Source organism: Mya arenaria, chromosome 11 (assembly GCF_026914265.1).
Source record: "Mya arenaria isolate MELC-2E11 chromosome 11, ASM2691426v1".
In the NCBI taxonomy this organism is placed as follows: domain Eukaryota; kingdom Metazoa; phylum Mollusca; class Bivalvia; order Myida; family Myidae; genus Mya; species Mya arenaria.
The window spans coordinates 20,270,111-20,385,168 of NC_069132.1; the positions used below are offsets into that span (position 1 = coordinate 20,270,111).

At 36.4% G+C, this 115,058-nt stretch overlaps 6 protein-coding genes across 7 annotated transcripts; 4 read left to right on the forward strand and 2 right to left on the reverse strand.

The window, feature by feature from the left end:
• The first annotated feature begins 6,213 nt into the window (after nt 1-6,213).
• Nucleotides 6,214-12,542, forward strand: LOC128209147 (homeobox protein OTX-like). The gene is made up of 3 exons (XM_052913043.1): nt 6,214-6,836; nt 10,004-10,215; nt 11,752-12,542. The coding sequence occupies exons 1-3, from the start codon at nt 6,416-6,418 to the stop codon at nt 12,106-12,108; spliced, it is 990 nt and encodes a 329-aa protein (XP_052769003.1). The 5' UTR covers nt 6,214-6,415; the 3' UTR covers nt 12,109-12,542.
• Nucleotides 12,543-33,122: 20,580 nt separating this feature from the next.
• LOC128207208 (uncharacterized) lies at nt 33,123-35,038 on the forward strand. The gene has a single exon (XM_052910006.1). The coding sequence runs from the start codon at nt 33,537-33,539 to the stop codon at nt 34,767-34,769; it is 1,233 nt and encodes a 410-aa protein (XP_052765966.1). The 5' UTR covers nt 33,123-33,536; the 3' UTR covers nt 34,770-35,038.
• A 5,771-nt stretch (nt 35,039-40,809) lies between these two features.
• Nucleotides 40,810-54,766, forward strand: LOC128207702 (uncharacterized). Of its 2 annotated transcripts, XM_052910784.1 has the most exons (3): nt 40,810-41,017; nt 41,595-41,696; nt 52,818-54,766. In XM_052910784.1, exon 3 carries the CDS (start codon nt 52,837-52,839, stop codon nt 54,172-54,174), a length of 1,338 nt encoding a protein of 445 aa, XP_052766744.1. In that variant the 5' UTR covers nt 40,810-41,017; nt 41,595-41,696; nt 52,818-52,836; the 3' UTR covers nt 54,175-54,766. The 2 variants fall into 2 exon arrangements, with proteins under 2 accessions (XP_052766744.1, XP_052766745.1); XM_052910785.1 differs by lacking the exon at nt 40,810-41,017 and having other exon boundaries at nt 41,440-41,696.
• Nucleotides 54,767-57,438: 2,672 nt separating this feature from the next.
• LOC128208959 (denticleless protein homolog) lies at nt 57,439-71,187 on the reverse strand. The gene is made up of 15 exons (XM_052912710.1): nt 71,056-71,187; nt 67,565-67,662; nt 66,954-66,993; nt 66,676-66,771; nt 65,723-65,905; nt 65,389-65,454; nt 64,619-64,728; nt 64,266-64,339; nt 63,854-63,948; nt 61,910-62,014; nt 61,446-61,558; nt 61,077-61,166; nt 59,641-59,770; nt 58,296-59,245; nt 57,439-57,979 (listed from the first exon to the last, which is right to left on the reverse strand). Exons 1-15 carry the CDS (start codon nt 71,108-71,110, stop codon nt 57,917-57,919), a joined length of 2,268 nt encoding a protein of 755 aa, XP_052768670.1. The 5' UTR covers nt 71,111-71,187; the 3' UTR covers nt 57,439-57,916.
• Nucleotides 71,188-75,144: 3,957 nt separating this feature from the next.
• On the reverse strand, nt 75,145-78,225 carry LOC128208394 (zinc finger MYM-type protein 1-like). Its single transcript, XM_052911952.1, has 2 exons — nt 77,948-78,225; nt 75,145-77,203 (listed from the first exon to the last, which is right to left on the reverse strand). Exons 1-2 carry the CDS (start codon nt 78,223-78,225, stop codon nt 75,145-75,147), a joined length of 2,337 nt encoding a protein of 778 aa, XP_052767912.1.
• Nucleotides 78,226-80,079: 1,854 nt separating this feature from the next.
• On the forward strand, nt 80,080-102,587 carry LOC128208129 (T-complex protein 1 subunit delta-like). The gene is made up of 14 exons (XM_052911496.1): nt 80,080-80,284; nt 82,908-82,960; nt 89,807-89,896; nt 90,361-90,469; nt 91,887-92,029; nt 93,988-94,109; nt 94,420-94,555; nt 96,701-96,840; nt 99,282-99,378; nt 99,618-99,725; nt 100,831-100,961; nt 101,184-101,418; nt 101,798-101,911; nt 102,189-102,587. Exons 1-14 carry the CDS (start codon nt 80,185-80,187, stop codon nt 102,201-102,203), a joined length of 1,593 nt encoding a protein of 530 aa, XP_052767456.1. The 5' UTR covers nt 80,080-80,184; the 3' UTR covers nt 102,204-102,587.
• The last annotated feature ends 12,471 nt before the right edge of the window (nt 102,588-115,058 follow it).

Below are 115,058 nucleotides of genomic sequence, written 5' to 3' on the forward strand. Positions count from 1 at the left end.
CCTGCAGGGTTAGAGGGAGAATCATGGGGATACACGCCTGCAGGGTTCGAAGGAGAATCAAGGGGATACACGCCTACATGTTTAGAAGGAGAATCATTGGGACTTATGTCGACAGGGTTAGAAGGAAGAATCATGGGGATACACACCTGCATGATTAGAAGGAAGAATCATGGGGACCTACGCCTGCAGGATTAGAATGAAGAATCATGGGGACCTACGCCTGCAGGATTAGAATGAAGAATCATGGGGACTTACGCCTGCAGGGTTAGAAGAAAGAATCATGGGGACTTACGCCTGCAGGGTTAGAAGGAAGAATCATGGGGACTTAGAAGGAGGGACCATGTGTTTATGCAGTTATGAGGAGATTGATTGGATTCAGTTTATGCATGTTTTTATTTAATCAACGGTTTAATGCTTAAAACTAAAATGCAACAAAAAAGTTCCAACTTTTAAAATGGCTCGTATCATTACACATATCAGAAGATTTGCACGTACATTAAACGATAATGAGTGCAAAATGCTGATAACTTTTGTGCACTTTGCAACACATGTTATAGTAAAAACACTCAAATCAATGTAAGCTACGTTATGCCATTACTGATCAAGATAGAGCCAATGTTTATAATTTTCTTATTTACTCCCTTTGATTTAAAGAAAGGCAAATGTTTATGCTCGTGAAAAAGAGCCGCATATGCTGGCATCTTGACTTCTTTTCTCACGAAATTTGCTGGATGTAATCATCTGTACTTGCCAATCTAATACTGTCTTTTAGACGGTGCGTTCGCAAGCAAAGTGGCATATTAAAATTGTATACGTTTATCAGTATATAATATGATATTCAGAACTACCCTGGCCGCTCCCACCACCAACTGTCCTGTGCAGTGAGCAGATTAGCTTAGGATGTTTCGCCAAATCAGTTTGTTTCTACAGTGGAAATTTAACGAGTTAAATCAAAGTTAAGTCATCCATCAAATTAACTCCCTTTGATAGGTTGACAAAATGAATTAAAAAAGTAAATATCAGCATTCTACACACCACCGTGAAAGCCGGGTAATAATTGCAATTGGTAATTCGCGTGTGCATGTTGAGGGGTGTCGGTCCTACCCCCGGGGCCCAAGGGTCAATGAGGCGTGTCCAGGCCGCACTGGCATGTTTGCTCCAAGCCCGCTGTCAACTCGCCCTGCTTACTGTTTGGGATCAAGAACGGTGTAAATGTTTAAGCCCGTAATACCAAACAAACAGGCCATAATGATATTGAGCCTCAGTGTACACATGATATAATGCGCTACATTCACAATGGAAGGTTTGAATTACGCTACCCTACATTGTTTGTTCTGCCACTATTGTCCACTGTTTTGTCCATTTTAAGTTAAATGCACTCCATGGATAGTTTATTTTAGAGTTTAGCGAAAATCTGAAAATAATGACAATTTAATGGATTCGTATTTCAGGCTTGTATCGTTAATTCCACACCGTTTGACGAGTGTTATTTTAATTTCCGGTTGAGATGAATGTGAAGATATAGGTTTTAAACAAATCACGACAAACTATGGCCCAGAACCTGTGTTGGTTTTATCCAATGTTGTGCTAAATGTTTAAACACAGCCTATCAACAACCTATTGACTTTTTCACTTTTTCATGACCAAGTGGAGAAATATTGTTTTTTTTAATGAAGAGAGCAGTGTGTATTTCTTGTTGACTGCGAGGTTGGCAGCCAAATATTGACGTGGTCAATGGTCTCCACAGCCCCAGGGTGGGGCTTGAACACATCCTGGAGATTGGCCGGACAGATACTGTGTGTGACACGTTGAATACATGTACTTACATCTAGATTAGGTTCATGACAAATGTCTTATTTTGCTTCTGAAGTGCCATCTTCCTCGGTTTAGTGACATTCAACATATGTTAATAAAATAAAACCTTTCCAAACCAGTACTGAAGACCATCATGTTCAAAGCAAAAACACGTTTAAGAATAAGTGGCCAGTGACTTTGAATACAGAACAGGACACAAAATGAGTTAACAACATAACGAAATGGTTTATTATAACGCATTATCATTTAAATTATTTAACATTTGCATGGCGGTTATCATAAGTTTCATAAGCAATTTGAACTTCCCTTTACAAGAGATATATTTATATGTAAAAAAATTCAATACAATTCTTTAATGATACTGAAAGCTATAAAATGTTTTATAAAGTACATATACAGTATTAATCATGAAGAGCTCAATTATCTTTGCTTAGTTCTATCAAACTAAAATTATAACTTAAAATTATTTCTATGGGCAAAAGCCCATACGAACATGGAATCAATTCTATGGTCTTATACATTTTTGACGAGAACGATGAAATCGTGGTATATATTTAGTTCAAATATCTCTATATAGATTGCGTTCAATCAAAAGATGACATTCGTCTTCTAATACTTTACATCGTGGACAATATTTATGTTTAAAATCAGAATCTATCCACCTATGAATTACTTTATTAAGCCTATTGATGACAATCTCAATTGACTTCAGCAATGCTTGATTGTTGAAGATCACACACTTAATGTAAGGTTGAAATTCACAGTAATATGATTCTACAAAATAAGCGAATGCTCTTGTCGATTCTATCATCTACTCCAAATTTTGAACAAAAATGTCTCTTTTATGTTGCTTCACAAGTGACATAAAACTTCAATAACACCTACCCCTGTTGCGTAGCATAATATAAAAAAACAACAAGATAATGGACTGCTGGTTAAACGATGATATTTGTTCGGCTGTCTGATCAGCATTGTCTATAAGTTGAAGGCAATATTTACAACCACCCCCCTGTGTCATCCTCAGTTTATTTTCTGTAACTGGCTGCATTTACAAAAAGAGATTTTGTCGCATCTTTTTCACATATTATTGCAAATAATACATGCTTTCGTGTGAGGTTATTTTCACGAGGCGTGTAATTCTTATAACAATATTTATTGTTTAGATGTTTCCTCAGATAATTGTCCAATGTGTAGACTTGATTTCCAAACAGATGGAAGCGTCTAATTCATATTGACTGTCATATCAGAGGTATACTAGCAAAACAGTGAAACTATGCAGGCAAAACTAGGGTTTCTGTTTAAGCTTCAGAAATTATATTTTTAATCTAAATTTATTTTGAAAATAGGTACATATTTAGTAAGAAAACTGTGTAAATATTGCATTGATAATATTAAATGAAATTAGTAAACTAAGCAAAATCATAAAATGTTTTCAGACCATTTTAGATTTATTATCACCCACATTTTTTGCCCGCTGGTATAGAAGCTGAAATAGATTTTCCATTGACTCGGCCAAAGTGAAATCAATAACATTGGTAAACGTTAGAACTTGTGTGCTATATACGAATATATTTTATATGAATTCTACCGTAGCAATTGTTTCATTTAGGGAGTATAAACACATCCATTCCTATCTGTAACTATTTAAAATTTAGATAATGTTTTCTGAAATATGGTTTTAATAAAAGGATTGTTATCAATTTAGGGAAACTATTTTAAAAACCGTTCGGAAGGCTTCGGTTTATATGTGTTAATGCTATGGGAAAGCTTACCAGACAAGAGATTGAGAAATAAAGTACAAAGATCTTGTACAAGAATGAAAATATTATTTTCTTGGATCATATAAAAGCTGGAAGTGCACTAAGTCCTGATAAATCCATTGTCTGTTCGTTGAGAATTAATAGATTGCTTTCATTTTGTTTTTCCAAAACTTATATTTTGCAATAGAAATCGTTATACGTTAAATAAACAGGCCCAATCAGCGGGGCCTATGATCTGGCCTAAACTTCCCAAATCCGTAATTCTTTAATGGAATATACGGATTTCTCCAGCCTTGTTTTCAAAGCAACATAATTGGATAAGAACGTTTCCCTTTTTAAGAGGTTGAGAGGATTACGTCGTTTCTCAAACATAATCAAGGCCAATAGACATTTTGCTTAAACAATTTCTGGTACTTAATTTTGATTTCCGCCTGAAATATGCTTTAGTGGGTCGCTAGCTGGTGCATACGTCTCATCGAGAGAGAAATAATATCTGGATTTTTGTGATATTTGATTCACATTGTATATAAATCAAACATGTCCAGATACAAGCAAAATATGCCAAGGAATACCAATGCAAGGTAAATAAAAAAGCTTGATATGACGCCCCCCCCCCCCTGTGCCCCGCCCCCTCACCAAACACACACACTTTCGGTAGGCCTCGTATGCGCTGGCTTGTAATAATATCAACACATTTCCTCAAATTTCAGTATGAAACATATAGATCAAAAACAGTTTAAATAAAAAATATAAATAAATCATTATTTTATATTCTTATCTGAATTGACTCGTTGATAAGTGAAAGACTCAATTATTGATAAATAAATAAATGAATGAATAAAAATAAATGCGTTTAGTTCGTTTAGTTGTTAACAAAACAGAAATAAATACATAAATAAATTAATTAATTATAAAATATCGCAAAAATATATGGAATAATAAATGAATGAATGAGTGAGTGAGTCAGTGAATGAATGAATGAATGAATGAATGAATGAATGAATGAATGAATGAATGAATGAATGAATGAATGAATGAATGAATGAATGAATGAATGAATGAATGAATGAATGAATGAATGAATGAATGAATGAATGAATGAATGAATGAATGAATGAATGAATGAATGAATGAATGAATGAATGAATGAATGAATGAATGAATGAATGAATGAATGAATGAATGAATGAATGAATGAATGAATGAATGGATGGATGGATGAATGAATGAATGAATGAATGAATTATTATTATTATTATTATTATTATTATTATTATTATTATTATTATTATTTTATTATTATTATTATTATTATTATTATTATTATTATTATTATTATTATTATTATTATTACTAAGTCTATTATTACTACATGTATACGATTTGGAAGCGTACTGTTTACATTTTGTTTTGCATTCAGCATTATACTGAATATGTTTGTATATACATATATAGAGAGAGTAATCAATATACATTTCCTTTATATCATCTTGTGTTGGAAATTGTACTGTCAATATGTGTTTCATATATCTTGCCATGCTGTTCGTCTATTTTAACAACAGATTATGCACATATATTCCACAACAGTTGTTTAACAAAACAGGGATTTTAGCTCACAATCATGTTTTAGTTTTTTGTTTCCCCAAATGTATATATATATATATTAAATATAAGCATATACTTAAGCATTATTTAAACTGTTTGAGAATACGTTTAATTAAATTATTGGTACTCAAAACCTAGCTTGGAACTATTTGCTGGATGAATAAAAATGCTGAGGATAATTTTAATCTATTTGGAAGAATATATTGTAAGACCTTCTTTTACAGAATATATGTTAAGAGACATCTTGGTAGCACTCTGTAATCTGAATCGGGACAAGCTCCTTTGTTTTTCATTGATGATTTAAGGGATAATTTTATCAGCTCTTTTTAGTAATTTAAAATGTGTAATATTTTACATCAAAACCAATATATCTGTTTATTAGTTATTTAATAGCAATTAAAATGTATAATTATGTGTGGACATCGTTATGCACAAAAAGATCCTAATCTGTAACTATGTACAATATTTAATTTACAATATTGAAACTATTTAATATGGTTAAAAATTCAATGTCCAAATACCACAAATTATTTTACAAAAGTGCTCACATTTTAATTGCCTTCCTGAGGCGAGGTCTCGTCATAGCCACAAGTATACAAGATTCTTTAAGTAATTTATTAATCGAAGGTATTTCCAATCTATGTTTATCTTCAGTACAACAGCAATAAATAAAAATGAATTAAATTGTAATATTAACTTCTTGACATCTTTTCTTATCAAAACAATTTCATTTAATATAAAATCATACAAAAAAATCAGATAAAATCCTCGAAAGGTAGGTATTTTCGCTTACGGGCTTTAGAAAACGTTCAAAAAACAATATTGTTCTTGCAAATATGGTCTACTGCGCATGGGCGGGCACAAGTGTGATATTTGCATACGAGTAACGCCCTCTTCTGCTCTCTCGGCCTATGAAAACCAAATATGGGCAAAAATGAGATTAGTGTAGCGTCTTCGCTGGATTTTCGCTCTAATATCGCTCGATTACATGCTATAATAATGGATTGGGCGGATGCAAAACATCATTAAGGTGAATTATATCAGCTTTGTCGGATAGGTCTATTTAAAATCGCATTTATTCTGGAACGACTCGGATTGTGAGAAGACTGATGCCTTCGTTTTGATATTAGTGACATATAAAATAACAATTTGCAAGTGGACATTGAGTGGACTTAGGTTTCTAAGACGTGCATCTATATATCTGGACATTTGTTAACAAACATACGGACATCATTATGATGCACCATCTACCGTTGGGGCTCTACTACAGTCCCGAGCAGATCAAGTCTTTCTATAATGCGGAGCAGCTGAAGATCCTGTACGGAAGCGAGCACCTCAAGTCTATGTACGGCCACGAGCAGCTCAAAGCGCTCTACAACCACGAGCAGCTGAAGACACTCTGCACGGCAGAAGCGCAACTAAAGAGCCTAGCCAGCCAGGAGCAACTTAAGTCGCTCCAAAACAGCCCAGATGCCATGAAGCCGGTGCCCTCCTCGCCGCTCATGGCCGGAAGTCCTCCAGTGTCCAGCGCGTCGTCGTCCATGTTCTCTATTGACAACATTCTATCCGGGAGTCGCCCGCTGCTCACCCACCGGCCCACCCCCACCTACCCGTACCCGTACCCGTCACTACCCCACTTCGCGCCGGAAATGTTCGGTAAGTAAATATTTCATTCTATAAAATTGTTAGAAATGTTTAATATTTTTTTACATGGTTTTCAATTTAAAAAAGAGTGTACATCAAAAGAATTAAACGTTCGGATGTTTCTGAAACAAAAATGAAACTAGTCAGTTCCATGTAACTATGATTGTTTATTTTTAATGTTCAAAAGTACCGATCATTGTAATAATATACCCATATTAATTGGCATAGAAACATTTCGTTCGTTGATATACTAGTATATTCATTTTTTTTGTTGCGTGACATATTTTATAAATGTTATTCTATTTTTTATAATTAATATACTTTTAAATGAGGAATGGACTCGTTGAAATTGCCATAGACTTTAAGTTAGAACATTATTATCATTGCATGAAGGATATTAATAAAACAAATAAAACATGTTGCCTCGAAAATTGTTGAACTGTAAATTATTACCTTTCCTTTTGAAATACTATGTACTGGAATAATGAATTCTTTATTTTCACATCTATGTAGAAAATAATGGATTTGATAATAAGCTAAATTCAATTCAGTTTACCCTTTTCTTGTAATTGTTTTCGAAAATCCGAAACAAAAAATGAGAGTAAAGGTCTATACATCATGATATATGTACTGTAATGTATGCATGCAAACATGCCGGGGACGGGAATGGTGTTTGGAGCCGACAGAGGAATACCGACTCATAAAGTTCTACAATGTTCCCTGTGTTGAAGGTGTATTTTAATATGGAGTAACGCTTTTTTAATACTGTTTTGAAACTACGTGCGTTTTAAACCAAAAAAATACTCCAATAACTTAAATATAAAATATTTTAATAGGTTCATCTTTCTTCACAACAACATAACCACGTTTATTTAATTTCCCCATAGAATGTCTTATTTACTATGAATTAAGAATGTTATACATTAAGCGATAGTATTAGCGCAATCCAAATATTCAAAAATCCATCGACCTTATTTCGAGCGAAAATGAAACTATTATTAGAAACAATGTTTTGTCTATAAGGGCTTTGACTGGCGACAGTATTGTAACTAGACATTTTTCCCCACTAACTTTACTTTTTCGCATTATAAGTAAATACATTATATCTTTATTTTGTTTAAACATTATAATTGATTTTGAAAGTTGTTTACGGGAATATGTATATAATGTAAATGTTTATATTAGATGTAACTCGTTGGATGTAAGCTTATGTTAAATACAATACAAGTGTTCTACTTATTAAACATGCAGAGAGATATTAGATAAACATTTTATTAACAACCCATCATTTCACAATTTAATACATTTTTTTCCAGCGAGACAGATTTATTATTTTAAATAAGAAACGTATGTTCTATAAGGAGAATTATGTGTGCCACATCTCTTTAAGAATTAATATATTTTTTCTTTAATTTTTCTATGATTATAAAAGGAACGGATATTAGTTCGAATGTGCGCATTAATATATTATGGATAAAAACCGCTTGAAAGGCATATATCGTTAATCAAATGATGTCACCACTATAATGGGAGAGACGGACGCGGTATTCAACGTCAGGCCTGTAATATAGAAGATTACCCATAGATTAACCCATGTTTTACAAACTCTTAATTGAATATACGATAAATGGCCGGTAATAGTTTAAAGATTTTTTCAAAATAATTAAGCAAATATTTTCAAAATGTCCTTTGAACTCTTTTGTTAGATTAAAAACACCAAACATGTGAGGTTGTCAATCTAGAGTGGTAAAACATGCGATTTAGCATCGATAACTACACCAAAAATGCAGATTTTCGCCCCTAGGTTTATTAAAAACAAATCTGTGCGATTATATCGTGAGGTGAGCATACGTCGCGGACATTTTGATGGTTCAATACCGGCCCTCCGACCGCCTGTCCCCGGGAGCGGATTCTTTCATCCTGTCACGGCTGCCGTCTTCATTTCATTTAAGTTAAATTTCAACGATTATCCTCTTTAACAATTCGTCACTTAATTAAGTATAAGTAAATGATAAATAAACAATATATGTGTCATCGTATTAAAATAATAAATTTCATCTAATGATCGATTATTTAGTATTTTAGCCCTGTATCATAAAAACGTGTTGTTTTTGTTTTCATTTTCTTACTGTCGTTGTTTTTTTAATCCAATTAAGATTCTTTAACATGTAATCCGCTAAGTTGGATGATTCAATTAATTTAATTTGTTGCTTAAATATGAAAATCTTATTAACTATGAGCGGAAATTGTGTAATTTACCTCGGCACTTTTGATCCTCAGATTGGTAATCGCCAAAATCCGAATATATCCAATTATAGCAAACAGTACCTCGCAATTTATAAATAATACACCTTTAACATTTTTTTTACTTTGAAAATCTTTTCTATAAACAATACTTCCCACCTTGGGTACTGATCTTGTTTATATTTGATAGGTTTCTTTAGCATAGTAATTTATCCCCACAAATAATCCGCCGTGGTCGGCCTTTGAAGTGAACGTAAAGGTGTGACGTTGGTCCGGAAGGCGCGTTAATCCCGGCCGGATTACGTCCGCCAGTGAATGGCCGGGCCACGGTCAACACTCGGGAGACTTGATCTCCCAGCGTGTAAATAATAGTGGCTCCAAACATCAACAATACTGTTTGTTTTAACGTTTCCATACGAAAAAAACGTGTTTATTGAAATGTAAGAAATACTCATACATTGACAAAAAAATCAACAACCAACTTAAATCAATTAAAATCCTTATCGAGTTATCGCATAATAGTTATGAAAAACCAATGAGCTACTAAACCATACTCTATTTAATATGCAATATTTTATGAATTAATGAAAGTATGGTAAGCACGTTAATAATATGAATTCCACCACCAAAATGTTGAAAGTTTCATTGAACTTAATATAGTTTGCATAACACGTAACGCGAAAATAGAAAAAAATCCTAGAGTATAAAAAGAGAAAGTAATTTGACTAAAATGTGAGGGCATACTAATATCATACAGGGAAAAAAATGTAATTTAATTTAAATTTAACTTTTTTTCAATAAACGGTTGAACATATCCACAAGTAGTGTTGTGTAACACATTTTGTATTCATTGCATGTTTTGTCACAAGATTGCAACCCATTGTGTCACATGATTATAGTCGCCATGTTTCAAACTGTCCATTCTCTTCTTACAGCGGCTGCAGCTGCTTACCACCCACTACAGAGCTTCCTGTCGCCGATGGAGCTGATGCGGGCGGGCCAGAAGCGGAAGCGTCGTCACCGGACGATCTTCACAGAGGAACAGCTCGAGGAGTTGGAGAACACATTCAACAAGACGCACTACCCGGACGTCTTGCTCAGGGAGGAGCTTGCTATGAAGGTCGAACTTAAGGAGGAGCGAGTCGAGGTAAGCTGGGCGCTTGCATACTATGATCAGGTTTTATGAAGGAACAGTGTCTGGAGTTTGAGACTTACAGATTGGCCGGATACACTGTCCAGACAAAACAAGTTCTGTTTAAAAAAGAGTTCATATTATATATAAAAAATGGAACGTTTGTACAGACAACCTTCCTTTACGATTCGCGCCTCGGAAAAAAATATATATCAGAATAAAATATATAATATATACATATTTATGGGCGTTTGCTTTAATTCATACGTATACATAATTATGTGTGTTTTTGTAATTTTCTCTAAGGCTAATAATCGACATCTTGCAGTATTTATTAAACTTATGTATTAATAATTTATATTATTTATGTATTTATATATTGAGGATTTTATCATCCACATATATATTTTTAACTCATAAAATTTAATCCAATGCATCAAACTGCGTGCCATACACAAAACATGATATTTATTATAATTAATGCGGATAAATCGATGTGCCAGCTTCCTAAATAATAACTGGATTTGGTGACACATTTTCTACTGATAGCCTCGAATATAGGAGAAAATATAAACATTGATCAACTATCTATATTCCTGTTTTATTGTTCTCAGAAAAATCAGCGTATACAATGTGTCGTATATCTAAGTGGCAAATATTAAGATAAATTCTATACTATCTTTTATAGGAAATGAAAATATATTAGTGAGAAACGAACAGCTGTCGTAAATGTCCCTGGTCTAGATATCATCAGCATTCAAACAAAGGATAATCGAAAACAATATTTTGAACAAATCGTTTAAGTGAACATTTATTTTACAAAATGCCAAAATAATATTAATAATTAAATGTTGAAACATGAGTCATTTTGTAAAAAGTACGGTAAAAAGTAGTTAATATAGCGGCGGAGTTAGGCAAGGCGCTGTATCTACACCATCGCTATTTCTATCAGTCAGATAAAGGATTTAGTGACTTGACTCTAATCATGCGAATACTCAATCTCGCCATTCCATCTGATACATTACTTAATACCTTTAAACCACTAAACCCTGTATGCTGAATTAGGTAGATAATGCTAAACTTTATTGCCCAATTTCAAAGCCACCATAATTATTGATACACTTTATGTTTCGAATATTGCTCGTTTTTTGCCCACTGCCTCGCTTAACGATTGTATGCAAAATTAGGGGTCCCTCAACCGTGCCCTGTTTGAAACCTGAATAAAACATAGCTAATCATTCCTCCTCCCCAGCTGCATATTAAACATTAACTACCTGTTTGTCTAATTTGTTTAACACAATTTCTACATCATAAGCACATGGTTTCTATTAAATATGTATTCACTGTAATGGAAAATATTTCATGTGTCAAATATGAGTCAATTTCCTTTTTCATTTAAGTAAATATAGAAAATAATTTCAATTTTTAATGTAAAATCGTTAATCAAACTAAAACATTGTATCCGTGTTAAATGGAAACTAAGGAGATGAACCCGTTGAGGTTTGAATCCTAATTAAAGCTTTATCTCATTTAAAACTTGTGTATTTGCAGGTATGGTTCAAGAACAGACGTGCTAAGTGGCGCAAAACCAAGCGAGAGGAGGAGGCTTCGCGCCGATCCGAGGAGCAAAAGCGGAAGTCGGTCTCCCAGACGACAGCGAGCCACTCATCGTCTGCCGCGCAGGAATCCGAGCGAGTGAATATTGACGTCTGCGACGAGCGTGAATGTGTATCAGACAATGAGACCGGCGGTGTGTCGGAACGTTCGTATTCATCCAAAGACATGAGGAACGATAGCTATTGTGACAGTGACATATCATGCCCATCTAGTCCCGCAGACGCCGACTGCCATACGTCAGAACACGGCGTGGATCTCTCACATAACACGTCACGCGAGGGCTCCTCGTGATCAACATTTCCAAGACTCACAAGGGCCTCTATATAGTAAATGTAGCATAAAAAGTTATCAGGTCGACGCTTTGGACAAATAAGTCGTCAGCGGGCATATAACTAGCACAAGGCTGCAAGGTGGTGCATCGCGCGGCAGGCAACAGACCGAGGAGTGCCTGAACGAGAGCGTCCGGGGCTTCGAGCTTTAAATCTAACATTGTTGAAAACAAGTTACATGTGTAATAAATGTGATATGTATATAGTATATTTATGTTCGTGGGCAACATGCTAATGCTATTTAAGGAAAGTGTCTAAACACGTGTATAAATGATGATTAGGTGTTAAATTTTAAATCATTGTTGCGTACGAGTTTGAATTTAATTTTGTTTAATTCTGTACATTTCATGTTGACGAAGTACCAAATGATATGAATAAATTTATATAAACATGAAAGGGCAGTTATGATTTATCTCTACCATGATGCTATTGATGCTTCTGATCATGACGACGACGTCGACAACGATGATGATGATGATGCCGATGATGATGATGATGATGATGATGATGATGATGATGATATGATGATGATGATGATGATGATGATGATGATGATGATGATGGTGATGATGATGATGATGATGATGATGATGATGATGATGATGATGATGATGATGACGATGGTGATGGTGTTGATGATGGTTTTACTGTACAGGTGTGATTCGCTTATGATTACAGCAATTTAAACACAACGCCATTCGTGACAGATAGAAATCAGGAACACATCACTTACCAAGAATAGCCAGTAAATGTTAAACATGGACCTGTGCTAATGAAATCTGTTCCCAAGGAATTAAGCCAACTGAGGTTTTCCGTTCAAAGCTTTTATATATCTTTATGGTCGTGGAAAATAGGCAATATCCATCACTGAGTTTAAATTCGTTTTACATCATTGCAATTATTACGGTGATAATCAATCTGCAAATTCATCTATAGAAATCACTTAAATAATTAATTAACGCAAAACAGTCGTAAACATCCCGCCATTCGAGCAAGCGTGGTCGGAGGGTGATATTTCCGGGCGCTGCAAAGCCCGGCAGCCCCCATCCCCCTCCTCCCTTCCCTCCGTAAATCATCGTCCATGCTCTTTACCGGTTACGAAGTAGGCCGTCGTGTTCCGTAATTAAATAATAGAAAATTCAAAATGGAGGACATCAAATAGATTTTATCACAACATATTGCATGTTTTATTCTCAACATTAAAGTTATACGGCTTTATAGCTCATAATTTTATACAGATATGAATTATCTGTTACGCATTTAAAGCAATGATTACGCGAAGACGGGCCACTGTTTCTCGATGTGGATGTAGGGAAAACAAATTTTAATTTGCTTTTTATTCACGTGGATTACATTAATTCACAAGAAATAAAAACGTTGTCATTATTCAGCATTATTCAAATGATTTTTTTATTCAATGTCAGTTCGACACCTTAAATTCTTTTGAATTCCTAATAAATTTGTTAAGTTGCTGTAATTAAAGGTGTTCCGGACCAAAATTGACGAATTATCATCAATTGAAAAGCCCTTTGCTTGTGAAGTAAACATCTTACGAATGTAATATGAAAATAGTTTAATGCCAAAAAAAAAACATGTAAAGAAATATAAAAATATGCGTTTGCCATTCTCTGTCACACATTAGATGTGTTTTAATGTTATTAATTAAATTCTGAAGGTCTGATACACACATGACACGAGACAATCTTTTCTCAGCAGTGAAAAAGTTACCTTGGGGGTATTTAAATAAAACATGGCGATTGTGTAACTTGAAGATAAGGCATGAATGTTTTGTTTTGTAATGATCGAGACTGATTAAAGGGATCACCGTGTTCTAAGCTACATTTGATCGTCTAACTCTAATTAGAATTAGTTATAACGTTTGCCGACGAGGAAACTGTTTCGTGCGGGGCAGCTATTGGGGTTGCCTTGATGACTTCAAGGCGTCAGATGTTGCTTCAGACGGCTACTTCCGGGAATACAGCAGCTTTCATCGCCTCTGGCAGACACCAAACCATGTACAAAGCCCAGCTATCTTATAGAAATACATTTGAAATATTTATTTTCGGAAAAAAGACATAATACAGTATAATTTGTGTTGAATGTGGACGTTGTGTTGGTTGGCAACTGTAATACACTGAATATGACACATGGAAATAAAAAAAAGAATAATTCATACAAAGGTTAAGTTTTATTGTTAATCATGGCGCGGTTCAAGGTCTGACCTGTAGTTCAAACTGGACCACGCCCATTTCTGCGATCTAACACAGGCTGCAAAAACAGGTGATCGCAGTTAAATTCAATTTGTAACAATTTATTAACTTAAAATTCAAAATCAAACAATTTAAGATATTTATTACAGCCCTCAAAATGTTGCAACGCCTGAAGTACGACAGGCAATTTCGTCGCACATCTGTGAGGCAGGGATAATCGCCGCTAGTATCTCAAAAGATAACCATCATCATATGCCTCGAGGTTTTATACATCAGTGTAATTGAAAGTATAAGGCCGATTATGAGAACTTAAAAATAAGATCAGCGCTTTCTACTTAATAGTTACTTTACCTGCTTCGCTGGAGCGCACCGTCATATGGAACTATTATCTGAATCCTTGGAGTATTTATTACGTTAGCTATAAACGAACACATTGCATCAACTTTGTAATAAAAATGATTTACCTATTTTGGTCACGGTGTTGCTAAGTTCTTTTCTACATTTATCAGGATTTGAAAAAGGAATAAGAGACGCAGTATGGTGTTATGCGCAATTAAAACCGGGCGAACGACTCATTTTTAGTTTTAGATGTGTTACAAAGTACCTGTTTTCAATTAAAATTTATCGATTTAATGAATTAAATATTTCCTAATTATGAGATATTACAGATTATCGTTTAGGTGATGTATGTGTATTTCACACCAGCTTCATGATTGAAGTATTCATATTTGACGCCAGAAATATTTTAATAAAAGGCAATAAATCATATTTTAGATTCGCTGAAATGCATTAAAATTGTATAAGTACATGTAAGTGGATTTTACGCTAAAACAACTTTTATCCATTTTCTACAATAGCTAAATATGGCTTATAAATGCAAGTCGACGTATTTTTTTCTATAAAAAATCAACACAGTTACATCTAAGCACTGTTACGTTAATTCCAAGAGCAGATGAATGCTGTTGTAAAAACCACCAACTACTCATGTAAAATGAGTGTAAATATGTTAAACAATCGTTTAAGTAAACAGAAAAAAGTAAGTCCTGGTGAGTGATTTTACACCTTGAGTAAAACATATAGAATGTGTTTAGTCTTCGCCAAAAATCATGGCGGAATATATTCCAAATTCTCGGACAGACTCAGGACCATGAGCAACGTAAAGTTCTTACAAGTTAAAAAGTATGCACAGTCAGACAGACATGTTCCTGTTTTAAACAACGATAGTGACGTTTGACTCAAACACGTTTTGAGGAAGTACTTGTGGAAACAGAAAGAATCCGACGTTGTTCATTCTTGTTTAGTTCCTTTATAGACTGGCATTATGATTATGGCAATAGGAACTACCCATAGGTTTAGAAATGGTTTAGCTGTAGTATTGCTGCCAATTGCTGCTGTATAAATATATAGGAAATGGTCAAAACATTTGCGTTCATAACAAATAACAAACAATCGGAGTTTTTTTGCTATTGAGACCATAAATAAAGAAGGTAGAAAACCGTTTTGTTTTCGTTGTATTTCTAAAAAACATTCTATCCTGCAGTAGAATTTGTTCTGTATCATGCTGTTTCCGTATGAAGTTCAGAGATCTTCTAGCTGTTCTTTTCAACTGAAAGAGTATGTGTCCATCACTTCGGGTGGTAATTCCAATTCACCCGAAGCAGTCACGGGAGTTGACTAGTACGTCATTATACTAAAACACAGAGGGACTTATGTTGCGGATGCTATTGCTACCGTCGCCACTGGAGCACGACTTGAACAAGTCAATCGTTCAGCACGATATTGCGGAGTAAAATTGTATTTGGCAATGGCTGTCATCCAGCCATATCCCCTGGCATAAAGCTGAGCCATGGCTGCCACTTGAGAGGATTGTTATTCGTCACCACCTCGAACATCGTGACAAAGAGGTAGAAAGTTACTTTCGTGACTGGCCAGGAAGAGCAATGTACTCAAGTTTGATGGCAGGAAAATATGAGTTTCTATATCCTTTCCTTCCTGATGCTGCTCATATCCACTCCAGTACAACGCTATTTGGTTTGATCGGCATTCCCAAACACAGGTTATCTCTAATTCCAGTGGAACATTTTCTTTCGTTTGGGATTTGTAGATTTTCTTAGCTTTCTGAGCTGTCCAACCAGAAGATATTTAAATCGCCTACCAATGCTTGGAAACCATTTCACGATTCTGCTATAATATCCAAAGAATCCCCAAAACTGTCTGAATTCTTTCACTATTGTACAAATGGTTCATTTTTGTACCGCTTTAGTCTTCCGTGGATCGGCATGTATTCCCACTTTGGAAAACTAGTTTCCTAAGTAGAAACATCGTGAAGATTTTATTTTCGGACTGTTTTGCCAATCTCGAGATAGCTGAATCAAGACTGCCAGTATGTGTGTCTGTATCAATCGTCAGGTGTCCTCAATCTTGGCAATGGCGTAACCATCTATCGTCATACTCCGATACAGCTTTTAAAAGTCCAAACAAAATCTATTAGTGAAATACTTTTTCCTGATATTTCCTGACAGTCACAACTTAAGATGACCGTCGACTTGTGTCACCTGCTCTTTAAAAAGTTATTGTCAGTGATTTTCTGATGTTTGGACAAAGTAAAGTCTGCCTGCTGGAAATATAAATTTAAATTCTAAAACAATACATTCCAAAAAGCCTACAGCTCAGATGTTAGATGCGTGTCTTTAAAATCAACTCTAAACTTATTTTCCATGTTATCTTCAGGTGTTGTCTATGTGTAATCTATATCATTCTTCTCTTGATCAGGAGAAGCTGCCATGGTAGCTGCTGCCGGATTCAAACCAACATGTCACAGCCTGTTTGGTTTGACAAAAGTCTCTGTTGCTTATAAGTTAATTTGGTCTTGCAGCGACATTGCATAGCCCTGTAGGAATTCTGGAATTCTTCTCACTATTCTGTATTTATACAACTCTTGGACATTGCGTTGTGACCAAAATAATCCGGCTGGTCTGCCACAGCGCTTTTAATGTGCTCTGCTTCTTATAATATTCAATCCCCTGTAACTTTGCCTACGTACAAGACATCTTCTTGGTGTATATACCGATTTTATTTCACTTCACTGTTTTCTTTGTCATGTTTCTTTTATGTTTGTTAGTTGAATCGATCTTCCATTTCCGTAATTCTGTTACTCATCTCTTGTTGAGTATTTTCTTGATTCTCTCCTCGTTGAATTTTTACTTTTGGCTCGTTCATTTCCAACGTATCTTGCTCCTGTTCATGCACTTTCGTTTCTCAGATTTTTATTTCTCAGTTGTGCCCAAAAATGTTCTTTAACATATTATCTCTTATCTTTTTTTTCAGTTCTCAAACGCACAATACTGTCCAATCTACTATCACAACTCTCGACACTCTCTCTCTCTCTCTCCCTCCCTAACTCCCTCCCTCCCTCTCTCTCTCTCTCTCTCTCTCTCTCTCTCTCTCTCTCTCTCTCTCTCTCTCTCTCTCTTTTGCTGAATGTCTCAGATCTAACTCAACTGATCAATATCAACGTCACCAGACATACCATAGCTTCTAGTTCTAATTTTAAAATCCGCTCTTTTCCTCTTTAAAGCTTGTAATCCTCTCCTATCGTTTAACCCTTTGTAATTAATGCAACTTACTTTCCTCATCGATCTCGTAACTTTACTAGTATTTTCATCTCTTTGTCCTTCATTCGTTCAGTTCATCCGATTTCATCAGCGTTTTCCTTTGCAGTTTCCTAAGCTCTCTTTCAGACATAGGACTATCTATAATTCACACTTAGGTCATTCTTTATTAATGACAATATGTTACAGTTCACTTGGTTATATATGTAACACGCTATTTATTTATTTAATTTACTAACTCACTGCACTAAATCACACATTCAAGAAACCACTATTACTCCACAAATGCGTAATAACATGGCGAGGAACCACGTGGTTTCAAAGGGTGCTCACCTTGGCCAAAATTTAAACTTTTCAACGGAATTTTATTGAACAATGCAACGCTGAAATGTTGATGAAGGATTGCATCATTATAATACATGCAAATCTAAAATCTAAAATTTCACACGTGTAGCAGCGGAGAATAGCATAGTCTTTTATAGGCTTAAAATGTTTTCATATCTTTTCTGTCAAAACTCTACCATCATTCAACATGTACATCGGTTGTGACCCATGTCAGAACCCATTTGAAGTCACGTGATTTCTTCACCCTGAATAATGAACATGGAGAAACACCAATATAGTAAATTTCAATAATATCACAATAATACTTGTGAAGCAATTCAATACATAGCATACACTAATAGCACACTACAAACGCGCATATAATTCAAACAACACTGACTATAATCGCATTTGATATACACAAGCTATATCAGATGCTTTAAATGTTCACCGAGGAGTTAGGCAAGGCGGTGTAATGAGCACCGACCACTTAAGGGTGTTCTCTTTCCACTTACTACATCGATTTAATTATTCTTATTGCGGGTGTGTAATTGGGACAAAGAGTATTACGCTATAGAGGCAATATGGACGACTTTAAACTAAGCAAGACACATGGATACAGAATTAAATGTCCTTGGCGGAAGATTTCTGAAACTAAGCTAACGCTACGGCTTTAACTATAGTAAAATGTGACTGTAAATATGGCGGGCCAAACGTTATAATTTTCTTTCTTCTATACTATACATTCATATTGAAATATTGAAATGGTATAACGTGTAATGAATGTTTAAAGACATTCGTACTGTATAATACAATACATACATTCTTGCTTATGAAATATATTTATGTGAAATAAAAACGGCAAAAATATATGTTCAATAATTGCATCATGGGATGTGTTTATTTTACATTGTAACTAAGGATTGTATTGGAAGGCTAAAAGGGGTCCACGTATAGCTTTTAACAATAGCTCCCTGTTGCATTCCATTTTCGTACGAATTAAATTATTTTGAGTCAACATAAAAGCAAAATGGGGAGAATGAATAATTATGGTTGTACATGTGAATGTGCTAAAATCGTCACATATTGTGGGTTTATGAACACCATGTGTTGTGCTTTGAAAACAACTTTTTGCATATATATGCATGTGCATAGATTGTATATATGTAAGTGAGGAAAATAGCTGCTGGATAATTTAAACACGACGTTAGAAAGCTATTTTAAACTGCTCATAATGTTGTTTAAAAGGATGTTAACACATAATTATATGCATAGAAATCTAAATGAAAACGAAAGATATAAAAAGCAAGCGCAGATGATTATAAAACTTTAATATAATTGATCCACATAATGTTAAATTAACTGCTCCGAGTATTAACTTATTTGAAGTAGGTATTAAACCAGCATCAACTATGTAAATTATACCACGATTATCATGTTTACATCTATAAATTTGTTTTAATTCGGGGTAAAAGGGTTCAACTTATTTCAGTAGTTCTCTTCTGGTGATAATTGTAATGATGTCCATAAAATTTGGTAAAATAATAATTTGGTTTTATTTCAGTCGTTATGAATAGATCATACGATTAAAGCGATTATTCGACACCTGACTGTATCCATGTAGAACAGACGTGGGGCTTGAGTTGGGACAGAACAGCGTGCGGTGGGTATTAAACATGGTTATTTTTATCTCTTAACGAAACAGTTGCATCTTTATATTAATGTGGATCTTTGTTTTGTAATACGGATGGTGCATGTACATAGTAATATAAAATTAAATCATGCTATTGAAAACTTGGTGACACGTCTGATGCTGGAACCAACAGAGCTAACTCGTTGCATATGACTTATTTTTCAAATAAAGGGTACGTATGTGACCATTATCTGAATTAGTCGTCTCTTCGAAAGTACTTAATATTCAAGAAAAAAATACATTTCCGTTACAAAGGTTACTAAGGGTTCTTCTTTTGGCACAACCCTGTTTTTATAATGGAGTTCCCAAATACACCTGAACATTCAACTGTGCTGTACTCGTAGATGAATTTGCTCGATGACTGTCGGATAATCGAATGTTCAACAGTGTTGAATGATAGTACAGTGTTGAATGATAGTAGAGTGTTGAATGATAGTAGAGTGTTGCATGATAGTACAGTGCTAAGTGATAGTACAGTGTTGAATGATAGTACAGTGCTGAATGATAGTACAGTGTTGAATGAAAGTACAGCGTTGAATGATAGTGAATGATAGGACACTGTTGAAAGATAGGACAGCGTTGAATGATAGTACAGTGTTGCACGATAGTACAGTGCTGAATGATAGTACAGTGTTGAATGACAGTGAATGATAGTGCAGCGTTGAATGATAGTGCAGCGTTGAATGATAGTGAATGATAGGACAGTGTTGAATGATAGTACAGTGTTGAATGACAGTGAATGATAGTACAGTGCTGAATGATAGTACAGCGTTGAATGATAGTGAATGATAGGACAGTGTTGAAAGATAGGACAGTGTTGAATGATAGTACAGTGTTGAATGATAGTACAGTGTTGCACGATAGTACAGTGCTGAATGATAGTACAGCGTTGAATGACAGTGAATGATAGGACAGTGTTGAATGATAGGACAGTGTTGAATGATAGTATAGTGTTGAATGATAGTACAGTGTTGAATGGTAGTACAGTGTTGAATGATCGTACAGTGTTGAATAATAGTGCAGTGCTGAATGATACTACAGTGTTGAATAATAGTGCAGTGCTGTATGGTAGTACAGTGCTGATAGATAGAACAATGCTGAATGTAAGTACAGTGTTGAAAGATAGTGCATTGCTGTCTGATAGTACAGCACTGATATATAGTACAGTGCTGAATGATAGTACAGTGTTAATAGATAGTACAGTGCTGAATGATGGTACAGTGTTGAATGATAGTAATTATTGAATGATAGTACAGTGCTGTATGATAGTACAGTTTTGAATGATAGTACAGTGCTGTAAAATAGCACAGTACTGAATGAAAGAACAGTGTTGAATGATAGAACAGTGTTAAATGGTAATACAGTGTTGAATAATAGTGCAGTGCTGTATAATAGTACAGTGCTGATAGATAGTATAGTGCTGAATGTTAGAACAGTGCTGAATGACAGTTCATTGCTGTCTGATAGTACAGTGCTGACAGAGAGTACAATGCTGAATGTTAGTACAGTGTTGATAGATAGAACAGTGTTGAATGTTAGTACAATGCTGAATGACAGTACAGAGTTGAATGATAGTGCAATGTTGAATGACAGTACAGTGTTGATAGACAGAACAGTGTTGAATGACAGTACAGTGTTGTTAGATAGAACAGTGTTGAATGATAGTATAGTGTTGAATGATAGTAGAGTGTTGAATGATAGTACAGTGTTGAATGATGGTACAATGTTGAATGATAGTACAGTACTGAATGATAGTGCAGTGTTGAATGATAGTACAGTGTTGAATGATAGTACAATGTTGAATGATAGTACAGTGTTGAATGATAATACAGTGTTGAATGATAGTACAGTGTTGAATGGTAGTACAGTTCTGAATGATAGTGCAGTGTTGAATGATAGTGCATTGCTGTATAATAGTACATTGTTGGATGATAGTACAGTGTTGAAAAATAGTGCAGTGTTGAATGATAGTGCAGTGTTGAATGAAAGTAGAGTGTTGAATGATAGTACATTGCTGAATGATAGTGCAGTGTTGAATGATAGTGAATTGCTGTATGATAGTACATTGTCGGATGATTTTACAGTGTTAAAAATAGTGCCGTGTTGAATGATAGTACAGTGTTGAATGATAGTACAGTGCTTTATGGTAGTACAGTGTTGAATGATAGTACAGTGTTGAGTGATGGTACATTGCTGTATGATAGTACATTGATGAATGATAGTGCAGTGTTGAATGATAGTACATTGCTGTATGATAGTACATTGTTGGATGATAGTACAGTGTTAAAAAATAGTAGAGTGTTGAATGATAATAGAGTGTTGAATGATAGTACAGTGTTGAACGATAGTAGAGTGTTGAATGATAATATAGTGCTGAATGATAGTAGAGTGTTGAATGATAGTACAGCGTTGAATGATAGTAGAGTGTTGATTGATAGTAGAGTGTTGTTTGATAGTAGAGTGTTGAATGATAGCACAGTGTTGAATGATAGTAGAGTGTTGAATGATAGTACAGCGTTGAATGATAGTACAGCGTTGAATGATAGTAGAGTGCTAAATGATAGTACAGTGCGGAATGATAGTACAGTGTTGATTGAAATAACAGTGCTGAATGATAATAGTACAGTGCTAAGTGATAGTACAGCGCTGAATGATGATAGTACAGCGCTGAATGATTGTGCAGCGCTGAATGATAGTACAGTGCTAAATGATAGTACAGTGTTGAATGATAGTACTGTGTTGAATGATAGTACAACGCTGAAATATAGTACAGCTCTGAATAATAGTACGGTGCTGAATGATAGTACAGTGCTAAATGATAGCACAGTGTTGAATGGTAGTACAGAGCTGTATGATTGAACAATGTTGAAAAATAGTAGAGTGTTGAATGATATTACAGTGTTGAATGATAGTACAGTGTTGAATGATAGTACAACGCTGAATGATAGTACAGCGCTGAATGATAGTACGGTGCTGAATGATAGTACAGTGCTAAACGATAGCACAGTGTTGAATGATAGTATAGAGCTGAATGATAGTAGAGAGTTGAATAATAGTAGAGTGTTGAATGATATTACGGTGTTGAATGATAGTACAATGTTGAATGGTAGTACAACGCTGAATAGTACAGTGCTAAATGATAGTACAGTGTTGAATGATAGTAGAGTGTTGACTGATAGTACAGTGCGGAATGATAGTACAGCGCGGAATGAAAGAACAGTGCTGAGTGATAGTACAGCGTTGAATGATAGTACATTTTGGATGATAGTACAGTGGTAAATAATAGTACAACGCTGAATGATAGTACAGTGCCGAATAATAGTACGGTGTTGAATGATAGTTCAGTGCTGAATGATAGTACAGCGCGGAATGAAAGAACAGTGCTGAATGATAGTACAGAGCTGAATGATAGTAGAGTGTTAAATAATAGTAGAGTGTTGAATGATAGTAGAGTGTTGAATGATAGTACAGTGCTGAATGATAGTACAGCGTGGAATGAAAGAACCGTGCTGAATGATAGAACTGCGCGGAATGAAAGAACAGTGTTGAATGATAGTACAGCGCATAATGAAAGAACAGTGCTAAGTGATAGTACAGTGTTGAATGATAGTACAGTGCTGAATGATACTACAGTGCTGAATGATACTACAGTGCTGAATGATAGTACAGCGCGGAATGAAAGAACAGTGCTGAATGATACTACAGCGCATAATGAAAGAACAGTGCTAAGTGATAGTACAGTGTTGAATGATAGTACAGTGCTGAATGATACGTCAGTGCTGAATGATAGTACAGCGCGGGATGAAAGAACAGTGCTGAATGATAGTACAGTGCTGAATAATAGTACAGTGCTAAGTGATAGTACAGTGTTGAATGATAGTACAGTGCTTAATGATAGTACAGCGCTGGGTGATAGTACAGCGCTAAATGATAGTACAGTGTTGAATGATAGTACAGTGCTGAATGATAGTACAGTGCGAAATGATAGTAGAGTGCTAAATGAAAGTACAGTGCTGAATGATCTAACTCAACGCTCACGTCGTTTAATCTTTTATATTTTCAGTGTCTTTAGTTGAAAAGTCGAATATATGTTAATTTTGGCAGCAAAGTTGGATATATGTATCCCTTGTGAAGTTTAAGTAAACACCACATTGGTTCCTAGGAAGTCACCCACCTCTCGCGGCGCTGAAGCAAATACTCAACTCTTTAATCGTCTATAAATCTCGCTTTCTACTGTAATTACTATTTGCAAAGCGTTTTAGCGTTAGTTTTGACACAATAACGTAGTTCGATACCTATTTTATCGGAATGTTGTTCAAACTTCTGAAGCTCTGGTTTAATAACACACCGCGTCACTTTGTTACCTAATGGACAATGGCGATTCCTTTATAAGTCTCATAATCTATGGCTGACCATTAGTGAGTGGTCACTTCTTTAGTGTCCAGTATTTGTATTTCCCTGGCCGCTTCTTAACTTATTAAAGGCTTTATTTACTATGGCATTACACGATTAGGGCAGTGCAAAATATATTACATCAATCTGTTTGTTTAGTTTTCATGAACCCTGTCCCACCTGTATTGATAGGAAAAAGTTTGTATAAAGTTTATAAAGAGACATAATAAACACATTATTTCGTTTTCAAATTTACTGACCGCTCAATACCAAGTTAATGATTTGAACAAATACGCCGAAATCTGCTCTATTGAAAAAGGATAATTATCCAGTTTTAAATTTTGTTAAAAATTGTCAACCGATCAGAGTTAGAGCTCTCGGGTCAGTATCAATATTTGGATGAGAAGATTTCGGCCTTTCAATCTCGACTATTACTTGCTAATTATTGACAGAAAGAATTACAGCCTCGGCTCAAAATGTTTGGAATTCTAAGGAGATTTGAATGAAAACTATTGATATCCTCAAGGATAATTCTATATTTTTAATTTCTAATATTTGATAATTCCACCTTGCAATACGCGCTCATATGCTGAGGTATGGGATAAAATGGGACGCTAAAACATTCATTTAAAGATGCACTCTTACTCCCGAATAAGATTTGCCACTATTACTTCAATTGTTTTGATATACCAAAAACGGATGAATAAATGTCGAAAACAAGTGTTCTTATGAAGGATATCGAATTTTATTTGAAAGAAAGGTACAGAAAACGCGATATTTCTACATAATGAGACGAAAGTAGATCACAATGAATCTTTTAGCACTCACCAATCATTTAAAAAAATGCGTTTTCAGCTTTTAAGTACATGCTTACAATCTTCTTATCAGTAATAAATACTTTCCATAAATGCTTTATTTAGTAAGTATTTGAAGGTTTATCACTCATTTTTACGTTTGTTACACATGTGTCTGTATTGCTCTGAATAAGAGTGTCATCTTAATTGTCACACATTAGTGAAATGAATACGAAAGGTATTTTTTCCTTTTTTGTCTACACAATAGTCACATATTAAGACAATTATTTGGTTTTCATTGACCATGACTTTAAGGTAGCTCGCGGCGTAACAATAATACAACATATGCCCCGTTATGGTATTTTTACCTGAAAGAAAAGACGTTGATTTTACGGCTTGAAGTGTATCTCCGTGGGCGTGTTTGTCATTTTGCGTGAGAGGCACCGAGTTACACTTAGGTCGGTTATTTCCATAAATAGCCCTATTCTACCTGACTAGCCCTTGTAGACACATCCCTTTATGCTGATCGCCTTTCTCCTACCTTTTTATAGAAATTCCATGCCTGCATAAAGTCATAAACCGCACAATACGGTACAAGCCCTGAATATTAAATATTAATAACAACCAAATATTATTAATTCATCTGATACGCTCTTAACTTTCAACTTTTATGCGGGAAGGGACAAAAGATGGCCCGATATGGAGAATTTTATTAGCATCTTATAATTTCCTTAATATTTATCTGAGAGATATTTCGGATAAATGTATATAGCCGGGTGTCTGGTTTCCTTTGAAACCTATACCTCACTAAACTCGAGGTTTTCCTTACATAGAATTTGCAGATTAAACGAGTCCGATTTCTCTCGACTTTCTTTGATTCTGAATTATATGTGCCAAAGTCATTTTGTAAGCCGACAGCTCGCATTCATCCCTAACAAACTATGACAAAAAGCTCAAAACGTTAGCATAATTAATGCCTTTTTAAGTAGTCGGTTAATTCAACTATGTTGGATCGCAGGGAAGAAAAGATTCCATGAATTATAAATATTAAGAATAAATCCTGCCTTTATCGCCCTATCCCGTCTGATAGGAATCATTGTTTATTAGGATGCTTTTCCATGTTATGCATATTTCAACCTTTCCGTACAAGTTCATTTGATAGTGTACATGTTCTCAATTATGGACTCTAAACAATACTTTTTCGTTAAGAATAAAGTAACTTGTATTTGAGAAACATGGTGTTGGTGTTGTTATGCACGGGAGGCAACTACGTTTAAGAGAAACGTAAGTGGAGTAGTTGCGTCCCTTTTACCAGAAATTGTTGAAATTTTATTTAGCCGATTCCATAAACAAGTATTATCATAATCATTAAAGCACCATTACCACCAGGGACGTACCTGACCCATCACTAATTGTACGCATTTAGTATCGATATCCTTGGTCTTTTTTTTCAAAATACAATTATGAAAGTTCCTTTATAAAGCATTCTGAACGACAATATTCAATGAAGTTACAACACTCTTTCAGCATTAGAAGTATATAGAATCTAATTTTTATTCTTATTTTGAAATTCGGGGGACGAAAAATGGTACGCTCGACCGTACTGGAGTGTGCCTAGACTATCCGCAAGGGTGAACTTTACAAATGTCCGTCGTCTGACCGTCAAACTTCAAAGGAATGGCAATGGGACTGCACCCTGTCCGCAAAAGATGGCCCGATAGTTGCACAGACAACACTTTTTGATTCGTACAACACATGCCATTTCTCTATGTGACCAGAGAAACAAGAGCACCACAAAGCGGACCAATCCTACCATGACCAGTGTATGGTATATATGCATCGTTATAGTGTATACATGCATTGATGTAGGGTATGTATGCATTGATGAAGGGCATGCATGCATTGTTGTAGTTTGATTTTACAGCAACGGTGTGTATCATTGTAGTGTATGTATGCATTATTGTTTTGAATGTATGTTTCGTTGTAGGGTATATATGTATAGTTGAAGTGTGTATATGCATCATTTAAGAGCATATATGCAGCAATGTAGAGTGTATGTGTATATGCAAAGAACGCCTTTGCTTCCTCATTATTCTGGTCTACGTACTATCATGTGCTTACCCCATTATTCTCCATTTCGTTATGTGCATGTTCTGTGTCCTGATTAATATGTTAGGTACGTTCTATATTTCGTTTTTTGCAAATTTCATTACATTATGTGTACTGATCATTGTATAAGGTACATTCTCCGTTTTATTATAATGCAAACGTCATTATGTTATTTGTACTAATTAATATATTGTGTATGTTCTATATTTCTTTTTGTGCACATTTCATTATATAAGGTATACTGATCATTATATTAGGTGCGTTTTCCGTTTCTATATGTAAACATTTTACTGATTTACGTGTATTGATTAATATGTTAGGTGCGTTCTCCATTTTGTTATGTGCACACTTCATTGTGTTATGTATACCAATCATTGTGTCTTGTAAATTCCGTTTTTTACGTGTATACTTCAATTTGGAATGGGTACCAATAAATGTGTTAGGTGCATTCTTCATTATGTTATGTGTACCCATCATTTTGTCTTGTTAATTCACTCTGTCGGCATGTGCTTACGTCATTATGTTATGTGAAACGACCAATGTATTATGTGCTCTCTATAGTTAGAGCCATGCTAAAGTCCGTCCGTCCGTCCGTCAGTCCGCACACACGAATGGGTATATATTGGGTACTAATTCCTTCATTACTTATAGAAGATCAAATTTGTTGGGTAGCCCTTGTTGGGTAGGGTTAGTTAGGGTTAGTAGGGCTTTAGTGGGTATATTTTTATAATGGGAGTAATGGTAAAGTACCTAACAAAGGTCGATATGTGGGAATGTCCGTCCGTCCGTCCGTCCGTCTGTCCATATTTTTATTTGGTTGTTTTCTTAATACATGCAACAATTGATGATATCAATTTTAAATTAAATACACTGTGCTCTTTCATGGCAAATCTTATAACTCCAATTGAAATGTTGTATGATTTATGGACATTTGTAGCTTTTTAATAAAGTACAAAATTTTCCAAGTTTTTACTTCATTACTTTATAACCAATAAAGATTTCAACTTCATTTTGTATATACTCATTTAGAGACAAGTCATATAACTCCAACTTTAAAAGAGCAAGACTATGGCCCTTTATAAAGTTTTAAAGATCACTCATTTTTTATGTTGTTGTTTTTTCCTTAACTTCTAAACCATTAAATATATCAAACTTCATACACTTACTGACATTAACAGTATGCTCAACCATGACAAGTTATAAAACTCATACTTAAATATTGAAAGATTTTTAGTCTTTTGTAAATGTTTAAAAATTACACATTTTCTTTTTTTCTTAATGATTTCTTTTTAACCATTGAGGTTACCAACTTAAAATGGTCTTACTCAAATTAACAATATGCTATTTCTTGACAATTGTATGACTCCAACTGAATAATGTCAGATTTATAGGGCTTTGTAACTTTAAAAAAGAAAAAGAAAATTAAAAGTTTTGAAAGGACTTGACATTTGAAACATCAATGTACTAACAGCAAAGTGGCTTTATTGAAAGTTAAGGAGCCAATTAAGGCTACCAAATGTCACAAAAATTGAAAGCAAATGTAGAAGCATAACACATAACATAACGAAGTATACACATAGCGAAATGGAGAATGCACCTCTCACATTGGTCGGTACGCATAGCATAATAGAGTATGCACAAAACGAAATGGAGAATTCCCAAGATACAGTAATCATTTCACATAACAAAGTGTGCACATAAAGAATTGGAGAAAACATCTAACAGATTGATCAGTAACTAGAACCACGGACCTGACAGAATATAATGAATTGTGCACATAACGAAATGGAGAACAAACATAACATATTGATAAGTACACATAACGAAATGGAGAACGCACCTAACATGTTGATAAGTGTACATAGCACAATGGTGTGAGCACATGATAGTACCTAGCAATTGTTTGTTTATTTTGGGACCACGCGTTCGGGAAAAATTGTGAAATTATGATTTCGAGGGAGCCATAAGGTTTTGTGCATGATTTGTGTTCTTGGGACCGAGAATATTGCTCGACTCCTCGACATAATTAGGTTTCGATGCAGCGTAGGTATATCTTATATGAAAATAGAAGGAAAAAAGTTCGGGACCAAGCCCCTAGCTCGAGGGAACGCCGGTTCTCGAAAGACCGCTTGTTCGAACGACCGCAGTTTTACTGTACCACTAGACCAGTATAATGAGGCAGCAAACGTTTTCCCATACAAATTCATTCTTGCAGAGTATGTAAAAATCATTTTATGTATATATGCATCATTTTAGACTGTTTATGCAGCCATGTAGTGTGTTTATGCGGCAGCGTATTGGGTTTATGCAGCAACGTACTGTGTTTATGCAGCAACTTAATGTGTTTATGCAGCAGTGTATTGGGTTTATGCAGCCACGAAATGTGTTTATGCATCAATGTAATGTGTTTATGTGATTATGCCGCAATGTAGTGTGTTTATGTGGCAATGTACTGTGTGTATGTGGCAAGCAATGTAGTGTGTTTATGTGGCAATGTAGTGTGTTTATGCAGCAATGAAGTGTGTTTATGTGGCAATGTAGTGTGTTTATGCAGCAATGAAGTGTGTTTGTGTGGCAATGTAGTGTGTTTATGCAGCAATGTAGTGTGCTTATGCGGCAATGTAGTGTGTTTATGCAGCAATGTAGTGTGTTTATGTGGCAATGTAGTGTGTGTATGCAGCAATGAAGTGTGTTTGTGTGGCAATGTAGTGTGTTTATGCAGCAATGTAGTGTGTTTATGCGGCAATGTAGTGTGCCACGAAATGTGTTTATGTATCAATGTAATGTGTTTATGTGATTATGCCGCAATATAGTGTGTTTATGTGGCAATGTACTGTGTGAATGTGGCAAGCAATGTAGTGTGTTTATGTGGCAATGTAGTGTGTTTATGCAGCAATAAAGTGTGTTTATGTGGTAATGTAGTGTGTTTATGCGGCAATGTAGTGTATTTAAGTGGCTTCGGAATGTGTTTATGTGGCAATGTAGTGTGTTTATGTGGCAATGTAGGGTGTTCATGTGGCAATGTAGTGTGTTTATGCAGCAATGTAGTGTGTTTTGGCAGCAATGTAGTGTGTTTATGGCAAGCAATGTAGTGTGTTTATGCAGCAATGTAGTGTGTTTATGCAGCAATGTAGTGTGTTTTGGCAGCAATGTAGTGTGTTTGTGGCAAGCAATTTAGTGTGTTTATGCAGCAATGTAGTGTGTTTTGGCAGCAATGTAGTGTGTTTATGCAGCAATGTAGTGTGTTTATGCGGCAATGTAGTGTGTTTATGTGGCAATGTAGTGTGTTTATGTGGCAATGTAGTGTGTTTATTCAGCAATGTAGTGTGTTTATGTGGCAATGTAGTGTGTTTGTGCGGCAATGTAGTGTGTTTATGCAGCAATGTAGTGTGTTTTGGCAGCAATGTAGTGTGTCTATGCGGCAATGTAGTGTGTTTATGTGGCAATGTAGTGTGTTTATGCAGCAATGTAGTGTGTTTATGCAGCAATGTAGTGTGTTTTGGTGGCAATGTAGTGTGTTTATGCGGCAATGTAGTGTGTTTATACAGCAATGTAGTGTGTTTTGGCAGCAATGTAGTGTGTTTATGCAGCAATGTAATGTGTTTATGTGATTATGCCGCAATGTAGTGTGTTTATGTGGCAATGTAGTGTGTTTATGTGGCAATGTAGTGTGTTTATGCAGCAATGTAGTGTGTTTATGCGGCAATGTAGTGTGTTTATGTGGCAATGTAGTGTGTTTATGCGGCAATGTAGTGTGTTTATGCAGCAATGTAGTGTGTTTTGGCAGCAATGTAGTGTGTTTATGGCAAGCAATGTAGTGTGTTTATGCAGCAATGTAGTGTGTTTATGCAGCAATGTAGTGTGTTTTGGCAGCAATGTAGTGTGTTTGTGGCAAGCAATTTAGTGTGTTTATGCAGCAATGTAGTGTGTTTTGGCAGCAATGTAGTGTGTTTATGCGGCAATGTAGTGTGTTTATGCGGCAATGAAGTGTGTTTATGTGGCAATGTAGTGTGTTTATGTGGCAATGTAGTGTGTTTATTCAGCAATGAAGTGTGTTTATGTGGCAATGTAGTGTGTTTGTGCGGCAATGTAGTGTGTTTATGCAGCAATGTAGTGTGTTTTGGCAGCAATGTAGTGTGTCTATGCGGCAATGTAGTGTGTTTATGTGGCAATGTAGTGTGTTTATGCAGCAATGTAGTGTGTTTATGCAGCAATGTAGTGTGTTTTGGTGGCAATGTAGTGTGTTTATGCGGCAATGTAGTGTGTTTATACAGCAATGTAGTGTGTTTTGGCAGCAATGTAGTGTGTTTATGCAGCAATGTAATGTGTTTATGTGATTATGCCGCAATGTAGTGTGTTTATGTGGCAATGTAGTGTGTTTATGTGGCAATGTAGTGTGTTTATGCAGCAATGTAGTGTGTTTATGCGGCAATGTAGTGTGTTTATGTGGCAATGTAGTGTGTTTATGCGGCAATGTAGTGTGTTTATGCAGCAATGTAGTGTGTTTTGGCAGCAATGTAGTGTGTTTATGCAGCAATGTAGTGTGTTTATGCAGCAATGTAGTGTGTTTATGTGGCAATGTAGTGTGTCTATGTGGCAATGTAGTGTGTTTGTGTGGCAATGTAGTATGTTTATGTTCCAATGTAGTGTGTTTATGTGGCAATGTAGTGTGTTTATGCGGCAATGTACTGTGTTTATGTGGCAATGTAGTGTGTTTATGCGGCAATGTAGTGTGTTTATGTGGCAATGTAGTGTGCTTATGCAGCAATGAAGTGTGTTTATTCAGCAATGTAGTGTGTTTATGTGGCAATGTAGTGTGTTTATGCGGCAATGTAGTGTGTTTATGTGACAATGTAGTGTGTTAAGTTGGCAATGTAGTGTGTTTGTGTGGCAATGTTGTGTGTTTATGTGGCAATGTAGTGTGTTTATGTGGCAATGTAGTGTGTTTATGCGGCAATGTAGTGTGTTTATGTGGCAATGTAGTGTGTTTATGCGGCAATGTAGTGTGTTTATGCAGCAATGTAGTGTGTTTGTGTGGCAATGTAGTGTGTTTATTCAGCAATGTAGTGTGTTTATGTGGCAATGTAGTGTGTTTATGTGGCGTAGTGTGTTTATGCAGCAATGTAGTGTGTTTATGTGGCAATGAAGTGTGTTTATACAGCAATTTAGCTTACTAATGCAGTAATGAAATGGTAATGCAGCATTGTAATGTTTTTGTGCGGTATTGTAATATGTGTGTGCAGCATTGAAATGTATTTTTACATCAATGAAATGTGTATATGCATGAACGAGGTGTGTTTATGCAGCAATCTTGTGTTTATATACACCAATGTAGAGTATGTATACATCATGTTAGTGTGTATATATGCATCATTTAAGTGTGGTTATGCAGCACGTACTGTAGTTTGTATTTATGCAGCATTGTAGTATATATATGAAACATTAATTATCTCCTTTTACAAAACAAAAGTAAACAACAGAGATAATTGCATACGAATCTTAGGACATAATCTTTTCTCCGAGATAGTTTTCTATGGCAAAACATGCGGGCCACCGGTAAATGTTTGTATTTCCATTCATACTCAAAGATATCATTTATAAAGAAACGTTGTGCAAAAATCCCATTAATTGTTAAATCTAACCATATGTACTTGTCTTAACTTTTTCACTTGATTTTATATATGGTTAATGAGGTCAATTTGTTAAGACCAGTTACGTGCAAAAGAAGTTATTAGTGTTTAATCACATAACCGAGATTTCTTTTTAAAGAACAAGACGGCACCCGATTACTACACCTTCAAAGAGACCATTAACTGTTGTTATTAAGAAGTGATACGCTTAATATGACAATTTTTTTTTTCAAAAAGTTATTGGATTAACAAAGTGGAAATGCATTGAATTCTTTGAGGAAATAAGTTTGCCTGGGCATTTAATTTGGCACGATTCCTTATGATCCGCGGATGAAAAGAAAGCCATCAGATTATTGATATGCAGCAATCAACGATGGACTAAGCTTAATTGCCATCTAAGACTAACAGCGCGATACTTGATGCAAAAAGTGTCTTATCATGTATTTTTTTTTTAACAAAAAGAGCAGAGAATTAGAATAAAGCAATTATATATGTAAAACCGCCAATGGTGACAGTTTTGAAGGCTCGTTTACAACAATGCATGCAAGTGAACATTGGAATTGATAAAAAAAAACGTGATCGCTTGACGTACCGTTATTTTAAGTACTCGCCACTGTGACCTTTGCGATGACATCTGTTGGTAAGTCAGGGGACGTGGCGGAGCGGTCGCCGTCCGTTATCTCTGCCAACTTGAAAGAAGGGATGCTGCTTCGGAAGAAGCTGATTGTTCTGGACCGATCGGAGCGAGCCATCGTCCACCAGATCAAGGTTGACCAGAAGGTCCTCTACAAACGATTCCAGGCCCGTCTCACACGCTCCCGTCTCGCGCATGCGCGGCTCCTTGGACAGCGGGACGTACAAAGAGAATTGCGGTCGAAAAATCTCGGTGATCTAAATACGAACATTGTTGCAGTATCAGAAGAAGACTACTTATTCCTGGAAAAGTTGGAGCAACGACCTTGCACTGCATCGTCTTTCTCTCCGTGTATAGAAATCCCGAAAACTTCACCTCGAAGACCGAAGGAAGTCAACGAACTGAGCCAGAAAGCATCTACCAAAGCCGCGAACGACAATGAGTTACTTGAAAGACCGGCTTCTGCATGTGCAAGGATTTCCGGAACGGAAGTAAAGGATGTTAACATTTCTAGAGACGATGACGAGCAACTTAAGGTGCGACCAGCGACAACACTAGGAATGCGAGTGGACGAAGAATTTTTGAAACGTCAACTACACCTAAATACTGGGAGGACTGCTACTGAAGATTCGAAGCAAAGTAATACTAACAGATTTTCTGAAAGTACTATTGAACAAAATGAAGACACTAACACTATTGAACATGAATCTGAATCCGAAAGAAACGGAAACGAAGGAGATGATACTAGCGAGGAACGCAAACCTACAGTTCAGTTCCTTGAAAATGTGGCAACAGAGCGCCCAAGACCTAACACTGTGGCACATATGAACGGACAGGTAGAGGTGGACGACGACACGGCGCCTCGCTCGCCCTCCTCCCCAAACTCACCGCAGAACGCCGGCAAACAGCGCGTCGATTTCTTCCAAGAGGGGAAGAAGCTGGACATGGTATCACTGCGACTGAAGCAGGCGCGAAGTGTGGACTTTACCGACGAGGTCCAGAAGTTTTGCGATGGTCTGGAGGAGGTGCAGGTGGGCGGCAGTGGCACCAGCGTTGACTATTACTCCGTGCGACTCCAGATGTCATTGGATCAAGCAAACTCCAAGTCTCGCATCCAGGTGCCTGGAACTCCGGAAGACGAAAATAAGCGCTCCATCGGAAACATCTTCGTTAGAAGCTTGACTGTGCCGAATATTAACATGGACTTTAATAGGCCTGTCAAGTAGACCATTAAATAGTGTTGTAACATTGTTACATTATGTCACAGAATACTTGTTGTATGTTGTTATGTTTGTATCAGTTCAAAGATTAAGGTGCCTCGTTTTTACAAGAATCTGTCGTTCGCTGTGCAGGAAAACCTTGTGTCAGTACAGTTGTGTATTCGATTGAATACAATACGATATGTTTATTGCATGAAAAACTATTCAATGTTCATGGCATGTAAACTGTGTACATTTTCTCCATTCATTGAAATTTTTACTGGAGTCAATGGTTAAATGTTAAAACATCCTATTATATAGTTTCTATGCGTGTGTAATTAGTAAATATATCAAAAACAATTCTGCATGATTATAACAATTGTCTAGTGCATTATTCAAAATAATATCTCTACGTAGTGACTTTGCGGTGTCTGTGTCCCGACTCTCTCAGTTCAGTTTAAAGCGGCTCGTTCACCTGTTCTAGATCAAACATCAACACAGTGATTTCTTGTGAAATATTAATCAAAGGTTCAATTACAGCTCAGCTGTTTATCATGATTTAAAAGTGTTATAGAAAATGCTCTTTTTTGCTGAAAAGCCTTCGTAACGCTATAGAAAATTGAGTGTTTAGGTTTAGAAAATTCTGTTCAAATGAGTATCTACCAGTTGCTGCTTGGTGCTTTACCATAAACGGAAGTCAAATCTCCATTTCTAAAAAAAATAGTATTGCCGACATACAATCTGTGAACGAGTCTCTCAAAATAATGTCAGCGTGAAACAAAGCTACGCGGGTTATCCAAGAACCCAGGTTAAACTATCTATAAACAATTGCCTATCATAATTATAAGACGCTAAAATTCTTTAGGTGCATGAGTTCAATAAACTTAATTTTCTGCATGTGATGCATTATTGATACTTTTTAAAAATTGGAAAAAAACTTTATGAATTCTACATCTAAATTATAAACTTCACTAAATACAGTGATATACGGACCGATCGAGATTATATATATATAAAGAAGGGACAAATTTATGTAAAGTATAATATATACATATATATAGTCCTATATATGCAGTATGCAACAACGTGTTATAAGAAAATAAAATGAAATGTTGTTCATGGATGATAAAATTACCAAACACGCAAACTCGCAGCACATGCATGACTTCAACAAAATGACTATCAATACCTTTAATTGCTTGAAATATATATAGTGTCCGGAGTCCTTCAATAATGTACCTCTAAATCATACCAAAACCCAATCGCTGCAACACGATAATACAGTGGCAATTATATAAATGATTGATTTGTTTATGTCAATTATTGTTATTAAATATACTGGTATTTCATATATACGTATCGTGTTGCTACATAAAGTGTGCCATAGCCGTTGACTTGTCTTTCTTGCTGTCAGTGTTGAGAACCATATACTGAATACATATACTTGTAAAACTCTTTACGTTGTGATGTAATATTAATGTTATATACATGTACAGGTGTATATTTAAATACCTATTTTACAGCTTTTTACGGTAATTATATACAGAGAGCCCTCGTGAATTGTCCGTGAACTTGTATGTCGCAGGTAATGTCTGTAAACGCGTCTGCAGCGGGTCATGTGCCGCTCTTCCAGCTGCTGATGGTATGTCCGGTGTTAGGGCTGAGCGGCTCCACAATGTTATTATACGTTTCGTAAATGACGCGCCTGTGCGCCTCCAGGTCACCTCCAGTCGGCTCAAAGGTCTCCACGACAGGGCTTGGCGGGGACCAGGGCCGTCGCTCCATCCGCTCGTCCACAGGATGTGACTCCACTATTGGGGATATAAGCAACTCTTGAAAGTCAACCTCCGATGTCTGCGGGTCTGTAAATCTAGACGTATTTAAAAGTCGTCTGTGACATGATGACTCTTCGTCTGGACTCCGGGACGAGCTGCTTTGGTCACTTACAGCGTTTGTAAACACATCGTCACTATCGCTACTTAAACTTGTATAAACGAAATCTGTACCGGAAGAGTCTAGACTTAAGGATTCCGTGTCCGTGAAAGAAGAAACAGTGTCGGATTCTAGCGACGAATGGGAACTGAACTCATCCAGTGTGACCGTATTGGGCTGGTCACTGGGAAGGCATACGTCTGAGAACGTGTCGGCGTCCTTGCACGAGCGGACCCTCGCCAAACTGAGGTAACGTCGACGGCGGCGGCGGCTTGTACGAGGCCTGGGCTCTCCACAACTAACCTCAGTCGGCTGTCATAGTAGATAGTAAAAACGAAAATAGTATAACGATCGAGATCAATATTGGATGCTGCTGCCCCCACAAAACCACTTTAATTCTGAACAAAAAATATTTGTTTATTTCTAATAACTTACTAGACATACATGATGTGAGGGTCGCTTAACTGGGATCTGAACCCTCGGACCCAACTGACATAATATTTATCGAGCATTCGATCCTCTTCTCAAAACGGTTCTGGGTAAATTATAAATAGTATTCTGTGTTCGTTACAGTATAAATGTGTTTCATGCATAGTGAAGTGGGAAACGTAGTATTGTAAGTGTGTGAGCAACCAGCATTCATTTGTATAAAATTAATAATGAGTTAATTACAATAAACTAATCAAATCGTTTAAAGGTGCATGCAGGCCAAAATATAACAACTCATCCAGTTTTATACAATCGTCTACAGCCAAATAGCAGCAAAATCGGCGACAGATTATAATTTTTGATTCTTTATCACTTTCTGCATAATTTGCTTCTGATGAAAAATAATAATACTCACCGATTGCGACCACCGACTCCTAGAATAATTCAGACACGCCAAGAAAATAGAAGCTGCAATAGCACATGTGCCTAGGGATATAATTAAAGTTCGGTTGGTCGCCATGTTTATGAGACGACGTCATGACGTCAACATCATCAACTTTCGCGAACTAATTGTCATCATGAGCTACCTTTCACATAAGCTGACCTTGACGAATGCTTCGGTGACTAGCAGGTGGAATTACATATTGTATACACAATTTAAGAGATATATACGAATGGTATGTGATGATTGTATCAACTGACTCAATAACGACACGAAGTCGAGGAATCAAATTCTGAATACGTTTTATATATGAACATACTAAGTTGAATAATTTCTACAAACATTATTTTAACGACGGCCTTCTCACTGACTGCTTAGACGTAACGTCAAAAGTCAGGCAACAATTGTGTGTTGGTTCTAGCATATCCCTCTGCTGTCTTTGAATGGCATACTTGTTAATGGTGAAAATATTTACGAGTTGATTTAAGCGACATCAGTCTTCAAGGGAGATAATTTTACGGCTTTATTTCTGGAATACGTAGACAGGAAGGAGTTGGCACTTGAGACATCAGTTACGTAATATGTCATTTTCAACAACATTCATAGGCGATGAATCGCTTTAAATATTTACACCTTAATCCACTTAAATTATGCTAATTAAGTGCATTTATGTTCATATATTACAGATTAATGGGTTTAATCCATTACAACTAAATAAACAAGTCGTAAACGACATTCTTCTGTCTCTTCAACTGTAGCCACTTCCAAATTGTGATGGAATTCGTATTACCAAATTCGACTCCGAATTTAAACCATTTCCAATGAAATCATATGGCTACAATAGTTTTGTGAAATGGACATTTCTGGACAAAAAAACAACAAGCCAATTCATATACTCAAAACCACTGATTTCACTGAATAATGATCATTTCGACTTTTGACACAACACACTTCGGAAAATGGTTGTCATACCTAAATGCTGTGGGATTCTCCCAGTCAAAAAATCAGAAACCCCTTTCGGCGAGTATTGATGATTGTCTTACAGATATTGAGGAACTTTCGTTGGCGCATTGATATGTCTTTGATGTTATCCATCATAATTCGTTTTGTTGTCCTATGTATATTTTAGATAAAACCTTGGCTGTGACCTTGGCCTTTCTTCTACTGACGCCATAAACATACCAGTGGAGTTTCGTGTCCCAGGTCATACCGTTCTCTTATTATTGTTTTCCTCAGACTATTGACCGTGACGTTTGTCCTACTGACCCCATAAAACAATAGGGTCATGTACTGGTCAAGGGCAACCCAAGTTATTATGATGGCAAAGTTCACCATGAACTGATAAGTTGAGGAACTGGCCTCAAAAAAGAAGAAATATATTGGTCAATGAAACCTACCGTTGGAGTTCCATTGTCCAAAGTGAAAGCGTTATTAAGAATTTGTTAAGACAAAGGTTTTTCAAGAAGTGTTTAGTGTGATTTACACCTTTGATGTACTGACCCCCAAAACAAAAGAGGTCATGTACTGGTCAAGAGCAATTTACCAGTGAAGTTTCGTGACCCTTTGTCCTCACTTTTTGTTGTATTGTGCGAAGAAAGTTTTAGACAAGGTAGCTGTTGTCGCGATCTACTGACCTATAAACAGCATGTACGTATTAAGTACAACATATCAGTGAAGTGTTATAGCCTTAGGTCAAACCGCACTCAAGTGGTTCAGAGAAAAAATCTAGTTTATAAGACTATTGATTGTGACTTTGACATTTGACCTACTGACCTATAAACTAAACGGTCATCTACTGGTCAAAGGCAACACACCACTTAAGTTTCATGGTTTGTTCTCAAATTATTTCGCGGCCTAGAATTCGTCTACCGGCTAACCGACCGACAAACAGACCGACCAACTGACATTTGCAAACCTTTTTATCCCTTTTAATTAAAGGGGCATAACAATATAAATTGATTATGCCCTCATTGACTTACACAATGTTTGGTTTGTCTGCATAGTTATTGTGATGATGAGGTCTTCGAAGTATTCATGACAAACGGTAGCTTAAAACTTGTCGTGCTGGTAAAAACATTTAGAAGAATCTAATTGACAACCTACCTGGACAAGTGTTCGTGATCACGGGTCTGGTATTTTAAGTTCAAGAAACGTTTAATACGCCAGACAGACCATTGGACAGAGAGCCATAAGTTGAGCCAGGTGGACCGATAGTCAGATATTAGAGGCTGGGATTGTGGAGGTGCTAAACAATAAGATCGCTAAAATCATTAAAAGGTACATACACGTGTGCATGAAACGTACTTATTTAGAAAAGAAAACTCGTTTTAGTAACTTTATGACTTTGTCGATCGTGAATCGCCGGATACCCACGACTGACCCATTCCATTACTGCCATTCACGAATACAGGGTAAAGGATTGGGTCAATCGTGGGTATCAGACGAAGTTTGGTACCCTGCGTACGAATAGTTTATATAACTTTGTGTTAGGAACAAAGCGGTCGTGACTTCTCAACCAAGAAGAGTTCATTCAATACCACTGCGATAATAATATTCAATTAAATATCGATCAGATAAGGGACTTAACTTAATGTCAGATGGAGACTAAACCAATCCACAGTTACTTCCCTTTCTCGATACTTGCATCGGGTGCACAAATTGCCGCTGCTCTTCACGTAGCAGAGGAAGGGTCTCCTAATGTATTACCCGAGCATGGAAGAAGGAGAATTTCTAATTATTTTTAGCGATTTTAAAATATTTCGCCAACCGAACACATGTATTTATTTCAATCAAGACAACGTTAAAAAGAGTTCGCCTTTGACAGTATACTTTCCTATAAGCTGGACTTTTAGAGGGATTTGGATTAGTATTAATTAAAGCTTTGACAGAAAGTTCGTTAATCCAGTTGGCTTTTTTGAAACAAATGTTCGACCATGTTGACCATTTCTAGTACTGTAGAGTTACAAATATGCGTCTAATAAAAAAAAAACTCCAAAGGTTTGACAAATCATGTTCATGATTTTCAAGGATCTTAAGCGCGATAACATTCATCGCTTTCGTCCAATATTTAATAAACGAGTAATTTATTTGATTCAAAAATGATTTTGCACTTAATGAACATTTTATTTCATTTTATGCGATCTGCAACAATTAGATTAAAAAAATCAATCAGCACTTAAGTCCGCAGTATACGGCAAAATAGTAGCACCAGATCAATATCTTATCATAATTCAGCTAAACTAATATATGCATAGATCACCCATTCATACCATACTGTAATTGATTTTTCATATTAAAAATATCGAAGGCGGACTACATCAATGTATCAATGTAATGGTAATGAGTGTCATCTAAAGGCGTGTGAAATAAAATGACGTTTTACATTTCAATAATTTAAAAAGTGACGTAACCATGGCTTTTAGTTGCCGTTGACTAGAAGGCTTTAAATCAATTGGAATAGCTACGGAAACTTGTAAGTCAAACTTCATGTATTCTTCAGTAATTTATTTCAAATATAATTCAAAATGATAAGATTCCAAATAGATAGAAAAGGGCTTTCAGGCTGGATTGATATGGTGTAGCGTGCAGCGCATAACAAGTGTCTCAGCTTTGAATAAAGTCTGACTTTAAGAACAAAATACATTAATATCTGCATTCATAACTGGGCGTCCAACCCTGACAAATATACAAAAGCAATGTAGAGCCATTAAGACTACCACTAATATGAAGTTCATCCTACATTGAAAGATAGTAGATAAGATATTGGACAAGATGAATACAGTTCCATACAATGCCCGTCCCGAGACCAGATCTGACTACTAATGAAACCATATTCAACAATTGTTTAAATGTTTATTTAGCATTTGAGTTTACGATTATTTAAGATAACGCCTCTCAAGATGCACAGATTGTCACTAGCGTCAACTAAACACAACTGTACAGTTTTTGTTGAATTTAATTTTGATGAAGTTGATTTAAGCAGAAAATTTCAAGCGGCAGTCAATATTTAGTATTTTATGGTTCAATATATAGTGTTCTGACCTTTACAGAAAGAAGTAGTGTTTCAAAGTGGCTAGCATCGGTAATCAAACACGACTTCCGGATTCGAGCACACAATCTGTACCCTTCACAACTGGACCTTCGGCATCATGGTAAGTGTATCTTGTATACGATCGCATAACATAGTATTGAGTTCTTAATTAAGCAAATGCGCAATTGTCAAATGCTTTGATAAGATTGCTAAGAAACAAATAGTCTGACATAGATTAGTTAACAGGGGCGTAGCTAGCCCTCTAGTCATGTGTATTCATAATAGTGCGAGGGGGTCCGGAAAATTTTGAAAACCATGTTGCAATCTGGTGCATTCTTGACGTTCTAAGGTGCATTATTTAGTACTGGAAAATGGACACTTCAAGGATCATGCAGTCAAGTACACATTATGCAATTCCGACTGATTGTGTTGATTGTGTTGATGTTTTTGTCAGAATAATGTGGATTCGGCCGCGTACTCGCGTATAGGCAGCTGGTTAATACATGTACATGATCTTCAATTAAGTCACACAAGCTAACGCGGCACAGTGGAACATTCCCCTACCGGATCTAGAATATTTCGTTCACGTTTATATTATACCTCAATATAATGTGAAGTTGGCGAGTAGTTCGTATATCGTACATTAACAAAAAATAAATGAATTGGTCGAACTGGATCGTAGATCATAAACCGACAATGTAATCATAGGACATCAAAATTGGTTGACCTGGGTCATAGATCATGCCTCGACAAAACACAACAAATTTCAAATAGCTGCGATCCAGGCCGATACTATAATTCATGTTGCGTTATTTTGTTGAGTTATTACTTAGGTGAACCTATTGTGACGTCCATTACATTGCCTATCGCCGATCTACAACGCACAACGCATTTCCCCTCACTTCAGTAAATTTCTCCTCAGATAGAATCCGAAACTCTTTTTTTTCATAAAGACACTATATGGAGTTGTCGTGTACACTCCATGTTTGGGTGGACCTGTGACTGTGTGGTGTGGGTGTATTACAGTCGGCGACATAAACACGGGCCATGGGTAGCTTTTGACCGACTCAGACATCACGTGCATGTTTTCAATAACAAGGGAAGCAGACATGCCATAATCCATAGTTGTAGTCAATAAAATTAATTTCCCTATGGGGCCCCAGAGTTGGACCCCACCATTTTCTTGAAAATAGTTAACAAAAACCCTGACAAAAATTGTTTGATCTTCACATGATTTACATGTATGTGCAACGGCTTTATACTTCTCGTATCACCATTACGTATACCCGGACGGACAGCAGGGAAACATAGTTATAGCTGTGTGAAGTTAGCTAAACATACGACATTGGACATTGGACATTCAAAATCGAATGTTGTGCTGGCACGACATTGGACATTGGACATTCAAAATCGAATGTTGTGCTGGCACGACATTGGACATTGGACATTCAAAAGTGAAAGTCGTGCTAGCACGACATTGGACATTGGATATTCAAAATCGAATGTTGCGCTGGCACGACATTGGGCATTGGACATTCAAAATCGAATGTTGTGCTGGCACGACATTGGACATTCAAAAGTGAAAGTCGTGCTAGCACGACATTGGACATTGGACATTCAAAATCGAATGTTGTGCTGGCACGACATTGGACATTGGACATTCAAAATCGAATGTTGTGCTGGCACGACATTGGACATTGGACATTCAAAAGTGAAAGTCGTGCTAGCACGACATTGGTCATTGGACATTCAAAATCGAATGTCGTGCTGGCACGACATTGGACATTGGACATTCAAAAGTGAAAGTCGTGCTAGCACGACAATGGACATTGGACATTCAAAATCGAATGTTGTGCTGGCACGACATTGGACATTGGACATTCAAAAGTGAAAGTCGTGCTAGCACGACATTGGACATTGGACATTCAAAATCGAATGTTGTACTGGCACGACATTGGACATTGGACATTCAAAAGTGAAAGTCGTGCTAGCACGACATTGGACATTCAAAATCGAATGTTGTGCTGGCACGACATTGGACATTGGACATTCAAAAGTGAAAGTCGTGCTAGCACGACATTGGACATTGGACATTCAAAATCGAATGTTGTGCTGGCACGACATTGGACATTGGACATTCAAAAGTGAAAGTCGTGCTAGCACGACATTGGACATTCAAAATCGAATGTTGTGCTGGCACGACATTGGACATTGGACATTCAAAAGTGAAAGTCGTGCTAGCACGACATTGGACATTGGACATTCAAAATAGAATGTTGTGCTGGCACGACATTGGACATTGGACATTCAAAAACGATTGTCGTGCCGGCACGACATTGGACATTGGACATTCAAAATCGAATGTTGTGCTGGCACGACATTGGACATTGGACATTCAAAAACGATTGTCGTGCCGGCACGACATTGGACATTGGACATTCATGACCGAATGTTGTGCTGGCACGACATTGGACATTGGACATTTAAAAGTGAAAGTCGTGCTAGCACGACATTGGACATTCAAAATCGAATGTTTTGCTGGCACGACATTGGACATTGGACATTCAAAAGTGAAAGTCATGCTAGCACGACATTGGACATTGGACATTCAAAATCGAATGTTGTGCTGGCACGACATTGGGTATTGGACATTCAAAAACGATTGTCGTGCCGGCACGACATTGGACATTGGACATTCATAACCGAATGTTGTGCTGGCACGACATTGGACATTGGACATTCAAAAGTGATTGTCGTGCTAGCACGACATTGGACATTGGACATTCACAATCGAATGTTGTTCTGGCACGACATTGGACATTCAAAAGTGAAAGTCGTGCTAGCACGACATTGGACATTCAAAATCGAATGTTGTGCTTTCCACGACATTGGACTTTGGACATTCAAAAGTGAAAGTCGTGCTAGCACGACATTGGACATTCAAAATCGAATGTTGTGCTGGCACGACATTGGACATTGGACATTCGAAAGTGAAAGTCGTGCTAGCACGACATTGGACATTCAAACGAGTTTTGTTTCATTGGAACAAGTGCTGAATCACGCAACAATTAGGTGTCAGAACAAAATATATCAACTTGCAGGAGTCACGATGCACAGAGAGACGCACTATTGTGCAGTACTTCAATCAGAAACCTTTGGAAACGTGTGGTATGGCGGGCTGGTCGGAAAGCTAGGTCCATTACCACACGACCTGCACACTTGGACACCGTCTCACGCTATTTTTTGTCAAGTGTAGAAGCACTCAAGTTTATTTCTTTCTCAAGAATCACATTATGTAGCCTATTAGTATCTTCCATGGCCGAGAGTGTAAGATGGGTTCAGCCCAACCCGAGCGTAGGGTTTTTTGCGGAAACGAGGTTTACCTGTTTCCGCAGAACACCCTGTGCGAGGGTTGGTATGAACCTATCTTACACGAGCGACTATGGTAGATGTTTTTTTCTCTCACCGCAGTTAAACAAAATAATGTAAAAATGTATTTTATCGCTGGAACTTTTTTGTGCGTAGTGAAAATAATGTGCGCATAGATATATGACAATTCCTGATTGTCATAGATATTCGCGCAGTTATTCAGATTATGTTAATAGTCAAATCGTTCTTTAAATAGTTCTGGATGCAGCAAAGTGAAGGCAATAAAAAGAGTTCCATACGGGTACTTGTTTATCTTTGCCCGTTGGGAAGATAAGAATTTCACGCATGGACAAATGTTTGAATCTACTTTTCTGAGGTGGCAGATATATATATATATATATATATATATATATATATATATATATATATATATATATATATATATATATATATATATATATATATCCGAAATCTTGGACTGTTGATAAGGCTGCAATTCTAATTTGTCCATTCAAATTATTGTGTTAAATAACGACATTCAACTTGGCTTTTATTTTTTTAAATATGGTTTATAATAACGTATATCTGTCTATTCATAGTGACCAAATATTATTTAGGCATCCAATGGAAGTGGTAAATATTAAGAGAAAAAATATAATGAAACGACAACCAGTATACAAATAATAATTGTTGGACATAGGTCATTTTTACTCATTAATTATCTGTCAGGAGTACCCTTTAAAATAATACCAAAATTATATGGGATCCCCATGCATCAAAATGTAGCATTATCGCCAATGGTTTATGCATTGACAAGTTTAGCTGTGTGTATGTTGCCTTAAGTCACATCCATGTCCGACAATATTATACATTTGAGGTACCTAACACATATTTAACAAAGAAACTTGTATTTGAAAGTCCGCAACATTGTTATTGAGAGTTGTATTAAAACAATCCTTTCGATTGATATACATACATATTCCCATGTAAATGCAGACACATTCATTAATGTAATATAATTATTCTAAAGCTCTGTAGATAAACACATACTGAAGTGCACATTTGTTGGGTTTATATAATTATTTGCGCTTTGTTTCCTTTCAACCCTTTCAACCATTGTCAGTTCTGCCCAAGATGCCATTTCCAATGGCTCTGGTGTCACATTTTACATGTATAAATGGTATATTCTGTAAAACCTATAAGAACTTATGTCGTATGTGATGAAGACGTCATTTTGAATTCTTTAATGTCGATGCGATTGATTATAAAACGCTTTGTGTAATTCTGTCGTCTTATAAATATCAAAAAGGTTTATCGAACACAATTATTTCATATAAACTTTACCAAATGAAGACGACGTAGCATGTTCGACTAACTGAGTCGATAAAAAAACAAGTCGACAGGTAGGAATAGGTTACTTTATCGACTCATTGACAATATTTTTTTGTGTTTACGTAAAACCAGATAAAAAAGATGTACGGACGATTACATTTATACTTGTAGGAATCATCAATGCATGTCTATATTTTCCATATGTCATTATATACTGTGGATATAATTATCTTCACTTCCTTTATAAATGGTACTAGATGTGTAGCAGTGGTGTGTAAACAATTAAGCTTATTAAATATATGCCATTTTGAAAGCATTATCACTGTTTGTCTACATATAATCCACGACCATTCATAAGTATATTCATTTGAATCTTTCTCTGCATATGTGACATCATATATATCTGAATCATGCTTAAGTTTCAAATATTGCGATGGAATCGTCATGACAATGCTCTGTTGGTGTTGATAAATTTTATAATGGTTCATTGCTTTGTGATCTCTGACCCTTTTCAAATAATTTCAAGACAATATCTCAAACAAACAAAAAATCCGAATATTGCATGCCATCAAAATTAATTTAAAGTCGATAAAAAACAACATTCCTTCATAAAACATGTCATACATTGATTTGATGTGCTAACTGTTAGCACGACTTTCACTTTTGAATGTCCAATGTCCAATGTCGTGCCAGCACAACATTCGATTTTGAATGTCCAATGTCCAATGTCGTGCCAGCACAACATTCGATTTTGAATGTCCAATGTCAAATGTTGTGCTAGCACGACTTTCACTTTTGAATGTCCAATGTCCAATGTCGTGCTAGCACAACATTCGATTATGAATGTCCAATGTCCAATGTCGTGCTAGCACGACTTTCACTTTTGAATGTCCAATGTCCAATGCCGTGCCAGCACAACATTCGATTTTGAATGGCCAATGTCCAATGTCGTGCCAGCACAACATTCGATTTTGAATGTCCAATGTCAAATGTCGTGCTAGCACGACTTTCACTTTTGAATGTCCAATGTCCAATGTCGTGCCAGCACAACATTCGATTATGAATGTCCAATGTCCAATGTCGTGCTAGCACGACTTTCACTTTTAAATGTCCAATGTCCAATGTCGTGCCACCACAACATTCGATTTTGAATGTTCAATGTCCAATGTCGTGCTAGCACGACTTTCACTTTTGAATGTCCAATGTCCAATGTCGTGCCAGCACAACATTCGATTTTGAATGTCCAATGTCCAATGTCGTGCTAGCACGACTTTCACTTTTGAATGTCCAATGTCCAATGTCGTGCCAGCACAACATTCGATTTTGAATGTCCAATGTCGTATGTTTAGCTAACTTCACGCAGCTTAGTTATATCTTAATGGTAAACGGATTCCCAGTGATGCGTGCACTAGCCTTCGTATGAATCCATGGGTTCACGTTCTCCTGACGAATAATCCGAGTATTTTGTAACATCTTGATTGACGCACGAACGAACGGACGTGGTAGCACATTTTTTTCCAAATGAGCTCAGCTATGTAGAGACTCGCCGTCTTACCAAACATTGTTCCTGGAAAAAAGAGTATTGTTGACTATCCTTTTGAAATCCGTCATTTCTTACCCACCTGTAAAGGCATAGTCGTGGAAACCAATGACTTTCAATCAATGAGATACTTAGTGATTTGAAATCGACGAGGCTACTTACGTAACCACAAAATACGGAGCCTTCATTCTGGTGTGTATAGGAACTTATTCTTTACTTCGAAGTTCATGGAGTTTATGAGTTATTTTACTTAGGTGTTAAATGGGATTGGGATTTCATTTTTAAGCCCGCGACTCTTAAGGCCCAGATCCGAAGACCCGTGAGTCCGAAGGTTTAGGGAAGGATTATATTGTACAATAAACTAAATCCTAACCTTACCGGGTCCTCCCAGCCGAGTCTCAAATCTGGGACCCCTACTCTTCTTTACCTATATCATTGTCATTGTTTCCGAGACACAGGCCCAATATGCGTTACTTTGCTGACGACACCAGCATCTACACCATTGTCGAAGATCAGATGCAAAACTCTATGTTTTTTTTTACTCTGACTTTGCTCGTATCCTTTCATGGTGCAAGTGGTGGCTCTTTATTTCAATCAAGCAAAATGATATCAATGATATGTTCGTGCATGCGCAACAAGCCAACACATCCTGTTCATTAATTTCGGATGGTTAGACAGACGAGCGAACGAATTAGAACAAAGCTACCATCGCGTCCCCGACCAGCCCAGCCGTCCCGTAGCCCTGGCCCCATACATTTATCCACAGATTGGGCAATGCACACATTCAATGAACACGGATGACTCTAAAAATACGTTTTAACATCATTTTTTATTCATTTTGCACTCTTTTTTTCGCGCGAGACGAATACCTTTTATACATACAGAAAATCTTTCTTCGAAGGTGTTTTTTACATATGCTGTAAAACTTGCGTTTTTTATGATATAAACCGCCGATTATGCCACACGTTTGACAAATAAGACCCAAAAGAAGAAATAAATGGATGTTTAACACAGTCATTAAAAATGTATTTAAGTCGTATAGAAAACGAAGTATTTATTATAATAAAAATGTGTACAACAGTTGAAATTATGTCCCAAAATGTTAAATTCGGAAATAAATGTTACATTTTTCGGACTAATAAGTACTTCAAAATCAATATTTAAAAAAAAAAATAAACATTTGTTTTTGTCGTGTGCATATATTAACGTTTTATTTATGTACTTGTAATTCAAAACTGCTATAATCTTCATTTAATAGCATAATGACCAACTACTTCAAAGACCTGTCATAAAGAAGTTCGTAATTGTAGCAATAGCAATCATGTATGCGTATTTAGGCTTTGAATGGAGTTGATAAAAAAGCGAAATAATAGTGTATACTGAGGAATAACCAGTACTGCATATGGCGTTGTCCTTGAGGGGCAACAAGAACGTGCCCCTGGCGGAACCAACCCCAGCTCTGAAGCGGAAAGCGAATACTTCTACTATTAAATCTGTTCTGTAAAAGATTACCAAATTGGTCGGGCGGTTAACTATAAACGTATATATGTAAGACCGGTCCAGTAAGCGCATACATGCTGTTAACAAGTGTAACAAGACCGGTCCAGACAAGTGGAACAAGACCCGTCCAGTAAGTGCATACATACCATTAACAAGTGGAACAACAAGTACGAAGGTCGCGAAAGTGCCTCGCTAATTTCATCGCACTCATCCAATAATGAAATCATGATATCAAGAGCTAATATGTCCAGATAAGCTTAAGTTCAATATTGATGTTCAGGATAAGCAGTGGCTTTTACCTCATGCATTTACATAATAACCGCATAGTTGTTCTCTCTAAATTAAATCCCCAGCACAGTGCCTCAAGTACCGAACTAGGAAAACATTGTGACAGATATGATATTGAGACGTGAATTAGCCTCTGCCACCTAGGCAGATTTAACTTCGACATGCTGGCCATTGATCTTGTGAGGAAATATTGTATCGAACACTTAACCTGATAAGGACACGACTGTTTCCTTTTATGAGCTGGTACCCGGTGATATTATTTACTCATATCGATACGCAAGGAATTATCTGACCAAATAAAACATATGTACGTATTAAATCCATAAGTATGACCTTTTCCTATTCCCCAATATGTGCTGAGAAGCGCCATACGTTGTTCATGATATACCAGTGATGCCTGAGAGCATTAGATTATAGCCGGTATTCAGCATCCGGTATTCTGACCTTGACATTTGAAATAGTTGAGTGCAGTCCGCCCTGGATCATTGAAGTGTTTAGTGTTTACAGCACTGAATAGGATACGAACGAAGCAACAATAAGGATATTTCTATGGTGACAACATAAAAAAGTACTATACTGACTTATATTTTAATATATTATATACTATAATTAAATATACAAGAAATACATGCAGCAACTGTCAATTAGGACAAACATGCAGCATCATAAGTCTATCAAAAACAAACTAGCGACAGCACAAGGCTATACTAGACAAAGTCGCACAAGTGTATACAAGATTAACATGCGACAGCACCAGTATGTACAGGACATTCATTCGACAATTCAGTCTATACAAGACATGCATGCAACATCACAAGCATATATACAAATAAATATGCGACAGGCCAGTCTAAACAGGACATACATGCAGCATCACAAGCCTATTCAAAACAAACATTTGAAAACACCAGTCTATACAAGATATACACGCGACTGCACCAGTTTATACAAGACATTCATGCGACAACACCACTCTTAACAAGACATTCATGCGACAACACCAGGCTATACAAGACATATATACGACATCAACAGTCTATACAAAACTAAAATGCGACATCACCAGTCTATACAAAACAAAGATGCGACTACACCAGTCTATACAAGATATACACGCGACAGCACCAGTCTATACAAGACATTCATGTGACAACACCAGTCTTTACAAGACATTCATGCGACAACACCAGTCTTTACAAGACATTCATGCGACAACACCAGTCCATACAAAATAAACATGCGACAACACCAGTCTTTACAAGACATTCATGTGACAACACCAGTCTTTACAAGACATTCATGCGACAACACCAGTCTTTACAAGACATTCATGCGACAACACCAGTCGTTACAAGACATTCATGCGACAACACCAGTCTTTACAAGACATTCATGCGACAACACCAGTCTTTATAAGACATTCATGCGACAACACCAGTCTTTACAAGACATTCATGCGACAACACCAGTCTTTACAAGACATTCATGCGACAACACCAGTCTTTACAAGACATTCATGCGACAACACCAGGCTTTACAAGACATTCATGCGACAACACCAGTCTGTACAAGACATATATACGACAACACCAGTCTATACAAAACAAACATGCGACAACACCAGTCTATACAAAACAAACATGCGACAACACCAGTCTATACAAAACAAACATGCGACAACACCAGTCTATACAAAACAAACATGCGACAACACAAGTCTATACAAAACAAACATGCGACAACACCAGTCTATACAAAACAAACATGCGACAACACCAGTCTATACAAGACATACATGCGACAACATCATTCTATACCAAACATACATGCGACAACATCATTCTATACAAAACATACATGCGACAACACCAGTCCATACAAAACATACATGCGACAACCCAAGTATATACAAAGCAAACACGCGACAACACAAGTATATACAAAGCAAACACGCGACAACACAAGTCTATACAAAACATACATGCGACAACACAAGGCTATAGAAGACATTCATGCGACAACAGAAGTCAATACAGGACATGCATGTAACAGCATCAGTCTATTCAAGACATAAATGCGACAGTACCAGTCTATACATGCACAAGTATGCCTATATATGTTTGCAAGTGCTTATCTGATCCAGTCAGTTGGACAATATAGCTAGCTAATGGCTTTCAAAACAGTAGTTTATACTTCCACGTAAATCACAGCTCCTAGCTATTGTCATCGTATCAGTGAGGACAGTATTACGGTTTCTAATATTTAAGGTAAAACTTTTTTCTTCAATTATATCTTTTAAAATTCGGTATATTCAATGATTTAAACGCTGGAAGTAAGAACATGTCAGCACTATTTCACTTGCAACACTTAGAGTTTCAAAGAATTCTCTGACAGACTTGCAGGGCGCTTTTCCCGGAAAGGATTTCTCCTTGCTCTTCGTGGAAGACAAATAAACGTTGATTACGTGTATGCCGTATCATCATTTCTTTTGTATTCCTTTGAAAGAAAGAAATGTAAATGAATGGGTTCTATTAATGTCTATTAATGTCAGTTAAACAAGGGTACGCAGCTAACGTTCGAAAACCAGCATGTCGCTGTTCAATCCAACGTTATTAGTTCTGTGGACGAATATTAATTCTTCATAAAACATTCAGTTTATCAAAACTTAGACTGATTAAAAATCCTTTATCATACAAGTAATGACTTTATTCATAACCAAACATCGAATTCGTCGATCTTTGTCATAACACCAAAGCTCTAGATTACCTCAATGAATATCATAACTGACGATAAGCCTCATGCAAACAAAATCAGGCTTACCACAGGGCTGTTCCTCGGTCCGAATCCCCAACCGTCAGCAACTCCGGGCCCAGGTCGATACTTGTGTCCTTACAAAGGGTGCAAGTCTGTCACCTCGCCCACCCCGGGGAGTTCCGTATCACGAGTGAAGCTATGAGCCTTTCAAAGACGGACACAGTTTACTTAAGGCAACACACGAGGTGTCAATGTGCATCGATTCATACTGGAACTATACTGAAATTAGAGATACGAGCGTGACGTTAAAATTAGGCTTACATTGGAATGCAGTTTAAGTATCGAGTACATATGCAAAACTTTCTTCCTTTTTTTTCAACGTAGAAAACTGAACTGGGCATGTCATGAAACACTTGTGTATGAGTATACACGGAGTAAAGTCATTTTTTCCTATTTCAGGATTTACTAAAGTACCCGGATGTCTGCTTCCGGCGCGTCGGCTCTGCCGCCTCTTGGTAACGCGACTCGGCGCCTCGCATCAAGAAGGGCACGCCGCTGGAAGCTTCGTGATAGGTCAATAACGGATATTCTGACTTCGGGAGAGCGGCTAACGGAACTGGTCTGTGAGGACGTGTATCTGATGGACAACAAGGCGCAGCGCGTGCGGGCCAACCTTCTCGCCAACAGTCTCACTGCACGCATCCGCCGGAATCTCCCCGACGGTATCATAGACAACGACACGCTACAGAAGATCAAACGGGACTCCCTCAAAGACTTCCAGCACCTGGAGAACCTGGAGCGACAGTTCAGCAGTGAACTGAGCCGCGAGTCCAGCCGCCTTGACAAGGAGACATTCCAGCTCCTAAAGCGCCAAAAACAGTTGCAGAAACAAAGTGAAGTGTCACGTCGCAAGCAAGACCGATTAGAGTCTTCTTTAAGATCAAGGTCTGGTTTAAGTTCAGCATCTCTGTTGCCGGCTCTTGGAGAAACAAGCCGTACAATGGAACAGGGGGGGTATCCTGAATTCGCGACGGTGGACAAAGATGATCAGTCACATGTTAAGGTCTTCAAACTAAAAGGTGTATTTGTGCCGACAAATAAATATTCTAGTCGGATAGAACCTCTGGATATATCTATAAAAGAGAAGCCAACGACAAATAAGGACAGTACACACATTCAAGATTCGCTCCGCATGGCTGACATAACCAGCCCCGTGGACCTGCCCTCCAAGTCCCGGATGAGCAAGAAGGGCCTCAGCGTGTCGTGGAGCCGCCAGAGTCGCTATTACCCGGAAGACAGTCGTGCTGACGACATGTCCCGAGCTAACACACAGCTCTCCTTTGCAGACACTACAATCAGTGTGTCACCAGAGCGGGAGCTCGTCTACAGGTCGCCGGCAAAGGAAATGACGAAAACGAACCAGAATAGAACATTTAACAGTAGACTTAGTATGCGAAGTGATACATTTCTGATACAAAATAGTAAAACATTGAAAGGCCGAAGGAAAGTGGAAACTATAGGACTTAAGTGGAGGATACCGCCGGGACAGCAGCAGCCGACTATACCGGAAGCGCATTCACCCACGCGGGTCAACGTCCGTCTTCAAAACTCCGGGCTGTCCCACAACTTGATGCCGGTGACGACAGCAATGGAAATCGCAGGCCGTTCCCAACGGCAGACGTGCTGGCGGGTGCAGCGGCCACCGGCGCCCTCCACATCGGAAATGTACAAGGCGTGGATAGAAAAACTGGAGAAACTGAAGCGTTGTGAGCAGCGTGACCTTTACGGCATCCCTAGCCGAGCAACCGTCATGTAACACCCAGTTATATATACATGCAGGAGAATTGTGCTCAACCGTGCGTTCATAACTGGGTATATAATATAGTGCCGACATACATACATTACGAAAAACTTGCAGGATACATTAAAACAGTTACATTACTTTTTTATTTTCGAAATATTTATATACAGGGTAACGGTGCTAACTACTATTCATATCTGATATGAAATTAATATTTCATGCTCCCTCTAAAATAGCTTTGAATGAAGTCACGTCTATTATAACAATTAACTTGGTAAATATGTTTGATGCATTTTTAGCTCTTTCATTAATCACGGAGGATTAATGTCCAAATCAGTTTAACCTACAAACCTATTCCTCTGACATAATTCCTGCCAGTTCCATTAGGCAGGACATAGTATTTCTGTAATCCTATATTCCCTGTCGTTGGTCACAAATAAAAGCTGACAGGTCAATCGGTTTATATCTTTTCGTTCAAATTCTAAATCTGAATAATGTAAATGATCAGTTATTACCAGATAAGGTTGAAATCAGTTATAAATGGTGTTTAATGTTTTGTTGATTGTTCTGTGTATGTTTCATATATTTAAATTAAAATTTCATTATACATCTGTGTTGTTACCATTTCTAAGCGTGATACTTGAGTGTTCAGGTTCTGGTAAGTATCAAGTATAAGATATTAAACACTGAAATCATGAGTAAGAGGACTTCAAGATGCATACAAAGACTTTGGAAGCCTGAACTCGTGCAAATTGATGCAAATACTTACACTACAGTACTAATGCAAGTACTTAAAGTATTGGTGCCAATACTTACATTAAAGTATTGGTTCCGATGTTTACACTGGTGTCCACGCTTACACTTCAGTATTGATGCAAATGCTAACCCTACAGTTATGGTACAAATGCTTACACTACAGTACTGGTGCAGTTGCTTACACTACAGTTCTGGTGCAAATGCTTACACTACAGTACTGGTACAAATGCTACCACTACAGTTCTGGTGCAAATGCTTACATTACAGTACTGGTGCAGTTGCTTACACTTCAGTACTGATGCAAATGCTTACACTACAGTTCTGGTGCAAATGACTACACTACAGTTCTGGTACAAATGCTACCACTACAGTTCTGGTGCAAATGCTAACCCTACAGTTCTGGTGCAAATGCTTACACTACAGTACTGGTACAAATGCTACCACTACAGTTCTGGTGCAAATGCTAACCCTTCAGTTCTGGTGCAAATGCTTACACTACAGTACTGGTACAAATGCTACCACTACAGTTCTGGTGCAAATGCTTACACTACAGTTCTAGTGCAAATGCTTACACTACAGTACTGGTACAAATGCTACCACTACAGTTCTGGTGCAAATGCTAACACTTCAGTACTGATTCAAATGCTTACACTACAGTACTGGTTCAAATGCTTACACTACAGTTCTGGTGCAAATGCTAACACTTCAGTACTGATTCAAATGCTTACACTACAGTTCTGGTGCAAATGCTTACACTAAGGTTGTGCAAATGCTTACACTACCGTTCCGGTACAAATACTTACACTTCAGAACTGGTGTCCATGCTTACACTTCAGTACTGATGCAAATGCTTACACTACAGTACTGGCGCAAATGCTTACACTACAGTTCTGGACCATATGCTTACACTCCAGTAATGGTGTCATTTGCTTACACTTCAGTTCTTGTGCAAATGTTTATGCTACAGTTCTGATGCAAATACTTAGAAAGTACTGGTACAAATTCTTGCACTACATTACTGGTGTCAATGATCAAACTACAGTATTGGTGCAAATGCCAACACTGAAGTACTGATGCCAATGCTTACATAAAGGTTCTGGTGCAAATACGTACACTTCGGTACTGGTGCAAATGCTTACACTTCAGTACTGGTGCAAATGTTTGCACTACATTTCTAGTGCAAATGCTTACACAACGGCTTTGGTGCAAATACTTACACTTCAGTACTGGTGCAAATGCTTACACTATGGCTCTGATGCAAATACTTACACTTCAGTACTGGTGCAAATGCTTTCTCTACGGCTCTGGTGAAAATTCTTACACTTCGGTACTGGTGCAAATGCTTACACTTCAGTACTGGTGCAAATGTTTGCACTACAGTTCTAGTGCAAATGCTTACACAACGGCTTTGGTGCAAATACTTACACTTCAGTACTGGTGCAAATGCTTACACTACGGCTCTGATGAAAATTCTTACACTTCAGTACTGGTGCAAATGTTTACTTACAGTTCTGATGCAATTGCTTTTACTTCAGCACTGGTTCAAATGCTTTACACTGCAGTACTGGTGCAAATGCTTACACAACAGTACTTGTACAAATGCTTTCACTAAATTACTGGTATAAATGCTCACATTAAAGTATTGGTGTCGATAATTGCATTAAAGTATTGGTGCCGATGCTTATACTTCAGTGCAGGTGCAAATGCTTACAACACTGTTTTTGTACCAGAAATTACCCATATTCACAATGGTGCTAAACATCATGATGAAAAATATCCTGATGTTTATTTAGATCAAATGAAAGTTGTTGTATTCATGACATTGAAAAAGACAATTATCACGAAAATGTTAAGGCCAGAAACGTCTGGCCATCCATCCAGTTTTCGTCAATCCATAACCTGCAATTTTATGATAAAAAATTCACAACCTAAATCAGTGTGTGTGTTCCACGTGACAAATTGCGTCATAAATGCTGCGTCGGAAGGCAACATTTTGCTTCGAATGATGACTTTAAACACAGATAGCTTCACTATTTCTTCAGCATTTAAAATGAAACATAGCGCAGTATACGTCGCTTATGGAGCCCTGCCTTCGGTCTTTTACCAGAGTTTGAGAGTTTAGTTTCTTAAATCACTTCGATAAACCTTTTCACAATAAGGCCGTCTGATGGAGCACTGTCAAAACATTATTTTTGAAATCGGTTTGTCGAAGTGTTTGATGTGACTAATGTGACCTTATCAAATTTCAGTAATGAAACAAATACGGGCCTTTAAAAGCCTTTTAGACTGCCCTTTGTTTCATTTAAAATGGAGTTGTAATGGAAAAGTTATATTTGATTTAAGTCTTAATTTTAAGCAAAATATTGCCTTCCGACGTAGCATATATGACATGATTTATAACGTGGTATACACACTGTAAATTGCCAGTCAAACAAAGGTGCAAAAGGCTGAGCTATGACATTACCACAACACTTTTTTCCAATCAAATATGAGGAAATGTAACAAATGCGTAGATACACATAATTTTATTATGCTTAAGAGTCAGTTCTCTTCTAATATTCAATGCATTTTTACATTTTAATAAAATGTAAAACATATATTGTATAATATCATCTATGAACACATTTGGTCATGCTTATTTTTCGGAACACATACGGTAGAACTAAAATTAATACACTTGGTGCCTTTGAATAATGATCATTAAAACAAAACAGAACCTTTTGAACAATTGTCAAGACCTTTGACCTAATGAACATAATGTATTTGAAACAAAATGCATACATCTCAGGAATGTGAAATTAAACTGCTTTCCTAACAGTACAAACTTGGACAGTGATACAATGGTAATATTACATTGCACACATTTTATAGGACAAAATGCTCAAGACCCATGTCCACTAAAGTTCATGATTATTTACAAAGTATAAAACATAATGCTGGTCAAAGTCATCTGTATTTGCGTAGATCAGAGGTGTAATCACTTGTGCTGGGTGAGCCATGTTCAAGATTTGGAAGCTGTTCGGGAGAAGAAGGAGGTAATGGCTGGAACTCCCCTCACACCAATCTGAAAATGGTACATGAAAAGCAGGGGTTACTTCTCATAAATTTATTTGGTCATAATTATGTACAAATCCTTAAACAATCACAAGTACTGTATGAAATTGAAGTCATTTACACCTAAATACTATATTACAACTGGTTTCAGGCATTGTCAGATTATTGTAAGTTATCTCTTACAAGTGGAAACAAGAACAAATGCATGTTTTTATGACAAACACAACTCGCCAATTTATATTCATCATGCATCCCATCAGAGAAATGACATTCATAGAGCACATGTACCATGACTATCATCTCTATGACAAACGTTATGTACAGACCTTGCGACTGGGGGATGCAAGGGTGGTGCCGGCATCCTCCTGCTTCACTGGGGTCTTCTCCCTCCCTGTTTTCTCCTGAGGACTGTGACCCCCCAGCTTCTGTATTCGCATCTGTGTGAGCCAGTCTACTCCCCGGGACCTGGGAGTTAAGTCAGGGAGGTAGGGCGTCGAGGGGCCATCAACCACAAAGTTTGGCAGGTTAGCAGTTGGTGACTGGTACACTCGCAAGCTCCATTCGTTCACGGCAAGTCTACTCGGAGTTACTGGGGCTGGCCGAGGTTTGGACATGCCTTTGACAGCCTGTGGACTTCTAGCCAAAGGATTTATGTTCAATTCTGAGTCCAAGTCCTTGAGTGGGCTACTCTGTTTAACAGGACTAAAATTGTTTGGCCTTTCAGTGTCTTCTTTGTTATGATTTTCTTTTTCATTAAACACACCATTAAAATTGATTTTTTGCCTCTTTTGTGCAGAAGGTGAAACATCATCTAAGGCAGTCAGCTTTCGTTTACACGATTTTCTCATTTCGACAGGTTTAGGGCTTTCAACAATAGGCTTTCTAAATTCTACTTTAAGTCGTTTTGGAGATCTAGAGTTGCTGTCCATTTCTAAACCAGCAGCTAGCCCACTCATGTGAGAAGGCAAATTCTCCAACAACTGAGGTGAACAGCCTTGTATAACAGTCTTGCTCTTACTATTCTCTGTTTGTTTATCACAAATTTGAGCACTTTTCTTAGCGACACTGGGACCATCAGTCTGAGTTTGGTTTCCACTGGTAGCCGGTTGGCTAGCACAGCGTTTGAGCCAAAGTTTGATGGAAGGAGACTGTGCTCTATCTGTCCCCGCCTTGCCGCGTTTTGGTGTGGTCTCAGTGACAGGACCGAAGGGAAGTGTGGAGGAACGCTTCAGTCCTCGTGGAGTTTTTGGTGTAACAGGAAGGCCTGCTGAGGTACCTAGAAACAAATATGGGACTGTTATTAGCCGTATTTTTGCCTTTTCTAGCAATACTTCAATGTGTTCCGTAATCAATGATATAGTACAGAAGAACAGGGAAAGTAAAAGCTTCCATTAATTGGCTACACCCGACTCTTCAAAATGAAATCCATCAAGAACTTACTTGCCCAAAGGCATGCCAACCAATAAGATGGATGTTTTAACTAAATCAATGGAAATGCAAAGGTTAAATCTATTTTTCATAATTCTTAGCTTTTTCATGCCATAGCGCACAATATCTGGAGCTTCAACATCAAACATTAACAGGCTACCGAATAGGGGAAACTACCAGGGTATAGACTGAGGAGGTGATAAATAATACAGGAACCAATGTATGCTTCTTGTGGGTGTGTACCTATGTCCCTATGAGTGTGCTCTGCTGTTCCAGTGATCTGAGGATCCTGTCGACCAAGTCGCCGCTTTTCCTGTGCCATTGTGTCATAGCGCCACACACGCATGCTGTTGTCATCCGAGGTTGTTACAATCTGTGTGAAAACATGTCATCAATTAAAATAATTCCATATGCAGAACTGTCATGTATATAGCCCATTAGTGTTAGTAAAAAAAAGAATACATAATAATTAGTAAAATACTGATTTTTAAATAACAAAAGCAAGCAGATGCCTAACTATTTTTCTAACTTGATCAAAGGGCATTGAATCGGTGATTTTTAATTATAAGCCCCTGGCTGTACATAAGCATATTCTTTAACACAAGACGCCAATGCCACATTAAAGCCGGATTTTTTATTTGATGATGCAATTTTGCAAACCTAATATTTGAGGTAATATTTTTAACCCAAAAGACCCATATTTATACTTAATGGTGCCAGAGTGGTAGTCTATAGTTTCACTGTTGTGCTGACAGGTCAATGGTGTGTGTGCCACTGTGAAAGCATGTGTGTGGGTGTGTGTAAGTATGTAAAGTAATCAAATGTCATGAAAATTGAAAAAAAAAATATGAAAAAACTGTAATTTTGGCTATTTTTTTATCATACTTTGGAGAAAAAAAAATTGTAAAAGTTTCATGAAAATTTGAGAATTTTTTATGACATTGGGAAAATATTTCATAAGATTTGACCAAGTTTTTGACCTGAGGTGACCCATATTCACAAATGTTTAAGACAACAAGAAGACAAATATTCTGAGCAAGTTCAATAAAGATTTAACAAAAATTAATGAATGTTTATGGCCGTGGAATTCTTTCTCTGTTACTCTGTAATTAGCTGAAATAGAATTGCAATTCCTGCACACTGCACTCCCTCTCATTATGCTCTATCACTGTATGAAGTTTTATTAAATTCCATCCAATAGTTTTCACGTTATACTCCAGACAAAAAAAAGTAACAAGGGGCAATTACTCAGTAATAAGCAAGAATAGAGTTATGGTTATTGTACACTGCACTTCCTCTCATTATGCTCTGCCATTTTATGAAGTTTACCACTGGATAAAAACACTTGATTTTATTACATAAAATGAAAACTTTTAACGCAAAATTGTTAACGCCCGCCCGCCAGCCCAGTTATCGCCATTCTATAACCAGTAATTTTTCGATGAAATATCCGGCAAATAAGCACTTGATCCATCTGAATATATCTTTAATTAACTAAGGATCACTATAACAAGGCTATTACAATGCATTTACCAAGACTTTTTTCTTGGTAACATACAGACTAAAAGTACTCGTCAAGAGGATTCATCACAGTTCCTCAGTCAGCATTCAACGAATATCTGTGAATAGACAAGCCCTCATTTTTCTTAAAGAGAACGTTTAAGTTTTGAATGACCTACCCTAAAGCAGTCAGTTCTGCACCAGGCCACGTCAGATACTTCACTCCGATGACCCTTCAGTATTACAGGGCTCGCTTCAGGGTGGGCCACCTAGAGAACATTGATAATCATGCAGTTTTATACCACCGATAACATGCTCTCTCAAACTATGTTCTACCAATGATTTGTTAACAGTGGTATAAAACTTACAAATTATAACAATCAAACTTGCAATTTTATAAGCTGACTTAGCATGGTCTACCAATCTTGCTTTAGCACTCCTCAACAACAACTGATACAAAAAGCCATACTTACGTTACATTAATGAATTACATTTGAATATCTCATTCTGCTTTAATTTTAAACAAAGGAAGACTGCTGACTTCCCACCTGCCAGATATAAGCATTCTCATCACTGGAGCCACTCAGCAAGAACTGGTCATCTGGACTGAGCACAGCCTTCACATAGAAGGAGGTGTTTCTGTGGCCTCGGTAAACACAAACTGATAATGAATGGAAAGAATATATTACACAACAATATTCTCTAGTGGCAAACTTTAATCATTTCCATAAACTGCTAATCAGGAAAGAATAAATGATAACATTAAGACATTCATTGGAGTAGTTTAAAGGCATTTTTTGTGTGTAAACTTGTAGGATCATTATATTAAACAGTTCCAAGACTTTTTAAAACTACTTCAAGCATCATGTTTGTAATTATCAAATTGTATTGTTGTTATCGTACATTACAACATTACTTGGTATCTTTTTGCTACCCTCATGCACAATAATGCTGTCTGTTCCATGTTTGTAATATTCTAATCTTTTTATCTTAGCTGATTTCTTGGTGTTACCTGGATCAATGTTGTAAGTGGCGAAGTCATAACAGTATATGAGATCATCTGTACAGCTGGCAAACAGCCGCGAGCCGTATGAGTCAAATACCAGACTGGAAAACCCTAAAATACACAGTCATCACTCAGTTCCAAACTAACATTATCTCATCAATCAGTTCCAAGAATACATTATTAGTTTGAATTAAACAGTAATAATTGCTTTTTGTTATTCCATACAATTATTCTGTTTTAAACTATTATCTTGTCCCTTTCAATCTATAAGGTAGTAATAACTCAGTTGACGCTATTTATTTCCAATGGATTATTGCCTATTTTGCACCACTACATAATGGCTCAATGCTGAGTATCATGCATGTTGGCTGTGCTAACTAATGCCATGTAACATACCATAAGTGTTTGTAAGTACCAGCATAGGGGAAGCTGACTAATGCCATGTAACGTACCATAAGTGTTTGTAAGTACCAGCATAGGGGAAGCTGACTAATGCCATGTAACATACCATAAGTGTTTGTAAGTACCAGCATAGGGGAAGCTGACTAATGCCATGTAACGTACCATAAGTGTTTGTAAGTACCAGCATAGGGGAAGCTGACTAATGCCATGTAACATACCATAAGTGTTTGTAAGTACCAGCATAGGGGAAGCTGACTAATGCCATGTAACGTACCATGAGTGTGTTTGGGTGAAATGGCATAGGGGAAGCTGACTAATGCCTTGTAATGTACCATGAGTGTGTTTGGGTGTAATGGCATAGGGGAAGCTGACTAATGCCATGTAACATACCATAAGTGTTTGTAAGTACCAGCATAGGGGAAGCTGACTAATGCCTTGTAATGTATCATGAGTGTGTTTGGGTGTAATGGCATAGGGGAAGCTGATTAATGCCTTGTAATGTACCATGAGTGTGTTTGGGTGTAATGGCATAGGGGAAGCTGACTAATGTTATGTAACGTACCATGAGTGTGTTTGGGTGAAATGGTATAGGGGAAGCTGACTAATGCCTTGTAATGTACCATGAGCGTGTTTGGGTGTAATGGCATAGGGGAAGCTGACTAATGCCATGTAGCGTACCATGAGTGTGTTTGGGTGAAATGGCATAGGGGAAGCTGACTAATGCCTTGTAATGTACCATGAGTGTGTTTGGGTGAAATGGCATAGGGGAAGCTGACTAATGCCTTGTAATGTACCATGAGCGTGTTTGGGTGAAATGGCATAGGGGAAGCTGACTAATGCCTTGTAATGTATCATGAGCGTGTTTGGGTGAAATGGCATAGGGGAAGCTGACTAATGCCTTGTAATGTATCATGAGTGTGTTTGGGTGAAATGGCATAGGGGAAGCTGACTAATGCCTTGTAATGTATCATGAGTGTGTTTGGGTGTAATGGCATAGGGGAAGATGACTAATGCCTTGTAATGTACCATGAGTGTGTTTGGGTGAAATGGCATAGGGGAAGCTGACTAATGCCTTGTAATGTACCATGAGTGTGTTTGGGTGTAATGGCATAGGGGAAGCTGACTAATGCCATGTAATGTATCATGAGTGTGTTTGGGTGTAATGGCATAGGGGAAGCTGACTAATGCCTTGTAATGTACCATGAGTGTGTTTGGGTGAAATGGCATAGGGGAAGCTGATTAATGCCTTGTAATGTATCATGAGTGTGTTTGGGTGAAATGGCATAGGGTAAGCTGACTAATGCCTTGTAATGTACCATGAGTGTGTTTGGGTGAAATGGCATAGGGGAAGCTGACTAATGCCTTGTAACGTACCATGAGTGTGTTTGGGTGTAATGGCATAGGGGAAGCTGACTAATGCCTTGTAATGTACCATGAGTGTGTTTTGAAGTGCCAGTACTTGGGAAGCTGACTTATGCCATGTAACATACCAAGAGTGTGTTTGGAAGTGCCAGTACAGGGGAAGCTGACTAAAGTCAAGTAACCTACCATGAGTGCGTTTTGAAGTGCCAGCATAGGGGAAGCTGTAAACGGGGCAGCTGGTTTCCTGGCGGATCTTCCTGATGTCCCATACCTTGATACACCTGAAATGAATCCCAAACAAGCCATGGTACAAAAACAATGTGATCTTTTGAGAATAATGTCCATTTTAATGATCATTTTAGTCCCTTGTTTCTTTTCGATGATTTCAACATAATTTAACTGGCATCATAGTGTTTAAATAAGTTTTCAAAATGATAAACTCTGATGAAAACTGTGACGACAAAGGTATTGGACAAAGTTATCATCCCTAATAGTCCAGACTGAATAACATAACAAGTTAACAAAACTACTAACAACTTGATTTTTTCAAACATTTGTGACTTGACGTATCAAATCCGTAAGAGAAAAACAGCCCTACCCATCAACAGCTCCGGCCGTTGTAAGCAGGTTATCATTTTGAAATACCACTGCTGTCACCGACTGCTGGCTGTCCTGAAAATAAAATAAAAAATACTTAAAAATAAATTACACATTAATATCTTATATAAGAATCACTGTCAAGCTTCAACCAACAATAAAGATTTTGCATGACTTGAAACAAAAGCTTATAAAAGCCATTACATTTTTCTTTACAACAGGCAAACTTAAAACTTCCCAAGCCAGAAAGCTTGTAAAAATTGTGCCTGATTCTTGAAACAAAAAATCCTCTTTAAATTGAAAATTTCAAACACAAACACATAAAAATAATCACACACACAAACTTGAACCCACCTGTGCAGTGGTTGGTCCTTGTTTCGCCCGTTTCTTCCTGCCAATTGTGACCCCCGGCTGGGGCACAGAGTGTGCATTCTTGATACGCTCCACGCATGTCACAATGCCATCTGTAGGTGCGGTGTAGGGTAGAGGAATGTGAAAGGTTTGCATTGTAGCTACATGTTTTTAAAATGTGAATGAGTTGGACATGAATAACCATTTATTTACAACTTTATTTCAATGAACTTTCTATAATATATTTCAGGTTTCATTTTCTTGTACAAATCAAGGCAAAATCTTTGGTAACAATTGATGACAGACTTATGATTCTTGGGTTACGCATACATTGATTCACATTGCCATAAATTGACTATGTCATTTAATTTCATCCAATACTTTCCAAGTTCTGATGAAAAGTACATTGCTAAAGTAGTACACAAAGGACAATAAATCGTACAATAGTTAAGTTGGAGTTATATATTAAGTTGTCATAAAGAGCGCATTGTTACTTAAAGCAACGTAAAGTCTGAAGCTGATAACATCAATGCTAAAGTTATTAGGAATTTATAGAAAAATTGTTTGCAGACAGACAGATGGACATGTACTGACAGACAGGTCAGGGTGATTACTTTAGGACCCCAAAAACATTTTGTGGAGGGCAGAATAATTTCAATTTGACAAAAAAATATAAACAGATTATGAAAAAAGGAATATGATAACAACTTGAGTATTAAGTAACACTAAAGCTCTTCCAATCCAAACAGTTTATGGTTTAGTCATGTAAGTACCTTTGACATTGCACCTTGCATCCCAGATACGAACATGTCCATCCCTGCTACCCGACGCAAACACAGCTGCAGACAAAAACATTTAAATTCAAAAATCTTCTAACTGGAATAACATTTTTAAGTACATCAACATGTGTAGTATAAAAATCTTGTATCTGAATTGTTGTTTTTCCTTAGCAACAGTGCTTCCATGTTATTGTCAGCCTAACATATTTATGTATATTTCTTCCTTTTAAGTCAATGCCTAATGCCCATGGCAAATTGTTACCTACAATATCAAGCATGTAATAGAATATCTTTGTAAAATATTAAAGATGTTTGGAAGCTGACATACCAGAGTCCCTTGGTCTGTATTTGACAGAGCGTACAGAGCTGGTGTGGCCCTTGAAGGTGAGTAGCTTGTTCTCTGTGTTTGTGTCCCAGAGACAGACAGTCTGGTCCCCGGAGGCAGTAAGCAGCCGGTTTTCTCCCCAGCTCCACTCAACGTCAAACACAGCATTGTTGTGCGCCCCCCAGTCTACGTAAACAAGACACAGTTTGAAAGGATATGGAACAGTTCAGCTAGTACAGATACATACATTTTAGCCAATGGAAACACTTGAATTCTCTTGAAGTGGTATTATCATTCTTAAAACATTCTAGACTTACCAACACACTATAAGACTATACTATATCACACTTTTTCATCTGTGTATGCTTTTGGACAGGCTGATCATCAAACACATCATTAATTTTGGCACAAACAGTTCGCAGTTAGAGTGCACGTAAATACTTCTAGTGATCGTATGTTGAGCTGAGTGAAAGACAATTTTGTCATTTACACAAGAGTTTCAAGTCAGTTCTGTTGCAAACATTGAGTTGACCAATTTAAAGTTAGGCACTGTTCACTATACTTTGCCATGAGTAAAATATGGGACAGAGACCAATTACGGCTTACAACAGAGCTCCGAACAAGGTTTTGGGTTAAAGGGTATTTTAGACCCAGATTATTTTTTGAAAGAGTATGTTACCCAAATTGCCTTTAATTGGCTATGCCCCACTCTTCAAAATTTAATCAATTCATTTAATATGTTTTTAAGATATGTTTGCAAATTCATTTAATAAAAAAGCCATTTTGACTACCAGTACATACAATGTATTTTGTTACATGAAGGTTCCAAATTCATTACATGAAGGTTCAAAATTAATTTCCTTTTTCATACTTTTTACGGCATATTCACCTAATTACACACCTTACCCAGAGCTCTGTTACAACAAGCATGGTGTAGAATAACCAAGAATTGTTACCTGTGATGTGTGCATCCTCCCCAACTTTGTTCGTGTTGTACAGAACTAAAGCCCCATTCTCATCCACAAGGGCCAGAACATGGCCACGGTTGCTCACTTGAAAGTATAATGTTCAAATCCTCAAGTCACACAAGCATTTTGCTGTCATTGGCACAAAGGATCATTTCAACTTTTTGTGATGAATATTCAATTGAAAGATGAAGGAATGAAACTTTGTTTTACTCATATTATTAAGAAGTAAACCAAGATTTGATTTAAATAATAGAAATATATCATACATTTACTGAAACTGCACGCCAGTGGAGGAATAAGTGTTCCCTGAAACAGAATAAGAATAGAAAATATACTTATAATTACTTCTATTTTTTTTTTAATTTCAATTATTTAAATGTATAGATGTATGTGGAGTGCTATTCGCTTTAAAATACTAAGGTAATCACTGCCGAGACCTGACGAGGAATTCTAATGATTATTTAAAAGAAGACTTAGGCCTAAAAAAAAATTTGTTTGGTTAGGGTTACATCCTTTTCAAAAATAGGTAGGTAGGTAGGCTTTTTTTTATTTATTAGGCTTTATATAAGAATATCATTTTCATCATTGGAGAATGGTGTTAAAGCTATCTTCTGTATAAGCATTTAAGGTTTAAACTACATATTGAAAAGCAATTAAAAAAAGAAGAAAATATTTTTTTTTTTTTTTTTAGTTTTTCATTTTTTTTCAAACTGACTATAAAAACGGTAGGGTCTGCGCCTATTCCGTAGGTAGGGTCGGGTAACCCGAACCAAATGTTTGTTTTTTTAGGCCTTAGTACCTGTAATATAAACATAAAAAATCTTTAAGGAAAAAATAAAAGCTTTCATCACCATATTATTTTTAAGTTGACACTTACATAGTCTTCCTCTTCTGTGTTTATAACGGGATATTCATCAATAGTGTGGCAGTTTATATTTTCCAACAGTCCTGGGTTTACTTTTTGACAAGATGATCCTGTAAATAAAAACAAAATGAATGCTGTTGATACAGGATGTGTAATTTAATATGATGAAACTTTCTATTATCCCATTGTATTGATTTTGATTGAGCATCAACAATATAAATTTGATAAAATAAGTTACAGTACCCTCCACAGGGAACTACCGCTTTCCTCGGTAACTCCGAGGGTTTTTTAATTTATCGCGGACCTCCACTGAGTACGTAACCGCTTTCCTCGCTAAAATCCACTGAGTTTCGCCGAGTTGCACGTTTCCGCCGAGGGTTTTATTGCCAGTATCGCCGGTGATCGTGTTGTTTTATTGGCCTCAAAGCGGAAGTTGTATGCTTTGCTACTATTGAGAATAAATTATTTCATTTGCAGTTATATTGTTTATAAAAATCATTTTTTCTCTTAAAGAAAGAATATATATTCAATAAAACAATACCTCTTTATCTCGTTCGGTTATTAATTTACCTTTCAACTAATATTTGTTAATTGCCTGTTGATATCCACACATTTTAGATATAACACCACATGTTGTTTGTTTACCATAATTACGTCATACAGCTTTTGTGTTGTTGAGAACTAAATTGGATTGGAGTAATATGCAGGTGTTGAGTACCATGTAAGTGTTTTTCCTGTCACTATTTCTTTTGTGATGCATATCAGTTGTTTTTCCGCATTCCAGATAATATTTAAATTGCGTTGTTAATTATGACGTTAAAAAGTATGAAGGGTAACTCATGTTCCGAAAAAATCGCAGATTTAATCTACATCTGTATGAAGATATTGTCGCAATCTATTTCCTACTCAAAATGAATATAATTCAGCTTTCAATTGAACTATTTTATGGAAGTTATGGATTAAGTATGAATATTGTGTTTAAAAAAAATTGAAACCAAATTTTTTGTTAATGATTAGAAATTATTAGTATGAAACACAATCTAGTATTTTTGACAATGTGGAAGTCACATGATATGCAAATTTCATAGTGACGTATTGTGCACTAAATTTAGACTACTTTTGGTTATCTGGCATGTTTGTTATTGCGGAAAATGCAATTTTTTAAAATCAAAATTCAGGTTTAAATGTAAAACAGTTTAAGTACTAGGACTGTTGGAAGTCAAATGAGTAAGATATAATTAGAACTGGGTCAAAAATGGACATCGCCCTATATTGCATTTTAGCGCGGTCAAAGGATTACCAGTCATATTGTGTGCAAGTAAGTCTAAAAATTATTGAAACAACACATTAAAAGAACAGTATTCAAATAAATTACACAAAATCAGATACATGTACAGTAGGAGATTCTTTTCGGTTTCCTGGAAGTTTCGCAGTGTTTCCACGCGGCGATTGTAATTATACGGTCCACTGATCAGCCTTGGATGGTGAACGAGTGAAAACGCCAAGGAAAGCTAATTATGATGAATTGGATGTCATGTCTGCGATGATGAAAATCCGCTGAGGAAAACGGAAAGTGGTAGTTCTGCGTGGAGTGTAGTGTAGTTACAAGCTTAACAAAAACAACATCGTCCATACGAAGCCTTAACATATCAACCTTTAATAAGTCCATACGAAGCCTTAACATATCAACCTTTAATAAGTAATACTAGAATATTTTGGGAAATTTGTTTTATGTGTTTTGGTTGATATATATCCAATCATTTTGGTCCTGAAAATAGTTTCATTATCGATTATCGTTATACTCAATGTTTCATCTATCGGTGTATACCGTCTATCGATGTAATCCGAAACATGCCGAATATCGATCACGTGAACGGGTACCTGCACTTCGTATTGTTTATATTCAATCGAGATAACTGTCAGCTACAAACATTTAAAGATCAAGTCGCGTAAGTATTCCCCCAAAATTAAAAAATATACGTATAATTACATTTTTTCTGTATTCTAATTCAACTTTCTAAATGTAAGCCATTGCTATTGCTAGAATCTCGCAAAACCCAGATTGGATTTTCCCGATTTCATCTATTTAATTATGCTGATGATGTCACTGACAGGTGCTTCTTAACAATGTGCATATTCGCGGTCACGTTACCTCCATGTTTGGTATTGTTATCTACTGAAAATGTCATATACACCGGTTGATTGTACATACGTCACAAAACAAAATGGCCAACCCCTATGTCAACAAATAGGTCAGGTGTCGGACATATACTATAGATATACTTATATGGCCACATAATTTTAAAGGTAATTAAATCCTCAACATATGTATTAAAAATTATACATTTATATCAACTTCGATTTTACAATAAGCAAAGGAAGTCTTAGTACACTGATAGATGAAACACACAGGCTATAAAAAAAAAAAAATGAGGGGGGGGGGGGTGCAAATAGGGTGGATCCTGTCAACGTAACAGCCCTCTGTGATACATCTAAGAAAAAGGCGTGAGAAAGACTTGTGATTAAATGCACAGGTGTCCGGTGCGTTGTTCTTACCCCTAGTCCAAATAATTGTACGTTGACGGATTTTTTTAGATTTTTGATATGGCAAATCCTTCACGTACAAATTGTTTAGTATCAAAAGTGGGTAGTTGTTCCGATCAGGATTCCGGGTTAAAGCATATAGCGTCTATAAAATATCATAAAAACAAGAAATATTACCAGATAAGGTTATTTTAGATTAGTTCCGTACACAAAAAAATAAATATCCAACTTATAATTATGAGTTTGACGGCTTTTCTTCATTTCATTCTGTCAAAACATAACGATATATACATGAAGGGCACCTGCAAGGCTTCAGGGCACAGTTTTAAATCGCTCGGAACATTTCGGCCATGGCCGAATTGTTATGATTGTGCAACGAGGTCTATCTCGAAGCTTTGTCGGAGGAGGCCGAGTTATTACGATTGTATCGAGTTGTTCCCCTTCGCATAATTGTTTTCTGTGTCAGTCAACTTTCGTTTTATTGGAAAGGTAAACAACTTGTTTTAATGCATTAAATGCTTGTTTAGTGCAAAATAACATTTCACTTACATGGTAAAATATGAATATAACTCTTTATGATCAATTTCAACCATAAAATACTTCACTTAAAACAATTTCAATATTTTTAAAACACCCCCGTTTTTTGCACATTCCCGTTTAGACGTTAGGGATTGGAAGAATCCCGTATAACACGTCTATTATTTTAGACTATTCTTACCCCCACCCCCTCTATTACCCCTAGCCCCCTCAACTTCTGATACACTGACCCCTTCTCTGTCATTGCCCAAGTGCTATTTATATATATTTTTTTTTAATTGCTTTTCAGTTATTCGGTTTTGCCTTGATGAACCGAAACCCTTCTCTACTAAAATAATACACTCTTAATAACTCGCGAAAATGTATTGCATTTATTATTTTTATACAAACGTCAAAATATTCATTAAATATAATTAAATTACTTTTATTTGCTAAACAACATCCTTTTCTTAGATCTTCTAATATCTTGAACAGCATGCTAGATGCTTTAATCCTGGAAAGAAAGTCGTGTAATTGTGTTAAACTCCCGCAAAAATAGCTAGTTCCGGCCTTAGCTAAAAAGGTTACATTCAACCATTAAACCGGATTTGATATGTGTGCAGTTTTGTTGTTAAAGTGGAACACAATGATGGGCGATTTTCCGGAAATTAATATTCAAGTCAAACAGCAAAAGCCAACTTATAGGGACTGTTTTTTTGTATTATCAATATTCTAAAAACTTATGAAACTATAAGTCGTCAAAGCCTGACGTCAAGACATCTGTCGTATATTTTTGGATTTCAACTACAATATATAATATGTTTGTCAATTTCTGCAATGAAATATAACTACAAAGTTTATACATGGCTTTCAGATAGATAGAAAGAGATAGAGCAAAAGGTAATACAGATTTTCAACGTTCGCCCATTTTAATAAAGGGGCTTGTTGAGGTATTATTTGTGGCGAACGTTTGCTGTTTGGCTCCCCGCGTATGCGCTACGTTGCAACAGAATGTTAACTTTTGTTGAGCCCCACTGAACGCAGCTGCTGGTCAGTGCCGACATCGAAAAAAATCGTTTTAATATGAACGATATGCTCGTAACTTATGTTTAAACATCATCAAAAGTTCAAATTAGAGCTATGTTGTAAATAATTATTTAAAATGGAACGAAAAACGTTAGGCTTGGATTTGCACAGCTTCTGTTCAGATGGGTTTTATTGGTTGGTGTTTGTTTACAAAAGTAAGTAAAATAATTAAATTTCAACCATGCTTAAAAAAGTGTTGCCATTAAACTTTGAGTGAGTCTATCTCATGAGCGGCAGACCTCTCACCTGCGCAGCCGAACAACGCAACAAATGGACAGACGTTGCTTGGAAGATTATAAAAGCTGCCCATGCGTAGGTGGTCTCTGGCTTCATTATGAGTGGTTCGAGAGGCCAAATTGTTGTTTGAAAATACCTTATATGTCTATAATTGTGATAAGAATGCTAATAACAGATCAATTATGATTGAATATAAAATAGCCTACAAGCACTTAGTTAAGCGTAAACGAAGAGTCTACGAACACAGTAAAATTAAGGAAATTGAAAGGTTGAGGCATTCTAAGCCACGTGATTTTTGGAAACTATTTAAAAAGAATAAACCTAATTCAAACAACAATGTTTCTATGGATGATTTCTACAATTACTTTTCATCATTGCAAAATGAATTACAAAATAGCTTAAATTTGTTGCTTGTTTATTGTTTGAAATGGGGACTAGAAGTTAACATAAAAAAAAAAAAGATAATGGTATTTCGGACAAGGGGCACTTTACGTGAAAATGAAAAATGGACATACATGTATGACAATAAATATCGTGAAACAGTTGATGATTTTAATTACCTTGGAACAGTTTTTAACTACACCGGGTCCTTTGTTTCAAACCAAGAATCCATAGCAGGGAAAGGTATTAAGGCTTTTTATGTACTTATGAATAATACAAAGCATTACAATTTTAAGCCTAGCGTTCTTTGCCAATTGTTTGACGCCTTTGTTTGGGCCACGTTGAATCATGGGTCTGAGATATGGGGATTTTCAAAATCGAAAGAGATCGAGCGAATTCATCTTCGATTTTGTAAATATATTCTAGGTGTTAAAACGAGTTCATGCAACATGGCCGTTTACGGTGAAATATGTAGATACCCTCTGTACGTCAATAGATATGCTAGGATTATAAAATTTTGGTGTAAAACTATTTCTACCGAAAACAGTATTCATTGCGGTAATCCTACGCTTGCAGACGACTTGACACTGTTATGTGTGAAAAAAACAGCATAAGAAAAGCAATTGGATGTTGTGAAAAAATATGCTAATACGTGGGGATATGACTTCAATGTTAACAAAAGTAAAGCCATAATTTTTAGTACTAACAAACATATTAATGCAACAAATATTAAATTCGGCACTGAACATATAACCAGCACAGGAACAGCAAAGCACTTTGGAATCATACTTGAAAGTACACTGAAATGCACCAAAGCAATTGACGAACGAGTCAGAAAAGGACGGGCGTCTCTATTTTCAATCCTCGCGATGGAAAAGACCACCGCGGTGACGTCAACCCTCTAACACTTAGCCAATTAGTCCAGAAAGTATGTATACCTACAGTCTTGTACGGTTCCGAACTATGGCATGACATATCAGGGCATGATCGCCTGAAGCTTGAAAAATACATCAGATTAGCTGCTAAACGTATACAACATCTACCAACGTGGACAAGAACTGATATGGCATTGAGTCTGCTAGGATGGTTCCCGTTAGAGCTGAAAGTAGATAAGCGCAAACTTACGTTTCTACAAAAATTGTGTACCCTTCCTAGTGAACACTTAACTCGAAGAATATTTAATTACAGACTTAATCTGTATGTGTTAAGAGGATTCAAGCACCAACGAGGATTCATACCAAGCGTTGTGCGTTTGCTTATTCAGTATGATATCTTCAACTACTTACTGATTTATATCCGCACATCGACATTCCCTAGTAAATATAGCTGGAAGAAAATCGTTCATTTTAACCTTAAAAAGTATTATACTAATGCATGGAAAGACAGAACACAACGTGATGAATATTTTGCGCGATTTAATATTCTTGCTGTTCATGACAGCATTGTACCTTCTAACCTATGGTTACTTGCCAACGGAAGAGATGAAATAATACATGCAATCAGCGCGGTGAATGTCTTAATAGTACGGTACTTTAAACCCTACACGTGTAAAATATGTAACGCTCATGTCTCTGAACTGGCCAGACACCTTATTGTAAGCTGTTATGGCACTGCTTGGCTAAGGGAAAAGCTGTTCAGTGATCTATGTTCTGTGTTAGACTCCAACTTTGTAAGCTTTCTTAAAAGAGCTGAAAATGAAATGGTTTTTTTATCTACTTTTTCAAGCAGAGACTTTCACTGCGTTTCATTTTGACTCAAAATTGCAGAAAACATTTCTGAATAAGACGCTCAAATTCATTTATGACACGGTCAATATATGTACAACCGACTATAGAAAGCATTAGTCCGTATTATAATGTTCTCTATAAAACATGACGTAATCACAAGGAGTTGCATCTAAAACATCCCAACCTGGTTTATGGTTTATATTTCGAATTTCAATAAGCCTTGACAATGGTTGAATTAGGGTTTTGTAACTCATAAAGAAATTGCTGTTACAGAAACTTATTTCATGTTATTTCTTGCTATTGTGTTTACATGTTTTATCACACACCATACTATTTTGTTTGTTCACATATTTATATTTCATCATTCTTTACATTTAACATGTCAATAACTTTATATGTATAATCACTGAAAAGTGAAAATAAAGAGTATATATATATCACAAAAGAATTATATAATGACATGTTAGGAAACCTTGATTATCGTAACAACTGGGCCAATAAGGTAAAATCTTTGTTAGATATGTATGGTTTCTCATATGTGTGGTTAAATCCAAAATCAGTTAATTTGAAAAACTTTCATATTATGTTTAAAAATATAGTGCCCGATGTTTTTAAGCAATCATGGTATGAAGGGATAAACAATAGTAGTACTTTATGCACATATAAACTAATTAAGCAACATTTTGAAATTGAACTTTACCTAGAGTATTTACCAAAGAAACTAAGAATGTTTTTGTCTAAGCTAAGATTGTCATCTCATAAACTGCATATATAGAAACCGGCCGATATGGCCGAAATAGAATAGATAGTGCCCAACGTTATTGTACTGTTTGTAACTCTAATGATTTAGAAGATGAATATCATTTCATCATAATATGTCCTGCAGGCGCGTAGCTGGATCAAAATCAATGTGGACGCCCATTGAGGCGGCGAAGCCGCCGAAGTGCTAGGGGGGTCTGGGGGCATGCCCCCCCGGAATTTTTTGAAACTGTTGAATGTAAATGGTGACATCTGACGCATTTTGGAAACGTATTATTGCCTTAAAATACTGAAACAAATTTCTCTTTTCACATCTGATTTATTTATTTGTGAACACATTCATTAAACAAAGTCAAGCCTTCGGCTTTTGCTTCCAGCGAATTTAGACACTACCTGGTCAATGTCAATGTTAACATCCCGATATACGTGCATCAGGGCAAGTCCTGTCATGCGCTCTGTCCGCATCGTCGACCTCAGGTAGGTTTTCACCCTGCGCATAACGCTAAAGCTCCGTTCAGCAGTAGCAGATGATGCCGGCATGGTCAGAAGAATGGTGAGTACTGTATAAACTCCCTTGTAAAGATCCGGATTGGTTGATGCTACAGTTTCACCCAATGTGCTTGGTTTGTCATTTTCATCCATCAATTGCCATCTAGCCTTCCACCGCCTAACCTCGTTATGGAATGACTGGTTTCCCTGAGGTAGGTCCACCGAATACCCCGCAAAAATGAGATCCACCATTCCGTCTGTGCAAAGGTTCAACTTGGATGGAATCAAGTACTGTGCACGGAATCTTTCCTCGGCCACAATCAATCTGTCGCTAAGTTCTTGACACAAATGGTCCAAGAAAGGGAAGTAGAGAGCTCGCTGCCAATACTGCTGTGGATCATTGGCCGGTGGGTTTGCCCGGTTTCGTTGGCGTTGAGCAAGACGGGGCATTGAAGGTTCAATCTCAAATTCTGCTGCAATATCTTTAGCGCTCTGAAACAATGCTTCCCAGACATTAGGGTCTGCCCTTTCGTTTTGAAACTGGCGGATGAGGGTTTGACTTTCTCGCGTTGCCTCAAGCAAATCGCAGTCGACTGCCTGAAGAAGATAAGACAACGGAACTGTACTTTGCATAACGTGCTCAGCAACGACCAGTCCGATTATGAAGTCAAACTTCATGATCGACGCCAAGTGTTGGCCTGCCTTGTCATCGCCATCCTCCTGTAGCTGTTCAAGGGCATGAACAACAACGCTGTATGCTGACTTGAACGTTGAGAGGGCATCGGCTCGGCTAGTCCACCTAGTTTCACACAGAGTTCTCAGTTTGGTGCGTTTCTTCAGCTTTTCCTGTGCGTCTTGGTCAGCAGCAAGTTCATCAACAAAGAAGTTTAGTCTTTTGGCCGAATAATCAAATGCAAACCCTACCTCTTGCACAGTTGTCATCACTGACCTTATGCATGGGTCCTTGCTGCTATGCATAACTGCTAGGTTGAGGCAGTGGGCTCTACAGTGTACATACAGCGCAGACGGCACCCGTTGACGAATTCGTGCCTGTACGCCCCTGTGCTTTCCAGACATATTTGCGGCACCATCATAAGCCTGAGACCGCATCTTATCTACTTCGATTCCATGATTTTCAAGAGAGGTCAAGAGTAGTTCTGCAAGTACCTCGCCAGTTGTTCTACTTGCTTGAACAAATCCAAGAAAATCTTCACGGACTCTAAATTGCTGGGAACCGCTTCCACGTTGGACAAATCGCAGACACACGGACACCTGTTCTTTTGTTGACTTGTCGGTCGACTCATCGGCTATAAGAGCGAAACATACTGCATCATTGCATGCCTGCACAATTTCGATCTGTATCTGCTCAGCACACAAACAGATCAGTTCATTCTGTATGTCGGGCGATGTGTATGTTGCCCTACGATTTTCTGGAACATTTAGATGCTGTGCTAGGATAGGGTCATCTGCTGCCTTTGAATGCAGTATGGCTAAAAAATTGCTTCGTTCTTCTGTATTACCTCTGATAGCGATATTTTGCTTACCACAAAGGACGATTACTTCTATAATTTTCCTGAGAATATGGCGGTTCTGCTCCACTAGGCGTCTGTGACTGTCCGATACAGAACTTGTGATGAGTTCCATCTTACCTGATTGTATATCAAGAAAATGTTCCGCCATAGCTGTAACATTGTGATGGTTTGACTCTGCTAATTCGTGCCTCTTGACGTACTTGGCTAGGTTGGACCAATCCTTCACTGGTGTACTGATGAAAGTTTTCTCCTTCGCATCTTTCCGTCCAAATACGAAACAGGGGGCGCAGAATAAGGCATCTGTAGAAATCGAGTATCTGAGCCAGGGGTGGTCTGTCAACCAGCTTGATGACAGCTTTCTCATTTTCCCATGGATGCTTCTACAAAAGAGAAAACAAAAGATGTATTAGTTGACCTGGTTCTGACTTCTATCAAGGAACAGTTTTCACCAAGAAGTGTCCGGTAAATTGTATTATAAATTTACCAAAGCTCTTTTTTGATGCAACTACCATAACCTATAAATGTTTAAAATATAATGCAACTAGGGTCTACACTATTTTGTTTACCTAACCCTGTACCTGCTATTCGCGACTATTCATGCTTACTCAAACAGCTTGAATCCAGACCAGACGCCGAGTATCTCATCTGGATCCAAGTTTTTTTTAATACTAGAAAAAGGGTATACCAAATTTGAAGAAAATCGGACGATATTTAAAATTGAAGTAGACGATATTTTTAGCAGACGACAATTTTCGTAGCCGCCCGGCTAAGGGTAAAAAGCATGACTAAACATATATGTTACATACTTAACTAATATCGACGACGTGATCGAGATTTAAAGGTCTGTCAGACTGGGGGCGTATTCATAAAGCTTCTTAGGAAAATCTCAAATTAGAGTGATAAATTCAAAGGCAGATTTCTCGGTTTTTACCCACAACACTTCAATGAAATTGTGTATGCTCAAATGTTAAACAACGTTTTACACAAGCATGCCATGTTGCAATGAAGTATAATTGAAAATAAACTGGAAATTTGCATTTTAAATTTTTACTTGAGTTGGGGATTTTTAAATCTGCGTGTCACTTAATTGTATTTTTTTGCATTCAAAAGACAACACAACCTACCTTGAGGGAAAGTTGAACATATGGCAGTCAGTCCATGTGTCTTTCAATATCGACCATTTCCACTTTGCTTCAAGTTCTCCACTTGCCGCAGTAGCTATATCAGGATATGAAGGACCACTGTGGGTAGACTTAACTGGCTGAGCCTGTCCAGGTTTGGTGCTGTCAGATTCTGTGGCAGATAGATCTAGGTCCATGCTGTTTGCATGCTCCGAAGGTGCCGTGCCGGTTGCTTCTGGGCACGCAGTCGCTGTCGCGGTTTCAAACATCCGCTTGAACATTTTGTCCAGTGTCATAGGTTTTGTTTTTTTCATTTTTTACAACAGCCCGAGGACGACCGCCATGAATTAATAAAATATTAAAAATATATTGACGTCACTTTCATATGTAGTGGATGACATACTAGTTGTGACGTCATAGTATGACACAGTTATCGACCGGGTCACCCAGAGTGGCGTGTAATTGACCTGATGTGCCGTTTTACTTTAAGTATTACACACTTTTTTCGTTTAAATTATTAAAAAAAAAATACTTTTATTTATTCAATAAAAGTAAACTCGTGAAAATAATGTGCACGCCCGGGCGTCTTGGCGTAAAGGCAGCTACGCGCCTGTCCTGGATATAATGACTTCAGAAAAAAAACTGATTAAAAGATATTATATTAGAAACCCAAGTATATATACAAGTTTATCGAACTAATGTTATCAAAAAACGTAAGCATACTAAGTAGCTTAAGTAAATTTATAAATCAAGCATTTATGTTAAGAAATTCTTTAATAAATAACACCGTTTAGATCTTTCAAGTATTATGACATTTGTGAATAGCCTCCCATAATACTCTATTACTGTATTTAATATATTTCCCACAGTTTGATTTTGATATATATCTTGTTTCCCTTTTTTGATACCTTATTTTTTATTTATTTTTTGTTCTTTAATTTAACTCACTTATACTATTCTCTTTTCTTTGTATTAAGCCATGAGTCGTTGTAACCATACTGAATATTTATATGTGTGTTTATATTTTCTATATTTTGTCAAGAAACTGTTACATAACATGTTTACGACAATAAACATTTCTGTCTGTCTGTCTGTCTGTCTGTCGACGTCAACACCGGGCCAGGCCAGAGCGCCATATATTATTATCATTTTACCACTTCTTAATTGTAGATAAAGAAAGCTTTTTTCAGATTGGAAAAACACATTTTAATTCACATTTTGCAGTACTCACGCCGGGGTACTTCGCTCACTTCAAAAATAAATCAACGTGGTAAAGGAGTCGGGTCGGCAGCGTGCACCATGAAAACATTAAAACACATTTGTGAAGACAGCTAGGCCGCCTTTTTCCTCATGCATCCGAACAGAATTGGAGAGACCGCCACCTTGATCGGGAGCCTCTTTTTGAATGATCATATTGTACGACCACTTTTGAAATGATAAGTTTCTGTATTGTCATTTATTTCAAAACAGATGGTATTAACTGGTCTAGTAGGACATGGTTGGTTAAATTAGCCGCATACCAGATAGGGTCTTAGATTATTCCTGAGTCAAATGACCAAGGGTGGTGCCGTATCCATGTAATTTTTGGGATGTCCTAACAAAACCCCTCTTCTGCGATGCTGTGTTCACAGTGTCCGTCACACTAATTGGATGGATAAGTATTGCCTTTCAGGTCGTTAATAATGTTGAGATAGTGAAATATGGCATGTTTAAGTATGTGTATTCCTAAATCAAACTCAGGGATATTTATCCGAATAACCTATTTAACCCCAATATTATCGAAGGCCAAACTGGCCAACAATTACTGTTTAGACATCAAGACAAATTCATTCATTCATTCATTTCATTCATTCATTCATTCATTCATTCATTCATTCATTCATTCATTCACATTAATTAATTCATTCATTCACATTAATTCATTCATTCATTCATTCATTCATTTATTCAATCAATCAATCAATCAATCAATCAATCAATCAATCAATCAATCAATCAATCAATCAATCAATCAATCAATCAATCATTTAATCACTATTCAAACAAACATTGCTCGCATGTAAATGTATCAGAATCTCCCGTATATATGATGGTACGAATTCAATACGGATGAATATGATGGGAACGAATATGAAAACCGGAAGCAGCTCATGATTTTGCTTGTTGTTTCTGGAAGGATCGTAACTGTAAAGTAAATCTATTTGGATCGAAGTTGTTGTTAGTTATCAACCCAAACCAAAATGGCACCTCCAAAGAAAAATGCTGGTCCCAGCAAATCAGAGTATAAGGACAAAGAAAAACCGACACAGATACGATACAGTAACATAGAAGCAGCAAAGGGTAAAACTGTTTACAATAGTTACCAAAATTGTCATCTGTCAATTTTTCGGAAACTAAACACTCTGTCCGAAACCAATCAAGAAAAGAGATCAGTATGTTAAAATTCATGCTTTTCTAGTTTCCCACAGTTATGTTTTCAGGAATATAAAATGAGGAAAGATATATTTGACATATGCAAGTATTAATGCATATAATTTTAGCTCGGTCCCTAGACTTACCGAAATACGATTATTTACCGAAAGACGGATAAAATTACCGAAAGACGTATGAAAGTTACCGAAAGACGCCTTCTAATGCATTTATTGTATTGTTTTTATATTAATATTATACAAATACATTACCAAACCAAATTTTAGAGAAAAATATTAAAATATAATGATGTAATAGGCAGTTGAAATTTCAGTGTTCGAGATCGAATTCCGCGTGCCAACTCGCCAACCAAAAGACAGATAAAAGCTTCCAAAATAATCAATTATTCCAATTAATGATAATCTCATAATATCCATATAACTAAAACACACTCATAAAAATGAAAAAGTTCATGAAAATATTTACTTATTGTTCAATTGAATAAAGACAATGTGTCAGTGAAATGGTTGTCTCCCTTCGCCAATCGAAAGACAATTTAACGCAGGTAAAACTAATTTATTAGTTGTTGTATTATGAAAATGATTATGAATTTGGATTCAAATAATAGCATTTATATTCTTATGGAAATGTTAGATCAATTGTATATACAGCATTTGAAAGTATTTTGGAATATACTTGAAACATTGCCTTTGAAATAGGTCGAAAATGTCGCTAAAATCATTTTCTTTAACTAACTTAGATCTACAGTATAGTTCAGGGCTTTCAAATTTTAATTTTTGTTTATATGAAAATTGAAAAAAAGAAGTTTTTAAACAGCGAAGTTCTCATCTTCAGATAAATTAGCTTACTTATGAACAATAATAACCAGACCACACCAAATACACACAATCAGGCGATGTTTAAAACAACATAATAATCACCCATTGTATGACACCCCACAAAGTAGCGGCACGTGTTTTGGGGGACAGTTTGGTATTATTGAAAGTGTATTAATTTGGGTAAACCCTTTTCGGCTCTGTGACACGTGTTGAGCAAATACCATAATAATTACGCATTAAAGGACCGCATTACGTGTACATTTATAATTGCGGGTGATTTTCACACAAATTGACGGCTTCATTTGAAGATTCATAAATAACAATTGCGAGTAAAAAGTTAAGTTATTGCTGTAAGTATTAAAGAAGTCCAAATTAATAGAAGTTTACACTCTGAAATCATTAATGATGGATGAGTTTCCTTGTGCTATATGTGCTGGAAATGCAAGCTATTATTTCTAATGCGCACCATGATAAACCATAAAAAATAAAGTATTTTAACTTTAACTGTTTGATTTCAACGATGAAGATATCTACATAGTTAATAATAAATATTGCACATAATAATGATACATAATTCAATTCGGGCAACATTATTGCCATGCACATATGAACTTAGGTAACAACAACTTTCTTTTCTTCATGGACATATATACGCATGGTGCATTCAAAGGTAATTATTAATATATTCTTATAACTCAATCTCAATTTCATTGTTTGTATGTCTGACACATTTGTTTGTAACACAAGGTGAATTTTCAATGTACATTTACCATAGCTTTTGTCATTAACATGTATATGTCTTTGTCAATGATTTAAATACATATTGTAAGTTAATCATTTTATTTTGTATTTGCAGCATTCAATATTTCATGTAATTTTATTATGTGTATGACTTATGTTTTATGCAGCCTTCCATGTTCGATGTTAATCAAATGTATATGTCATGTATGTAGAGAAATGATGAAAAATAAAATAAAAATTTAGTATTAAGTTAAATGTATATATTTGTTCTTACTTCACCTTAAACATATCAATAAATCGTATTTTGGTTGAGAACAGAAGAATACTCTTATTGGCTAAATAAAGGAAATTCTTTTGTCAAAAAACTTATTTCTAGATATTATTTTAATTTTTTTGGCTACAATGTGTAAGATCATCAAATATATATGAATATCAAAAATAAATACAATAGCAAGCGTCTTTCGGTAAATTTCTATCATATTTACTCCAGTTTAACCATATCCATAAATCGTATTTCGGTTGACGACGGGAGATAACTTTATTTGACTAAAAAAGGGAAATTCTTTTGTCAATAAAGTCATTATTTCTAAATATTTTTTTTTAATTTTTGGCTACAATGCGTATAATCATTATATATACAAGATTATTTAAAAATAAATGCATTAGAAGGCGTCTTTCGGTAACTTTCATGCGTATTTCGGTAATTTTATCCGTCTTTCGGTAAATAATCGTATTTCGGTAAGTCTAGGGACCCATTTTAGCTAATCAGCATAGGGATCCATCCCTGCTGCAATATGTCTAAGCCCTAACTAATTCACTCTGATTAGAGAGTTATCTGGTCTGGTTAGCTCAGTCTGTACCCGAAGTGAAGAGGATCAGGAATTGTCATGGGTTTGGTCTCTAGATTGATGATGTTCCCTGTGAAGTACAGTTGACTTATCTCATTCTAAAGCAAAGCTTTTGTTAAATTTCAGCTGTTGCATCTGCCATCAGAACTAGTCTTGGACCTCGTGGCATGGATAAAATGGTGAGTGACGTATATATATATATATATGGCAGATTTCACAAAAAAGGCAATTATTTGGCCCATTTGCTTTCATTTATTGTTATTGCATGTCAACGTCATATATACAGCAATTGCCTTTCCCAACCCAATAAGAACACCTAATAGAAGTGATTTGTATTAAAATAATGAAAATATTGTGTTAAATAAGGTAAAAAAATGTAAAAATATGCCGATATTTAGGACAAAAAAGACAGAAAATCTTCCCGGTACAAATATACCACTTTTTTGAGGATGCTTTTCAGTAACATCTGGTAAGTATTTTATTCTTGTCTGTTGAATAATGTTTGCAAGAAATGTTAATTAAAACAATAATATATCTAAAATGATTGCATTTCGTTCGTAATATACTTAAATTTTCGGTAATTGCGCATGGTGATAACGTTACGGTAATCTGTCCTCGAATTTTTGTGTAACATTAGCAGACATGATCCACTGCTAACTGTTTTAAGCCTAAACACACCTTTATTAAATCACTGAAAACAAAGACTACGTGTCGGATAAAAACAGTATTGCATGTAACAAGAAATTGGTCATTCCCGATCATAAAGTTTTTTAGGTCTAAAAATGTGTTAATGTTACTCAAAATCGATTCTGTCCCATTTTAGCATGACGATAGCACCTTTTCTATTCGTGAATAATTTACACCGACTGAGGGTTAACATCCGGGTAGCGATTACTTTTATATTGGACTGGTTCACAGTTGACATTGAAATGATAAAAATAGTGGTAAATACCGTTGATAAAAACTTAATCCAAGTTTGGCTCATTCTGTCCTTCGATGTAACGTTAACATTATGTCACGCTAGCATTAAGACAAGCGCTTAATAAAGCAAGAAAATCGTTGAAATTTGATGACTTTCCCAGAGTCAATTATTCAAACATAACAATGTCGTCTGTAAACTATCGTTTCTAAGTATTCATTCATTAGGTACGTACCGTAAATGACTGGGTATAAGACGATAGGGGGTATTAGACGCAGGGAAAAAATCTGTGAAAAATCCGAGAAAAAAACTTTTAATCTATGTTTTTGGTTAAAAGACGCATAGAAAAAATGTCAAAATCGTCCGGCATTTTAAGCCACCATGTTTGTTGACTGTGACAAAAAAAAAAAATTCGTGAAAATGGCGATGGTTATCTTTAAAACCATACAACCATACTGTCGAGAATGAAAAGTTGTTATGCAAAAAATATTTTGACAGTGCCCAACTTTGCTTTTTTATATGTAAGTTTGATTATTGTTTAATTCAATTTATTATTCAAAATAATATTGAATACCGTAATTCACAAGAGTTCGGACACCATAAATTAATTATTTTTTTCGCTCTCCGAATACATAGAAAATTATCATTTTTACATTTTATTTACATGTTTGTTTAACCTGTCTTTTTTCTTCATGTTTGCTTTTTACCACTTATTAATTTATCCGTAGTAATCAATGGTCATAAACTTATTTATTACGCCTATAAGTGTAAATCCTTCATGAAGTTAATTAAAACACCATTTTATACATGCACTGAACTAAATACACATTCTATCGGCTTCAGATCAAAGAGTCACACTGTGTGACGTCACATAACTTACAGTTATACCCACGAGGATCTCGTGGAGAGCATGGACATTGCTATGCAGGATTAATGTAAAACTGTACGATTATTGCTTCATATAGCAGGGCTTGACGCTTATTCTAATACTTGGTTGCCCTTCGGGCAACCACCTAGCCATTTTCACTTGCCCGAATGGATTTTTTACTTGCCCAATTTTTTTGGGCTCATTTTGTTGTTATACTTCACATCAAAACCCATTTCCATATAACAACAAAATGAGCCCAAAAAAATTGGGCAAGTAAAAAATCCATTCGGGCAAGCACATCAGGGCTTGCTGTATTTGAAATAAATCAGTTAATGTCATGAAATTTGTAACTAATAGCACATACATTCAAATTATTAAGGATGAAATAAAATTGAATTATAAGAACGAACAGTCAACCTCTTATTATCTTAGCCTTGTAATCTTACATTTATTTAGAAGTAAATTACAATTTATCGCAATGTAAAGTGAAATCGTAAAGTTCCAAAAACCGAGCATCCGAAAATTGGAGCAGTCCGAAAAATAGCCAAAAATCGCTGTGTCTGAGTCCAGGAAAATTGTTCCCCCAAGACTCGACCCAGCGTCGTTTTGGTTTATTTTCATAGCTGGTCTTTTTCTCGGATGACTGAGCCTTTTTTCGTTTGAAACATTAAAAAAACTTGACAGTGTCGACTGTCAAAACACCATTTGTGTACATTGTGAGGGCATTAACTGGAATGCTAGCTATATGGATTTGGTGCAGCTCACGCGATTGGCCAACGGATCTAGACGGAATTACTCGAGCTCTATCGGAAAATATTCGGCAGTCTTCGCCTTCGTAGTTTTGAATGAAAATGTCAGAGGAGCTCCGTTTGACCCGATTTTTCGAGTCAACAACCAATGAGTGCATTAGTTTCGGTTTGATAAATACTCTCCAAGAAGGAGAGTACAGACTACTATTTTTTACCCGAAATGTCGCCACTATGACAAGTTTTTTTGTTACTGCCCGATCGGGCAGGTAGATTCTAGAAACTACTGCCCATCTGCAAAAATTACTTGCCCCGGGCAATCGGGCAGTGGTTAATGTCGAGCCCTGTATAGTCTATAAGCGTGGTACAAGTTTGAAAGCTTATTGGCAGATCGTTTTACAAACATGCCATGTCGATGTTTTGTTAATCCCTTGATTGCCCTTGTTGTTTGTTTAATCCTCAAATAAATATATCACACTTCCTTTTCAACAGGCAATAAATCGTTTAGGATGGGTAGTAACTAATTAAATTGTCACAGTGGTGTATACGGTTAGGTAATCTAGCCAGGCATTGTAAAGATAAAAATCAATAATCTTCGTCTGTGAAACTTGGTAACTATGAAAGTTATGATTGATGTCCTTTGGGTGTCCGAAAATTAGGTACGCAAAATAAATTATTTTGGGAAATAATTATGGGTGTCCAAATATTTAGAGTGTCCGAACTCTTAGGTGAATAAACTTTAATCGAAAAATATTTTTGTTGAAATTATAAACGTCTTACGATATACCGTATCCCGGTCTTCAACTGCCGTTTTAACCCGTATATACTCGATCAATATGACGCGAGTAACATCCCTTTCTACATAAATCTAAATAAACTCTCGGCTTGAAATTGACCTCAGAAAAAAAGTTCAAAAAATTGTTACTGCGTATTATACGCAGGCATTTTTTTGCATCAAAATCTGAGGGAAAAAAGTGCGTCTAATACCCAGTCATTTACGGTAGTTTATATTGAATTCATACCGCTTTTGTGTTTGATATCGTTATTTATTGGACAGAATTAAGAATTTTTGTGATTATCAATTGACCGTGTTTATCAATCATTTATATAGTTTGTTTTATACTGTATCAAGCTCAAACAGTCTGTGGTAGGTCTGTATTTTAATTTGTTGTGAAACATTTTGTCTAACTGCTAATGTGACATACTGCTAATGTTACTCATTCTGTTTTGTGGTAACACTAGCACATACTCACAATTAGCAATTTATAATATATATGTTTAATATCAAAGGTAATGATAATTGCACCATACTAGAGACATTTATATTACCACAACAAAACATTTATGTTTATAGCTTATCTGATCTGATATAAAAAGAAAACCTATGTTTGCAGAAAACATTTTCTGTCTTGTTGTCCAATTAGGGTTTGTTTCAATAAATTTATTTGAGAAAAACGAAACAATCTTTATTTTTTGTCTGTACAATCTGTTTTATAGATAAATGAACCATTTAGTGCAAGACAAAATACTTCTTTGGATCAAAATATTAAAAAAAAACAAGTTTTTACCGGCAATATTGTAACACTAGCACAAATGGTATGGTGATACAAAATTCTTTTTTTTATAAAAATGCATGAATAAATCATTGCAAATGTTCTAAAATATGATAGATAAGAAATTGCTGTAAAAGATTATGTTGAAATTACAAATCTGCAATAAATTTTAAAAATCAATATTCGCCGGGAACTTTTTGGTCACCAAAACGTGAAATCTGCCATATGCAAAATAATGCAAACTTTGTTGATCGTAAACAAACTAACATGTACAGCTCCAGGAAAGTGCTTGATTTGGGATTTTACTGATAGCTTGGTCAACTATTAAAATTGCTAATGATAATAATGTTTACTGATAAATCAGTAATACTAGCACTTTCCTTGCTTTACAGGTAGGGGAGTAAATATCAGGACATTGAAGTTGTTTCTGATCTGTTAAGATGTTGTAGGTTTTTCCTGAACAGTCACTTAAGATGCACTCTCACAGATTGAAAGTTCTGACAACTTTTTTATAATTTTAATTTTGTCTTGGACTCTAACAGATTGAAAGTTCTGACAACTTTTTTATAATTTTAATTTTGTCTTGGAACGAGTTAATTTTTGCGAAAATCCATCGAAACCAGTTATATAAGACTGCTGACAAAAATTAGATCGCAGATTTTTATATTGAAGTTCTAAAATTGATGTTTTATGCAATTTTCTTAAACTGTTAGTAACGGTTTAAGCCATAAATCATTAATTTTCGAATGGGAATATGAAAAACTACGATTTGATATTTTGTCAGTAATCTTTTATCATTGGTTTGCAGATATTTACGCCAAAATATTCTCTTGCCAAGACAAAAAATAAAAAGTTGTAAAAATGGTATATCTGTGAGAGTACAGCTTTAAGCTCTTATTCAGCTAAAAACATACAGAATGAAATCAATAAGCATATCTTTATATTCTTGGTTTTGAAATAGAAAATGTGGTTTGACAGCAGGGCTCGACATTAACCACTGCCCGATTGCCCGGGGCAAGTAATTTTTGCAGACGGGCAGTAGTTTTAAGAATCTACCTGCCCGATCGGGCAGTAACAAAAAAACTTGTCATAGTGGCGACATTATGGGTAAAAAATAGTAGTCCGTACTCTCCTTCTTGGAGAGTATTTATCAAACCGACACTAATGCACTCAGTGTGTGTGTGTTGGTAAGAACAAGCCTCTCAGTGGGTAAGAGCGCAAGGCTAATGTTCTGGCAGTTGTGGCTTTGAGGTCTACACTGGGCACACTTAATCCCTTGTTTATTTGACTTGTGTAAGTAAAGAAAGAGAGGAAAAGGTAAGAGCGCTTGGATCGGCTTGAAAGGTTAATGGGGGAAGGAGTGTAGTGTGCATGGGTAAGAACCAGCTGCCAGATGTTCTGTAGGTTGTGGGACTCACTTTTCTTCTCCAGTTAACTAATTGTAAAATTGAAGCTTTCCATTTCTATCATTGTTCAGCAGAACGTATGGCTCATTTCTAACCTTTAATTTATGGCATCTGACTTCTCTCGTCTGATGCATTAGCACAACAATGATTAAAAAAAGACAAAAGTACAACAAATGCTGTCAGGGCTCATCCTACACAGAAATTTTAGGGAGAAGTGAGATAGGGGGAGGGTGTGAGGGAAGGTGTTGTTCTTGTTTTAAAATGGTCATACTGGTTGTTTTTAGTTGGTATTAATATGTTGTATTTACCTTTAAAAAAACAAAAACAATGCAAGTTTCAAACATTTTATTTCATGCAAACCTATCATGCACACATAAAGATATCGGAATTTAAATACTGCATAAATAAATCAAATAAGCTAATACAAACAGAACTAGCTTATATCAAACAACATGACATCAATTGTAAAAAAAAATAAATAAAACTAGTCAATATATCATCACTGAAACTCCTCCTTGGGGAGCTCTCCCTTGGCCAGGTGGTAGGCAGTCTTAAGAAGCTTGACCCCAAGCCCGTCATCCTTGGACAGTTTGGCCAGTACGATTTTCTTCATGGGCTTCTCGGACCGCAGAACTGTGTTCTCTTAGGAGGCCTTGTGCTGATTGGCTGAAAATACACAAAGTATTTCATATAAAAGTTTGCACCAACTTCAATTAATTTGATAATTTCACTTATTAAATTATTTCTTATTTGGACTGTCGATCATGTCATCACTTTCAACATCGTCAGCTTTAAGTTTCAGGCCTGGGGAATCCCGCAGAAGCCACTTAGAAAGTATAATTACTATTAAACAGAATGCAAAATATCCATATATTATATAGAATATTGATGTGAACCGATCAAAGAAAAAATGCATTTCTGAAATAAAAACAACAAACCTGGAAGTGTGATTCGCACTTGCCCTTCTCGCTAACTTCGCTGTAATCACACCCAGTTAAGTTCACTTGTCATCAGTGCACATCGTTTAAACCGTTATTGTCATAAAGTATAAATCCTTATTGGCACTTATAAATCCTTATTGGCATTTACAAACATTGGGTAAATATTAATCCCTTACAAGTTTATTACATCGATGACGTAGCGCATGTACACAAATTCAATGGTGCAAACTCGTGCCTCGATTGAATAAAACGAGCGTTCTCATTGGCCGAAGTCAATGGAGCAAATTTACAAGGTTTAACACAATTGGCTATTTGTCAATTGCACTGACAGGCTGGAGGCGGACTCGCTTTGTTTTGACAAGCGTTATTTCTGATCAATGTCGGGTGTATTTGAGAGCGATATTGTTTTTTTGATCTCTGAAAAAGTCTGCGAATTTGACTTCGCTTTGATCTTAGAAAATAGCGAAGTCGCTGCGGGCAGGGCAACTTAATCGCCTAAGTCGCCTGGTTGGATGAGCCCTGTGCTGTATTACAAAAAACGATTTTCAACAGGCAATTGATTTTACATTTGTTTATAAATGTCATTCTTCAGATCCAGGCCTCTAATGGAGACGTGACAATCACAAATGACGGTGCCACAATCCTCAAGCAGATGCAAGTCCTCCATCCAGCTGCTAAGATGGTGTGTACAAATTGTTTAATGTAGACAGTAGTTTTTGCACGCCTGATTGTTGTTTCCCTGGAATAGTCCATCTGGCACCCCCTCATGCTGATAAGTCGTGCAAAACAATGCTCCATCTCTCGTGTGTTATTATTTAGATTATGAATGATACATTATTATTTTTTAAGACAACAAACAAAATGGAGTCAACTATAAAAAGTTTCTTGTTGAATTGAAGTAAACATTGATCTAAACATATATGGGACACAAATGAAAATTTTAAGGAATGCAAAAAAAAAGAAAGATTTGTTATCTGTTCGAATGAGGAACTGGTTGATAATTGTAATTATTGTCTGTGTGTAATGTGTAATTCATTTTTTTAATGGCATCAATGATTTTTTTATTGTACCAGGTATAGGAGCATAATCTAAAATAAACTTTGAAGGGTTTACTGGTTGATTAACTTTGCCTATTCATTTTTGCAGCTTGTTGAGCTGTCAAAGGCCCAGGATGTTGAGGCTGGTGACGGCACCACCTCCGTCTGTGTCATTGCCGGCAGTTTGCTGGATGCCTGCCAAAAACTCCTCTCTAAAGGTATAATTCAAGGCTTGTATGGGAAGAATCGTAGTAGAACTTCTTCAAGGGGTCAAATAACAAAACAAAAAAAATAACTGAAAAAGATCTATTGCCTACTTACTAGTATAAATAAGATATATTTTAAGGGTGCATTAATTATAGTTACTAACAACACCTTGCCAGGGCTGTTAAGGAAGCTTTTGATATAAAATTAGTTTTTGCTATTTATGCAGGGCTTGGGAAAGTAAACTTTTTTTGTCAAAGATTCTTTGAGAATTTTTACATTAAAATTTCGGAAATATATAATACTTATTGGCATTTGGGACATAACAAAATAATGACTATATGACAGTTGAAAAAAAGCTTTGTACCTTCACAACCTGACACAAAATTCGAAAGGTTATGAAAATTGATAGACCTCACCTGCAGGGCTTTTTCTATAGTACCCACGGGTCCGACTATCGGACCCATTCCCAAAGCAAAATATAAGATATTTTTCCCAATCTTCAAACCCAATTTTTTTTTTTTAGAAATTCTTTTTACCTATACTGGTTCATTTTCAACATCCTAATAAATTATGTGATGTGAAGATTTTTTGGTGATTGAACTCAGAAATCATTGATTTTCATCACATTCAGTGATGAGTATGAAATATTACCTGTCATGATTTATTGCAATAGATATTTACACCCCAAGGATTGATATTTCAGCCATTGTGGGTCTTTTAAAGGGAAAATAAACTAATATTAAATCATTTCCTAATTCACAGGAGACTAGACAGCTTTTTGTTTTCACTGTAAAATTTCCCAATTTCCGCATTTTCACGACGCAAAATTTCCCAAAATGTCTAGGGTCTTTTTCCCAAATTGGGCAGAAAAAGCCCTGACCTGTCAAGCTTCATCCATTAAACACTGTTGCACTGCATGTGCAGTGCCAACCAATCTACTTAATGAGCGTCTGCCTTGACCAGTCACTATCAAATCACATGCAATCTGTAGATCAGCTGATGTCTCGAACCTCAGTCACTCCATTGTGCCTGTACTGGTGTAGCATAAGAGGACACTTCAAAGTCCACTTTTGCAAGGTCTGGACTGTGAGGTTGATGCTACAATATGGAGAGCAATATCTGTCCCTACGCTATAGTTTATGCATTGTGTAAGATAATCCACTCAAGCTCCTGGTGTAGTCGCTCCTGGCTCAATGCCTGCATTGGTTTACCTGTTGACATCATGTTTCATTTATTGAGAGTATTTCGAAAATCCTTCATTAAGTAATAAATGCCGAAAATGACGTCTTTTTGGGAATGTAAATTCAAGAGGTCATAAAAAGCTTTACATACTTTGCCACTAAATATTTAAGCATTTTAATCTTAAGTAATGTATGCAGACAACAACCATGTCAGTCAATTCCAAATTGTAATCCTTTGTTTCTTCAGGTATCCATCCCACCAGCATATCAGAGGCTTTCCAGAAAGCATCAACCAAATCCATGGAGATCCTAGAAGCAATGACGAGTCCTCTTGACCTCAATGACCGTGAATCACTCCTCAAAGCAGCATCCACATCCCTAAACTCAAAGGTTTACCATTTTCCAATGCTTTTAGATAAAATAGATATGCAATTGTTGTGTCCATCAGGGGCACCACAGTTATTCAAATCAATAATAAGTTTACCTTGGGGGAAAAAAATATGGTTTCATATTTCCCAACCTACCCTAAAATTTATCACCAACCATTGACATTTTCTCGCATGTATTTTTTTTTATAACAGCTCTTGTGGAATATTTTATTTACCTGTCAGGGTTCTCAAAATGAACCGGCCACCGGCCTATTTGACCGCTTAAAATCAGAAATCGGCCGGTTAGAATTGTTGTAGAAACCATAAGGTCACATTCTTTTCTGACCTATTTTAATACTGATTATCTATTTTTACTTCGGCGTATGTAAGAGTCTTCAGATTCGTATTGGTTAGAATTCTCCATAATTCGCGCATGCGCTGTTACGGTTACCTGTTAGAAGAAAACATTGTCGATGTCAAAAAAAGAACATAGACACCCATATAAAAGTGGCAAAATCACAACCATCAGATTTACGCGACCATCTGCTAAAAATAGATGTTTCGCTACGATTTACACTCGATATCTTCTAATTGGCCGTGATTGCAGATGGGTGTAATCGGTCCAAACACTTGGTAGATCACAGAAGACACATTTTGCTGACTGTATAATGCAAATATTTCGGATATTGTTCGCCAAGTTAATTTTTTTCCTCGTCTGAAATAAAACTTACCTTTTACTAATGTAGTAATGATTAGGCTTTGCGTATGCACAGGCTAAATGGTAGGTTTTAAGACACATTTCATTAACCGTTACAATAATAAATCCGCAATAATCAATTGTTATTTATTTCGCCAAATGCAAGTCCCATCCCATCACAAACACCTGGGAAAGGATAAATAATTAACACATGTATAGCAATGTGTCGTGTTTGTCGGCTGCAGACCAAACGATACACTTTCTGACGTCAGAGACGAACACATAACATTTTTACGTTTGATATGCAGCCGACATGTACGACACATTTCAATACATGTTTTAATACCGTTAAGTTAAACTTGAGATTAAAGTCGCGTGGCAATGTATTGTATTTAAATTGCTCAGTCAAATACCGTATGATCCCATTTTTCTCTAGGCTAGTTAACCATCTACCGTGTTTACCGCGTTTGCGTCTAGATTGTAAGATCATCGGAAAAATTATACTGTAGTCAATAATCGTCGTGTGAGAAACGGCCGAAATGTTTGAATTCACTGCAAATATGAATGAACTTATAGGATTTGCAAAATATGTATGTCCAAATTATAAGTGTTTTTTTTTTTAAATTTATTTTTTCACTTCAGAACTCCTAGAAAAACAGTACCCTTAATAGCTCAGAATGCAGATCGGGGGGGGGGGGGGGGATGCCCTCGGGGCCCCTCTAGAAAGCCTGTTACAAATTCAATTTGGCCTGTTCAACTCAAACATTTTGAGAACCCTGCCTGTAGTCTGTTGCCTACTATCAATTTGAGAGCATAAAATCATAATTGTGCACACTGCTTAAAGAGTCACCATATCTTATCATCTTGTGGTTCAAGTTCAACATATAACCTAATGTTAGCACTTTGTTGTTATCTCCCCTTGTTCATACTCTATGATGTACTCAAATACTTACCTAAGGACTCAATTGAAACTTTGAATGTTTTAGATGTTTATCTTTTTGTCACTTGATTGTCGAGTTATTTAGTTTATGCCTTTATTGAAAAAAACATGGAACATTAAAAGATGTTGGTAAGCTTTGAATCAATTTAAATACTTTTAAAATTAACTAATGTAAAGAGTATACTTGTGTGTTCACAATACATATACTTGAAACATTTGAATACAAAGAAAGGTAGCTGTCGAATATTATCCTCTATATGAGCATTCAGCAATCTGTATTCCAATGAGGATATAAAGATTACCTTACATGAAAGACTAACATTCAGACTGGTCTTATTTGTAGGTGGTTTCCCAGTATTCCGGCATCCTGTCTCCCATAGCTGTGGACGCGGTCCTGCGAGTGGTTGACCCCGCTGTACAGGACAATGTAGATCTGAATGACATTAAAATTAACAAAAAATTAGGGTGAGAAATTGTATAACTGTCATATCATTTGGAAAGAGTAATATACTTTACTACAAATAACTGGCTTTAATAAAGCGAAATTGAGAGTGGTACAAGGTACTTTGTACCAATGGTTTTGGACCATTATTCTCAATAGTTGGCAAGACTTGACTAGAAGTCATGCCCCAGTTTAAAAACGATGTTTTAAAGACATTGCTAAAATATTAAACAATAAAGACTTTATTGTGTGACAGAAATCTGTGTCCAATAGGTGTTTAATAATTTATAACTGTGTTATGAGGTAATCCTAAAATCCCATGTTCTTGTACAGAGGAACAGTTGAGGACATTGAGCTGATTGATGGGCTTGTGTTCGACCAGAGGACACAGGGTATGGGCGGTCCCAACCGCGTGGAGAAGGCCAAGATTGGGCTCATACAGTTCTGCATCTCGCCTCCAAAAACTGATGTAAGTAAAATTATAACACAATATTTAATTATAACACAACATTTTCATTCTTTTTATCCCCCGCCTATGAAATAGGGAAGGGGATATTGAAATGGCGTTGTCCGTCCGTCCATCTTTCCTTCTGTCCGTCCTTCCTTCCGTCCGTCCGTCACCTGCGTTTTTTCAGTAACTAGCCGGTATAATTTCATGAAACTTAAAATAAATATGAACCACTATACTGGAATGATGCCCGTCCGAAAAAAAATTTGATTGGTCAATTGTCCTTGGAGTTATTGCCCTTGATTTTCTGAAAAATGCACATTTACAGCCATTTCTCAGTCACTAGATGGCAGAATTTCATGAAACTTAAAATAAATATGAATTACTATACTGGGATGATGCCTGTTCATATTTTTTTTGGATTGGTCAATTGTACTTGGAGTTATTGCCCTTGATTTTTTGAAAAACTCATTTACAGCCATTTCTCAGTAACTAGTTGGTAGAAATTCTTGAAACTTGAAATAAATATGAACCAACATACTGCGATGATGCCTGTTTATTTATATTTTGGATTGTGTAATTTCTATACGAGTTATTTGCACTTGATTTATTAAAAGATCCATGTTTGCAGCCTTTTCTATGCAACTAGCTGGTAGAATTTCATGACACTTGGAATAAATAAGAACCAACATACTGTGATGATGCCTGTCTATTTTTCTTTTGGATTGGTCAATTTTCCTTAGAGTTATTGCCCTTGATTTATTAAAAAATCATTGTTTGCAGCCATTTCTCAGTAACTAGCTGCTAGAATTTAATGAAACTTGAATGTGATATTTTAAGCTTCAAGCACAAACAAGCCATCAAGCACAAACAAGCCATCGTTGGCGGGGGATATCTTTTCACTGAAAATGCTTGTTCAACATGAAGTTGCGCTTGCATGTCATGAACAACTAGAAATGTGTCCATAGGACACGGATGCCCCCACTTCGATTTTTTGTCACAGAAAATAAGCCATAATGATTATTCAGGATAATCTGAGGGCCCTAACTCCTAAATGATTAAAGCGATTTCCATGGCTATCGAACTTGATCAAGATATTATGGTCACAAACATGTGTTAAAAGTTTGGTGAGGATTGGACAAACAGTTTTCAAGAATTAGATCGGAAACAATCTTCGGGACGTATTTTTCAAGTCTTTTTTTGCAAATAAAGAGCCGTAACTCCTAAATGACAAAAGCGATTTCCATGGCTATCGAACTTGATCAAGATATTATGGTCACAATCATGTATGTAAAGTTTGGTGAGGATTGGACACATACTTTTCAAGAATTAGATTGGAAACATATATTTTTGAAGTATTTTTGGCAAAAAAGGGCCGTAACTCCTAAATGACTAAAGCGATTTCCATGACTATCGAACTTGATCAAGATATTATGGTCACAAACATGTGTTTAAAGTTTGGTGAGGATTGGACAAACGGTTTTCAAGAATTAGATCGGAAACAATCTTCGGGAATTTTTGGCAAAAAAGGGCCGTAACTCCTAAATGACTAAAGCGATTTCCATGACTATCGAACTTGATCAAGATATTATGGTCACAAACATGTGTTTAAAGTTTGGTGAGGATTGGACAAACGGTTTTCAAGAATTAGATCGGAAACAATCTTCGGGACGTACGTACGTACGTACGTTACAAGTCATATACGTACGTACGTACGTACGTACGTAAGTACGGACAAGGGCAACCCTATATGCCGCCACTTTGTGGGGGCATAAAAATATGTTGAAGCAGGTCAATTTTAAAGTTACTCTTACTAACTATGAAATACTTGTCTATGGTAATACTAATCAGTAGTGTGATTCATTTAAATTAGTTAATAAACATAATAAATCACAAAATACATGGAATGATAAATACATGGAATGATGAAACCGATTAAGCTTAGAACAAAATGAAATACTAGTGAAGGTCAAAGAATTTAAAGTAGACTGAAAAATGGGAGAATTTCTACACAAACTAGTTAAAAGCTCTTAATTTTGTCTGTTTAATGAAAACTTCTCTCTCAGCTAAAACAGTTTAATGAAGACCTCCTGACTTAATCCCTAGATCAGTAAATATCAAATTTCAAAGCTATGGATATCCTTCATTGTAATTGTGTTTGTCCAGATGGACAACAGCGTGGTGGTGTCAGACTACACACAGATGGATAAGGTTCTACGTGAGGAGCGTCAGTACATCCTCAACATTGTCAAACAAGTGAAGAAGGCCGGATGTAACGTTCTCCTCATACAGAAATCCATACTCAGGTAATACAGCATGCCTAGGCCATCTCAACATAAATTTGTTTTTAATTATTTTTAAGTATTTATAATTCAGATTTGTTGAAAAGTAATTTTGAAAAATTCCTATTTCGTGTAGTAACATTTTAATATTGACTGAAAATTTGTGATTGCTCTGAGCATTGTTCGACACTAAAAGGTCCCTGGATCCCAATGTTACAGAAGGGACACCTGAACATCAAAGTCCTGTATTCCGTTGGGACACTTAAATTTCTGATGGATAAATCAGACCGACAAAAGCTAAATATCAATAAATAAATAGCGTTACACTAATTTATTACCCAAATTTCTTGACAGTATAAAAATGATATTATTTTTATTATTAATAATACGTCACACACACCAAAGCGAAAGTATGTCTGACCTTGTTTGTGACTATAGTTCCGTCATGAATCTATAAATAAACAGGTCATTTCACAGTGAACATGTGGGTTAGGCCTAACAAAATAAATTGTGTGGTTCGGGTCACCCGACCCTACCTGGAAAATATTGCAGACCCTACTGTTTTTTTGGTGTGACTTGCGAAAAAAAAACACTCCAGAACGTCGGGAGTTTAAGCTCATAAAACCCAAGATTAGTTTCGAAGATGTAGAGATAATGTTTTTGTTTGAGTCGGGATCTGTATCCGAGATTGACATGTCAACATCCGACAAGGGGCCATGGACCCGTTTGTATGAAGAACAACTGTACGATATTTCTGTCGTACATTTTATCAAGAAATTATCCGGCTTTTCGCTCTGAGTAAGGTATATACAATGGAAAAAATGTGTCTGGATAAGAGTATAAGTTTTCCCACACATAAGATTGAATGCCGGTCTAATTTTTATATCCCCCACCCACCACTGCAGGACAAGGCATGACCCTTTTTCCCTTGTCATGTTGTCAGATGCAATCATAAAAAAATAGTTTAGATAAAATAGCAGCAGGGCAAACATACTACTAGTATCTATATAGAAAGGAAATATAAAATACTGGGAGTTCTGACATAGGCTGGTGCCTGACAAAATGTGACTTTCTTTTAAACTGGGACTGAAACCTGGGTATGTTGCCATTTGTACAGTTTATAAATTATTCCTAACTTTACTTTTTGGAGAATGGCAGAGAAATGTTTTTGAGATGTTGAAGCAGGTCAGTATTGTCACATTTAATTATCAATATGTTTTCCTTTCGGAAGGTGTGTGACGAATGACATAAAAACCAGCAATGACACACCACCTCACCGCAGCGATGCTTAGTTATGTCCTTATATAACTGAAATTCTGCTGAAAAAGGACAAAAACAAAGCGAACAAACCTGTACCAAACTAAAAAAAAAAAAAATCCCGACCTACCCTACCTATTCTTGGGGACCATGTTACCCGAACCACACAATTTATTTTTTTAGGCCTAACGCTTCCGTTTTGTTGTTTACATTATCAACAAGGTCAGAGGTGACAGAGATTTATAAGCAGTTCAGTCTGTGGAATTATCTCGTTAATGTGGCAGAACAGCCCAAAACAGATGCCACCACTGCTGACTTTGAAGCCTTAATGATACGACCTTCGAGTTGTTACAGTAGCAATTACGGCACAAAATACTAGCATCCTACTATTCAGAATTCTTGGAAAATTGGCATCCTTCTAATCAATATTCTTTGTTAATCTTAAAGACATGTATTTTAATGCTTTGATAAAAAAAGTTATAGAAATAAAATTCCCTAAGTTCTATTAATTATCTTCAATAAATGAAATTTTACCACATTTTTGCGCGAAAATTAACATACTTTTTTTGGTGGTTGTCTGCTCTTCCACTCTGCACCACACCTGTTGGGCAGTCTGTTTTATTTATCAGCAGCTCTACTAAATATAAAACTTAAGTTTTCACAAACCTAATTTGAATTTAATATTAAAACAGGTTTAACAATGAAAAAAATGCAAAAAGTGGAATTCATTTTGGAAGGGACACCTGATTTCAAAAGTTGGTGTCCCTTCGGGATATTTTGGAAAAAAAGGTTAGTGCCGACTCCTGCTTTGAGAAATCTGTTCTGCAGCATCGGTTTTTAGGATGTATATTTATTTTGTACATAGTTTTGGTGCCGTATTCATAAAGCATCTAAGTGTACATTTTCAACTTCATATTTATTCATATGCATGTACTATTTTGACCATTTTCTTGCTTATTTTTATTTATTTTGGTGTACAAACATTGTTATTTTTCTTAAAATTTTACTACCAAGTTCTACAAATTGTCACTAAGATGCTTTATGATTCGACCCCTGGATTTATTGTATGGTAATTTACCTTTCAAGACAAATAGTCATGAACACTTAATTCTTATCCAAAATAAAAATTGGTATATTATTTAAACACAATAAAAAATCATTTCTCAGGGAAATTTATGCAATTTAATGAATTGACTCTCATATTGCAGAGATGCTGTTAGTGATTTAGCCCTTCATTTCCTAGCTAAGATGAAGATAATGGTCGTGAAAGATGTTGAAAGAGAAGACGTAGAGTTTGTTTGCAAGGTAAGTCTGCAGACAATTTAGAAACATGTACGCTTATAATGGTGTTTAATTTCCAAACTAACCTTAAAGCAGTAAGTCTGGGCAGCTACAGAAGCAAGTTCAGCAAAACAAGTACTTTGAACAGTTCAACTAAAAGTTTGTATAAGATGAATTTGGTTTTGACACTTTTCTTATTGTTTCTAAAAGCTATTTCCAGTAGTAGCAGAATGCATATTTATTGTTAAGCATGTGTCTTGCAGAGCCTGAACTGCCGGCCTATTGCCAGTCTTGACCACTTTGTCCCCGAATCTCTCGGATCAGCTGAACTGGTGGAGGAGGTACACACGGGAGCCAGCAAAATTGTCAAGGTGGGCTGTGAATAATGTTTGCTTTACGCCTTTATCAGTCAAATAATATTAATCAATGTAGAAAACTATATGTATTAAAGCATCAACTGCTGTGATTAGAGTAGTTTATAAACACATGCCAGAAAATGTTAACTTTTTCTTTGTAATTGAAAAAAACTCAAAATTAGGTTAATTTGATTTTTTATGTCTCCCCCTTTGTTTCCGCTCAATAACGAAAGAACGCTTGTACCCAGGAACTTCTACTTGGTATGCTAGTTGGTCATGACTAGTGGATTACTCCTATTGATTTTGAGATCAGTAGGTCAAAGATCAAGGTCACCGTGACCATGAAGTGAAGAAACAGTGTCCGCTCAGTAACTAAAGATCGTTTGGGTCCAGGAACTTCATACTTGGTATGCTAGTTGTTCATGACTAGTAGTTGACCCTTATTGATTTTGAGATCAAAAGGTCATGGTAACCTCCAGGTAAAAAACAATGTGTTGGCGGTGACCAAAGCTTAAAAATGGTTTCTGTTCAATAACTAAAGAACGCTTGCACCCAGGAACTTCATACTTGTTATGCTAGTTGGTCATGACTAGTAGATGACTCCTATTGATTTTGAGATCTGTGACCATGAGGTGAAGGAATGGTTTCCGCTCAATAACTAAAGAACGCTTGCACCCAGGAACTTCATACTTGGTATGCTAGTTGGTCATGTCTAGTAGATGACTCCTATTGATTTTGAGATCAGTAGGTCAAAGGTCAATTTTACCATGACCTTGAGGTGAAGAAACAGTTTCCGCTCAATAACTAAAAAACTCTTGCACCCAGGAACTTCATACATGGTATGCTAGTTGGCCATGACTAGTAGATGACCCCAATTGATTTTGAGATCACTAGGTCAAAGGTCAAGGTCGCAGTAGATGTTCACTATTTAATACGGGTGAATAAATCGAACTTCACTGTTGGTTCAACTGCAGTCCAAAATTACAAATTTCATGTCCATCATTTATTTTTCTCAGATACGACCACACAATAGGTGAGACAAGCGCTTTTTCAAAAAAGCAATCTCTAGTTTTTTATCTAATTTAAAAGAAATTCCTTTCAATTTTGGATTTTCCTACAGATTACTGGTATATCAAACCCAGGACGAACAGTGACAGTTTTAATCCGTGGATCTAACAAGCTTGTCCTGGAGGAGGCGGATCGATCACTCCATGATGCTCTCTGTGTCATCAGGTGTCTCGTCAAGAAGAGGTACAACATCATCAAGATTGATTGTAGATGAATTATGTGGTTACAATTCAACATCTTATGTGTTTAAGTTATGTTGTTGAGGAAGTTAAGAAGATTTGTATTGAAAATTTGCTAGGCACTGCAGTACTCATGTTAAGTGTCGTCCTGTTGTCAATTTCATGCAAGAATTTCTGAGTAAATATGGTTAGAGTGTTAACTCACAGTTTAATGTTATCTCTATAGGGCCCTGATTGCCGGAGGTGGAGCACCAGAGATTGAGCTCTCCCTACAGCTGATGGAGTATGCCAACACCCTGTCTGGCATGGAGCAATACTGCTTCCGTGAGTTTGCCGAGGCCCTTGAGGTGATTCCCTTCACCCTGGCCGAAAATGCTGGGCTCAACCCCATAGCCACTGTCACGGAACTGAGGAACCGACATGCACAGGGGGAGAAAACTGCTGGCATCAATGTCAGAAAGGTATTTCTTTACAACTTTATATGCATAATACTTAATTAAGCATACAGGTAATCAGTAATGACCGACAATGGGGTTGAGATAAAAATGATTCTTCTTATATAACATCTTATGGTCTGTTTGAAACATTTGACAAGTGGTAGTCAGGAGCTTTCTGTGTATCAAAACAAGACACATTGTCATAGTTTGGAACTAACAGGGAAATGCATTTACTACATATAGTTATTTTTGCACTCACAAAGCAAGATTTGGGAGAGTATATAGGAGTGAGCTTGTCGGTTGGTTGGTTTTGTCCAGACAATAACTCCTGAAAGGGTTGACATATTTTCATAGATGCTGCTCTGAACCTATTCTTGTATTTCACTGTTATTGATCATTTCAGGGAGCCATTACGAACATCTTGGAGGAGAATGTTGTGCAGCCACTGCTTGTGTCCCAGTCCGCCATACATCTCGCCTCTGAGACTGTCCGCTCTATCATGAAGATTGATGATATCGTGAGTAGTCCCTTCTCATTACTTTTTGTAGTAATTTAACAAATGAACATACCTGATATAAAGTTTTCAGAATGATTACTTGCATGTTAATTTTGTGACTTGTACATACATCTACTTGTAAACTTGCATTAAGATAATTGTCTACATTTGGGATAAAAAATTGCTCACATTTTCTTATCGGTGACCCTTTTTGACTGCTGAATTGTGATCCATTATGATAGGTTTTGTACATTTTCTGAATGGTGTATTATAATGATTTCTGTTGTATAATTTGCAGGTGAACTGTATGTGAGGATAGTTGAACCATAATCTGTCACAACCAACCCAGTCTCCTAGCTGCTCATCAACGTTCATCAACACTTAACATTCAGACATGCTGAGCTGAAGCTCTGGATGGGACAGCTTGTCATCTCAACATTTCCTCATTTCTTACATACTCCTCAAGAGATGGATGTGTTCAGTGTTGGCTTAATTCTAACTTATAATTTATTATCTGTGTGCGTTACAATGACATGTGCTATGAAGAATGACATTTTTGAAACTGAAAGACAAGAAAGCAAAAGTGAACAAATTTAAAGAAATTTTGAGAAGTTTAAACGTACCGATTAGCAATTTTGAGCTATTATGTGTTTGCTTTGTATGTGATTTTTTTTAGATTAAATTATACAATTCTGTAGATTTTGTTATTGGGTGTATTGACAGTTCTGCTAAGAAGAGAAAAGTAAACTTTCACTATCGAGCTTAAAAACCTACTTATCTCCAGTCTAAGTTCGGCAGAGGGATATGTATTTTGCATTGTTTGTCTGGCCCAGATTTCTCGAAAAAGGTTTAGCAAGCTTATTTCATTAAGCCAAAGTTTTAACTTAAACTTGCTTTTCTAAATGAAAATTTATTAGTTGTTGTTTTGTGAATGCAAATATTACAATCAGAGCTCCAGATAATCTTTGAGGGCAATTGGGTCGATACCCACTTATTATGGGATAAACTGGGTCCTCTAAAAATAATGTAGGACACAGTAAAAGAACTGCCCACGATTATATAGAATCATAACATGATAAAAAAGATTGTTATTTGTACATTATATTTGAATACTGGTTGATCCATTCACCACTGGTCACAAATTTCCATGGTTAAAATATTTTGTTTTGTAAGCCAAGATCATTACAAGCTTTGCATGTTTTGTAAGCCAAGATCATTACAAGCTTTGCAATCAGTAACCTACTATAACCTTTTTGGTAGCATTCTTGCTCTGTTACATACTATCACAGCCAGTTGACAGTTCAGTTCTATGACATTATTCTTAACTTGTCCTAAAATTGCTTTTTTTCAGTATTTTGTTTTAAAATGCCTTTCATACATATTTAAAGACTGAGCAAGGAATAAATATCTGGAAGTTCAACAACATTCGGTGTCAAAAGGCTATCACATCCCATAACTCGACAACATTTTTAACCCTTGCTTTACCTCCTGCTTGTAATATTAACTTGCCGAAGCTCTTGCGTATGTTCAAGATTTCAACTACACATTGCTTTTCAAGCCAATGACCAATGACGTATGATTGAAAAAAAACATGCAAAATTGGTTTCGGCAACAGCAAGCATTTTCGATTATAATATTGAAGTTACGAAAACAGGGATCTCATCTGAGGACTTGACAATGTATACTTAAAGCATGTTTATCCTGATATAAAGGGACAAACAAATATTACAATGTTTTGAGAAATTGGGTCAGCAGCCATTACTAAGTAATTGATAAATATTGATCAAACCAATGTGAAGTGTGTATAACCCTAGTGTGCTGGGCAATTATTGTCTGGATCAGATAAGTTACAGGAGTTGTTTCCCTTTAAATGATAAAAATTTGTATTGAGCCATTGTGCAACTTATCCAATGGAGGTAAAAGTGATGCCTCTGGACAGATCAAATTAATATTTTCTACGTAATTGTGGAGTAATATCCAGTGTTTCTGACCAAATCAAGATGCACCACTGTACAATTGTTCTACACACTTCATATAAGGTTCATAAGCTTCTGTTTATTAAGTATGCAACAGTTTGGATGGGCACATTTTAAACTGAAAGTTGAAGGGCAATGACCTGTTTAGACAAAACTTGCATGCCTCACAGCAAAAAACAGTATTACACATTCAATGTAAAATTCATCAATTTCTTTGATTTAAGTAGCCTGGACTGTTAACAAAGTTTAACTGTCACAGGACTGAAGAATGCCACCTAGACACAGGAATGCAGTTCTTTTCAAGTAATGCACCAGGCAAGAAAAAGTCACAAAGGGCAATTAGCTCTCATTGTCCTTTACAATTATATGGAAAGGAATTAAATTCCATCCAGTAGTTTTCAAGATGTGCTGTGGACAAGAAAAATTGCAATGGACCGACAAACTGACCGACTTGCCAACGACAGGGTGACTACAATACCAAACACAGGGCGACTCCAACAAACACTCTCAAACTTTGTTTGTTGGGGGTATTAAAATCATTAATTGAAGGATAATAACAATTGTATTACTGTTCAGATCCAGACGAAACACACTGGTGGTACACACTTCACATACGTTTCAATAAATTCTGGTTACATGTACATAGAAATAAGTGCGCACAAATAATTTAGGTTTTTGATCTAGCTAATTATATTGGGACATCCGCGTGCCGGCAACAGGGTCAACTCGTGTTCAGGCTGTAAGTTTAGAGGTAATTTAAAATGATTGCATAAAAAATGTTCCCCATGGCAAGATGGTGTATTGCCTACAAGTTCCAGGTCAGATGCTAGGTCATTGGTCAAAATGCCTTGTATTTTTGCTTGTCCAGGCTGTAACATGGCCATGCATAAGAATATTTCGAAATAATTTGGCACAAATGTTCATCATGACTTGACTATGTGTCGCCTCCAAGAGCCTTTATCTGAAAATCAAAAGTTAAATTCACACAAGAATAATTTGTAAAAATGTGTGCCGTAACTACAGTCAAGACTGTTTTATACTTGGTCATTCATTTTCTAGTTTCATTATTAATTTTAAAAAAGTCGGGCCTTGAGCTGAAATTCTCGAATTATCGCCCTGTCAGCAATTTGTCATTTTTGTCAAAATTAATTGAAAAAGAGGCACTTTATAGACTTAATCAGCATGTGAAAGAGCATAATCTCCTCCCAAAGAACCAATCTGCTTATAGACAGTTTCACTCGTGCGAGTCCGCTTTACTTCGGCTTGTGAATGATTTGCTTGATGGGATGGAACATCAGGAGGTTACGGCACTAATAGCTATAGACCTTAGTGCGGCGTTCGACACGGTCGACCACGACATTCTCGTCCGTGTATTGACTAACCAGTATGGAGTTTGTGGATCAGCGCTGGAATGGGTGGATTCGTACCTGCGACCACGTGGCTGCTGCGTGAAGGTGAATCAAATTTCTTCATCTCAGCGCCATCTTACATGTAGTGTCCCGCAAGGAAGTTGTTTGGGTCCTTGGCTCTATTTGACCTATGCTGGGACTCTATTTGACATTGTGCCCCCGTCCATTTCCGTGTTTGGGTTTGCGGACGACCATACAGCGAACATTCGTTTCAAACCAACAACAATCGCAGAAGAGGCTGTAATTCAGGAACTTCAAGGCTGTGCTATTGTCATAAACGACTGGATGAACAATAACAAACTAAAAATGAATGCATCCAAAACAGAATTTATCATGTTTGGTAGTCGCCCGCAGTTGGATAAATGTAACACCAAAGAAATTGAAATATGCGGTGATAACATCAAATTGCAGAATTATATCAGACATTTGGGTGCTTTTCTGGATGCCACACTTAATTTCAAAGAGCATATTAAAAGAAAGTGTAAAACTGCTATGTTGAACTATTTTAAGATAAAAACTATCCGTAAGTTTCTAACCAAAGAAGCAACTGAGGTCTTAGTTCTGTCATTAGTAATTTCACACTTGGATTATTGTAACGTCATTCTGCATGGTGTCGCTCAGTGTGAACTACATAAATTACAACGCATCCAGAATATGTGTGCCAAACTTGTTCTCAACCGCTTTAGGTGTGATAGTTCAAAACAGGCATTATATGACTTGCACTGGTTACCCATAAAGGCAAGAATTAATTTTAAGATCCTCACTTATATGTATAACTGTTCCGTTGGAAATGCTCCTCAATACCTTATTGAATTTTTGTCTGGAAAAAATTCAAAACGCACACTACGATCCTCGGAATCATCAATAGGATGCTATGTTGTGCCTTTAAATAAGAAAAAGACCTTCAGTGACAGAAGTTTTAGAACTATTGGCCCTAAGCTTTGGAATGAACTGCCTCTGAGCCTTAGACAAAGTGATTCAGTAAACATATTCAAGAAACATTTAAAAACCCATCTTTTCAGAGATTATTATGCATTGTTTTAAAATGTATACCCATGAACTATTTACCAATATATTGCCGAGCTGTTGTCTGTTTATACGATGGTGAACACCCATCATGTTGTAAATAATTTATATACTATTCATTGAACTATGTATGTTATTTACAGTGTGCTAATATTCGTGATGATTTTTTTCCATTGATTACTGGTTATTTAATTCTTGTGTCTGTATTGCTGTATTGCTTTTATTATCTTATAATTCATTATTGTACAACGCCATTGAATATGTATTTATATGTAGAAATAGGCGTTTAAGCAAATAAACGAGTTTCAAGTTTTATTGTGTTACTGACCTGATCCAATCAACTTGGCTACATAGATCATTCTGAAATAAATGAGCCCAAATAGAAATGTTCACTTTACATTTCTTTAGATGATATGCGGTTCTAGCTGTGTCTGGTCACGTTCCACCCATTATTTCTCAACTACTGGTGGATTTTGGATCTTTGGAATCTTTTCCAATGACATCTTTGTAGGCCATTTATTTCCAAATCTTCGGTCAAATTCAGATGGCCTTTCTCTGTTCATTTGTTCAACCAAAGCCTCATCCAATATAGCTTTTCTCTGTTCAAAAGCTCAACCTAAGCCACATCAGATATAGCCTTTCCCTGTACATTTCTGTTCAATTGCTCAACCCCGGTCACATATGAATAGCTTTTCCCTGTTCATTTGTTCAACCCCAGCTGCATCAGAGAAAGCCTTTCCCTTTTCATCTGCTCAACCCAAGCTGCATCAGAGATAGCCTTTCCCTGTTCATTAATTTTGCTCCACCACAGCTGCATCAAAGATATCCTATCCCTGTTCATTTGCTCAAACCCAGCCACAGAGATATCCTTTCCCTGTTTATTTGCTCAACCCCAGCCACATCAGATATAGCCTTTCCCTGTACATTTGCTCAACCCCAGCCACATGAGAATAGCTTTTCCCTGTTCATTTGCTCAACCCCAGCCACATCAAAGATGGCCTTTCCTTGTTCATTTGCTCAACCCCAGCCACATCAGATATAGCCTTTCCCTGTTTATTTGCTCCACCCCAGCCACTGTTCATTTGCTCAACCACAGCCACAATCATGAGAATAGCTTTTCCCTGTTCATTTGCTCAACCCCAGCCACATCAAAGATAGCTGTTCCTTGTTCATTTGCTCAACCCCAGTCACATCAGAGATAGCCTTTCCCTGTTCATTTTCTTAACCCCAGCAATTTGAGAATAGCTTTTCCCTGTTCATTTGCTCAACCCCAGCCACATCAAAGATAGTATTTCCCTGTTCATTTGCTCAACCCCAGCCACATCAGAGATAGCGTTCCTTGTTCAATTGCTCCACCCTAGACACATCAGAGTTAGCCGTTCCTTGTTCATTTGCTCAACCCCAGACACATGAGAATAGCTTTTCCCTGTTCATTTGCTCAACCCCAGCCACATCAGAGATAGCCGTTCTCTGTTCATTTGCTCAACCCCAGACACATCATAGATAGCCGTTCCTTGTTCATTTGCTCAACCCTAGACACATCATAGATAACCTTTCCCTGTTCATTTGCTCAACCCTAGCCACATGAGAATAGCTTTTCCCTGTTCATTTGCTCAACCCCAGCCACATCATAGATAACCTTTCTCTGTTCATTTCTCAACCCCAGCCACATCATAGATAACCTTTCCCTGTCCATTTGCTCAACCCCAGACACATCAGAGATAATTCTTTCCCTGTCCGTTTGCTCAACCCCAGCCACATCATAGATAACCTTTCCTTGTTCATTTGCTCAACCCCAGACGCATCATAGATAACCTTTCCCTGTTCATTTGCTCAACCCCAGACACATCAAAGATAACCTTTCCCTGTCCATTTGCTCAACCCAAGCCACATCAGATATACCCTTTCCCTGTTCATTTGCTCAACCCCAACCACATCAGAGATAGCCTTTCCTTGTTCACATTCTCAACCCCAGTCACATCAGAGATAGCTTTCCCTGTTCATTTGCTCAACCCTAGACACATCATAGATAACCTTTCCCTGTTCATTTGGTCAACCACATCCACATCAGATATACCCTTTTTCTGTTCATTTGCTCAACCCCAGCCACATGAGATATTCTTTCCCTGTTCATTTGCTCAACCCCAGCCACATGAGATTTTCTTTCCTTGTTCATTTGCTCAACCCCAGACACATCATAGATAACCTTTCCCTGTTCATTTGCTCAACCCCAGCCACATGAGAGATATTCTTTCCCTGTTCATTTGCTCAACCCCAGCCACATGAGAGATATTCTTTCCCTGTTCATTTGCTCAACCCCAGCCACATGAGAGATATTCTTTCCCTGTTCATTTGCTCAACCCCAGCCACATGAGAGATATTCTTTCCCTGTTCATTTGCTCAACCCCAGCCACATGAGAGATATTCTTTCCCTGTTCATTTGCTCAACCCCAGCCACATGAGAGATATTCTTTCCCTGTTCATTTGCTCAACCCCAGCCACATGAGAGATATTCTTTCCCTGTTCATTTGCTCAACCCCAGCCACATGAGAGATATTCTTTCCCTGTTCATTTGCTCAACCCCAGCCACATGAGATTTTCTTTCCTTGTTCATTTGCTCAACCCCAGACACATCATAGATAACCTTTCCCTGTTCATTTGCTCAACCCCAGCCACATGAGATTTTCTTTCCTTGTTCATTTGCTCAACCCCAGACACATCATAGATAACCTTTCCCTGTTCATTTGCTCAACCCCAGTCACATGAGAGATATTCTTTCCTTGTTCATTTGCTCAACCCCAGTCACATGAGAGATATTCTTTCCCTGTTCATTTGCTCAACCCCAGTCACATGAGAGATATTCTTTCCTTGTTCATTTGCTCAACCCCAGCCACATCAGAGATAGCCGTTCTCTGTTCATTTGCTCAACCCCAACCACATCAGAGATGGCCTTTCCCTGTTCATTTGCTCAACCCCAGCCACATCAGAGATAGCCGTTCTCTGTTCATTTGCTCAACCCCAGCCACATCAGAGATAGCCTTTCCCTGTTTATTTGCTCAACCCCAGCCACATCAGAGATAACCTTTCCCTGTTCATGTTCTCAACCCCAGTCACATCTGTAGTAGGTTATCTTAAAAGGTCATACACACATAAGGGCCAACAAGCTTAAACTCCAACTTGCAATGTCATAATGCATTACTTGTTTGTTTTTAAAATATCAAACCAAACAGAATGTACGTTGTAAGGAATAATACAGGACTTTTCCTTTTGTTTGCATACAATCATATCAGTGTAAAGAAAGTACAATGGAAAGCATTTGCTAATTCATGTTATTTTAATTTCATTAAGCAAACAGAATCACAAAATGTCGAGAGTAATTAAAACAAACACAATAACAAAAATAAGTCATTCACAATACATAAATACATATACATATATTACCGTAGTACATAAGTGATTTTTTGTAGAAAATACAAACATGATCAATGACAGGTTGCTTTAAGCTGTTGTGGGCATATTTTTTTGTATGTTTTCACTGTATCATCACCTCATGCCATACCATTAAGAACAATAGTCTGTAATGATAGGTCAGAGCATGGTTGGAGTTTTATCAGATCCTACTGACTTAAATTGGCCATAGAAGCTATTCATACTGTAGATCAACATCAGGTAACAGACAGATCAACATAACATGACAAACCAACAACACATCACAGACCAACATCTAACCATATATACTTTGTTTCATTAAACTATAACTATTAAAAATTGGTCCTTGACATAATGACTTTCAAGTCAGCCCTACTCTTATGTAAAAGCGAAAACATTCTAAGTGTCTTTTATAAAAAATGAAGGACTTAAAAAGTTTTCACGTTCACAATTCGAGTTGGTTTATCTCAGAGGACCAAGGAGGTAAAAAAAGTTTAACATTTAACAATAGACAAGAATTCACTTGGGATGAACATACTGTACAAATCAATATTTAAAAAAGGTCATTTACTAGCTAATGGATTCTGAATCATGTGGAGACTCATTTAACTTTCATACTGGCTTACATCTATAAAAAAGTATTCACTAAAATCAAACATGCTAATGAAAGGTTTAACCATTCAAATATGAAATATATATAACATGAACTATATATATATATAAACACTATACATACATACATACTCTGAGTTAAGTGAGGCAGCACCTCAAATGCTTCTGACTTCAACAACAACAAGAACTCCTATAACATTACTGACACACTATATGACCAAGCTAGGGATCAAGCATGGAGAATAGGAGATGAACTCTGGTGTCAAACTAATGCACTGAACACTTACTTACAGTAACTAAACAACTAGATGTACTTTGGGATGAGTCATTAGTCACAAGTACAGTGGGGGAAAATGGGAAAGGTTTATCTGCTTTTGAATCTTATATCACCCTTTGACATGATAATGAAAATTATCATGTCAATGTTCAAATGTACTTAACAAAAGATGAATTGGACTTTTTTTACAAGTAAAATTCAAGATTATATACTTCCATTTGACTAGGTAAGCGTGGGCATATATTTATTCAACAACAAATCTATACAAAAACAGTATATACATTTTAAGAAAAATCATTGACTTCATTACACCTTCTTATATCAAACGAGTGCAAACCAAGAAAGCATTTTTTCTCTTTAATTCTACAATATTTGAGCATATTGCACAGCAAACAAATGCAACTGTAAAAAAAACCCACACATAATAATAACATTGACACTGCAAAAACTTTTGAAAATATTACATTGCGTTGCGTTTTTTTTTATTTATATTCTTTTCAAATGATTTAAAACATGCATGCATTGCAAATATTAGTGCAGATAAAGGTTTAGAACGTCATTTCCTACTTCTACTCTACATTATGTTGTAGTCTGATGACTATATAGATAATTCAAGGCCTGCAATTAGCATATGACACCAGTCCAAAACTGAAGGAGCACAGCCCAATCCCAGTGATTATAATTCATTGAATGTTTCATGTTCATCACATGTCCCTATGTCAATAATTGGCAAGTAACACATAACAAAATCGTAATGAAAATTCTTGGATAAGGAAAGATTATAAAATAATAAATGAACAGGCTACTTATAGATTGTTAAAATCAATCACCTTATAGCAAACACAATATTTAATGAGATAAGACAGTGAGATAACACAGGTTACCAGTGCTGCATGTATGTGAACATAATGTCATTCTTTTCAAAATCGGAACAAGAGATTCAATGAGCACCCAGACAGATGTAGTCTAGTTGTCATGGGCTTTCTTAAGTACTAAAAAACCTTGAGTTAAACTTCCTAATCTAAGTGGGAGTAGGATATTTCTTTTCTTTCTCTTGTGCTATTTAATGATTATCTGAATATCAGTAGTATTGTATTGATCATTCTTGGTTTGAACAAAATATTACATATACATAATTTTTACAGAATGCTCATAAATATGAAGATCAATGTCTATTGTCAAAAACAATAAAGACATATTTGTGCAAGAAAGATAATTTATATATGTGGAGTACATTTAATTTTCTCCCACATTTTGTTCAGACTATTGTACAAGTATTTATAACATAGTTCTCCTTGAGGTTTGTTAACATTTGGCAATGTTCATTGTTCAGAGAATCAATTACCCAATACTGATTGGGATAACCGGAGATAACCAATGTTATAACTACTGTATTACCCGGTGCATTATCTAATGACAGGTTATCTGTTATTAATAGTTGTCCAAACATTGCAAGTATGATGTAAGCCTAGACAACACTGTTATAACTTACTGCATGGAAAATGTCTTAATAAAATCAATTATGAAATCGCAATTGGTTTGAGCTGAAAACACAAAACCATTATTACCATTATTACCATAATTGGGAGAGTATTAACATAGCAGGACTTGATTATGTGTACATGCAAGATGATATCTTTCGATCATGCCATTAAAACATGGCTTGTTAAAAACACAGTTACAGTACAGTCATACTTTCGGACATGTGTACCGAAAGAACCAAACTAGGTCACTACAATCAATTATAGTCACACCACTTGTTTAAATGACATAATCATACAATAAGGATGCAAACTATGAACTCTTGAGTTCTGCACATTTATGTTACAATCATGCCATCCAGTTTCAACTAATGAAATCAGTCCCATTATCAAGTACACCAACATCACCTGTTCTACAGGGTACAGTGTGCATAGGTAACTAGTACTTGATGATGTCAGATTACCAACATTTATATAACGCTGATAAATATGAAAATAAGAACTGGGTCACTGTGGTGCATTTACCTTTCTGGGAGTAGACACGAGTGTCTTTGTGACATTTTTAAAAAGCAACCTAGACAGTTTCATGTTGGAGGTAAAGTATAACGACAGGACACGCATGGGGAACATGACTACCCTGAAAGATTTTCCTACCAGGTGGGGGATGCATGATCGATGAGTCTATGCCATTTCTTCTGAATAATTGGGGTAGTAGTTTTATTTAAGCTATAGCACTTGTATTGAACTTATTGTGACACATGAATGGAGTTCTATTCCTTTTCAAGTTTATTCTTATTTCTTAATAGATTTGATGAGTGCCTGGATAACCTTAAATAGAATATTTCTATGCTACCTTTACTGTGAGGTTTATATCATTGAAGAAACGATAAAAGCTGGTGATATTGTAAAATATCAAGGTTTTTATTCATTATCTATTCATTTTTTATTCATCAATACCTTATATTGAAGCTGTTTTTCTGGAGAAACATTTTGTCACTTTAAAACATTAAGTATACTCATCATGTCTGTGACTATTGATGACATTAAAAGTACATCTAGTCTACTGAGTGTGGTCATTAATATAAAGTGCAGAATGACCACAGAAATTCATATTAAATGATTTATAAACACTCCCACATCAAGAAGATAATATCTCTAGTGTACACTCAAAGGAAAGTCAAATAGCCGATTTCAGAACATGCACACATCATTTTCATTCATACATGTATACATTTAAAGACTGTTTATCAAACTAAAACACTCCAAGTCCTTCACTTTCCAAGTAAGGTTGAATAATATTAAGTGGTAATGTGATACAGCAATTATTAATACTCCGTCTCTCTCCAGAGTGTTAAATTACACTTCCTCAAATGGACTTGTAGCGCAATGACGTTGAATACGGCCAATAAATGGCGTTGTTTCTTCAGCGCAACTACAGCAACTACTGTGGCAATCATTTATACTAGTAATACACCTCTTGTTCAAATGGCAGATTATTTTTTCAGAAATAAATTATTCATGCTCATATGGTAAAATAATTTATAATTTGAATATAAAAGCTTACTTTTTCATTTTCAAAGCAGCCTATAAATATTAGATTTCCTCAATCAATGTGAAGCAACATGGGGATGGCAAGGATGTAATACTGTAAACTGGCATTCTGATTGTACTGCTATCAAATTCCCAAAATACAAATGTGGATGATAATGAATTTACATCTTAAACTAAAATATCATAATAATAGTTTAGTTAAAGCACCTGTTGAATTTGTTTACAAAGAAACAGTCACCAAAATTAGTCTTTTGGATGAACAAATTCAAACTGATATACTTCTGCTTGGCATTACATTTTATGATTTTTGAACAAGGCCTGCTGTATAAAACACAGAATTTTAGCAAGCCCTGAAAGCATTTTACCAGTTCAGGGCTTGTGCTTATTTTGACCACTGAAGACAATGTTTTGTTTCTCATTTTAACTCCATTTCTTAAAAGAATTAGTCTTGAAATAGCAGACTGTGACACATCAGGTTATGTTTTATAAATAAAATGTTTTTTTAATTAAATACTTGCCAAGTTGTGTTATAAAGTGAGACAAAAATTGAATTTTGTGCTTTAAAAAAGAAATAAAACTGATACCTTTAGCCAATAAATTTACCTCAAGGCACAATGCTCATTATTTTCTCTATCTTTTACTGACAATGTTTGTTCATACCATCTAAAACTAATTAGCTATGCTGGTACATTTGAAAATACCATATATGTCCTAATAGTTGCACCGAGCATGACTGTCATTTTTGAACTTAATAGACTACCAAGTAAATGTCCTATATAGTCGATATTTGCCTACAAAGTAACACTGAATTCTAGATTTTCACCAACCTCAACACCATACATGGAAAAAAACTTCCGCTTGTATACTAACTACAAAGCCAGGCTAGATAAAAAGTTATGATTCTAATAAGAAAAGGTAAAAACTGCTGAACGTAACCAATGCGCAACCAAGTGCCCCTGATCCATTTTACTGGTAGGTGTTTACCTAGTGTGGCAAAAATGTAAACAAAAAAAACAGACCCAGTAGATCCGACATATTCAACTAGTATTTTTAAATCACAAACCATTCAGCTTCAAAACTTATCAAGCTTGAAAGTATAACCATGTTTTGATTCAGTACCATATGTGTAAAAAATACTAAAAAAAAGAGCTGTATAAAAGCAACTGCATTATCAGTTTATGAGATATGACTAAAATCTCAATTTGCCAGAAAACTCTTCTGCTGTTTATAAGTTAAGATAAAAACGCATGTCACATTGAGTAGTCACTTTCTAATTGAACGTTTTAAACCCTAGAACTTTGCACCTGAATTTGTTGTAAACAACATTGTTCTTGAGTGACCTACCAGCAGTGCACTGGTTTGAATTTATTTTATTATAAATAGTATAACTGGAGAGAGCTACATGTG

Coding starts and splice junctions, on each gene's coding strand:
- LOC128209147 (XM_052913043.1), top strand. CDS start 6,416: ATGATGCACCATCTACCGTTGGGGCTCTACTACAGTCCCGAGCAGATC. Junction 6,837..10,003: donor CTTCGCGCCGGAAATGTTCG/GTAAGTAAATAT, acceptor CTCTTCTTACAG/CGGCTGCAGCTGCTTACCAC. Junction 10,216..11,751: donor TTAAGGAGGAGCGAGTCGAG/GTAAGCTGGGCG, acceptor GTGTATTTGCAG/GTATGGTTCAAGAACAGACG.
- LOC128207208 (XM_052910006.1), top strand. CDS start 33,537: ATGACATCTGTTGGTAAGTCAGGGGACGTGGCGGAGCGGTCGCCGTCC.
- LOC128207702 (XM_052910784.1), top strand. CDS start 52,837: ATGTCTGCTTCCGGCGCGTCGGCTCTGCCGCCTCTTGGTAACGCGACT.
- LOC128208959 (XM_052912710.1), bottom strand. CDS start 71,110: ATGCTGTTCAAGATATTAGAAGATCTAAGAAAAGGATGTTGTTTAGCA. Junction 67,663..71,055: donor ATGTTGTTTAGCAAATAAAA/GTAATTTAATTA, acceptor TTTTATTTACAG/GATCATCTTGTCAAAAAGTA. Junction 65,906..66,675: donor GGAGGATGCACACATCACAG/GTAACAATTCTT, acceptor TTGTTTACGTAG/ACTGGGGGGCGCACAACAAT.
- LOC128208394 (XM_052911952.1), bottom strand. CDS start 78,225: ATGTTCAAGCGGATGTTTGAAACCGCGACAGCGACTGCGTGCCCAGAA. Junction 77,204..77,947: donor ATGTTCAACTTTCCCTCAAG/GTAGGTTGTGTT, acceptor TCTCTTTTGTAG/AAGCATCCATGGGAAAATGA.
- LOC128208129 (XM_052911496.1), top strand. CDS start 80,185: ATGGCACCTCCAAAGAAAAATGCTGGTCCCAGCAAATCAGAGTATAAG. Junction 90,470..91,886: donor CCAAAAACTCCTCTCTAAAG/GTATAATTCAAG, acceptor TTGTTTCTTCAG/GTATCCATCCCACCAGCATA. Junction 99,726..100,830: donor GAGCCAGCAAAATTGTCAAG/GTGGGCTGTGAA, acceptor ATTTTCCTACAG/ATTACTGGTATATCAAACCC.